We start from the raw sequence: 136,225 nt of genomic DNA on the forward strand, positions 1-136,225 counted from the left end.
GCTCTTCACGATGAGCTCTCTAATGTTCAGGCTTCTGTGGCCTCCATAGAGCATATGATGACCAATTTGATGATCAGCATGTTCTGTGATCTCTTTTGAGTGTTGGATAGTCGCATCCCACGTCGCCCCGATAAGCCTGGTGATACACCGATATGGATGCAGTCACCACTTAAGGATGCCTAGGTTCTTTTGATGTATATTTTTTTATACGATTTATATGTAGTCTTGATTGTGCTCATATCATTTTTTTTTTTTGGCATAACTTTCTCAAGATGATGTATAGTCTGCATATATTTTGCTCATCATGATAGTGGTACAAATACTCTTCTTTTAGGCATACTTTTCTAATGATACTATGCTCTCTCTATTTACCTATATTTTTTTTTATTCTGAAAAAAAAAGGGAGAAGGATCCACAGCTTAAACAATCTCTATAAGTTCTGCAAGTTAGAATTTTATGTTTTTTTTCTCTACTTGGTCCGCATCTATTAATCAAAATATTTTTATATATCAAGGCTTCCATGCTTCAAGTTGTTGAGTGTAGATTTTGATGATTGGCATGTGTAAATGTGAATGTACATTTATATTTTATGTACTAACTGTAAGTAAACAATGATCGCTACGGGGCAAACAACGTAGTTCAAAAATTTTGAACTTACCTCGATCCCGGCGATTGGATCAACGTTGAAATCAAATCATTCACATACAAATAAATAAATCTAACCTTTAGATTGTCGAGTCGTTCGCGGATTCGAGCCGTCCAAGCGTCCGGCCTCTAACTTGTGATACGCGGCACGCGTCCGTTGGCAAGGAGAGCGGAATAGGAGTGCTAGCTCCTTCTCCTTTGCGCGGCTTGTGTATGGACAGTAAAAGAACGCCCATGTTTCAAATCGATGCGAAAAGAAATGGGAAGAGTGAACGGCAATACGTTTTTCAACTCTTGAAAAACGACACCAAAAATCACTTAATTTGGGCAACCCATAAATAGGTATTTATAAGGAGCTCTAGGATTTCTTAAACCCTAATGGACATGGGCAGACTCATTTAATTTAGTCCAATTAGGAACTTAATTAAATGGGTTTATTCTAGTCCAACTAGGAATATAATTAAATGGCCCAATCCTTTTATAAGTTTAAATAAAATATTTTAGCCCAAATCTAATTTAAGCCCAAACATAATATTTAATATTTGGTCCAAATCTAATTTGGTCCAAATATAATATTTAATATTTAATATTTGGCCCAAATCTAATTTAGTCCAAATATAATATTTATTTTAATATTTAATATTTGGCCCAAATCTAATTTAGTCCAAATATAATATTTATTTTAATATTTGGCCCAAATCCAATTTAGTCCAAATATTAACTTAAGTCCAAATATATTTTATTTCCTATTTGTCACTCTAACAAATAGAAAATTATTAAATTAGAAACTCCTTCCTAATTTAATCAATTGCCATTTTAGGAAACTCTTTCCATTATGACGACTCCTCGTCATATCGACGTCATTACGTCTATTTGTTATTTTTTCATGAGAATCTACGACGGCACAACTTCTTGCCGAAGTGTCCCACTTAACCATACGTCCACTCTCTTGGTTTAAGCCAGAGACCGTGCCTATTGCGTATGACTCATTAGGTTTTCGAATATGTTGGCAATGTGTCGGTACAAACACATAAGACAAGATTGGCCTCTAGCAAGGCATCATGCCTACCCAATTATTCAGAAGAATTCATAATCCGCAAATAACCTTTCAAGAGCATGGTTACCGTGTAATTCGATCCTCTCATCAATGTATCTTATGTGATCTCAAGTATGGCGATGTGTTCCTTGATAACGATCACATGAGTTTTCTTCGGTCTTCCGGATATCTTCACTTAATTAGAAAGTAAAATCAATAACTCCTTATTGATCTCTTTCACCATGGTCATGGATTTAAAGTGAATATCCACCGAAGGCGCCTTAGATATATCATCCTCTATCAAGGGATAGACGAGTCCCATCTTGGCTATGCACCCATCTCCATAAGCCTCACGATATACCCAACGATTGCCCACGTGTAGCCTTTGTCTAGGCCCATTGAAACGATGTCAAAGCATGCCAGTCTTCTTATGAGATGACCATGACAACCTCAGGTCCAAGGATTAGTTACACCCATCTCGTATGAGAATACCATCAACATATAACCAAAATAGATTCTCATGGCGAGTCATGTCCAATGACAGGTTCTCCAACATTGGTCACCTATGTACTTGTTTAGGCATCCCCATGCCTATAGGTGTGAGACCTCCATTGCTATCACATAGCAAAAACATAGCACATACAAGTCTTACCGCAATTGTCAATGTCCATTCTTGACATTGCTACGACTTGGGACGTTTAATGATGTCTAGAAACTGTGATACATCATCTCACATCTTTATAGATTAATCACGGTATACATCATATGAACTTCTATCTAGTTTCATTCAGTTATTACAATAATAACAAGAAACTAATAGAATGACTTCTTGTGAATTTGAACAACTCCTTATTCAAATAATAACATGATTACAATTGTCAGTGTACAACATGCCCAATCTAATTGGGTCTAGAGCACCTACACTAACAATCTCCCACTTGCACTAGAGCCAATCATTCATGTATCTTATACCTGATGATCGAACATGACTTTCATGTTTCTCCTGGGACAGAGCTTTAGTCAAGGGATTTACGACGTTGTCATTCGTCGATACTTTCTCTACATATGTCACCTCGGCTAATAATCTCCATTATCATATGGTGATGCCGCAATACAAGTTTGGTCCATTGATGAGACCGTGGTTCCTTCGCTTACGCGATGGCTCCATTGTTGTCCCAATAACTGTTATTGGATCAACAATACTGGACACCACTTTAAGTTCATCAATGAACTTACGGATCCATACAACCTCCTTAGTTGTTTCGAAGGTTTTTATGTATTCCACTTCAGTTGTTGAATCTGTCATTATCTCTTGTTGGAACTCTTCCAACTCATGGCCCAGCCATATAGGCAGAATATGAATTTCGAATGTACATGATTTAAAATCATCATGGTCAAATTGGAAACTGGCATCCATGAACCCCTTCATGGTATGCTTTCATTCTCCATATGGCAAAAAAAGCATCTCTTTAGTGCTTCACAAGTACTTAAGAATGGTTTTCACAGCAATCCAGTGTTTCTAACCTGGATCAGCTTGATATCTACTACATATGCTCAAAGTATATGCGATATCAAGCCTCATACATAATATGGCATACATGATCGAGCCAATAGCCAAGGCATATGGTGTTCGACTCATCCTATCTCTCTCATCTTGTGTCTTCGAACACATAGCCTTGGAGAGATGCATTCTATGTGACATGGGAAGACTTCTCCTCCTAGAATCTTCCATGCTAAACCTCTTTAGCACCCTGTCAATGTATGCGCTATGGGAGAGTGCTAGCAACCTCATGGATCTATCTCTATAGATCCGTAATCCCAGAATATAGGCTGCTTCTCCCAAATTCTTTATGGAGAAAATATTTTGAAAGCCATCTTTTAACCGATTGCAACATAGGAACAACATTCCTAATGAGCAATATATTGTCCACATATAGGACTAAAAATGGTAACCGCACTCCCACTAACCTTCTTGTAAACACAAGGATCAATTTCCCTTTTGTGAAAAATCAAACCTTTTGATCTTTTCATCAAAACATTGATTCTAACTCCAGGATTCTTGCTTTAGTCCATAAATGGATCTTTGCAAGTTGCAAATCTTATTTGCATGTTTATGAGTAACAAAACCGTCAAGCTATGTCATATACACATCCTCGACCAAGTTTCCATTAAGGAAAGTTGTTTTGTCATTCATCTGCCATAACCCATAGTCAATGTCAAACACTTGCCTCATCATAGGTAGTAGGCTCATTGTTCTCAGCTAGAAGCACATCTCCATGTGCTAAGATGAGAAATCCATATCTCTCTTGCTCGCGACGAACCCTCATCGACCTACGAGGTTCTTGTGTAGAAGGTTGGGGAGTTGACACAACTTCTTGTGTCTAATCTTTCTCAGGTTCCTGGAGGGGAGTATTTGTTTGTGGTTTGCCTCGAATCTTATTCGAGCTTAACATTCCTCCCACTAGCCACAACATCTAAGAATTCCTTCTCAAGGAATACCACATGCTTGGCAACAAAACATCTTTTGTTCATATGGGTGGTAAAAGTAATATCCATTTGGATATCCCACAAACAGATATCTCGTCGATTTGGGTTGTAGCTTATTACTGTCAACACGTTTAACATAAATTTGACAACCCCAAATCTTAAGGAAAGACAAATTTGGCTTCTTTCCTTTCCATATCTTATATGGAGTTTGAGTAACTGATTTACTTGGAACCTTGTTCAAAACAAAGATCGCAGGTGAGGAGTGCGTATCCCCAAAATGAAATAGGGAATTCAGCATGACTCATCATGGACCAGACCATGTCCAACAATGTCCTATTCCTCCTTTCAGACACACCATTCATCTCTGATGTTTCAGGTGGAGTCCATTGTGAGAGAATCACATTCTGCTTCAGATGATCTAGAAACTCACTATTCAAGTATTCACCACCTCGATCTGATCAAAGTACTTTGATACTTTTCCCAGTTTGTTTCTCTACGTCAAATCTGAATTCAAAAGCCTCAGATTTGTGTCTCATAAGATACACATAACCAAAACATGATCTATCATCAGTAAAGGTTATGAAGTAGACATATCCACCTCTAGCTTGGGTGGACATGGTTCCACACACATCAATGTGCACAAACGCACTTATGTAGCCTCCATTTACTTTAAAAAGAGACTTAGTCATCTTGCCAAGTAAACAAGATTCGCAAGCACTATATGATTCATAATCAAATGTGTTAATTTATCCATCTTTATGGAAGTTGGATATGCAAGTCTCATTTATATGGCTAATACGACAATGCCATAAATAAGTGCTATTTAAATCACCTGATTTAAGTCGCTTAATATTTATGTTATTGATAGGAGTATCAACATCAAGGACATACAAACTGTTACGTACTGTTGTTTTACCATAAAACAACTCATTTTTATCAAACGAACAGCTATTGTCCTTAAATAAAAATGAATATCCATCCTTGTCAAACAAGAATTAGAAATTATATTCCTAGTCAAACTAGGATTATAGTAACAGTTATGTAATTCCAATACAAGCCCTGTGGGCAATGTCAATAAATAGGTCATTAGAATTAATGGAACAACTTTTGATCCATTTACCACGTGTAGGTACACTTCTCCTATTATTAATCTCCTCGTAGTCCTAAGCCCATACACGAAAGTGTAAATATGAGCACTAGATCTAGTATCTAATACCCATGTGTACTGATCAGAAGTAGATAGATTAATTCCAATAATATAAATACCTGAAATGTCATGAGTAGAACTCTTCTTACTCTAGACTTCTCAATTTATTACAGTGGATATAGATTGCATCCTCTTTGCCCTTTGGGTTTTACTCTTTTAGACACTTCCAGATTGCGCTATGGAAGAACTTTTCTTCCTTTTGGCTTTCTTACTCTTGGGCTTGCCCTTACGCGCGCCTGGGCAAGGCCTGGGGCGGCCTGGGCGCGTGCATGGCACGGCTAGGCACGGCCGCGCGCGCGTGGGGCGGCCGAGCGTAGGGGCACCCACCCGCCCGCAGACGACTCACGGGTGCGACCCGCGCGCAGCCCCAGTGGGCTGCGCTGGCCCCCCCAGCGGCCCTTGCTACGCAGCCAGGCGCGGCCAGGCGCGGCCCATGCGGCCCCAGCGGCACCCCTTAGCCTTTTGGGTTGCCCAGCCACCTCCCGGCCCCTCCCGCTCCCTCAAGCTTTGGTTTGACCTTTTCCCAGGGTTCACGTGAAGCACCCGGGCCGACCCTTTGGTGGCCCAGTGCATTTCGTTCCCTTACGTGGGGCCCGGCCAAATTGTTTGGCTATTTTTATTATTTTTATTCTATCCATGAGTGTATGACACCTATGGGCCGTGATTAAAAATAGCCGGGGTTGTTAATTAAATTATTTATTAATTATTGGGCTGCTAGTGTATGTTTGACATACATTGGTTGATCCAAGGCTTGTTGAGCCTTGTTAGTTAGACTAATGGATGGAGCCCAAACCCAACACAATTAAAACAATTTTGTCTTTCCAAAATTATACAAATTTTCAATTTATTGAAAGCGTTTCATTAAGATTGAAATAGATGCGACAATTAATTAACATAATCTAAATGAATCAATGTGATTGATTGCATGGGTGTATGGTATGGATCGAGTCGACCATTTATTTTATTGTTGGGAATGAATGCTTATAAATTTGGTTTTTGAAATAGAACCTACGTGTCCTGCCTCTCTTATACTCTGATGTACATTCTCTTCTCATCTCACTCCCCCCGAATGTAACTCGGGGTTTCTCATTCTATGTAATGTATATAGAATAAAGTAGTGATAGTTGTAGTTTGTATGAAGAGAAAGAGATGGAGCCAAATTGAAGACAAGATTCGAAGAGCAACGAAGGCTTGAAGAATGTGCTTGTGAAGCAAGATGTGATTCTTTATCTAGGTTTGACCCGTTAGCTTCCCTTTTATGGCTCGAGGGGACTAGCCGTAGTTATCCATACCATACACCGGTTTGAGTCGTTATTATGCATTATTATTTTGATTAATTGCATGTGATGAGACCTAAGTAAATAAATAATAAATCCCTCATTAATATTAAGCCAACTTGCCTTCCATCATTATGAAGCATTAGGTTTCTAGCTGGCACTTGATTTGTTGAGTCACTCAAGGTCATGTATCACTTATGATTCCTATGTTTCATGGGCCATGAGATATCCCTGAATGATGAGTCTGACTTAACTAGAAAGGTGGGGTTTGTTGAGTCACTTAAGGCCTTACTGAGTATAGAGGTAAAGATTGGGAGTCACATAAGATGTGTTTGACAAGGAGTTGTCAACCCAATGAATCTAGGAGTTGCATGGAGATGCAATTGGTAGCAAGTACCTACCTAATTGATCCTAGCACAATTTGTTGAGTCACTCAAGGTTGTGCGAGGGGAGATGGGATCCTAGCCTGCTAGGAAATCTTCTAACGGGATTTCCCGAGTTATGTCTTGAGGGTGGAAAACTCATAGAAAATAGTGGGAGCAATCATAAAATGTTACTTCTTGCAATTTATGATTTCGTAATTCAATATGATTATAATAATATCTCTATTCAGTTGTTGATCTAGAATGTCTGGAAACATATCGATAAGATCGATACTCGAGGGCAATAATACCTTCAACGAAACTAATTTCTATGATTGGGAGATCATCTTAAGGATAGTCCTCACACATGATAAAGATTCTCTATGCGATAGAGAGATCTCTTCTTATGAAGCATCCAATTGAGGAAATAGTAGCACATTAGGCCTGGGTGATGCACAAGGGTGATATGATCATCTCTTGGTATATCGTCTTGGCTGCCATGACCCCGAAACATAGGTCGAAACATAAGAGTTATGATGCCTATGAGATCATGGCTAGGCTTAAGGGTCATCTACTGAGAAGCATGTCATGGAGATGATATGTTTTATCAATAGGTTGCTAGAGCTGAACTTGGGTATGGATGCTGAAACTTACCCTAGATTTGGTGGCACAATCCCTCCCTAACGGCTATGGAAAAGACTCTTAGAGAGTGGTGATGCCTAGACAAGTACATAGGTGACCAATGTTGTAGAACGTGTCACTGGACATGACTCGCCATGAGAATCCATTTTGGTTATATGTTGATGGTATTCTCATACGAGATGGGTGTAACTAATCCTTGGACCTGAGGTTGTCACGGTCATCTCAGAAGAAGACCGATATGCTTTGACATCGTTTCGATGGACCTAGACAAAGGCTGCACATGGGCGATCGTTGGGTATATCGTGAGGCTTATGGAGATGGGTGCATAGCCAATATGGGACTCGTCTATTCCTTGATAGATGATGATGTATCTAAGGCGCATTCGGTGGATATTCACTTTAAATCCATGGCTATGGTGAAAGAGATCAATAAGAGTTATTGATTTACTTTCTAATTAAGTGGAGATATCGGAAGACCGAAGAAAACTCATGTGATCGTTATCAAGGAACACATCGCCATACTTGAGATCACATAAGATACATTGACGAGAGGATCGAATTACACGGTAACCATGCTCGTGAAAGGTTATTTGCGGATTATGAATCCTTCTAAATAATTGGGTAGACATGATGCGTTGCTAGAGGCCAATCTTGTCTTATGTGTTTGTACCGACACATTACCAACATATTCGGAAGTCTAATGAGTCATACGCAATAGGCACGGTCCTTGGCTTAAACCAAGAGAGTGGATGTATGGTTAAGTGGGACACTTCGGTAAAAAGTTTTGCCATCGTAGGTTCTCACGGAAAAAGAACAAATAGACGTAATGACGTCGATATGACGAGTAGTCGTCATAATGGAAAGAATTTCCTAAAATGGCAATTGATTAAATTAGGAAGGAGTTTCTAATTTAATAATTTTCTATTTGTTGGAGTGGCAAATAGGAAATAAAATATATTTGAGCTTAAATTAATATTTGGACTAAATTGGATTTGGGCCAAATATTAAAATAAATATTATATTTAGACTAAATTAGATTAGGGCCAAATATTAAATATTATATTTGGACCAAATTAGATTTGAACCAAATTAGATTTGAACCAAATATTAAATATTATGTTTGGGCTTAAATTAGATTTGGGCCAAAATATTTTATTTAAACTTATAAAAGGATTGGGCCATTTAATTATATTCCTAGTTGGACTAGAATAAACCCATTTAATTAAGCTCCTAATTGGATCAATGTTCTCCAACATTGGTCACCTATGTACTTGTTTAGGCATCCTCATGCCTATGGGTGTGAGACCTCCATTGCTATCACATAGCAAAAACATAGCATATACAAGTCTTACTGCAATTGTCAATGTCCATTCTTGACATTGCTACGACTTGGGACGTTTAATGATGTCTAGAAACTGTGATGCATCAACTCACATCTTTATAGATTAATCACGGTATACATCATATGGACTTCTATCTAGTTTCATTCAGTTATTACAATAATAACAAGAAACTAATAGAATGACTTCTTGTGAATTTGAACAACTCCTTATTCAAATAATAACATGATTACAATTGTCAGTGTACAACACTAACAAAGCATGAAACCTTCATAAGGCTTACAAAGCTATTCTCTAATGCTTTCATGACACAGGTTATATATGAAAACTTATTATATTTATATGGAGATTTCATTATATATGAAAACAAGCTTTTAGAGAACTTTCTAGAAATTTGAGTATTTGAGTTATATATGGAAAGTTCAGAAAGTGTTCTTGGAATGGAAAGTCTAGAAGATATATATATATATATATATGGAATTCTTGTTCATATATGGAAAATTCAAAAGAGATATGTGGAAGTTTTTGAGGAGATTGGAGTAGTTCACTATATAGAGTTGACATATATGTAAATTGGCAACATGGCATTGTTAACGTGGCATTTTGATGACATGGCAGCTACCTGGAGCACACTCACTAGTCCATATCAAGGCAACATCATCTCGTTGGTCTAAATATGGTAAGAGAAGCATGGAATCAATTTAAAGGTTCCTAAAAGCTCTTATTCTTAGCTAAATATGGAAGATTTTTTTTTTAACTGCATTCAAATTGAGAAGACAAAGATTCAGCCATATTGTACAATATTAATGGAGGGAATTAAGGTTTGAGAGTTAAACCTTGATAGATATTACTTTCTTTTATTGTTTATTCTCTCTCATTAAAAGGATATGGAGACTCAAATCATGGAATCAGGTATCTTACTCATTATGGCTGAATTTCTCATCATTATGGGAGAATATTCAAAAGATATCTTACATATATTCAGCTACACAAATTGATTCTCTACTTGTTAACATTTTTAGTATGGAAACTTAATCAAGCAAGAGCTTTTGAAGTCATAATTGATATCTTCATTGTTGGACAAATTTGCTTCATTATTTGAGAATATTTGGCTGTATTTTACGCCATTTGGAGGTTTAAATTCAAAATTTAAATTAGTTATGCTTATTATGGAAGCTAAGGGGCCAATTGCACAATCAAAGGTGTTTGAAGATCAACTAGAAGTCAGAATTGATCATTTCGGGTTTATGGACGATTTTAAAAGAATTATGAAGGATTTTGATGAAGTTTTAATCCTTAAAATCAGTCATGCATTATTGGAACTATTTGCTCATTCAAGGATGATTGGAGATCAACAAAAGTTAAAGGTCTTGAAGATTAATCAAGTTAGCTGATTAAGGAAGGTAAATCAAGAATTCAATATGAAGGGCTGAGATTAGGTTGAAGACTTGACACATGGAGGGTTGAGATTAAACAAGGAAAGCCTACTCTAACATTATATAAAATGGTCTCTTGAAGGCTTTGGAACAACTTTTGGAAGCCCTATTATTTCTACATTCTTGGCCGAGATTCTCATTCTCTCTAAAGTTTTTTTCTTCCTCTATCTTCTTGAGAGAAAACTAAGAGAGTTCTCTATAATTCATTATATTATTTTGAGAGAATCGTATTTCTCAATCACTACTATTCTTGTATCTTGTAAAGAGCATACAAAATCCAAACTAGTGAGTGTGAGACTTCAGAAGTAGTTTGGTGGTGGTGAAGCCAAGTGAAGGCTTTGGTGGTTGTAACAAAGGTTGCATATAGTGGATTTGGTTGAAAATCCTAAGGAAGGAAATCCTCAGGTAGTGAATGTAAGCCATAAGGGCCTAACCACTATACATCATTTTGTTCTTCTTCCCTTCACTCTTACTTATTCTTGCTTGATTATACTTGTTTGTTTTTGGTCTTGTGCTATTTGAAGTGGCCGAATCCTAAAGCTTACGTTATTAGTGGTTATTTCAATTATATTCTGATTTGCTTTAATTGATTATTCTTTGTACTCATTCAATATTCTACTTGGTTTATTTAAAGACATGTTATTGTGTGCATTAAAATCACTTGTTTTCACCAAGTTGTACTTTAAAGAGTATATTGGATCAAAGCACATACTAGCACAGTCGACAGATATCATATTATCCATCTAGTATTTAAGTGCTCCCATACTCTCAACTACAATTTTGGTTTGTATTAAATTTGTTTTCTCATATATATATATATATATGGGAGAGCATTCGGTTATAATCGACTGAACCGTCAACTTTTTTACCAACCAAACCAAACCGAGCATAGCCCACTAACTGAGCCAAACCGATCTGATAGGATACGCTAATCGAAAAACCAAAATCGAGATAACCGATATAACTGAACTTCACTGAAACTTACTGAATGGACGAACATGATCGGAGGGAGAGAGATGCAGCTGGGGCGGTGTCGGCCTCTGCATCGGAAGGAAACGAAACGCCAGAGACAAAGATGAATGGCCGACCCTTATTCAGTTTGGCCCTTCGACGGACCGACGGGCGCGTGCGCGCGGGAGAGAGAGAGAGAGGACATCCGATGTCGTGAGCCTAAGAGGTTTGGACTCTTTTTTGAAATTCCAGAATGATGGAAATGCTAAGCAGCCTCGCAATTCCATAATCATGGAATCAGGTATCTTACTCATTATGCCTCGCTTGCCTTCTCGCTAGAACACATCTGAAATCGCCATTAACTCCTCCTCACAACCATCACTACCACTGCCACAACTTCAAATCGCCGAAGACATCTCTACAGTCCCAAACACCCACAAAAAAACACAATCCTATCTAAGGGAGAGAGAAGTTTGGGGGGGTTGGGGGTGGGGGGAACCAGAATGTCAAGGTCATGTGGGTGGGCGGGGGGGGAGAGTAAACTATGCGCGGCGTGAGGGAGAGAGAGAAGAAGTTTGTGTGTGTGTGAAGGAGGGGAAATCGCCTGGATGGCAGTGAAATTAAAACCATGGGTAGTAAAGTAAAGGAAAACAGTGGGCAGATGAATTCGGTTATTTCGGTTAACTAAAATATCCAAAAAAAATTATAAATATAACCGAACCGATTTTTAGCTACTTAATTAACCGAATCACAACCAAAAAAATGCACCCCCCTGTATATATATACATGCATAAGTTTTGCATTAAAGTTTTAAAAATGTGTCAATTCACCCCCTTCTTGACTAGGTTAGAACGCAACACAAATGTTTTTAGTTAGGGGGAGTTTATTCTATACGATTAAGGGGGAGATCATAATATATTTTTTATCCCTCAAAATAAATCATATTTTTGTCATCATAAAAAATGGGGAGAATATTGAGCCAACTTAGTGTATCTAACTTTATTTTGGTGTTTTGATGAATTACAAAAACGCTCAATTGTTGAATATGCAAATTAAGGCCCCTAAATGTTTCTCAAAATATTTTGTATATATTTAGTATTATCAAAAATTAATGTCTTTATTAAGTTCATCTTGCAAGGAGTTTTTAAATAAGTTAAAAATTATTTTTTAAAAAATTGGACCAATAAGTCAACTTAATCGTAGATAAGTCGACTTGGTAGAGAACATGTTTTATGCAAGTTTTAGCTAAGTCGACTCGACAGAGAAGCATTTTTAGCTAAGTCAACTTAATTGAAAATAAGTTGACTTATTGTAGAATAAGTCGACTTAGACCCAAAAATAAATCAACTCGCCGTGGGGCTAAGTTGACTTAATTTGTTCTGCGGCCAAAATTTTTTTAAACGTTATGTAGGTCTCCCTAGCCCCAATAAATACATAATATGCACGTCAAGGAAAGCACTTATGCTGTTCTAAAATCTCAAAGCAACTAGAAGAACTCTCTCTCAAAGATCTATCGCTTCTCAAGGCTTACGCTTTTGATTCCGTATCAAACGAAGAGCCTACCACTGTTGGAGATTGAAGTGTTGAATATTCATCTCTTTGACTTCGTTTGATCTCAGGGTATATTTATCATATTTAATATTGTTCTATAACTACTAATATTCATTGATTGTTTAGAGTCCAAGTGTGGACAATCAATATAATGAAATAACACTTACGTGATCAACTGTCCACCAAAGGATATTATCGTTAATTTACCCGATGAAAAAACCTTCCCATTCTTCCAGGACAATCACCTTAGGAGGGTCGAAACTCCTCCCAGCTCTCTTGTATGTCTGACTCCAAAATTTTTGCATATAAGCTTGGAAGAAAAAATGTTTTATATTAATCACGGACGAAATAGAGATACAATAAAAAAGAAGTAATCTAAGATGTGTTCAACACTCACAAAAAGCGAAGTCAACATGACTGCGTAGTTTGTATCATATCGAGGATGAAACTGGGTATCCCTTTTCCATTTAAGGCGACACATATAACTATAAATGTTATGCCTCTCCAAGCATTTGGTCTCGTCCTCTATACATCGGAGGTCACTCGATAATATATGGACAATGTAACCAATGTCAAGCCTACAATAACAAAGACTTATTATAAGGGTGAGAATGTATTACAAGTGTAAATAGAATTATAAAAATGGTACTAGTTATTTATACTTATCCAAATTCTTCTTGGGAGCATATGTACTCAATGTAACCCTCAAGGGGGTTAGGATCATCGTCCCTCACTTGCTCCGGGTGATGCTCTGCTACTTCATCTACTATTCGCATCACCCCAACTTCTACATTGTCTGATCGAGGAACATCATCAAATGTCTCCTTAGCTCTTAACAACGACACTGTCTCCAAGTCTATTATTGGTGGCACCATCTCCACGTCTATCCCATCTGTCGTGACATCATTTTTTCTCTTTTTCTATCGAGAGTGTAAGGTGGCCGACGAAATTGTGATAATAATCGGTCTCACACAGCTCGTCAGCCAACCATAACCACTTCCTCCTGTAACTGTATAAAAACTAACCATTACAAAATGGTTGTATTTCATAATTATATTTAAAAGTATAAAAGTGAATTTGGAGCTTACTCTAGATAGAGATGTCTGGTCCTCCTCATTATGATAATCGGGATCTATCTAATCACCACCTCGGTGCTGATCATCACCATCTCACTACTAATCATCACCATCATTACCATGATTTGGGGAATCAGGAATAGCCAAGACGAGTAGATGAGTAAACAATACTTCTTGCCTCCTCTCTACTCGTCTCAACCGTGTGCTGATTTGATTAATTTCTCTATTCATCCTCTGCAACAACTCCAACGATAGAGTCAACATCTTAGTGATTTGCAAAAGGAAAAAAAATAAAAATAAAAAATAATTACAAACAAATGATTACTCTTCGTACAAATTATAATAATCATACCCCAGCCTCATTCTATCCACGGTGCGTACTTTGAGAGAGTCTTACCTCATGTCTAAACTTTAACCTCTTCTTTCTATGTATAAACTCCTACTCATCCTCATCCCACCCTTCTTGCCTGCATCCTCATCCTTTTCCATCCTACTTGCCTCCTCTTCATCCATACCATCCCTGCCTCCACCCTTATTCTCATCATCGTCACCCTCTTCACCTCCATGTCTATGGACGTCGACTCCAACCTAGTGCAAAGGGTTAAAGGACATCCAAAAATTTGTCCCGCTCTACACTGGTGGACTTGAGCATCGTACTCGATTCTCATGGCTATAAAATTGTATTATTTAGATAGATATTATATAAAAAAAATAAATGAAATTAGGTTAGGTAACACACTTACATTCATAAGGTATTCATCGCAATTTACTTTTTGTGGCCTTTTTTTAAACAACCAATTCCTACACCTGAGAATCGTGACTGGGTCAAATAATCTTATAACTCATTTATTCTCAACCCATGAGAAAATATCGATCAACCACCATTGTAGAGAGCAAAAAGTTTTATAATAAAAATAAAACAAACGTTTAGTTAGTACAAACAAATCATGTACAACAATATAATGTAATACAATACGGAGAGAATATATGTTATAGTATTGTACCTAAAACATCCAAACAAAATCATAAGGTTGACTTTCTTTCCAACCTCAATAGTCAGCTTCCCATCGCTAGTAGCTGGACGGAGGTAATGTAAACTTTGACTATAGGTGTACATACCCCAAGGGAATGCCTCAAATGCTTGTAAGTCCTCAATCATAGTCTACAAGAAATCCTCCACATTTGTGCACTCATCATGGCCCAGTAATATCATGTTGATGACAGTAATGTAACCCATCTTGAAGACCTCCTTTACGTTTAGATCATGTTTGCTACTGAGTAGTACTGCTATGTCTTCCCTAAACACCATCTGTTGCTATGGTGGGAATAGTCGCACCTATAAACTATTCGACCCAACGGGCCTTACTTCAAATCTTTCTTTATCAATCAGGCCAAATTGGAGTCTAGTTATTAGGATAAATTCTTGCTTCTCATACCTATATGGCATGCCACTAATCTCAAATCACATTTTATCGTGGTGAGCACCAGCAAATGTCACTTCCTTAACTAGAACTTGATAGATTAATTGGGAGTGCAGTCAAATGTAAGGACATATGGATATGCAAGAAATGTCTTAGTAGGCCTTGCATGAATATATTTAACATCTTATTATGGTGGAGAGTCTCATGAACCGAGGTGATTGATCCCATTATGAGTATTACCTTGCGTTCCAAGCAGGACTACCCGATGATCATGAACATAAGTAAATTACCTCTACTGATCATCCATCTGTAGAAAAAAGAAAAAATAATACAAAAACAACAACTGGATTAGGAATGAGAAGTATCGAATTTTCAATAGCCTAAAGACACATAAAACCCCAACAAAACCCGAATTTCGGACATTGATTCATAATAATTCAAATTTAAGATCTTTTTTGGACTTGTAAATTTTTATGTTACTTAAATTAATTAATGAAATTAATAATAATATTGTCACTAAACCTAATCTTATGAATATAATTTATTGTTATTTAAAAAAAATATTATGCGTATTTAATGAAGGATGAAATCGGGTTTCATAAACTCGAAACATTGTGAAACCCAAAATCATCTACAAATGCTCAAATTTTATCCTAAACTTAATTTTTAGCTCTAAATCACATCCCAAACTATATGTAAATGGAAAATCTAATCTTACCTCATTATCAGTGGTAATTGGTTAATGGTCATGACAGTCGTATAACGGTTGGTGGTGACACAATGGTCGGCAGCATTTGGGTTTTATTAGGGCAAACCCTAAAATTTTAGGGGCTCTAAGCGAAATTTTATATGAGATCCTCTACATTTAAAAATAAAATTACATGTAACGAATACGAATAAATTTTTTTATTATATAAAAATATTCAAAGTTATCACAATAATAGTTTAAAATTCATAATATTTCACTTTAAATTTACTCTTCTAGCATTTTTAGAATTGTTGTTTCCAAAATACAACAATTAGAATTTTTAGGAGTGGGATGTATGTGGATGTTGACAGTCTTGGGATACGATCAAAGCTCGGTCACAGAATTTGGGTAGGCTTTTAAAGAGATGCTTCTGAAGTGACACTTTCGTTGGGTTCCTTCTGAAATGGTTCTCCTGAAGGGTTTCTTCTGAAGGAAAGTTTCAGGCAGGTGAGATTCTTGTGATGGGGAATGCTTTCGAAGGGTCGCTTCCGTTGGATTCCTTCCAAAGGGTTCTTTCGGGTGGACGATGGTCTTTTCACACGAGTATGGCGATCTGGGGGCTTTCGAATGAGCTTTTCTTCTGAAAGGATAGGTGTGGCACTTCTCGAAGAGGCTGTGAACAATGAACAAGGGTTAGAAGGCTTCTGGGATTCTCCTCCCTCGAAGACCCTCCGATACTTAAATCAGTAACGGAAGGAAAAGAATCTTACGGAAAGGAAAATAGGCTAAATTTCATAAGGATAATGAAAGTGGTATACCGATCTCTGGATCCCCTTTCTGTGAACTATAACTGGGCTTTTATAGGGCTCGAGCTTTGAGGACACGTGCCATTTTTGAAGGCCCATTTCGAAGGATTCTTCCGAAGGACACTCCAGAGGGGGGCTTCTCCTTCCGAAGCATCCTTCCAAAAGATCCTTCCAAGCAGCTTCACACCTTCCCTGTAATGCTTGGTCATCTTCCTTCCGATTATTAGGGTACAACAATTGTCCCCTATTCTTTGTTTCGTTCTTTTTAGGTACAAAATGAAAAGTATTTTCTAAGGACATAAAACCAAGAATTGGAGATAGTTTTTTTCGAAAGGTCATTTCGAAGGAAATCCTCATTGTCTTCTGCCATTTCTTTCCGAAGGAACCCCTTCCAAAAGATTAATTGTAATCTAGGTAACTGCATTCTTCTCGAAGCGTCAGTAGTGTTAGAACCGTTTCTTCCTTCCAAAGTAAAATATTCTTTAGAGTTGTGTAATTTCCTTTCGAAGCTTTTGCACAGAATCGCGTAGTGTCCTTTCGAAGGAGAATCTTTACCAAAGATAATCCTTCCGAAGGGATTTCATTTCTTAAGCAAAAATTTCTTGACTCTTTCAGCATCTTTTTTCCTTTTTTTCCTTCCTTCCACTTACTACTATGGCTAGTGGAAAAATATATCATCATGAAGTCGATTCCCACAGGGTCGATCACTTCTTCCTGAAAGGTAAATGCTCTTGTATGACCGAGAACGACATGGACCTCATCTGCCAAAATTATAACATCCCTTAGGATTACCGTACTAGGCTACCTCGTCCTGAAGAAAATTATGCGGTTGATATAGAAGAAGGGTGGATGAGCATCCACGAGGCTATTTTTCACGTTGGTTTCCACCTTCCTCTCCATAACTTCGGTCTTAGGTTCCTTTGTCTTAATGGGTTAGCTCCGGGCCAATTACATCCCAACGATTGGGCCCAATTAGTTGGTTTTTTTTCATTTGTTGTGAGAATGATATTGACCACACCGTAGACTGTCTTTATTGTGTCTTCCATTTACGTCTGGTTAAGGAACGTTACCATATGTACACCTTACAACAGGCCTGAGAAGATCGTATCTTTTACGACTCCCCTCCCAGAGAGGCTTCATTCGACTTCCGGTGGTTTTTGGTCAAACCCTCAAACGGTGTGTGGAACGCTCCGCACGAGTGGCGCTCTGACCCTAAGAAAGTAGCGAAGCCGAGATTGAGTATGTCCATTTTCGAGCTTAGGGAACGATACGAGGATAGTCATCGTGTTATTACTCAAGGTGGTCCTAAACATCTCATGGAACTCTTGATCGTGGATAGATTAATAAGGGTGGGCTGGATCTTGGAGCGTGGTGAATCATCTCATCGTGGGGTGCCCAGGGCACTATGTCTAGATCCTCCAATTAACCCAACACCTGTTGTCATGGCGAGAGAAGGAGGCATCCCTCTTTAGGAGCATCCTTCTCCTAAGGGTGTGGACCCCCTAGCTACATGCAATCCTTCCTTCTTTGGCTAGCCTTACTTTGTTTGAATTTTTGGGTTCAAGTTATTTTCTAGTATCTAACCACATCGTGTCTTCTTCTTAATGTCATGCATCACTTAAGGAGGTCTGGTCATCGAAGGGTCACCCTCGAAGCTTCTCCAACTGAAGTGCCGCCCCCCTTGACCCCTAAGACGGGACCCCCTATCTTGATGCTCAGAATGCTGAACAAGGCTAGGGTGTCGGAGAGACCTCAGCTCCTCTGCGCCATGGCCACCGACAGAAGAAGAGGAGTCACCGCCAAGAGGTGGAGTGGACCATGCAACTTTTCAGCCTACCGATGATCTCCATCCTCATGACCTGCCAACAGAGCCTTTTCCCGACTTTCTTGTAGCTTCTGGAGTTGACCCAGTGCTCTCTTTTCCATTTGAGATGGACTTATCAGCAACTATGAGAAGCCCCTCACCCCGTACCTCATAATCCAGAAAGACACGAAGCGGGTTCAAGCTTTCGTGGTGGTGATGTTACCTTCTGTTTTGACCAAGCTGTCATTGATGCAATTCAGGCGGGTGGGTGGGAGGGGATTATATTGTCGTGCTATGATTAACCCTCAATGGGGGGGACTATCGAACTTTGCACATGGAGGAGGGGGTCGCTGTTAGAGGATTGGCCCCGATTTTGCCCCCATTACTGGCTCCGCATCAGGGGGCAATACAGTAAGACAACAACTATTGGGTCTGAAAGGAACGTTTTGACATGCAACCCAGGATCTTGGACGCAGACACAATTGACATGCCTAGGGTTGGTGCTCGCATCCTCTACTCCTCCATCCTCCTGCGCCACGAAGGTAGGTACTTCCGAAATTCTTCGAAAGATAAGGATGAGTTTGAGCGTTACCTTGCGATCGTAAGTCCCCTTTGTTTTCCTCTCTCTCTCTTTTTAACCTTTGCAATTTCTTTTCTCACAGGGTGCTCAAGGCGCAGTTGTGACCAACGCTATGAACTGCGTGCGCTTGGCTCATCAGGATGCACAAATTTATGATGTGACGCAAAAGTCCTTCAAGTGGAAAGTTGACGAGCAAGTCCTGAATATAGTGATTCTCCATTTGGAATCGAACAAAGCCAGCCTTGAATCTCAGCTTTAAAACCTCTCCATTAACCGCCAGGCAACAGAGGACGATGCTAGCAAATGGAAGGAGGATATGAAGGTTCGAAATCGGGCCTTCGAAGAAAATAAGTCTTCTCTGGCAAAGGCTTAAGGGGAGGTGTCACATGTAAAGAGTGACTTGGCTAGCGCTGAGGAGCGGGTGGCTTCGTCGCTTCAAACGGTTGCACGCACCAAGCTAGAGATGGAAGGGATGCGAGAGAGCTGGTGGCAAGAGATTGAGGAGGCAAGGAAAGATGCTGTGAAGCAGTATCGTCTTTCTAAGGATTGTTATTGCCGCAAGGACGACTATGCCAGCTACTTCTCAAAGTTCGTCTTTTACCTCGGCCGCAGCTTCTTGGAGTCTAGGCGTCCGAGGGATTCCTTCCCAAAGATGACTTTTGATAATGCTATGTCTGCTTGAACACCTCCTAACTGGCGAAAGTATGAGCCGAACGATCTTAGGCCTGATGAGCTATGTTGCACAGAAACACCTCATAAGTGACGTTTCCCCGTTTCTGAAACGTTTCGGAAACATTTCTTATTCCCGTTTCGAACTCTATTTATGCCTATTTTTTTAGAAAAATGTTCGTTTCCACGTTTCCGTTTCCTATCGGAAACGTTTCCCATTTCTGTTTCCGTTTCCGTGCAAGATAGCTGATGAGTGTATAAGACAAGCTCTAGAATATGACCTCAGGAACCTGCAAGGTCCCGGGAGTCCTTATGCCCTTGCGTTTGAGGAGGGTGAAGTTGGGGCTAGCATGACTAGCACTGCCTAGATGATCGAGAGAGGCCTGGAGATGGATCTTACCACTGATGCTTTATAGAGTCTGCCCTCTGGAGAGGGTTCGAGTTATGCAGATCGTCCTCCAGTCGAATATTAGTGTAGGCTTTATGACATTGTTTTTAGCTCGGTTGTAAGGAACGATCACTTTAATAGTTTCACCTCCAAGCATTTTATTTGGAATTCTCAACATATTTCTTTGGTTGTTGCATTTTATTTTTTCAATTTTAGTTCAGCGGTCGTTTCAACTTGCCTCATGTAATTGCCTCATTTATGTGGCCAAGCAGCTCTACTCTACTTTTATCATTTGCTCGTTAGTTATGCAATTTGCATTCATGCCCCTTCGAGCTTTTATTTATTAATCTCAACAGCTTAATTTTTTGTCTGTTTATGTATGGGTTTTTTGTTTGAGGCTCTTTAGCCATAGGAAACTCGGGATGGGCCTCATGTCGTTGACGTGATCACGAGACTCATGCAACATTCACCGAGCTCGCATCTTTGGTCAAAATTATGGATTGCCTCATCATTTCTGAGGTAGGCATGTATGGTTCTTTTTAAAATGAGGGGACACCTTTTAATGGTGCCTGCTATTGTTCCTTTAGGTTCGTTTTCCGCAGGAAGTCTAGATTAGGCCAAAGATCCAACACAGGATTTGCCTCGGGCATCCGAGTTTGTTGGGGGATGTAGGCACCAGATCAGCCAAGGAGTCAGGTCTAGTTCAGGGGCGTAACACCGGGCTGAATCGAGGGATCTAGGTGAGTTTGCGGGCATAGGTGTCAAAGCTTCCAATGATCCTGAGTTGGTCTGTGGTCATAGGTGCTAAATTACGGTGAGGTGATCAAACCCTCCAAGGTAGAACTCTGTCTTTCACTTTCTTACCCACCGTTTTAAGGTCCTATCTACCTCAGGAGATGTGGGTTTGGCTAGCGATCCGGTTATGGATTCCATCCAGGTGTCCGAGTTTACCAGGAGACCTAGGCACCAGATCAACCAAGGAGTCCGGTCTAACTTAGGGGCATAGCACCAGACTCAATCGAGGGATCTATGTGAGTCTGCAGGCATAGGCGTCAGAGCATCCGATGATCCCGACCCGATCTTAGGTCATAGGCGCCAGATCGCAACTGGGCAACTTAAGTCTCATGCGGTGAGGGCGACTTCCAACTCACCATATAGTAGCTTCTTCGTCTTTCGTCTCTTTTGAGGGTCAGTCTGCCTTTAGTGAATTTGGGTCCAACCAACGGTCAAGTTCGGGATTCCTTCCGGGTGTCCGAGTTTGTCGGGAGACCTAAGCACCAAATGAACCAAGGAGTCAGGTCTCGCCTAGGGGCATAGCTGTAATACCCCGAGAGCCCGGAGAAGTTAGAATATATCGAGGATAGTGTAAGAAAGGAAACAACACCAGCTGGATACCTTTTGGGCTGAATGTTGGCAAAGAACTCCCAAGTTAAGCGTGCTTAACCTGGGGTGATCCAGGGATGGGTGACCCCCTTGGGAAGTTCGTGTAGGCTCATCAGGGTAAGTTGTTCCGGTCCTTCCTATCGCTCGAACGGGATGTTACAAATGGTATCAGAGCCGACCCCCGAGCCTCTGAGTGCGGTGGTGGGGCAAACCTCAGTGAGGAGGCAGAGTCCCGAGGGGGGTGTGAGGCCCTTATGGGAGGTGCGTATAGGCACCTTAGGCGAATCCCACATCGGCCATGCACGGGGGGAGATCTGGGACCGGTTGTAAGGTCGCATGACGAGGACGTCATGTGCTTAAGGGGGGGAGAATGTAATACCCCGAGAGCCCGGAGAAGTTAGAATATATTGAGGATAGTGTAAGAAAGGAAACAACACCAGCTGGATACCTTTTGGGCTGAATGTTGGCAAAGAACTCCCAAGTTAAGCGTGCTTAACCTGGGGTAATCCAGGGATGGGTGACCCCCCTGGGAAGTTCGTGTAGGCCCATCAGGGTAAGTTGTTCCGGTCCTTCCTATCGCTCGAACGGGATGTTACAATAGCACTGAACTCAATCGAAGGATCTGGTTCGTAGTCATATGCACCTAATTACTGCCGGGCGTCCTTGACCTCTTCGGGTGTATTCTGTAATAGGTGGTGTATTCTTTTATTTATAGGGAATTATTACATGGAAAAATTAAAAGGAATTCCAGCTCCCAGGAGAGTCGGGTAGTGCCTCCTGTAATGAATGCATCTCTACATCTTGCGCTTCAGATCTTTCATGGCTAACCCTGATCGACAGAGCGGGGAAGTACCTTTTGAGGTGCATAGTATTCCAAGTCTTGCCCATCATTTCCCCTTGCAATGTTTGCAATGCGCAGGTGTTGGCCTCCAGCATTCTTTGTATTCTATAGGGCCCTTCCCAATTTGGCCTGAGCTTCTCTTTTTCCCTAAGGGCGTTCATAATTGTTGTCTTCCTGAGCACAGAATCCCCTTCCTAAAACATTTGAGGGCAGACATTCACATTGTAATAGCCGGTGATCCTTCTCTGATACACTACCAGTTATATAGCTGTTGTTATGGGTATTTCTCGCTCTACTCCTTATGAGCTAGGCTCAACCCAGTAGGCCGACCCAATCGCATGAAGCCCAGCAGACCCTGAACTGAGTTCATTAAAACAAGCTTGCACATTGTTAGAGCCCGAGCTCAGATCGCGGGACCAAATGGACTGCATACGAGTGAGCTCCCAACGACTCTTCCAGCTCACTAGCCTAACCGATCAGCTCGCATAATGAGATGGTTAAATGCCAGAGAATGCTAATGGGTTAGGAGCCATCCCAGCTGGGCCAACCTGGCCCCATCCTCTAGGCCCATTTGCTCGGTCCATGTCGGTCCCATCCTTGCCCCTGGCAGTAACATCATTATAGCCACTTCTGGATTTTTGCGCTTTCGCCTTAGATCCCATCCTCATTAATGACGGATCCTATCCACATTAATGAGGGTCTCGTCGGTACCTTGCCACTACATGGGCGCCTCCGCCGGTGCCGGATATTCTGTTCCATCACCTGCAGACAAACAACACATGCAAGAGGACATCTCATCCTCCTATATATCAGTCAACTCTCCTCAGAGCCATGGTATGCTTTCCCTGCCAACTTGCTGATATTCTGCATTCCCTTATTCGCTTACTTACTTGAGCATCAGAGTATTTTGCAGGGGCCGACCAGCTGGCAGATCAACAAATCGAACCAAATAACCCATTTTTTCTCCCTCTCGAATCCATAACACCAGTGTGGGCCGGCGAATCATGGTCAACCAATTTCGAATGTCGATAGCTGCTTTCTCTCTCAACTCATCCAACAGATCCAGGTTCTTTCACAAACAATCTGAATTTCCCTCTTCACTGATAGCCATGACCTAAGGCGAGGTGAGGTCTATTTCCACCAGAATAAGAGCATCTATCCCATACACCAAGCTGAAAGGCGTTTCCCCTGTAGATACACGATTGATCATTCGATAAGCCCATAAAATGCTCGGGAGCTCATTAGCTCATTTGCTTTTGGCTTTTTCTGATCGGGTCTTCAACCCATGTAGGTTGGTTTTATTGCTTGCTTCTACCTGCCCATTGGCTTGGGGGTATGCCACATATGCCATTCTCAAACTGATTTCCCATCTTTGACAAAAAAACTCTAAAAAGCTCCAAAGCGACAAATTATATCTTTCCACACCATTCCATCTACCTTCTTCTCGGTTATGGTTGCTAGAGGTTTGGCTTTAACCCACTTTGTAAAGTAATCGGTGGCCACCAACAAGAATTTTCTCTATGCTGACGCCATTGGAAATGGACCCAAAATGTCTAACCCCCACTATGCAAATGGTGATGGCTGGAATATCGGCCCAATTGACGAAGGGGGTCGTACTGTCAAAGGGGCGTGTTTTTGTCACCTGTCACATGTTCGCACTTTTCGGGCTACGTCTTGTCTCAAAGTAGGCCAAAAGAAATCGGCTCGTAGGATCTTCCCAACCAATGCTCTCCCATCGAGGTGTTCTTCGCAATCCCATTCATGCACTTCTTTCAAAGCCTGCTCTGTCTCTAGGGGTCCCAAACATTTAGCCGATAACTGTAAAGTGGGTTGTACTGGTCTTCAGCCTCTTGGCCTCCAAAGGTGCTATTGGAAGCTCTTCATTAAGTAGGTCCTTTAGCATTGGCATTCTCCAGTCATCAACCTTGGAAATACAGTGCACATCCCCTTCATTTTCATCTACACTTGGTCGTTGTAAGACCTCTATGTGAATCAACTGTCCCGGGGTGTCTCTCGTAGAGGCCAACTTGGACAGCGCATCAGCATGTTGGTTAAGGGACTTGTTGATTTGAATAAGTTCAAAGTGTTCAAACCTATGAGCGAGTTCTTTCACTGTTTGCAAATAGCGGGCCAAAACTAACTCTCTTACTTCAAAAGCTCTTTGGAATTGTTGCACTACCAACTGAGAATCGTTGTGGGCTATCAAGCTTTTCACCTTCAATTTCTCTGCCAACTTTATTCCAGCCAATAAAGCCCCATATTCTGTTGAGTTGTTTGAGTTAGGGAAGATGAAGCGTAGGAAGTATTCCAACACTTCCTTCTCCAGAGAGATTAATACCACTCATACTCCACTCCCTTTGGCATTGGACGCTCGATCCATAAATAACATCCATTCTTTCCAGCAAACTTTTTCTGTTGTTGGCGAGTGAGTGCATTCCACTATGAAGTCTGTCAATGCCTACCCCTTTATTACCTTTCTGGGCTCGAAGATGATATCGTACTCACTGAGTTCAATTACCCATTTGGTTAGCCTTCCTGAACATTCAGGTTTCTGTAAAATCTGTCTTAATGGTTGATCTGTTAACACTGCCACAGCGTGGGCTTGAAAGTAAGGTCTTAATTTCCTCGCTGCCGTCACTAGTGCCAAAGTTATATTTTCAATGTAGGGGTATTGCGACTCTGCTCCTCGCAATACCTTACTTACATAATAGACTAGGTTGTCAACCTGTCCAACTTGCCTGACGAGGATTGAACTTATAGCCGGATGGCTGACTCCTAAATATAGGCATAGTTTTTCTCCAGTTTTCGGTGTCAACAAAGTAATCTCCTTTAGGTACTCCTTCAACTCTTGAAAAGCTTTCTCACACTCAAGGGTCCATCGAAAACTTTTTAAGGGTTTAAAGAAGGGAAGGCCGCATTTAGCATACTTCGAGAGAAATCTGCCCAAAGCCGTCAAGCTTCTGGTCAGCCTCTGAACCTCCTATACTGAGGAAGGGGACTACACGTCGATTACTGCTTTCACCTTTTCTGGGTTAGCCTCTATCCCTCTATGGGTAATCACGTATCCTAGAAATTTTCCTGACTTCACCCCGAATGCGCACTTGTCTGGATTCAAACGTATATTATTCTTTCTAAACACAGCAAAAACTTTCTCAAGTTGTCTGGCTTGTGACTCGCCTTGTTTTCTTTTTACTATCATATCGTCCACATAAGCCTTCATTACCTCCCTAAGTAGGTCTTTAAATACCTTGTTAACCATCATCTAATATGTGGCCCCTGCATTCTTTAAGCCAAAGGGAATCACCTGGTAGAGTTACGTCCCATTTTATGTGATGAAGCTCGTTTTCTTAACATCGGGTGCATACATACTGATCTGGTGGTAACCTGAGAAGGCATCCAAGAAACTCAACACAGCATATTCGGAGGTATCATCAACTAGCATGTCTATTAGAGTGAGTGGGTAGGAGTCCTTTGGGTAAGCCTTGTTCAGGTTGGTAAAATTGATGCATACTCACCATTTCCCATTGGCCTTAGGTACCATCACGAAATTTGCTAGCCATTCGGGGTATTGAACCTCCTTAATGAACCCCACCTCAAGGAGCTTGTCTACTTCTTCTTCTAGGTACCTCAATCTCTCTAGGGTGATGTGTCTTTTCTTCTGTTTAATTGGCCGGGCTTCCGGACGAACATTCAATTGGTGGGATATGATCTCTGGACTAATACCAGGTATGTCGGTGGGCGTCTAAGAAAATACGTCCGCATAGGACCACAAACATCTGATGACTTCATCTTCTTTCGGTCCCTCTAATTGGCTCCCCAAGCGCATCTCCTGTTGCTATCATCAGGGTTTAGAGGGATTGCTTCAAGCGATTCTACTAGCTGAGTCTTGTTAGCTTCAAGAGTCTGCTCACTGATCATTAAAGTCTCTTCAGTCATTATTTTTTCCTTCCCCTTTGCACCTTTTGTAGAGCTCACATAGCACACCCTGACTTGTTTCTGATTACCCCTTACTTGGCCTACCCCCTGTGGCATGGGAAATTTCATCAGCATATACCCCGGGGAAATGGCGGCTCTCATAGCATTAATGAGGGAACATCCTAGGATCATGTTGTAGGTAAGGGAAAAAGTTTTGACTACCATGAATTTAACTTGTCGGGTGATCACTTGGGGATAATCCCTAAGCGTAATGGGCAGCTGGACCGATCTAACTACTGATACCACTTCTCTCATGAATATAAAAGGGGAAAGTGATTGTCCTTAGTCAGTCATGGGCAATATGCATATTCTCAAAGCAGTTCCATTATAACAGATTGACAAAGCTTCCGCTATCCACCAGTATTCTTTCAATGGGGTGCTTGGCAATAATGACAGAGATAACAAAAGGATCATCGTGAGGGAGCAACACATCTCCTTAGTCTTTAGGTGTGAAAATGATGGGATCTTCATTTTCTTGAACCTTTGCCTTCGAGCCTACGTGTAGCGCCTGATTAGTGATTAATTTTATAAAAATTTTATTATAATTATACCCTTCTTTTGATCTTAAAAATAGTTTAAATTAGATATTAATATATATTTTATGGTTATATGCAAGTTTAAATTGAAAAATGAATGAAATGAAATTTTAAAGTAAAATTTAATAATAATAATAATAATATATAAAATTATATATAATACATATACATCATTATATGCATGCATGTAATATATATATATATAATATAATAATATATATATATGTGCCATGTGTAATACATATATATAATATATAATTTATTAATAACATTAAATTATTTTTATTTTTTTAGGTATGAAGAATTCAAGTCCATGAAGAAATCAAACCCATGGAGAAATCAAACCCATGAAAAATTAAAGTCCATGAAGAATTCAAGCCCATGAAGAATTAAGGCCCAATTTGAGCAACCCATGAAAGATATTATTTGGAGAAGGCCCAAGGATTATTTTTAATCCTAATGAAGATTAAAAACCAATTTATAGAAATCTATTTTTATTTTTTATGTGAGAGCTTTATTAGGTGTGTTTTTTAGCTAAAATCCATTTAACTATTAGGTGGATATTATAGCTAAAATCCATTTAACTTTATGAATGCTTTATTAGGTATGTATTTTAGTTAAAATCCATTTAATATTAGGTGTGTATTATAGCTAAAATCCATTTAACTTTAAGTGTGTGAGTGCCCATTAGATATAATTATGTCTAGTTGAATAATTGAAATTGTGTGGTTTGTATTGCATCTTGTGGCCTATAAATAGATCACTTGATTGCATTTGTAAGTGTGATTATTATTCTTGAATCAAAGTTTAGTTGTTTCCTTATAATTCTCTCTTTGAGAATTGTTCTTGTTCTTTCCCCTTTTCTTTAGTATTCTCTCTTGTGATCTTACTTCCTTCCTTTCTTCTTTTAAATTCTTATGTCATTTATTATTACTTTATTATTCACCGCCTAAATGGCCGGTTAATTTGTGCCTTTAAATTTCTACAATTTTAATTCTTGTTATTTAATTATCCACCGCCTAAATGGCCGGTTAGTTTATACCTTTAAAATTTCTTGTCATTTAAATTCTGTTATTTAAATTACGTCGTTTAAATTCATGTCAATTAACTTTTAAATGGAAATGAGTAGCTAAATCTAATCTTGGGTTAAGGCAAGGACAGTGTCCAACGCCAATGATTCCCAAAGAAAGCCGCGCTTTAAATAAGTAACATTAATTTAAATTTCAGTATGAGTGTATCTTAATTATTGAGAAATCACTAGGTTTGGATTGGAGCGTAAGCCTAACTTAGAGCTTTCATGCCATGTATGAGAGTTACTAGAACTGGAAACGCTATCATACCCAAACCCGGATGATTAATTTAGTTGTTTTGTGTATTAATTGCAATTGAATTTATGGTAGTTGCTTAAATTAGAATCCCGCATATCATGTATGGGGATTGCTTAACCTAGAACTATCATCATCTCTAATTGCATTTAATAACAAACCCTCATATCTGAAATTAAATTAATGTTGCTAATCTTTTATGCTAAAATTTGGGAATCAACGGGTTGGCACTGAAATTGTCTTAACTCAAGTACTATCCAATTTTATATTTTCACTTAAAGTATTTATTTCAATTACTACCTTAATTTATTTCCTAGTATCTGTTGTTTAAAAAACCATAAAAAACCTTGTTGCCAATTTGTCCAAATGTGTGTGTGCTTGTGTGACATTCTTTTTATTTTGCCATAAATAAATCTCTCAGTGGACGACCTGAACTCATTCAGAAAATATAAATTTAAGTTTGAACTACAACTGCACTCGTACACTGACGAGTATAAACCTCTCACCTAAATAAAAAAATAATAATATAAAATTTTTATTGTGTTTTGTTTTGTGTTTTAATTGCAGGGTGGGAGTGCAGCCAGCGCCTGGCGCTCATATGCTTTTCTAGCACAAGAGGAGTCGCCGGCCAACTTTTCTCCTCCTAAGATTACGTGTATCCTTTCCATGATAGGCTCATTGCCATTTTCTCCAGTACTTGGCCCTACTTCTTCCCTCCTTTCATTGTTTCTCTCTCATTCTCTCTGCCGAGGCAGTTGGTTTTCCCTTCTGTTTTGGGCGTCATTCCATGGACGAGGGGGCCTCATCTGATTATCTTTCATGGATTCTTCTCCCTTGCCCTGTTGGCTTTTTGCCTTATCCAGTATGAATCGATCAAGCTTCCCATCTCAGATTAGCTGCTCGATCTGGTTTCGTAGCTCCCGACACTGTTCTGTAGTGTGCCCTGAGGACTCGTGAAATTTGTAGAAAGAGTCCATGTTCCTGCCCATCGGCTGGTTAGAGTATGGGAGAAAGTTAATGAGCCCTGTATGTGCAATGGAGGAAAGGATAGTGGCTCTTGGCTCGGTGAGGGGAGTGAAGCTCATGAATTGCATCTTTGGGGGTTCTTCTCTTCTTTGTATCTTTGTTGTTCTGTCCGATCCAACATCATTGAGCCTTCCTCTTCTTTTTCCTTCACATGCTTCTAGAATCTCCATTTGGACGATGAATTGTTCAGCTCTGGCAAACAATTCGTCCATTAAGTTTGGCTCGGAGAAGGCTAGGGATCTTCTGAGCGTAGCGTATGTGGTTCCATTAAGCAAGGCAGATGCCGCCAAACTGACCGGGAGGTCCTTTACCTCTTGCGTTGCGACCTTAAACCGCTCGATATATTGCTTTAGGGATTCACTCGGCCTTTGCTGTAAGCTCATCAAATACCTGGCACTCTTATTCTTCGGGACATAGGCAAAGAAAGCCTCCAAAAATTCTCTCTTCAATTGTTTGAATGATCGGATATGTCCGACTGGTAACTCAGTGAACCACTGTTGTGTCTGTCCTACTAAGGAGAGTGGGAAAGTGACCTCGTTCCACCCACGTAACATAGCCATTGCGATGAAGTGTTGTACGTGTCTCTCGAGGTCTTCCTTCCCTAAGTACACTAAGAGCTGTGGCAACTTGAACCCTGGTTGCACTGGTTGTCTTTGGAGCTCCCCGAATAATGGAAATCCCTTTGTGGGGGTTTCTCTTTGCGTCATCACAACTTGCTTCCACTCTCTAACACTTCCTCTATGAGGCGTCTGACGTCGAACACCTTGAGCATTTCTTTCTCTGCTTCATTCTTGCAGGGAGATGGGATGCAAAAAGCTCTTGAGTGGGTGCTCTCCGCCATCTTTTCATACATAGGGGCTTTCCCTGGTCTCCTGTCATAATCTCCCCTTAGGTTGGCTATTTTCAGGACTTGGTCATTAACCCTGGGAGTCCCAATCCTTATCCCTCGTCGTGGGGCCCTCGAAGGGTTATCTTAGGATCTCCAATGTTCTCCCCCCACATCTGTTTGTCTCATGTGGGGAATATGGATGTTTGGCATCTGTTCATGCAAAAGAGTAATAATCCCTTATAGTCTTCTCATGCTCTCTTCGTTGTTTGTCCTGAGCTCATCATTTTGGTGCTTTAGCTCTTAAAATTTCTTCTATAATTGTTCATAATCTAATAGTGGGATCGTAAGTGGAGTTACCCCGGAGGGCCTTGGAGGTACTATAGGGTTCCTCCTTGGAATTGAGGACTGTCTCAGGGAGTGTTGTTCTTGATTCGTTGGTATTGTGGGCGGGGCTTGCCTTCCTTGCCTTGCCACTTATCTCCCTAATCCGACGGCGTGTCCCTCCCTTTACTCCGAATGCTCCATACCTCCAATCCAGTAGTCTGATGGCCTTCAAGCATTGGAATGTTTCCCGAACGCACCTCATTGTCTAAGTGATCTTCCAAAAGTCCAGGTACCATATGATGCACCTAGTTAGGGTCTCCCGTCCTAGTACGAGTGCTCCTTCGGGTAGAGTTATGCGGGTTTGCCAAACCAATTGATCTTGTCCCTCTTGGCATCTTGTATTAAGATTGGTTTTTTGTTGCATTTCCCATAGACGATGCTAAATTGTTGTTGCCAAAATACAACAATTAGAATTTTTAAGAGTGGGATGCCTGTAGATGCCGACAATCTCGGGATACAATTGAAGCTCGGTCACAGAATTTGGGTAGGCTTCTAAAGAGGTGCTTCCGAAGTGATGCTTTCATTGGGTTCCTTCTGAAGGGGTTCTCTCGAAGGGTTCTTTCCGAAATGATGCTCCCGAAGGGTCTCTTCAGAAGGAAAGTTTCATGTAAGTGAGATTCTTATGATGTGGAATGCTTTTGAAGGGTCGCTTCCGTTGGATTCCTTCCGAAGGGTTCCTTCTGAAGGAATGTTTCAGGCAGTGAGATTCTTGTGATCTGGAATGCTTTCGAAGGGTCGCTTCTGTTGGATTCTTTATGAAGGGTTTTTTTGGGTGGATGATGGTCTTTTCACACGAGTATGGCGATCTAGGGGCGTCCGAATGAGCTTTTCTTCCGAATGGATAGGTGTGGCGCTTCCTAAAGAGGCTGTGAACAACGAACAAGGGTTAGAAAGCTCGCAGGATTCTCATCCTGGGAAGACCCTCCAATGCTTAAGTCAGTAACAAAAGGAAAAGAATCTTACGGAAAGGAAAATAGGCTAAATTTCGAAAGGAAAATGAAAGTGGTATACCGATCTCTGGATCCCCTTTCTGTGAACTATAGTGAGGCTTTTATTGAGCTCGAGCTTCGAGGACACATGTCATTTCTTAAGGCCTCTTCCGAAGGACTCTTCGGAGGGGGGGCTTCTCCTTCCAAAGGATCCTTCCCAAGCAGCTTCACACGTTCCCTATAATGCTTAGTCATCTTCCTTTCGATTATTGGGGTACAACAAGAAGAAAAATCAATAATTAAAATATTACAATCAATTTGTTCAAACATATATTTTTTAATAGACATCATCGCCAATCCATTCAACATTTCTTGTAATATTGTTTATTGAAGGTAAGATTTTATCAACTTTAACTTTGAGAAACTTTGTTCTGCAGAGGCAACTATAACTAGTATGGTCAGAAGTATTCTATATGCGATCCATATATTTGGAAAACAACAATCCATTATCTTCATGTAGTCTAACACTTCAATTGCCTTCTTGGTATCTTTTGGAAAACATCTCACAACTTTCAGCTCAGAGAATAACTCTTGTCCATCAATATTTGAATTCGTCTTGTACCTAAAAAATTCTTCTAACTTATCACACAATCTCTTCAAACAATCATCATCTCTAGAATATAATTTTTTCAAATCAAATAAAAATCCAATAATATTTTCATATTCTTGAAGTTGTTCAAACCTACACTTAAGCGAAGAAAGAGCTTGAACAACTACATATAAGAAATAATCAACCTTAAAAGATTCCTTAGCTGAATGTGTTATCTCATCACTGGCATTTTTATCAAATTGCTTCTTTTTACAAATAATACATTTTTCTTAAAAAGTAGGTTCAATTTCCATTTGAGCAACAATTTCTTTAGCAATAATCATGTCAGATTCAAATCTAGTTTCTTTATAGGTTTCAAAAAAAGAAATGAGTGCTTTCAAGTGACTTATAGCAACATCAATGACCATATTGTTACTTTGCAACATTTTGTTTACTCTATTAATAGCAGACAATATATTATACCAAATAACCATGCCAAACAAAAACTCAAAATCCATAATGTCATGTAATAGACTTTTAGCATCTCGAAATGCCTTAGGGTCATCACATGTTTCCATCAAGTGAGTTAAAAACAACTTTTATTTGGGGAGCTTAGAATCTTATTGCTTTAATACTTTCAACTTGACTTTCCTAATGAGTTTGTGATAGTGGCTTAAGTGTCAGGCCTTCCACATTATCTTGCAAAACTTTCCATCACTTTGTAGAAGATGAAAATAATAAATAGAAGCATTGCACAATTTCAAAAAAAGATTTAGCCTTTATGCAAGAATTTGTCATATCACATAGTGCAAGATTAAGACTATGACAATTAAACGGAGTGTAAAAAGCCCTTGGATTTACTTCTAATACTCTTTTCTGCACACTTTTATGCTTTCCTTTCATATTAGAACCATTATCATAACCTTGACCTCTTAAGTCACCAATATCAACTTCAAGTGTTTGTAGAAAATTTATCAATTCCTCAAATAGTCCTTGCATCAAAGTATTGTCTACCTTAAGAAATCCTAAAAAAACTCTTCTACCTTAACTAGACTTTTTGAGACATTTACACATCGTATGGTTAGAGACATCTATTCTTCATGACTTATATTAGGTGTACAGTCAAGTATCATTGAAAAATATTTTGCTTTTTTAACTATTTTAAACACTTTTGATCTCACTTGCCAACATGAGCATGAATTCATTTTGAATTTTGTGACTCAGACAATGATAGTGAATTTCTTTTTCTTGAATACGTCAAACGTGTTCTTTCATAATTAGATCAAATTCAAGGATCATTTCAATCAAATCTAGAAAATTTTCATTATCTTCTTCATATAATTTTTCACTATTTCCACAAAATGCCAAATTATTCTTATTGAGAAAGTTAACAATTGAAACTATTCTCGCCAAAAACATCTCTCTAGTGTTTTATATCTTTGTTGATTTGATCTTGCACATCTTTATCAATTGTTAAATTCTTTTGTAATCGCCTTTTCAATTCAATCCAATTTCTCATGTTATCCATATACCCTGTAACGCCTCGTTTTCCCAAAGCGAGCGTTAACTAAGAATTTTAAGGATATATATTTTTTTCAACAATCACACAACGTAAATTAAAACCTCCACAATCCTGAGCTACCATCTCAACATATTAACGTAAAGGAATAAGCTAAGACTAGTAATGTCATCACATTAGCGGAAGCAGAATCGAAACCTTGAAAATATATAACCAAATTCACTTTATTCATAATGTATAAATTGTTTAACAAGACATTTCAAAACAAAATACATTGAGACTCATCTCTCAACAACAACTACTAACACCTCGAGCATAGACAAAATATATGCTAATGATTACCAACAAAATCAACGGCTACATCTTGAGAACCCTCATTTCTTTAGCGTCGCTGCTTTCATCTGGAACGTTTGAATATTTCAGGAATAGTCAAAATTAGATGATAAATCATCTAAGCGAGAGTTCAAAAAACATTTTCATGAATATATGCAGACCATGAATAAAACCGATAATCTCGACACATCACAGCCCAAGAGAATCCCACACAGCACTTAATCCTAACCGGGGAAAATGTAATCTCTCTAAAGGCAACACAACCACATCGACACATTGGCATAACATAATACTTCTTAAGAGGGACAATCTCAAAGCACGAACCCAGGTATCACCCCTATATCATGTTAGGTATTACGCTCCCACTCAAAAGCTTTTCTATCTCAACACAACCCTAGCCACAAGATGATCAACACTATCCCCAAAGCCAATGTCCACCTAAGCAATAATGTTATTTCTCAAAGGCACTTGGGGTGGTGTCCACTTTTAGCCCTACCACTTGAGTACCGTAGGGTGAAGTCCGTCTTAGCCCCGTCCCAAGTGGGTCACATAGCATTAATTCTTGGTATGCATCCCAAGTGCTATTACTCAAGTGCCACACACAGGTTGACAACCCACATCCCACATGGACATCACACAAACATGCCAATGTCACTATAACCAACCATGCATCGTATAAAACTAACATTTGCGTGCATATAATTTAAAGTACAAAATTCAATGCACATGTAAATAACCACTTTGGATGAACCATCCATATGCAAATAACCTATCACAGGTCAAATCATTTGAATAAAACATATCAAGTATAGGGTCGAACCACCCAAAATAAACCAAGTTTGGGGCAAGAAGTCTTACAAATCAAACCATTTGTATAAACAAATCAAGTTTTGGTAGTAAACTACTCACCTCGAACTTATCTTAGACACCTCGATTCTCATGCAAATCTCGATTTTCATGTTAGTCCTGAAATAATCGTACTAATGCTCAACCTCGAGCTTCAATAATCCTTAGACATCATATTCATTCAAATAATATCAATATTATATTTTTCATAATTTTTTCCTTATTTTCTTCTTATTTTCTCCTAAAAAATTCTAAAATAAATGCATCCTCAAGTTTTTTTTTTCAAATTTTTCTCCACCATAAATCCTAAAATAATTTTATGAGAAAAATAAAAAAATTTCAAAAAATTCCAACCTGGCACGCGCCCTCACGCACCTACGCGTGGGCTGTGCATGTGAAACCGTGCATGTAGGCCGTGTGCTTCTTCTTCTTCGGCGAGTTGCTCACTAGTCGGCGACAAGAATCTTTCCTCGACCACACCACCTGGTAGCCCTCTTCAAGTCGATCACGAAGGCACCTTTCTTGGCCAGAAACAACCACCGGAAGCACCTCAATTTGGCTAAAAATAGGCTAGTTTCGGCACCGTTCGCGACTTTTCGGCGACCTTTAAACATCTTTCAAACACACTCTAAAATGCTTCAAAATCTCCAGAAATGATGCCCAAGACTCTTAAAACAAAAGCCTTTTATCTAATCTCTCTAAACATAGACCAATCGATGCCAAATTTCTTTGAAACCCTCGGTCAAATTTCTTAGCTATTTATAGCCAATTCTGGCTATTCTTCTAGTCAATCAGAGGCTTTGCTTACTCTTACACGTCTCCTAGATTATGTTTGGCCATGCCTTAACGGCATACGACCATCCCATCACCGGATTTGGCTCCCACGATTTGCGACAGACGGCGACCATGCTGTTGTGCAGAAGTTCAAAAAATTGCACATTTGCCCCCTTGAAACTTCCTATTACATTTTAGCCGTCATTCTCAAGCCCTTGAATTATCCAATAATTCCATCAAGTCCCTTAAGTTCCAAAATCTTCATTTGAGCCTTGAAAATCCAGAAAAACCATCGTTTTGACTCTCTAAGCCAAAATTAATAAATTACACTTAGGTCCGAATATACATAGGATCACATTTCAATCGTAATTACTTTTGTTTCTTTTCGAAACTACTTAAGTGTTGCTCCTCAGGCTAAATATGAGCTTACTCAATGTCCCATTGACTTCTCGAAAGTCCCTTACGATCATTCGGTTTCTTAGGGCAAATTATAGCTGTATCGAAAGCTGTCTCGATTTTGATTTATTTTATTACCATAAATCCTATCTCGGGATGCTCATCAGTACTTTTTCATTTTCCTTAGACATCAAGGTTCTAAGGCATTCCATGTGGCCGATTTGGCAATTTATTTTACTATCAGACAAACTTTTCAGTATTTTAAACTTATCCAAATTACGTGGCGACCTCACACAAATTGTTAGAACGGGAGATGCTATGGCACACACCAAGAGGGGGGGTGAATTGGTATAATTAAAAACTTGGTAGAAACTTGAAAACTTTTTGACACAGGTTGAAGTTTTAATGATTAAAAAAACGTGAAGCATATAAAATGACAAATGTGAATCAAGTGAGGAATTAAGGAATGCTTGGAAAGATAAAGATGATTTAAAGAACACAAGCACACAAGAACACCAAGATTTATAGTGGTTCGGCTTAACCCAAGCCTAATCCACTACCTTAGCTCCTCACTAAGGATTTTTCAAACCATCCACTAAAACCCCCTACTTAAACCAAGTAGGTCCTCTAGTCCGAGACTAGGAATTACAAAACCTCCCACTCAAATGGGCCATCTAGCTATACAAGCTAGGAAAACAAGAAATATATAGTTGGAGAGAATCTAAGAGATGAATCTCTTAGTTACAATGTCTCTCAAAAATGATACAAGGCTTAAATGAATGTAAACAAATTAAGATCACAGCCTTGAAGAGAGAAAATTGAAGCACAGTGAATGTAAATAGAAACGAGTGTAAAATGTAAGTTCAATTCAATTCATTCCCATCCATTAGCCTTCTCTTGATCATCTATGACATGTATATATAAGTGTCCCACGAAGTTGAAGAGAAATATAGCCGTTTGGAGCCGTTGGGATTTGAAAAAATAGCCGTTGGAACTTTCTGCAAAAAGAAATAGTCGACAGAAGAAATATATAGTTGACTATTTTTATAACTAAAGCAAGAAATAGTCGACAGACAAAACGAATAGTCGACTATTTTATAACACAAAATTTCAATAGTCGACAGACACATTCCAATAGTCGACAGATGCTGAGATATGAAGAAATTTTTGAAACTTATGAACAAAAATAGTCGACAGATCAAAAGGCATAGTCGACTATTTTTACTCGATAGTCGACAGATGCTAAAATAGTCGACAGATGCTTAAATAGTCGACAGAACATCAAAAATAGTCGACTATTTTGAAGCATAGTCAACAGAATGAACCTGATAGTCGACTATTCTTTAGAAAAACTTGAATTTTCAATACATCCTTATTCGATTCTTTTAAAACCTCATTTTGATTATCTTGAAAGCAAGTTGAGATTATCAAAAGTATATTTTGAAACAAATCACTCTCAACAAGCAAGTTTTTCAAATCACTCTCAACCATACTCGATATTTCTTCTATAAGTTTTCATATCTTGCTTCAAAGCTTATATACTAAAAATTCATTTTCTCATTCATATAATCCACATAGTAGAAATTGATTTTCATATAGACATTTATCAAAAACCATTCAAATAGACATTTATCAAAACCATTTCATTTTCAAGAGATATTAGATATCAAAATACCAAGAGATAGTTTTCTAAAATGAACACACTTTCAAAAACATGTTCTAGTTGGTCTTTTGCCTTAGAATAATTTTAGCTCTATGTTGACCAACGACTTCAAAGCTAATTTGAAAATCATTTTAGGAGATTCTTTTAAGACTAAAAACTTGACTTTGCAAATCTCTAACTAAAATAGAAAATCATAAATCTTGTTGGTTTTCATTTTAACAATGCACTTGAAATTGATTTTGTTGAAAACCACCACCTTGATTCATGACTTAGAGATTTAATAACATATGTTTTTCATCATCAAAACTAAGCACAAGGGTAGAACATCACAAATATGGGGTATTACATGGCAACTACTTGTTTCATGGCTATTTAGTTTAGAACTAAGATTTTTTCAATCACTTGTCCTTTTATTAGCTAATTGAATATTGTTTCGTCCTTGTTTAAATAATTTGCAACAAAATCAAAATACTTTATCCAATGAAACGAAATATATCAACAATTTTTTATCACTCTTCTCACTATTTGATAAATGACGAGTGTAATATGTAGAAGAGAAATGCATATTTTCTGAATCTTTTGGAAAATCAATGACATTACCTCTTATAAGACTTTTTTCTACCAATAAGTTTATAAAATTTTGATTAATATTTTTTCAATTTTTTGGATCAGTTACGTCCAAAGGGCAAGTTGAGCATTTTGTATCAAAATTTTTATATTCTTGCTCATTTTTATTTTTAGCATCTCCTAATTTATGTTGTTCCTGTCACTCACATTGCTTTTAAGAAAAGAGGATAAATCATGTGATTAAAATATTTTTAATTAAAATTAACAGGTGAATAATATAATATAAAATAAAATAAAATAAAATAAAAAAGTTACACTTGACAAAAACAAATAGCTCTTTTCTTTCCGATCCCTTTTTCTGGAGTTCCAAACATGCCCTAATGGCAAATTCGTCCATCCAGGCAAAGTAACGCTCGCGTGAAAGCGAAGTAAGAGCGAGAGAGGGCGGGGAAGTGTCTGTATTCGTCGTTTTTCATCGTTGGAAATTCTCGTCAATGGCTTCCTCTCGGCGCCTCCGTCGGTTTTGAACAGGTTTCCCCATTCATTCTCCGCAATTGAGAAATATACAGAGAGACAGAGAGCGTTGTGGCTTTGTTTCTGTGCAAGTGGTCTCCCGTTTGCTATGTTGGTTCAGAGGACAGTGATGAGCTGGAGACGAGTCGCTAAGGCTCTACAGGCTGTTGCCGCGCATGGGATTCTCTTCTCGTTCACCGTCCTTCTGGCACTCAAGCTCGATCGCGTCGTTTCCTACTCCTGGTGGTTCGTACCCATTTTTCTTTTGTCGGGAAAGTGAATTTCTATGCACGCCCTGCAATTTTCTCTCCAAACCTCTTCTTGGACTGGGAAAAAAATGCAAGAAAAAGGAAAGGGTTTTTGGGTTGACGCCCTTGCAATTTAATTCCTCCGGGCGTGTGCGAGCCAATTAAATGTTTGCCAATTTCTGAATTTTTTGGCAGTTGTAGTTCTCAGTTCTAAGTAAATGAATTATTAGTTCTGAAACACCTGGAATTGCATATTATTTATAGAAATTTATTATGATGGGTTCTTATTCATCTCGACCATTGCATTTCCCAAAATTGGTACATTTTCGATATTGTTTTGCTTGGCTCTGGTTTCCTTTCCACTTCTTTGGAAAATTTCATTGTTTATATAATTTTGTATACTATATTGATAAATTTGAATTTCCATTTCTTTTTGTTATGAATAGATTTAATTTAAGATTAGATGACTGGTTTTTATACCGTGATCACTGGATATTTGTGTGAATGTAGTTTTTAAATTGGGGTAATGTGGAATTAACTGTCATATTTGAAGAATTGATTTTGTGGAAGTATCCTCTTGCTTAAGTTGATTCAGTTGTCTATTGCTTTTCAATATAAGGCTCATAGTTGAATTAAGTATCACTAGCTTATATTATACAACTTACATGTGTTAAGTTTAGGAGCTCTTAGATAACTCAATCAATGATTCTTGTTACTCCTCACCCGAAATCAATCTCAAACAACAGAAAATATGCAACTGTAATGAAAGGCAGAATTAAAGGAATGAAAACAGAAATGAACAATCAAATGACAATCACAAGAGGCGTAAGAATTATCCTAGTTCAAGCCACAGAAATGGCCCTACATCCAGCCACCAAGAATGAGAGCAATTCCACTAGAAACCGAGTGTAGAACAGTTGCAAGAAGTCCCTCTCTTCTTCCGCTCTGACTCACGAATTCACTACACTCAAGAGATTACAAACACTATTCTTTACACAAAGTATTTCCTCTCTTCTTTACAACAGTCTCACTCGTATTTAGAGACTTTTGGAATGATCAATATCTCACTCTTCCATCTCTCTTCCACCCGAGTACAATCTTCTTGGAGATTACAAAGACTTTCTTGGACACAAACCTTTCTTCACACACACACTGCACTCGATCATAGAGAATGAATGATCATCTATGACTGCTTTGCCTTATGTCTCCTATTTATAAACATTATGGGCGGTAATTACAAGGTTTTTATTTAGCCTACACAAAGACCAAAATACCTAAGCTAGACTCTTCTAACTTAGAATAAAACCAGCCGCTTCAAACACTCGAGGCATCTCCTGTTCTTCTTAACCTTCTGGACTGTTTTCTCAATGCAAAACATCAACAACATGTTTCTTGGCTGTTTTGATCTAGTAAAATGGATGCTGTGATTGGGTGACGTAACATAGGAGATTAGTTAGTTTTTATAGTATAGTTTAGCATAGGGAGTTATGAAAACAAAAAAGATTTCTAACTTGTTAATTTAGTTGATTGGAGGTTCTATAAATATAGTAGAAGGTAGATCCATATAGGACTTAAATTGAGGTCAAGTATGCATAAATCAGGTCTTAAATTTATTTATGCAAAGGCAAGTATGGATTGAAATCTTTAGTCATCAGCCCAAAACCAAAGGCCCACTAATTAGAAAAAACCAACAAATGTGACAAAGATATAGCCACTTGTAGCATGCTATTGACACGTGGCATACATGCAAACCATCTACTAACAAGCAAATGAGAAAAAAAAAAAAAAAATCTACCCACAAGTGAGTAACTTAGGGGTGTCCATGGGTCTTGGTAGACTTGAGAACCAATCAGTTCGGTTTGGTTTGGTTTGGTTTTTTCAATAGATTGGTTTGGTCTTAGGTCCAAAAATGGACCTGATGGAAATTGGTTTGGTTCTGGGTCTAGGCCTTTGGAGCCGTGGACTCGACTCAAACCAATCAATGTATGAATAAATTAAAATAGGTTATATAAAATCATAATCATGTGGTAGAGTAAGATCACAGCGTTCCCTCTAGACTCCTCAACCCAATAATTCACAAAAATCACTCAAAACCTCCCAAAACACAAACGATAAAAGAGAATGAACAAGAATAAGAAAAACAATAAAGAACACATGTGATTTATCCTGGTTCAGTCCCAAATTATGGGACCTACGTCTAGATTGCTGCAGCCTCTCCCAATCCACTATCTTAAAAACAATCTTTAGGATGATTACAGAGATAATCCCGAATTCTCACTCAGCCCATATACTCTAAAAGCTAATTGGATTCCTTGAAATTACAAAAGCTTATCCCCAACCTTACTCTCAGTCACTCAATCAATCCCAACCCACATGATAGAAATAGAAAACTTCTAAGAATGAGGCTACATTCCTGCCCAACACCACAATCCCTATTTATAGACCATAGGGATGTGAGTTATAACTGCCTAACTGCATGACTGGAAATAACAAACAACTAACTTGGTCAGTCGCCCTTTTAGAAACATGCATTCTAGAAGAATACTCATTCTAACCTTAAAGAAGAAAAACATACAAATTTAGTAGTACAAAATAGCTGTCTACAAATAAAGTCCTAATCTAGTACAAATGTCATAACATCATTCAATGTTATTTGGCATATTTTGTGAATTTATTAGTTGTTTTCTATGAGTTACTTGTCACTATTTAAAGCAAAGTGCTAACTGTTCTGTAGTGTGCTTAGGTGCAAATTCTTTGTTGAGCATTGATATATTCATTTTCAAAGTTATATAAAACAAATTTGAGATTAGTTAGATTATTATAAATAGTTAGAACTGAGAACTAAACTGAACCAATCGAACTTTTATTGGGTCTGGTTGGTTAGGTTATGGTTTAGTGCCAAACCCAGACCAACTCTACCCATGGACACCTCTGGAATAGCTTGTGGTTTTACATGCAAATATCAATCAACTTTGTTAGAGTATCTCACAGCTTTCCACTCTATTCTCTCAACTCAACCAGCTCCCTATCTAACCCAAGAATACACTGATAACAGAGGACATAAAGAAATAACACAATCACACAACAAACAACAAGATTTATCCTGGTTCGGTCTTGAAATCCAAGACCTACATCCAGACTGCTTAGGCACCATTGAAATCCACTATCTTGAAACACCCAAGGGATGATTACAACAAGAACTTAATCCCTCCCGCCCATATACACTGAAAGCTATAGGGAAACTAGGGGAATACAAGCTAAAAATCAGCCACTCCCAACCGCTCGCACTCAATCCCAAATCAAGACAGTAAACCGGAAACAATCCTTCACGATTTCTGGCACACTAAGACTCTACCTAAGACTCCTCACCACGACCCCTATTTATAGGATATAGGGGAGTGGTTTACATGGACTTAAAGATAAAACTAACTAACAGTCGCCTAACAAATTAACAAACTTTAAAACCGGCTGCCACCTTTTAGAAACATACATTCTAGAAGAACAATTAAATCTAACACTAAATCAGGAAATAAAATATGCAGCAATACAAAGTACATGATTACATTTAATCTAATCTAATACAAATGTTACAACAAATTCTCCACCCATTTGCACTTCGATTAGACTTTATCTTCAACCTTGAAACGACCTTCACTTCTAGAATCAACATTGCCCTCTTGGATCTATCTGAAGGATCTTCATGTAGTGTTTAAGCTTTGCTGAAGGGACTGGTTTTGTAAACATATCTGCTGCATTGTCTTCTCCTGCAATCTTGGTTAGAAAAACAGTTTTATCTTCAACAATTTGTCTTATGAAATGATGTCTTACATCTATATGCTTAGTTCTTTCATGATGGGCTTGGTTTTTGGACAAATGTATGGCACTTTGACTATCACACATCAAAGTTGTTTTGACATCTACACCTAGGAGCTCACTAACTAGACCCTTAAGCCACATAGCTTCTTTTATAGCATTAGCTACAGCTATGTATTTAGCCTTTGTGGTGGATAGAGCTACCACATGCTGCAAGCCTGACTTCCAACTAATTGTTGAATTCCATAGCTGAAATACATAGCCTGTTATTGATCTCCTTTTGTCTAGGTCGACAGCATAGTCGGCATCTGAGAATCCTAAGATGCTTGCTTTATCTCCTAATTTAGCTCCACCATAGGTTAAAGCATTTCTTATAGACCCTTTAATATATCTAAACATCCATTTCACTGCCATCCAGTGAGATTTCCTTGGATTTGCCATAAATCTGCTAATGACACTCATTCCATGCGCTAAATCAGGGCGAGTGCATACCATGCTATACATGATGTTGCCTACAGCACTAGCATATGGAATATGATCAATTTCCCTTTTCTCTTCCTCAAGATTAGGAGACTGACCTGAGGATAATTTAAAATGGGCAGCAAAAGGCAGGCTGACTGCCTTGACTTTAGCCATACCAAATCTAACTAGAAGCTTTTCTAAGTAGGATTTCTGAGAAAAATATATCTTCCTATGGAGCTTATCTCTTAAAATTTCCATTCCTAGGATTTTCCTAGCTTCCCCTAGCTCTTTCATTTCAAATTCAGCCCTCAATTTACCCTTGAGAAGCTGGATTTCTTGAGAAGATTGACTTGCTATGAGCATGTCATCTACATAGAGCAATAAGTATATGGAAATACTAGAAGAGATATGTTTGAAATAGATGTAACAATCAAATGAACTCCTAAAATACCCTTGGCTTAACATAACCGAATCAAATTTTCGGTACCATTGCCTAGGGGACTGCTTAAGTCCATATAAGGACTTTTTAAGCAAGCATACTTTCTCCACCTCTCCCTTAGCTTCAAAACCTTTCGGTTGACTCATAAAGATCCTTTCTTCTAAATCCCCATGGAGAAAGGCTGTGGTGACATCCATTTGCTCAAGATATAAATTCATTTGAGCAGTGATGGCTAGGAGAATTCTTATAGAAGTGTGCCTCACAACCGGGGAGAACACTTCATTAAAATCAACTCCCTGAATTTGAGTGAATCCCCTTGCCACTAGTCTAGCCTTAAACCTAGGCTTGGATTTATCTCCTGCTCCCTCTTTAATTTTATATAGCCATTTGCAGCCTACCACACGTTGCCCTTTTGGTTTTTCAACCAATTCCCAGGTGTGGTTCTTATCTAGAGATGCAATTTCAGATCTCATGGCTTCCTGCATCTTTAGAGGCCATTGCCTCTTCATAGGTAAGAGGCTCTTCTCCTATGGATTCAGCTGCACTATTAAAGGCAGTGTTCTAAAAGGCGCTAGGCGCTAGTCGGGCGCCTAGGCGGGGCCTAGGCGGCGACTTGGAAAATAGTGTTTTTTTTTTAAATTTTTTGATGCAATTTGATATCAAGTAAACCAAAGTTGGAATAATAAGTGAAATAATGAATTTAAACATTAAAAAACTTTAAAAACAAACTGTTGTAGATTAGTACTGAGGTCAAGATGACAAAAACAACAATAATACAACATAAACATTAAATCATATATGAAGAATCTAAGTAATATCTAGTTATCTTAGTGGATTTCTTCTTCTTCCTCTCCATATTCTTCTAGCACACGATCTTCATTAGACTCAAAATCAAATTCATGATGCTCTTGTTTATCTTCTTCTTCTGATTGAAAATCATCTTCATGAAGTTCTCTCATCCTAGAACTTCTTCGAGGTTGAAGCATGTTGTCTGCTCCAGAAGCTTCACCAACCATTTCCCAAGTGAGCCCCATACCAGGCTCAATTTCTTCATCATCTTCTCCATTAACGATCCATCCTTGTGCATTACTAGCATCACTAGCAAGTAGCACATCAACATTCCTCTCCTTCTCCCTTTTTTGCTTGTTCATCAGTTTTGCATTAAATTGGACAAAGACTAGATTGTTCAATCGATTAACATCTAGTCTATTTCTTTTCTTCGTATGTATCTACATGAAGAAAATGAAAGCAATATCAATAATTCAATATAAATGATAGATAACTAATTGATTAAAATATTGAAAACACTTTAAAATATGCACTAACCCCTTCAAAAGTACTCCAATTTCTTTCACAACCGGATGAACTACTAGTTAACGAGAGGATCCTTCTCGCCATTCGTTGCAAGTTTGGTGTTTGATTTCCATAAGTCATCCACCATTTAACTACATAGGTTAAACAAATTTGAAATTTATACACTAAACTAATATACGATAGAAACTAAAAAAAAAAAAGTCCTAAGGATTAAAGGAAGGAATTTTATACCTGGGTTATAATTATCATCATTTGTTGCACACCCTTGAATTGCCCATGAATTTCCAAAAACTCCTTCTTTGCAAGTATATTTTGGCAACTCAACATTTAAAATATGCCCTTGCATGCGATCATCACCATAAAAAAACATCTCCACAGCATTAAAAAACCCATTCATCAGTTCATTATCAAATTGCATATCCATATCTTTGAACAAATAATATGGATTCAAAAGGTAAGCCGCAAAATGCAATGGACTATCTAGCCTATCTTTCACTCTTGCATCAATAATTTCCATAATAGGCAAATAGTTCTTTTTAAGATTGTTTAGGGCCTCCTTAATATCCTTTTTTGCCTGATTAATCTCTCCATATAAAAAGCCCATAGAAGGCTTCTTATCTGCATCAACAATTCGAAGCACCTTCACCAAAGGTGCAAAAACCTTAAGACATATAGTCACACCATTCCAGAAAGCAATGCTTAACACAGTTGCATAGGCTACTTTCCCTTTAACAGTCTTTGACCACTTGCACTCCTCCCACTCAGAGCTAGTAAACATTGCCCTCAATTGGCTCTTTTTCTCCATTAAACTTTGTAGAGTAAGGAAAGAAGAAGCAAATCTAGTGACACCGGGTCTCACTATATCCCTCTTCTTTGTAAATGACCTCATTAAGGATAAGGTCTTATGATGTGCATAAATAAAGATTGTCAAACTCTTGGCTTGATCAATGACTTTTTTGTACCTTGGCAGTTTTCCAATGCTTTCAAGCATTAAATTGATGGTGTGAGTAGCACATGATGTCCAAAAGATATTGGGTCTCTTCACCTTCAATAACTTTGCCGCTCCCATATTGTTGGCAGCATTGTCAGTTACCACTTGGACAATATTTTGTGGCCCAACTTGCTCAATGCATTTGTCCACATACTCAAAAATGAGTTCACTTGTATGTGCCTCCTCTGAAGATTCTTTAGAAGAAAGGAAAACAGTACCTGCATTAGAATTAACACATAAGTTCATGATGCTCCTTCTTTTTCTATCACTCCAAGCATCTGTCATAATGGAGCACCCATTTCTTGCCCACTCTTCTTCATGCTTCTTTAACAAACCTTTCATCCTGTCAACTTCCCCCTTTAGCAACGTTTCCCTCAACTGGTATTGACTAAGAGGATTGAAGCCTGGCCCAAATTGACCAACTGCCTCAACAAACAACTTGAAACTGTCATTATCAATGGCATTGAAAGGAATACCGTGCTTATAGACCCACCTAGCATAATATTCACGGACTGTCTGTGTCCTCTCTTTAAAGAGTGCTTCATTGATATTTTGTTGTCTTTGTGTCATTTTTACACTTGAACCAGCTTCAGGGCTGATGGAGCTTGCAAATTTATCCATAGGGCCAAGTGTGCGGGGTGGGTTATTACTCCCTAATTCTTGCAATTCATCATCGCCATTCCCTTCCCCCTTTTCAGAAATATTGACTGTTGATCTCATCAGATCTTCTTCCTTTTTCTTATTCTTCTTTTTATTCCTTGCCTCCTCAATTGCATTCTTGCATTTGGCTCTATCATCTGGAGAAGCTTTTGGACATGCAAACACATTTCCAGAAATGTGGCCAATGTGTTCTTTAACTCGGTAAACACCGCCAGACATCACCTTACTGCATAACTTGCATTTGACTTTGTCCATATTCTTGGGATCAATTAGCATCCCATACTCCCACCCCACATCATTTGACTTCCTTTTAAGAATTGAGACGGTAGCGGACGATGCTTCCGTACTCCCCGTTCCAGACATCACTTAAACTGAACAAAATCAAATCTGAAAATCATGTGGAAGTCAAAATCAAATGTGAAAATCATGTGGAAGACAAAATCTGAAAATCAAATCTGAAAATCATTGCTAACAGCCTAACACAAATCTGAAAATCAAAGCTAACAACCTAACATAGGAACTTAACATTGCTAATAGCCTAACACAAATCTAAAACTGAAAATCAAAATCATGTGGAAGATAAAATCTAAAAATCAAATCTGAAAATCGCTAACAGCCTAACACAAATTTGAAAATCAAAGCTAACAGCCTAACACATGAACTTAACATTGCTAATGCTAACAGCCTAACAGATTCCAAGTAGAATCATAATCAGGATGATCTTTCCAATGGATTAAGAACTTTCAAACCTCTCCATCCCTGGTAAAATAATTAGCAAATAGCATTAATTTTATCTTTGTGCACTGAATTTACTGGTAAAGGTAATGCAATGTAAGTTTGGGTAATGAAGTCTAGTTTGTGTTAAGGAGGTTCAATAAGAATCAATGAAAGGATCATCAGGTGACTTATCAAGGAAAAGAAAAAAAGAGAGAGAGGCTAACACAAATCTAAAAATCAAAATCATGTGGAAGACAAAATCTAAACATTGCTAGTGAAAGACATGGTTAATAAATCTGAAAATCATAGATGATGGTTAATAAATAGTTTTAAATACATAGTACATACTGTTAATGATGCTTGAAGGCGGCGGACTGAGAGAGAAAGGGGCTCGGCGGTGGCAGAACACAGAGGAGAGGCGGTCGGCGGTGAGGGACGCGGTCGGCGGCCGGTGAGAGAGGCGGTGCGGTGGTCGGTGAGAGAGGCGACCAGTAAGAGAGGCGACCAGAGAGGTTGCTCGGTGAGAGAGGCGGTGCGGTGAGAGAGGCGGCCAGACAGGTTGTCGTTCCAGCGAGCAGCGGCGGCGGGTCTGGCGACGGCGAGGAGGGGAGCAACCGGCGACTTACCAAGATGAGACAACGAGAGGCGAGAGAGAGAGGAGGGGGGGAAATCTGAAAACGAAATGAAATGCAAACCCTAAAAACGATCTACGCGCTTAGCTGAAGAAAAGTGTGGGGGGCGGAGGCCTAGGCGGTGGCCACCTAGGGCTGCGACTGGCGGCTAGGCGGCTGCCTCGGCCGCCTAGGCGCGACTGGAACCGCCTAGTCGGGGGGCCGCCTCCCCCAAAAGCGCCGTGGTTGGCGGCCGCCCAGCGCCTAGGCGGCCGCCCAGCTCGAGTTTTAGAATACTGATTAAAGGCATAAGCTACCAGGTCTGAGAAGCCATACCTTTGGGGAGGTCTAGGGATCTAGGCTGCCTATCTCGAGCCACATTGTATCTATCAGGATTTGTAGGTTCTCTAAGGCTTGAGTTTGCTTCACTGTCACCTTCTTCTTCTTCTACTTGAGAGGATCCTTGGTCTTGGTCTTGATTGTCTAAAGGTTCATGATCAAACTGCTCATAATCTATGGTTTCTTGGGACAGATTTGGGATTTCACTTGGGATCTCCACCTGAACAGATTTATCAGGTTCTTTCTGATTTTGTTGAGGCTCATTACTTCCTAATTTTATGGTAGAATCTTCATCAAAGATTACATCTCTTGTAACTATGGTTCTAGGTCCATCTAATTCTAAGGTCCATAGTTTGTAACCTTTAACGCCTGATGGGTAACCAATAAAGATGCATTTCTTAGTCTTAGGTTCTAGCTTACCTTGCTTTATATGAGTATATGCTAGACAACCGAATACTCTAAGATGGGCTAAGCTAGGTTTATGGCCGGTTCACTTTTCATAAGGAGTTTGAAGGCTGATAGCTTTTGAGGGTGTTCTATTAAGAATATGGGCAGCAGCAGCTATTGATTCCCCCCAAAAAGACTTGGGTAATTGGGCATGAAACAATATACACCTTACCCTTTCCAAAAGGGTCCTATTCATCCTCTCGGCAACCCCATTTTGCTTGGGATTTCCGGGAGCTATAAGATGCCTAATTATACCACCTTCTTTGCACATTTGATCAAACTCTTTATTACAAAATTCCAATCCATTATCGGTTCTAATTACCTTAACTGACCTGCCCTTTTGGTTTTCTACCATATTCTTCCATGATTTAAATGTATCAAAAGTGTTGTCTTTTGATTTTAGAACATATACCCACAACATTCTAGAAAAATCATCTATAATGGATAGGAAATATCTAGAACCTCCATGGGATTCTGTTTGGGCTGGACCCCATAAATCAGAATGTATGTAATCTAGGGGTGCTTTTGAAGAATGGATAGCAGTTTTGCTGAATTTCACTTTGGCTGACTTACCTAGAATGCAGGATTCACATTTAGATAATTCTAGAGACTGCCCAATATCTAAAATACCTTGGTTAGCAAGTTCCTTGAGCCCTTGCTCACTTATGTGTGACATTCTTAGATGCCACAAACTTGCTCTAGATCTAGAATTATTGTTGGCTGCTGAAATTTCACCACATAAAGTGGTGGCTTGCAATAGGTAAATTCCATTCTTTAAAACTGCCTTCATACAAATTAGAGATCCCTTTGAAATTTGAAAAGATCCACCATCACCTTTAAACTTATAGCCATTTCTATCTAGTTCTCCAAGGGAAACCAAGTTTCTCTTTAAATTAGGGACATACCTCACTGAAGTGAGGGTTTTTATGGAGCCATCATGAAGGTTTAATCTAATGTCTCCTAGCCCCGAACCTTACATTCATGGTCATTGCTGAGCAAGACCTTTCCACCATTAATTTCTCTGAAGTTTTGCAACCACAGCTTTCTAGGGGTCATGTGGAAAGAGCAGCCAGAGTCAAGAACCCATTCTAGGCTGTCTGAATGTTCACTAACTATTAGAGCTTCAGAATTGTCATAATCAGAGTCACAACAGTTGGCTCCACCATCTCCTGATTTTTCTTTATCTACTAAGTCTTTCTTTCTCTTTGGGCATAGCCGTTTTATATGTCTTTCTTGCTGGCAATAGTAACATTTTATCGGGCCTTTCCCATTTCTAGACTTAGACCTAGATTTTCCCCTCTTCTTATTTTCCTTTTTAGAGCTTCTGGACCTAACTGATAATGCATCCCCTGAAGAGGTTTTCTCATTCATTTTGAACCTAAGTTCTTTTGAATTTAAGGCACCTATGACATCTTCTAATGAGAGCTTATCTCTACCATGTTGAAGGATGTCTACAAAATTTTCGTAGGATTTAGGCAGAGAATATAGCAGAACTAGGGCCTTGTCTTCCTCTTCATACTTAACTCCTATATTTTCTAAATCTAGGCTTAGTTTATTAAAGTCATCTATATGGTCATGCAATTTCTGGGATTCTTGCATTTTGAAATTAAAAAACCTGGCCTTTAAGAAGAGGCGACTGGACAAGGATCTTTGGAGGTAGAGGTCTTCAAGCTTCTTCCAAATTTCAGCGACTGACTTCCACTTAGAGACTTCCCGAAGGACTTTATCGCCTAGGCTTAGGATCAGGATGCTGTAAGCCTTTTTATTGATCTCCTTCTTGGCCGTTTCTTGTTCCTCAGTCAGCACTGGTACTTCTTTCCCAGTGGCTGCGTCTATTGCTTTAGCTTCTTGCTCCAGCGCTCCTTCGAGTCCTTGACTGCAGAGAAGCGCCACCATCTTTATCCTCCATAAACTGAAATCATTTGATCCATCGAATTTTTCGATGTCAAATCTGGAGGTAGATGGCGCCATATTAGATTCTTGAAGGAAGTGAGATTCCTTGAGTTTCTTGAGAATCTTGATTGCCGAAGTACACTTCTTGGCTCTAATACGAAGTTGTTAGAGTATCTCACAGCTTTCCACTCTATTCTCTCAAGTCAACCAGCTCCCTATCTAACCCAAGAATACACTGATAATAGAGGACATAAAGAAATAACACAATCACACAACAAACAGCAAGATTTATCCTGGTTTGGTCTTGAAATCCAAGACCTACATCCAGACTGCTTAGGCACCATTGAAATCCACTATCTTGAAACACCCAAGGGATGATTACAACAAGAACTTAATCCCTCCCGCCCATATACACTGAAAGCTATAGGGAAACTAGGGGAATACAAGCTAAGAATCAGCCACTCCCAACCTCTCGCACTCAATCCCAAATCAAGACAGTAAACCGGAAACAATCCTTCATGATTTCTGGCACACTAAGACTCTCCTATTTATAGGATATAGGGGAGCGGTTTACATGGACTTAAAGATAAAACTAACTAATAGCCGCCTAACAAACTAACAAACTTTAAAACTGGCTGCCACCTTTTAGAAACATACATTCTAGAAGAACAATTAAATCTAACACTAAATCAGGAAATAAAATATGCAGCAATACAAAGTACATGATTACATTTAATCTAATCTAATACAAATGTTACAACAAACTTGTTTTTATATGGAGCCACCATATTGAGAAACAGAGAAAAATAGCTGACAATCTTATCAATTTATGACCACTTCCAAAACGAAATTAGAACTTCCAGATGTACTTGTAAAATACATCATAACGTAGAATTATTACTTAATTAGGTTACTTAAGAGGAAGTTTTATCTCCTTTTCTATTTTTGGAAAAAGCTAGAGTATTGCATTTCTCCCACTAAAAATATCCTTGAATTTTCGCAACACTAATTCTCCCAGTGTTGGAGAATACTTGATTGAATTGTAGTGAATAAGAACAATACTTCCCTTTCTTGAGACCAACTCCTCATTCATTATCCTCATCGTTTCCTCCATGTGATTTTTCTATCCTTGTTAAAACAACAATATTCAAGACTTCGTCCTCAGGGGGATGGGTAAATTCTTTTGAAATAATATTAATTGACTTGGGTGGTAGTAGAGATTAAGAATATATTTACTTTGAGCTAGGACAATAGAGCAAGTGTCCTCTGTGTCTATACTATTTTGATATGCAATATAATTACTACTGGCCGCACCTTGTGAGTTGAGTGCCTCTTCATTTGCCATTGCAATGGGTAAATTCTTTTGGTATGGTGGGTGGATTTCCTTCTGTAACGATGACCAGACTCACCTATGACTAGTCTCTTCCACAAACTCAACTTTGGTGTCCAAAATCTCTGTAACTGGTTGCCTAGAATGACTTTATCCCCCCTCCCACCCCCCAACACACACACACACAAACACACAAAAGCCCTGAAAACAGTAAAGAAAATACTATATTGTATTGAACTCATTCCCATTTCCTCCCCATTGAAAATTCCTCTAAAATTTCTCAGGTCCATTAGTCGCAGGACCAAACCAACACACTGTTATTGCATTGAAATTTTAACCTTAAGGGTGAAATCAAGAAATTTTAATATGTTTGCAGCTTCTCAAGACTGTCATATCATATATTAAGAATTATTGAATTGAACATATTTCCAATTCAGAAGCATGCTAATATGTACTTTGATTTTATTGAAATACCCAGCCTAAATGTTAAGTTGGTTCACATCTAATGCCAGATCATTCAAGGACACCTTAAGCTACAGTAATTATAAGGTGTTTCACATGCACTTAAAGAGAGATGTATAGTGTGTTTCTCATTATCTGTGTTGCATTCTTTATGATGCATTTTTAACATATCAGTTATATTGATTCTTTTACGGCATTTCACATTCACTCTTTTTGAAATATTAACTATTTTCTCTGTCTGCCATAAGAAAGAGAAACTTTCTTTCCTAATATTGAACATATTTTGCAGGATTATTTTTAGTCCTCTCTGGTTATTTCATGTGGTTGTATCACGAGGCAGATTTTCCTTACCTGCTCCATCAATGCCTCATGATCGGAGGGTATGTACCTGCCATATATCTAATTTCCCAAAGATACACTGGTTGCTTATTTGACTATTTTTTCTCATACTTTAATAAATCTGTTCCCTTAAACTACATACTCTTCCATCAACAGTGGGCACCATTTCATGCTCTCATGGCCACACCATTGCTTGTTGCTTTCGAACTACTCCTATGTATATATCTTGACAGCAGTTATGGTACAGAGGCAGCACCCTTGCTAGTATAATCTTTGGTAACATTTTTAAGCTGTCTATTTTCCAATTTTTGTGTAGGTATTTGCCATGCAGTTGGTAAGTTAAAACATCGCATAAAAACTTTTGATTTTTTCTTATAAAGGTCAATTGAACTTTCCATTATGTGAGATTTTGTTCTTCTCATTCTTCAGATGTTCAAGTCTTTTTGACTCGTTTCATATATGAACTGTAATTTATTGCAGCTTTGAACTTGAAGATTGTCTTTTTGCCCTTTCTGGCATTTGAAGTTGCAATTTTAGTTGATAACATTAGGTGAGTTATTTTCTCCCGTTAGTAGATCTGCATATTTACTCTTTGAGCTACCAAATCTGAAACAATCTTTATATACCAAATAACCTGCATAGTTTGATTTGGGTGCAAATTTTGGAAGATAAGCACCTTCATTTCATGACATGCATTTTGAATGATTTGCATTATTGACTTGCCTATTTCTGAGTGTGTGCTTTAGAATACTAATTGGTTGTTTCTTATTCAGGATGTGTAGAGCTCTAATGCCTGGAGATGAAGAAATCATGAGTGATGAAGCAATATGGGAGACCCTTCCTGTAAGTTAATATGTTTCTGCTCATTGTAGGAGTTTTTTAGAGATGTTACATCTAGGCTTAGTAAATGCATAAAGCGTTCAATTTACTACAGGGACTGTGACCATGTAGTACCAAGTGCCACCAATACTTAGGGACTTCATATCTTCTATTGTTCACCAACTGCGGCCATACTTTTATAATGTATTTGTCATGTAAACTTCTTGGTGAATAAACTGTAGCCACATGCCTGGAATGTCGTGTCTTGCTATTTTGTTTGTTACTATATTGGTACCTCAGTGTCATGACTCATCCAATCTATGGTTCATATACATGCGTTTTACATGACACTAAAAGATTGGAATCATGTATGGTATATGGTCTGAATATTATCTGATGTGGACTGATGAAAAGATCCAAAGAAGAAAGAGAAGAAAGTAGGGGAGGAAGAAGAGAAGAAGAAGCTTGAGAAAGAAGCTAAGAAGAAGCAAAGCAGAGGGAGGGAGATGCATTTTACATGACATTAAAAGATGGAATCATGTATAGTCTATGGTCTGAAGATTATCTGATTTGGGACGATCAAAAGAATCGAAGAAAAAAGAGAAGAAAGTAGGGGGAAGAAAAAGAGAAGAAGCTTGAGAAAGAAGCTAAGAAGAAGCAAAGCTGAGGGAGGGAGGTGTCATTTTCTTTATAGGCAAATTCTATAAAATAAAGTATAAAAGATAACAAGATAAAACCTAAACCAGTTATAAATCTAAAATCTAGTTAAACTAAAAAAATAAATAAATCATGTGATGTCTGTTTTCTAACCATGGTGGAAATTCATGGTCTGAAGGTTACTTTTCATTTTCTCAATGGTTTTTATTATATAAGTGATCGGAACATATTTACTTTAGAATATAACATCGTTCTTTGACAAGGAAACGAAATGCTTCAACCATTTGTTGGAAGTTAATGACGATAGTGCCTATTTAAATGCTTTTAATTTAGCAAGTTAGAGACAGAATGGGCTCATGATATGGGAACAAAGTTGAAGAAAGAAAGAATACATGCTAATTGGAAGAAGTTTAATAATTCATGCACCCAATCTTCATATATAGCCATCCTTTAACAACATTATTGTCAGATTTGTAGGATCTGGCAAGGTAATTTCAATGGTTCTTTAGGAAATTTGGAGGGAAGATTTGAATTAAGGGAGGAAAAGAATAGGAAAGAGGAAGAATGAGAGAGAGAGAGAGAGAGAGAGAGAGAGAGGGAAAAGATCAATCTCATTCACATGATGATCCCCATCCTCTGATATGGATTATTTATAGCCATCCATACATTGTTTTGAAATGTTCAACTTGAAATAACTTAACTTCCATAACTACTAAGTACAAGCAACAGTAGCTGAAAAAAAGACACAATTACAAGACTACCCTTGGGATTGTGACAATTACCCCCCACCCCCAAACCCCGGGAACAACATCTTGTCCCCAAGAAGTTACAAAAGTTGAGCAACCCATGGGAACTGCTTGAGAAGGTCTGGTAGGTACTCCCAAGACGTGTGGTTTGGGTGCAGGTGAGTCCATTGTACTGGCACTTGTATCAGGGGCATTGAATTTTGATAGGTTACCCTGTTCTCCAGTATTGCTAGGGGTTCCACTACAATCGTGAGTCTTCCACAGTAGGAGGAAGATCTTCACTGATGGAATCAGTAGGACCGATTTCTTTCTTTAGTAGTGAAACTAGGAGATGAGGTGTATTCCTACTCTTTCAGGTAATTGCAGTCTATATGCCACTTCCCCAACCTTGGTTGTTACTGAAAAGGCTTATAGTACTTAGGGCTAAGCTTAGTGGTAGGAGCTGTGTCATAGTCCTTGGGGCATGTGACGCAGGATGGAAGCGAAAACAAGGAAAAGAAAAGTCTTTTCGTAACGCATGAACGGGCGTTGCTTGATTATCATTCGAACAGACGAGAAAACCGCTTGGAATCCACCAAGGAAAGAAATCCACTTGGAATCCTCCAAGAAAAGAAATTTGGAATTTTATTGAATGGAAAAGTTGATTACAAACACTAGCTTCTAGGTATATTTATAGTAGGTATATTTATAGTGTTTGGCTTAATCCAAATCTAACTAGTACTTCTAAATAAAATCCAAATAGAATCCTAATTCCAAATCCAACTAGAATCCTAATTCCAATTAGAATCCTAATAGAAATAAGATCCTAATCAACCTAAAACAAGGAAACATACAGTAACAAATAATATTAAAATAAATAAACAGAATATAAATATTAAAACGGAACCCTTAAATGAAGTCTTCGATCTACTCCGCATCATTCCCTTCCACTTCAAAAAAACTCGACCTTGAGTTATAGTCTGGATAGAGTGGCTCGTCATCCTCACGGAACTCATACAAGTCTGCCACGTTGAAGGTACTGGAAATTCCCATGGAGGTTGGCAAATCGAGAATGTAGGCATTGTTGTTGAAAGGGCTGTATTTCTTGGGCTTCAACTTGTTGTAGGTACTGATGGGAAACCTCTCTTTCCTCAAAAACACCATTACTGAATCTCCTTCCTAAAATTGTTTATTTCGATGGTGAGCATCTGCCGCTACCTTATACTTTGCATTCGTTAAATTTTGGTTTCAGTCCGGAGAGAGCAATAATCATGAAAAACTTCTCTCTTTGGGAAATCTATTCGGTGCAGGTCGTAGTAAGAGAAAGAAGAGCATCAAATTCTTGCATGAGTGCATGAACTTTCCCTAGATAAGATTCCATTGATATCTCTTGCTTGAGATTCTTGATATTGGAGACCATAGTATACAAGCATTGGATATCATTTGTATAACACTCTTTGGCTTTCTTCCATACATCGACACAAGTTTCAAAGGGGCGGAGGAGTTGCAAGATTGATGGATCAATGGACTGCCATAGGATGCTGCATAACTGGACATCAACTTGTTCCCATCTAGCTCGATTGGCTGCCGGCACACTTTCAGCTTTTGTGGAAAGATGATCAGCTTGACCTTGTCCTTTGAACCATATTTTGATCGAGGTTGTCCATGAGAGATAGTTGGCAGACCTTATCAACTTGACGGTGGTAATGTTGGCTGTCTCGAGATTGGAGACAATAAAGGGTTGATAGGAAGCAAAGGCATTAGATGCTGAAGCAGACTCACCACAGGTAGGGGTGGTGTTACTGAGGTCAGACATGGCGAGGGTTGCAACTTAGATTTGAAATGGGATGGAAGGAGCAACGAGCAGTGAGTAGCGACAGAGGTTTGCTGAAGCGCCAACGAAGATAGACGACGGATGGGAGTGGATGGCCACGAAACCACTAGGATCGGAATGGACTAAGGGAGACGATTCCAACGGTGGTGATGATGTCGTGATCGGAGCACCAAAGAAGGAGATCAGAGTAAAAACATCTTGGCACACAGTTCTGATGGGTGGCGCGTGACGACGGTAAGGTGGTGGGGCTCTGGGGGTGGGCCAATCTGAGGCCGGCGGACACAACAATGGCGGTGGCGCGAGCAATTGGTGGTCGGAAAAGAGGCTGATGGTTCAGATCTGTGGGAGATTTGAGTGGTTGCAACCGGATTTAAGTGAGGCGCGACCGAATATGAGTGGTGGCGTCTGGATTTGAGTAAGGCGTGGTCGAATCTAAGCGGTGGTGACCGGGATCTGATTGGTGGTGGCATTAGCGGGTAATAGCAACGACGACATCAGTGGTTGGATTTGGGTGATGGCAGCTGGAGACAACATGGATTTGAGTGGATGCGGTCGGATCTGGGTGAACGAGATGGTGGCAGCACCGGCTGAATTTGGGTGCTACTGTGGCGTTGAAGTAGGAGATGGCGTGGCCAGTGGAATGGAAGATGCTTCGGGATATGTCGCTAGAGGTGGATAGATTTAGGATTTGGATACTGCTGGAGAAGGATACACAGCGACGACTTAGGGTTTTCTTACTAGTGGCTCTGATACCATGTGAAAATTTAGAGAGAGAGAGAGAGAGTTTTTAGGAATTTCTCTTCTAATCAACTAAAAGAGTGTACACCTATATATACACATACCATGGCATAATCATGACATAAGCCATGACATAATACTAACCTATGGCAAAAGCCATGACATAATAACAATTATCTTTATATACAACTCAACATATCTTGGATCTTTCTCTAAACTTACTGCACAGATTAGCCACAAACTCCATATTGTTCTACTCCTGCTCCATCCTTGAAACCACGCATCTCCTATATCATCTAAATATGCGGCCTCTATTTTCACCTTCCGTCCTTTTAAAACTCGATACTAGTAAAAAAATCTCCCACATCTTCAAATCCACCATCGGGGTTGAACGCTTTCAAATGTCGGTATCTCCATCCTGGGTATTGGGAGGTTTATAGGTCCTCCTCCAATTTCCCTTGCCGCCATCTCCCCTTCCGATTCTACTTCTTCCTCGGATTCTAGAGGATCAATAGCTCTCGGTCGATTCCTCAACGTTGATAGGATCGGAGCTGTGGTTGATCTTGGGGGAAAATCCAATGGCAGGGTCATGTTTTGCTGCGGGAGAACAGGCTTAGAGTGGCACTCAATTGCTGGCCAAGGCTAAGGCTTGAGAATTCCTTCCTCGGGCCGGTCATTGTTTGCTCTAATGTCATTAGTGCCTCTCAAGTTGCCGCATTTTTAGCTCGACTACAACTTACCTTTTCTTGAGTTTGTCTAATTTCGATCTCCATGGCCTCCAACTGATCTTCCACTTACTCTTGGTTTTGGTGGATCCCTACCTCCATTGCCTCCAACTTGGTCTCCCACTGCTTCGTCTGTGTTCCTTCCGCCATCCTTTACCTTCGGATTTGAAGGTGTCTTCGAGAATCGACTGGCAAGAACTAATCACGATTGGATCTCAATTTCCAGGCCTGGGATTGCCTCGTTTTGATACCAATTGTCAGATCTGAAGGATTTAGCAAGGTATTGGAATGGTATTTGAGTGTTTTTTTGGGGAAATATTTGAATTAGGGAGGGAAAAAAAGTGAGAGAGAGAGAGAGAGAGAGAGAGAGAGAGAGGGGGGGGGGGGGGGGGGGACATAAAATCTCATTCATGATGATCCCCATCCTCCAATATGGGTTATTTATAGCCATTCAGACACAGATCTGGAGTGTTCCTCCAAACGACCTAACTGCCATAACGGCTAGGCCCCACATCAATAACAATCAAAAGAAATGAAGAAAAGACTCAATTACAATAATGCCCCGAGGACAGTGACAACTTCCCCCCTCTTGAACCACTTCTTGTCCTCAAAAAGTTATATAAGTTGGGCTACCCGTGTGAATCGTTGTAGTAAGTCTGGTAGATACTCCTGCGACGTCTGGTTAGCGTGTAAGTGGGTCCATTAGACTAGGACTTGGATTAGGGGTGCTGAGTTATGATAAACCACACTTCTCTTCAGTATAGCTAGGGGCTCTTCTATGTTTAGCTAATTTGTTGAACTGGAGGGCAAGGTTGAGCTAGCTGAATTCATAGGACTGAGGCCTTCCAATACCTTGCTAGATCCTTCAGACCTGACACTTCGAAGAAAAATTGCTGTTGGAATCTCTTTACCTTTAGATAGACCTTGTCATCTACTTCAAAAGTTTGCTAACTTCTGTTTCATCTACCTGTTGTTTCATTCTTTGCTGTGCCAAGGTAAGTTCCCTCTTGATCACTTGTAGGGTTTCTACCTTTACCTTAGGTATTGATCCATCGAGGTCTTTGTTGTAGTATAGTGCATGATTGTAGGAACTAAGTGAGCTTGTATCCAAAAAGAGCTTCAAAAGGAGATCTTTTAAGGGAGGTGTGGAAGTTAGAATTGTACCACCACTGTGCCAGAAGCAACCACTTATTCCAACCTTTCAGCCTAGAGAAGCAAAGACATCTGAGATAGGGTTCTAGGCATTGGCTCACCCTTTTTGTTTGTCCATCGGTCTCTGGGTGATAGGCCGTTGATAAGTTTCCTTGAATAATTCTCTCCAAAATTGGCTAGTAAATATTTTGTCCCCATTAGAAATTATGGATTGGGGTAAGCCATGTACCTTAAACACCAAGTCTATTAGTTTCTGTGCCACTTCAGGGGCTGTGAACAGGTGTGCCAAGCTGATGAAGTAACTAAATCTGGTTAGCTTATCCACTACCACCAATATAGTGTCATGGCCCTCTAATTTCAGCAAACCTTCCATGAAATCCATTGAAATCTGCTCCCATGCTTGATCTGTTATGGCTAGGGGTTGGAGCAAGCTCAAGTAAGTTACCTGTTCATGTTTGCATCGTTGGCAGGTGGCACACTTCAATACATACTATGTCACATCTCTTTTAAGTTCGGGCTAATAGAACAACTGCCTCACTTGGTGATAGGTCACGTTCCAACTCGAATGTCCCCTTAATGGTGAGTCATGCAGTGAGTGTAGGATCCTTTCCTTAGGTTGGGCATCCTCCCTAATCACCAATCTCCTCGTATATTTGAGAAGCCCTGCTGTCAAGGTATAATTTCTATCACCTTGTGGCTGCACAACCAATTGAGCTAATATATCTTTGATCCATTACCCTCCTGGTAGTATCTCCATTTGTCAATAGCAAGTAGCACTGCAATTAGTTCTTTGTCATATTTGCTTAGTCCCGCAAGTGTTTTGGGGCTAAGGCTTGGCTGAGGAATGCCACTGGTTTGCCTTCTTGAACTAGTACATCTCCTACCCCTGGCTCACAAGCATCTATTTCTAAGGTAATGGGCTTTGAGAAATTGGGTATAGCTAGTATAGGGGCTTGTGTCACAGCTGTTTTCAGTGTCTGGAATGCTTCTTCTGCCTCAGTGTTCCAATCGAAATTATTTTTCTTAAGCAAATCAGTCAATGGCTTGTTTATAATCCCGTACCTTCTGATGAGCCTTCTATAATACCCGGTCAAGCCAAGGAAGCCCCTAAGCTCCTTGATTGATTGAGGTCTTGGCCAATCCAGCATTGCTGCAATCTTCTTAGGGTTTGTACTAACCCCTTTGTTAAAGCATTTGTTCTAGATTAGAGCTTGTAATATGAAGGGCATTTTATGTAATATGTTTGCTGTTATGTTTCTAGAAGGTTTTATTATTTTTCTTCTAGGGCTGACCGAGAGTTCTTGTAACTGTTTTTGGGCAGTCGGTCAGGCTAAAGTCTCCCGCCTTATATGCTTATAAATATAGGTCGTGGGGAAGACTTTAGGGTATGCTTTTCTTTCACGGGTTAGTGATCTGTCTTGGGATAAGATTAAAGCAAAGAGGAAGAGGGTATATCTTTCTTGTATCAACTCAATATAGCTTTCAGGTTTTTGGGCTAGGTGTGAGTTGAGTTTGAGTGCTTTGTAATCTGGTATTATCTTTCAAGATAGTGGAGATAGTGGAGGCGAAAGCCAAGCTGGATGTAGGTCTTTCTTAAGACCGAACCAGGGTAAATTCTTGTGTGTTTGTATGTTCTTGACTGATTCTTGATTTGGTTTCTGGTTGCTGGTCACTTGCGAATTAAGGAGTGATTTCGTTTGAGTGTTTTAAATGATCCTATAAGGGTGAGATCTCGGTTAACACCCTTCCCTGGTGATGATATGGCCTAAATACTCCACTTAGGTTTCAGCAAAGGTACACTTGGACCTCTTAAAAAATAATTGATTAGATTTGAGGATCTCAAATGTTATTCTAAGATGAGTTATATGTTGGTCCAGGTTTGGGCTATATATGGGGATGTCATAAAAAAATACAAGGATAAATTTCCTCAGGTAGGGTTCAAAAATGTGATTCATCAAGTCATGGAATGTGGCTGGGGCATTAGAGCATTAGTCAAGTCAAATGGCATAACTAGGAACTCATAATGCCCTTGATGGGTTTGAAAGGATGTCTTGGGACTGTTTGTGGGGTTCATCTAGATTTGATGGTATGTGGAGGTTAAGGTCCAATTTGGAAAAGATTGTGGCTTCGGTTAGTTCATCCAATAGGTCCTCAATGATAGGAATGGGGAATTTGTTTTTGACTTGTGGAAGCATGTAGCATTTGAGTAGCAGCCTTTTACTTATGCTTGATGATTGATAACTGTAATGTTTATTTGTGCTGCTGTGTTGTTATTATAAGTGGTTGTTTGTTAGTTAGGCTGTTAAGGCAGGTGAGTTGTGTATAAGTGCAGCTACGTGCTCTATCTCATGTATCTTTGATTACATTCTTATTTTCCAGAAAGTTGTGTGAGTTTCTTTCTCTTCATTTCTCTCCTGTGCTCTTCTTCTCTCGTGCCCTAGGGTTTCATTACATGGTATCAGAGCCATAGTTCTACCTTGATTGCCTCCAATCTAGCTCTCAGCTCTTCCTCTTCTCCACCACCTCATTCCTCTTCTTCCTTGTCATCCGCTTTGCAATCAGATTTTGTGACGGTGGCTAAGGCTTTTAGTTTCATTCCAATTAAGCTGGATTCCAGCAATTACATTTTTTGGAAGGCTCAGATTCTTGCAACAATTTGAGCGTTTGATTTGTTGCCATTCCTTAACAAATCACCACCTCCGGTGAAGTATTTGGCAGATCCAGAGGTAGGCGAGGCTGGATCTCCTTTGGTCAATCTTGATTTACTTGAATTGGATTAGATTTGACTAGTTGCTGCTTGGATGACTATTTTCTACCATTGATAAAGAGGTATTAGCATAGCTAATTCATTGTGAATCATTTGCAGAGGTATGGTCTTCTTTGGAAAACCTCTATTCTCGACAAACTATAGCTAACTCTTTTCAATTGAAGCAGCAATTGAGGTTTATTAAGAAAAATTCACTTTCTGTAATGATTACATCTTAAAAATCAAGATGATAGGGCATGCTTTTGCAGCCATTGGAGAACCTTTGAATGATAAGGATCTTTTGCTTGCTATTCTAAATGGTTTGGATCATGAGTATGAGAGTGTTGTTAGTCTCATAACCTATCAAATGGATGATATTGATTTAGAGAAGGTGCAATATCTGTTGTTGATGCATGAGTAGAGGTTAACAACAAAAAATTTGCCACAATCTTCTACTAATTTTGATTCTGTTATGTTTTCATCTATGAATGTTATGTGGCATCATATTTGTCGAGGAATGGTAGTGGATCTGTGAATAATGGAGGTGGTTATGCTCCAAGGCGTGGTGGTTATGTGAACAGAGGAGGCAAAGGTCGGGGTAGAACATTTGGTAGGAGAATTTATTGTCAGCTATGTGGGAAACCAGGGCACTTTGTAGATAAATGTTATCACAAGTTTGATATAAATTTCCAATGAACACCTAACCAAGGGTTTGGAAGATCTAATAATGTTGTTCAGTCAAATTTGAGAGTATATATGGCCTTCTTTAGTGATTCTAACGAAACCTACATGAGTGAAATAAGATTAGTACAAGGGGCTCACTACAGTAACCTTTCTTAGCCTTCAGAAAACTGTCTCAATCCTCTTTGCCAGACCCCTCATGGTTTGTTGATTCTGGAACAACAAATCACATCACTTCTAATCTCAACAACCTGTCCTTGCATGCTCTTTACAATGGTGTTGATAAAGTGGCCGTTGGGAATGGTAAGAAACTTCCTATCTCTAATATAGGTCTTGGTCAATTCTACGTACAAATCAAACCTACATCCATTATTTCACTGCCTAATGTTCTTCATGTTCCTATTATCATAGTTCTGAAAGGCGCGAGGCGCAGCGAGGCGCAAAGGGTCCTGGAGCCTGAGGCGCGAGGCGCGCCTTTGCGAAGCGAGGCGCACCTTTTAGAAAAAAAAACTAAAAATCTTGTAAAATCATAAAAAACTATCAAATTATCAATAATAACACATGCATATCATTAATGTTTCATTATCTTCAAATTCTAAACTAACAACATCAAAGTTAATTCATTCATCATACAATTTCTAAACTAGAAACATCATCAAAGTTCAAACTTAAAGTCTCAAACTCAAACAAGTACCAACCATCGTGCAAAGTTCTAAACAAACATATAAACACTACAAGTCCACAATCAATAAAGAAGTTTTAATCATCATCATCATCATACCCTTCACCAAATTGAAAATTATCATCTTACGGTGCCATATTTTGCTCATCCTTGATTCCTTGTTATTTTTCTTCTTTTGCATGTGCTCTCCAATCTCTTGTTTTATTGATGGAGGACATTTTGGAATAGCTTTAGTATTCTCCACAATCAATAAACACTACAAGTCCACAATCAAGAAAATGCTTTCATTTTGAAAAATGCTATTTTTCTAGGTTTGGAAGATTAGCGCATTTTTTTTAAGTCTGGAAGATTAGGGCATTATAAGGAGACATATAAGAAAATGTTTTCATTTTGAAAAACTAACTCTCGGTATTTTGATAGTTAATATTCATTGTTGTTAAAATGATTTTTAATGAATTTTTCAAGAAATAGTAGGTATGTATTTTGGGGGTGGTAAAATCGCTAAATCCTGAATTTGTACTAAAATCAAAATTCTATTTTCTTATTGTTATGGATTTTGATTTTTTAGATATTTTTATTGAATCCAAATGGGGGGTACTTTCTTATTTACATTTATGTATTAAAGTAAATGGAAGGTAAAATATAAATAAAAGAAAATGTGGACATTTACTTAAACTAAAGAAATGTAAATAAGTAGTGATGTATACATGCTGAAATTGAGAAGAGGGGATGCTGGAGAGGAGAGAAAGAAATGATGCAGGCAGGTTGCAGGCGCGGTTTTCATGAGGCGCGCCTCAGCGCCTCACCTTGCAAGGCGCGCGCCTTGCAGAAACCGCCTCGCCTCAGCCCAGGCGAGGCGCCAAACTGGCGCCTTAAGGCGCCTTGCGCCTAGGCGCGAATAACTATGCCTAGTATGAAGAAAAACCTAATTAGTGTTTCACAACTTACTCGTGATCATAATGTTGTGGCTGAATTTCACTCTAATTCTTGTTTGATCAAGGACAAGGGTTTTGGGTTGGTGTTACTTCAAGGACACCTTAAGGATGAGCTTTATTGGCTGGTTCCAACATTTGATCATGCTGCTCACAGCAGCTTGACCCAATCCATCAAGCCTGATTTGTTTGCTAATTGTGATTTTTCTTTGAATAAATGTAATAGACATGACTCATTTTGTCATGAGCTGTCGCATTGTGTCAATGTAGCCCAAAATGCTAGTGTGTGCCAGCAATGGTATGCAAGGTTAGGGCATCCATCTTTCAATGTATTACAATCTGTTTTGAATAAAATTCATGTTCCTTGTTCTTGTTCAACCCTTTCTTTTTGTGATTCATGTAAACTTGGAAAACTGCATTCGCTTCTATTTACTGATTGTGAAATCAAGTCAAATAAACCATTGGAATTGGTATATTCAGACCTTTGGGGTCCTTCTCCTGTCATGTTTACTGAAGGATATAGATATTATATTGTCTTTGTGAATGCATACACTTGTTAGTTTCAAATGATGGCAAATATATCCTAAGAGGGGGGGTGAATTGGGATTTGTATAAATTTTTCGATAATTTAAACACCGATTTATGGCAAAGAACTATGTTTCGAAATATAGGGGTGAATGTTTCGAAATAAACCTTTCTGTTAAGTAGGTTTCGAAACCTACTATATATGTTTCGAAATATACCTTTCTGTTTTGGGTTGATTCGAAACTTTTAGCTTAGAATTTCAAAGAAATGACTTTGGTTAAGATGCTTTCTTCAAAAAGGAGTTCGCCAAAGATGCTTGAGATTAAAGATAGGTTTACATATACTTATGCTTCAAAGAAAATCTATTTTAGCTTTTGAAAACGATCCTTTTGAAAGTTTGAGCAATAAGTTGTAAGCAAGCAAACCTATAAAATGAGTGCACACGAGATTTATAGTGGTTTGACACCTCACCTAGTCCACTACCTTCAAGTCTTCTCACTTGAAGGATTTTCAAACCTAATCACTTTCACTAGTGATCAACAACAAGGGTTTTAGCATGGTTCACCCTAAAACCCTTTACACAATGAGTTTAATGGCTTAACTCAAACCTTACAACAATCAACAAGATAAATAAAATTTATCTTTACAGCCCAATGAATTTACAGCAATGAAATGCCTTACAATGGTTATACAAACCTCTTAGCTTGAGGTGAGGAGAGTTGAACTATATGATACTTCTTGTTTTCGACTTGTCTCTCCTTTACACACCACGATGTATGTTGATCTTCTTTGAAAGTGATAGGATATTGATAATCGAAAGGAATTGCAAGACTGGAAATTAACAAAATGAAAAAAAAGTGGACATTCGAGAGGTCCACGCTCTCCCTCTATATTCACCAGAAAATTCCTCCCCTTCTACTCTATTTGCTTCTCTATTTATAGGAATCTATTGCTCACATGCCCCCCCCCCCCCTCCTTCTTTGCTCTTCCCATTCTACCCCTTAAATGAATTTGTTATCTGCACATGCACCAATTGGCATTCTCCCATTTCAATATCCCTATTCTGCCTTTAATGTTATGGGTTGCCTATCAATACTCCCCCCACGAAACTCACCTTGTCCTCAAGGTGAAAAACAGGGAAGTGTTGTAGGGTTCCCAGGTGGTCTAGGACCAACTTGGGCTTGGAGTATGTGAATCTTGTCTTCAATTTGCTGAGTTGTCTCCATGATTTGCGTTAGACCTGATGGCTATAACACCCTAACTTCTGCCTTGATTTCTGGCTTCAACCCGTTAACAAAGAGGCCTTCCAGTATGCCCTCTAAAACTTCGCCCACCGGGGCCGCCAAAGTCTCAAAGAGGAGGCGGTATTCCCGGACGGAGTCACCCTGCCTGAGGGCCAAAAGCCTCTCCTTCATTGATCCCTCCTGGGAAGACCGAAATTGTTTACGTAGGTGGATCTTCAACTACTCCCAACTTCTTACTCGTCGCCTCCTTTGCTCCCACTGGAACTGCGACAAAACTGCTCCTTCAAAGCATAAGGCCGTTGACTCCAACTTCTCTGCATCGGACAGCTGGTTCACAATGAAGTAGCGCTCAACCCGAAAGACCCAGCCATCTGGATCATTTCCCTTAAAGGTGGGTGTTTCTAGGCGTCTCCCACGGTACTCCTGCCTTCCGACACCATCGAGTTAGTTGCCCCCTTCGCCACTTCTCCCTCTAGCTACCGGCGTTCCCTCCATTGACAAGGGTGAACCTGCAAGTTGGTCTCCCTCATCTCGCTTCCCCTTCCTCTCTCTCTCTTGCTCATCCCATCGCGGCATTAATAGGTAGAATTGTTCCATCATCCCTGCCATGCTCTTTTTGATATTTTTCACCTTCTTAACTTCAGCCATCACCGATTCTAGACCCTTCTGTAAACCCGCCATACCTCCAGCTCGCCCATTCTTTCAGAAACAGTCCTCCCCATGGATCGATCACTCTGATACCAAATGATAGGATACTGATAATTGAAAGGAACTGCAAGACTGAAAATTAACAAAATGAAAAGAAAGTGGACATTCGAGAGGTCCACGCTCTCCCTCTATATTCACCAGAAAATTCCTCCCCTTCTACTCTATTTACTTCTCTATTTATAGGAATCTGTTGCTCACATGCCCCCCCCCCCCCCCCCCCCCCCCCTTTTGCTTTTCCCAATCTACCCCTTAACTGAATTTGTTATTTGCACATGCACCAATTGGTCTTCTCCTATTTCAATATCCCTATTCTACTCTTAATGTTATGGGCTGCCTATCAAAAAGCTTAATCAAAATCTTTTGTTCACCACTTGTGTATTGTCTCTTGTATCTTGTGTGTATGTATTCTGATATGTTGAAGTTTGTCTCGAGTTTTGTCCTAAAAGATAGCAGAACCGGAAGGAGTATAAAAGAGTAGTTTTGGCTGAAGAAATTAGGCAGCTTGGGGTTAAGTGTAATTAGTACATTTTGTTGGGGTTAATATGTAATTTCCCTAAGTTAGTTAGTTGCCTAAGTGTGTCTGCCTCCTCTATAAATAAGAGGGCAAGGCAGCAGTCTAATAACTCCTCTCTCTTGTTAAGTTCTCTATTTATATTGTGAGTATTCTTTGTTCTAGAGAAAGTGAGGCATGTGTATTGTGTTCTTGAACTTTCTTGGAGTGAACAAGGGTTGTACTTGAGCGATAGGATTGAGAGAGAGCTTGAGTTTTGTACTGATCTTCAGTCTAGAAATAAAGACTGCTTCAAGGGTGTTTGAAGGCTGGATGTAGGATTGCCAAAGGCATTCCGAACCAGGATAACTACTGTCTCCGTTTGGTTTGTTGTTTATCTTTCTGTATTTCTTGGTTATATTCTGATTTTGTCTGGTTTATATTCTGTTCTTTCATTTACACTACATCCGAGAGTGTTTGAGAGGGTTTATGAGAGGGTTTTCTCGCCTAAGGTTGTAATCTAAGAGTCCTAAGGTTAACATGATATATATATATTTCTTGTCTCCAAACACCTACTATTTATAGAAGTTTGACTATTTTATAGCCATTAGAGACAAGATTAAAAAGAAGGTTTTGAAACATAGCTTATTGGTTTCGAAACAACACAATTTTACACTATGGTTTCGAAACATACATCACATGTTTCGAAACATCCAACCTTTACAGCTGGACTTGCACTTAGAGATAGCATGGGTAGGGGACAAAGTCTTATGCCCACTATGATTTCGAATTGATCTCCACTTTCAAATTTGAATTTGAATTCTCAGAGCGTGTAGATTGAATTTAAAAAAAAAAAACTTTTGAGAAGCTTTTGGATGAAAATGAAAAATGTAAAACAAAAGCATCTCGGTTTTTAAGTGTTATGCTGACAGAAACAGAGGTTTCGAAACATACCATATAGGTTTCGAAACATATGCTTAAATCTCATAGATGTTTTGAAATACAACATTCATACTTAGAAAAACATTTAAAACCTATTCAAAGGAGTTTCGAAACACAAACAGAAACCTGGTTTAACAATGTTTCGAAACATGGAACATAGGTTTCGAAACATGATGTATGAACTAGAGATTTATCAAACATTTGAATATTCATGCCAAAACTTTTTATACATGTTTCGAAATATAAAATGCTTATTTCGAAATATGAGATTAACATAAAAGATTTTTCATTCTAATACATGGTTTTTCATCAAACATTTTTTCTCATATATCAAAAAATATGATACAACAATTCTCCCCCTATTTTTTGATAATGATAAAAACCTTTTGAAAAATCAATATTCACATTTTGAATATCCATCTAACTCCCTCTTAAACTTGTACAGGAGACAGAAAACGAACCTTAGGAGCGGCATATCCTTTTTTATCTTTGCTTGAGACAACACAATACAAAAGTTTTCTTGATACCAAGAGTTAGTACTTCAAGAAGTTGTTAGACTCACTAAACATATCAGCTGCTTTAGTAAACATATCAGCTGCATTTTCTTCACCTGCAACCTTAATAAGATCTATTTCCTTTCTTTCAAGTACTTCTCTGATAAAATGGTACCATACATCAATATGTTTTTTTCTCTCATGGTGGGCTTGATTTTTGGCCAAGTGTGTAGCACTTTGGCTATCACACTTTAGGACACATTTTCCCCTAGTAATTCACTTAATAATCCCTTCAACCATAGGGCCTCTTTTATAGATTCAGTGACAGTTATATACTCAACCTCAGTGGTTGAAAGATTCATCACAGATTGTAGGTTAGTTTTCCAGCTAATGGTTGAATTCCATAGCTTGAAAACATACCTTGTAGATAGCCTTCTTTTGTCCAAATCTGTTGCATGATCAGTATCAGTGAACTCTAGAATGTTAGGCTCTTCTTTTACACTCGCTCCACCATAGATTAAAGCCATGTTTATTGATCCTTTAAGATATCTAAAAATCCACTTAACAGTAGCCCAGTGATCCTTTCCCGGATTAGTCATGAACCTACTTGTAACACTCATGGCATGAGCTAAATCGGGTCTAGTACATACCATACAATACATAAGACTTCTTACAACACTAAAATAAGGAATCTTGCTCATTTCTTTAATGCTCTCTTCATCACTTGGGGAATGCATATGAGATAACTTGAAATGCTGAGCAAAAGGAACATTCACTTCATTTGAAATTTCCTAATTAGCTTCTCAAGATAGGACTTTTGAGATAGTTGGAGCAATCTTTGCTGTCTATTCCTTGATATTTCTATCCCTAAAATCTTTCTAGCCTCTCCTATCTCCTTCATTTCAAAGGCTAATTTCAACTTCAGCTTTAAATTTTGGATTTCCTCATCCAATTGACTTGCAATTAGCATGTCATCAACATAAAGGAGGAGATAAATTGAGATTTTAGCAGAAATATGTTTTATATAGACACAACAATCAAAATTACTTCTCTTGAAGCCAAGGTTGATCATGAATGTGTCAAATTTCCTATACCATTGTCTAGGGAACTGTTTTAAGTCCATATAAGGACTTTTTCAGCAAACACACTTAACTCTTTCTTACCCCTAATTTCAAATCCTTTTGGCTGCTCCATTAGAATATCCTCTTCTAATTCATCATGTAGGAATGCAGTGGTCACGTCCATCTGCTCGAGGCTTAAGTTTAAATGGGCAGTCATAACAAGCAAAACTCTAATAGAAGTGTGTCTCACAACTGATGAGAAAACTTCATTAAAATCTACTCTTGCTACTAACCTAGCTTTATACCTAGGTTTTTGATCAATTCTTGCCCCTTCTTTTATTTTAAACAACCACTTACAGCCTACCATCCTTTTTTCTAAGGGTTTGTCAACCAAGATCCAGGTATCATTCTTCCTCAATGACTCCATCTTTGACTCCATGGCAGCAAGCCATTTCTTGGAGTTTTTTGATCTAACAACCTCTTCATATGAGAGAGGCTCATCTCCAGCCATTTCCACTGCACTTGATAGTGCATAAGACACCAAATCTGAGACTCCGTATCTCACTGGTGGCCTACTTATTCTCCTTTGTCTATCTTGGGCTACATTGTATCTTCCTAGGTCTGGCTGACTATCTAAGCTAGAGGAACCAACACTTTCTTCTTGCTGGTCTGCTGCTTGATCAATGGGACTATCAAAGGCAGCATCATGTACTTCATCTTGCTGTTCTAATTCCACAGCCTTACATTTTCCTTTTATATCCTCTAACTTATCATCTTTCATGTAGGAATTCTCATCAAATGTTACATCCCTACTCACTATAGTTCTTGGCAATCCTTCTCCCAAATTCCATAATTTGTATCCCTTAACCCGTGCTGGATAACCAATAAATAGGCATCTCTTGGCTCTAGGCTCTAATTTGCCTTGCTTTACATGGGCATAAGCTATACACTCAAATACTCTTAGGTGATCTAGGCTTGGCTCATGGCCATTCCACATTTCATAGGGTGTTTTAAACCCTATAGCTGCCAGGAGACCTATTTATTACATATGCAGCTGTAGTTACAGTTTCACCCCCAAAAAACTTAGGCAACCTAGCATGAAACAACATGCCACCCTCTCAAGTAGGGTCCTATTCATTCTCTCGGTTAGGCCATTTTGTTTAGGGTTTCCAGGGGGGCTATAAGGTGCCTAAGGATGCCACCTTCACTACACATTTGAGTAAAATCTTTATCACAAAACTCTAGACCATTATCAGTTCTAATGATCTTGATTTTCGTACCTTTTTTATTCTCTATCATGATTTTCCAAGTTCTAAAAGCCTCAAAAGTGTTATCTTTTGATTTCAAAACATAGATCCTAGCCATCCTAGAGTAATCATCTTATGATTGATAGAAAATATCTTGCCCCTCCATGAGTTAAAGTTTGACTAGGGCCCCACAGATCTGAATGTATATATTCTAAGGGGGCTTTCAAGGCGTGGATTGCTTTCTTAGGGAATTTTACTTTTGTAGACTTACCAAAAATGCAAGATTCACATTTATCTAATTCTGTTAAATTTTCAGCACCTAGGATTCCTTGATTGGACAGTTCTCTAAGGCCTTGCTCACTTATATGGGCCATCCTACAATGCCACAATTTAGTGTGTTCATAGGTTCTGTTTTCACCTATAGTTGCATCATCATATAATGTGGTTGCCTGCAACACATATATTCCATTTTGCAGGATAGCTTTCATGCAAATAAGTGAGCCCCTAGCTACCTTTAGAACTCCACCATCCCCCTTATAGGAATAGCCACTTTTATCCAATTCACCTAGGGAAATTAGGTTCCTTTTTAATTCTAGAACATATCTCACAACAGTTAGTTTTAATTATTCCATCACGCATCTTAAGTTTTATGTCTCCAATTCCCTTAATGTTACACTCATGGTTGTTTCCTAAAATTACTTTACCACCACCAATATCTTTATAGTTTAAGAACCAATCTCTATGGGGTGTCATATGGAATGAGCAACCCGAGTCAAGCACCCAAACCTCCCTATCTTCCTTGCTAGATACAACCAATGCATCAGCACCATCATAGTCAAACTCACATATGGAGGATGAAATTTCAGGATTTAATTTTTCTTGGAATTCCTTCTTTCTTTTAGGGCAATGCTTCTTAATGTGCCCTTCTTCATGGTAGTGATAGCACTTAATTATTTTTTTGTCATTTCTAGATTTAGACCGAGATTTGCCCTTATTCCTAAAGTCTCTTCTTTCTGTCCTACTCCTAACTGCAATAGCATCTCATGTTGTGTTATTCCCCTCTACTTTTTGCTGCAATTCCTTGGAGTTTAATGCTCCAATTACATCCTCTAAGGTCAGTGTGTCTCTACCATGTTTTAGAATGTCCACAAAGGTTTCATAGGATTTAGGCAAAGAATGCAATAAAACTAGGGCTTTGTCTTCATCATCATATTTTACCTCTATGTTTTCTAAGTCAAGACATAGTTTATTAAAATCATCTATATGGTTTTGAAGTTTTTGCCCTTTTTGCATCTTAAAGGTAAAGAACTTGGCCTTCAAATACAGCCTACTAGAAAGGGACTTAGTCATGTATAGAGGCTTTCTAATTTCAACCAAAGTTCTGCAGCAGTTTCCATTTTTGAAACCTCTCTCAAAACTTTGTCTCTAAGACTCAAGATCAACATATTGAAGGCTTTCTTTCCTATCTCCTTCTTTTCTATAGAATAGGTTGCTGGCATTTTAGACTCCTTCGAGAGCTTCTTCTAGTCCTAAATTACCCAACAAGGCCCTCATCTTCATTCTCCAGAGGCCAAAATCATTCTTCCCATCGAACTTCTCAATATCGTATCGAGTGACAGAGGCCATAGAAGCCATTCTTACGACTATTCCTATCGATTTCTAATGGTTCTTGGCTTTCTTGATGAGTTAACCTTGCTGTAATATCAATTTGTTGAATTGGGAGCACTGAAAATACTCAATCTTGGCCAATTCACAACCGCACACACGGTTTGTTCTCCAGAATAACAAAAACAAAAATTACAAATTAAGAACAAAATGGAAATAGGGAAAAGATACGCAAACTAAACAAGAGACATGACAGATTTTTCTTGGTTCAGACCACAATAGCCATCCTACATCCAGCCTTAGTCTCGAGAGTAATTCACTATGAAATCTTGAAGAAAACAGTACAACAACGTTCTTCTTTCATGAGTACAATGCTCTATTAGATTACAAAGAACTCTCTCTACAAGCCTTTCCTCTCACTTTACAACAATTCACTCGTATAGAATTTACATGAATGATAAATCGTGACTGCCCACCAATGCCTCCTATTTATAGACAAATTAGGATGGTAATTACAAGGACTCATAACAGAGAACACAATCTCTAATATACCCCTTATAATACTACAAATTTAGACTCTTTTAGTTTTTTTCTAGCCACTTGATTCACACCAGAATTCTCTTGATTTCTTCTTAATCTTCTAGGCTATACTCGATGCAAAACACAACAAAACCCATGCATTGTCTATATCTTAGGCTGTTCAAATGGGTTCAAATGGATTGTATGCAGAAACATACAATTTTTGGGGGTAGTTAGTGAAACATAAATGTTTTTCTTCTTTTTTCTCGGTAACAACATTAAAGAATAAAAATTGATGGAGGTAATACATACTAAAAAACTTGGAGTCAAAAGTTATATTTTGATACTTTGGTGTAGAATTCACTGAAACCTAGATTGTAAATAGTAATAGGATGAAAAGAAGAAGAAAATTTGGTGACATCTGCATGGAAAAGGTATTTACTTGTACTAACAGAGGATGAGAATAATTATGCCCAATTTCTCTTCTGTATTATATCCCTCTTCTGCATTTTGCCAAACTCTTTGGTGTATATCTTAAGATTTTCTTTTTCTATTCTTAGATCCATTCTTATAATGAATTTTATCTCTCTCATGTATGTTTAGACAAGTTTCAGCTTTAACTATTTTCACATTAAATATTGCAGCTTGTTACTTTATTTTCTTATACTTTGATGGCAATTGTATGTTCTGGTAAATCCTATTGCTCATATATGTAAAGTTGGCGTACAGTAAATTAAATATGTTTACGAACTTCATATCCGTTGCCAGTTGACATGAACCTTTTAACTTTATTTTCAGCATTTTTGGGTTTCAATCTCAATGGTCTTCTTCATTGCTGCAACAATATTCACACTTCTAAAGCTATGTGGTAAGGTGTTTCCTGCAAAAATTCTTTGCCATCAAACTGGATATCATCTTCTTTGAATTTTCTGTACAATTTTTTATTATTTATTTCTATTTGCCATTCTGGTAGAAAATTTTATCTTTTGCAACTTATCTCTCTTTTTCTTTCAAATTGAAGAATATGCTTCATTTTAAATTGAAGAATGTAGCCTTTTATGGATTTTGATAGTGATGGATTCTTATTTGCATTTTCTTGGTTGTATGTGATTAAATTTGTAAATATGGAATTTCATAATTCGTTTACTTTCAACTTGATACCTAATTGTTGGCTATTCACATCTCATCTCATTTTAAAGGCCATTCAGTTAAATTTTGGGAAAAAACTTTTAATTATCATACTGAGTATGAACTTTGTAATGTCATTTGGTGGTACAGCGTCAAGCTATACTATGTTTAATTGGATAAGCATGTTGCAAAAGGATAAGCTATACTACGTCATTTGGTGGTATAGCATGTTGCAAAAGGATGAGCCTTGGTAGTAGTGATAAGGTTGTTCATTTGTGACTGGAAATAGCCTCTTTGCAAAACAAGGATAAGGTTGTGTACAAAGATGACCCTCTCTCAACCCTCGCAAAGATGGGAGCATCGTGCACTGGGGATGCCCATTAGTAATGCATGGTGCTGATTAGTTTGAAATTTAACTCACTTCATTTTTGTAGCATTTGATGAAGGACATTTAATTAGATTTTACTTGTGATGCTGCAGGTGATGTCACTGCTCTTGGTTGGTGGGACTTGTTTATAAATTTTGGGTAAAATGATTTTGGAATTCCATCTTATGATTTATTGGTTTCTCTTCTGCCTGTTATTGTCAAATAATGTTGCACTCCCTTTGGCAGTATCGCAGAGTGCTTTGCCTTTCTTATCTGCACAAAGTGGTATAATCCTGCCATTCATAGGCATTCTCTAGTGAGAGAAGTTGGTCCATCTTCAACAACAATCAGATATCTGGACTGGAATAGTGGTTTAGTAGTTTCTTCAGATGGAGATCAGCAGCAGAGTAGAATTTGCAGCTTGCAGGATATTGGTGGGCACATTATGAAAGTTCCTTTCATTGGTTTCCAGATATTGCTTTTCATGCGGCTAGAGGTATAGTAGGATTTGAATATACTTGAATGCTTGAATTCTGATGCCTTAACAGTTTGTATTGATCCTTCTGATTTCAGGGAACACCGCCTAAAGCTAGACTTGTCCCAATTTCTGTTATCTTTTCTCCTCTTTTCTTCCTTCAAGGAGCAGGGGTTCTATTTTCAGTTTATAGGTGTATTGAGAGAATTATTCTCTTACTACATGATGGAGCAACTACAGGAAGATATTCTTTGGTATCTTCTAGGGCTCGTGATTGTTTTGGGTTCATGCTTCAGGGGTCAAGGTACATTTCTGTAAACTCTAAACATTATACTGACACAGGTTGGCACTTTTCATCTGTAAATCAATTGCTTCAAATAACAGGTTGTTGGGTTGGTGGTCAATTGATGAAGTCAGTAGAAGGGAACAGGCTCAACTTTATTCTGCCGGGACATCTGGGTCAGTATAACTGTTTTAGCTTCTTCCTAAATAATTAATTGCCTTAATTTAGTGCTTCTCTGTTGGGGGTCAGCCTGGTAGCAACAGTAAGCTTGCTCCTTTGTGACTCAAGGCCACTGGTTCAAAGTTGCAGAAGCAGCCTCTTTATAAAGCAAGGTAAGGCTGCATAAAAAAATGACTCTCCTTGACATCCACAAAGTAGGGAGTCTCGTGCACTAGGGACCCCCTTTTTTCATGATCATCTGTTGAAGCAATCTTTTAGACAGTTAGACTTGCTTCATGATTTTGTCAAGACCTAGGTCTTGATTCTTGGTATTCGGAATTGCAGAAAGTCAGAATGAGTGAGAAGAATGTAGAAAGAGAGAAGCGGGGATAGAAACACAGAGAAAAATAGAGAAATGTGCTGAGATTGTTATTTCTGACATCCCCAATCCAATCTGGATTAGCTTTTTTTATACAGCTAATCAATCAGAATGTAACTGAATGTGCAAGTTGGCGCTCAAAAATACCAACTGAAATAGACTGCTAACCAACTCCTGGGAAAATGATCTGCTACAAAATTACATACACCCCACGAACTTGACAGATTTCTCTAAGAGGAGTCCATGAATGCTCAAATCAACTTGATTATTAACACTTCAACATCTTTGCAAGTTATTGATATTTATGTGTACACCACTAGTAGGAAAATATGTTTCCAACTACAGTAGTTTCACAAATTATATGTTTACACGCAAAGTTGAAGCAATTGGAACAATCTCAGAAGAAATTGATCCCGTGATTACTTCCCTGCAGTTAAAGACGTTGTAGTTCTGCCATCTTGAACTTGATGAGGGGATGCAATCATAATTTTGTGTATATGGGAACAACCACGGAACTCTTAATTTATGCATTCTATTGTAGCTAGCTGTTTAAATTTTAGGAAACACACAACAATATTTGATCCTTGGAGAACCTAAGTTTCCAACTTCATTTTTTCTTGAATATACTTCAGCCTAAGTTGATGAGAGTCTATATTTTAGGTTTAATCTTGGTGGAAGAAATTGGTTCTACTATTACTTCTTGCAGTTGAAGAAGTTGTAGTTCTGCTATCTTTAACCTGATAAAGGATTAAAAAGGGCATTTCTAGTGCACTAGGTTCCCCACTTGCAATCATAATTTTTTAACTGCAATACCAACTTAAAAATTTGTTGAAGTTATTTAATATTTTCTAACTAGCTGGTCAAATTTTAGGAAACAAATTCAATATTCTGCAACCACTCCCTAGGTGATACTCAGATCACATGGTCTTTTTCCCCGTGCATTCATAGTTTGTGCATTTTTCTTTATCACTTTGACCATATAATTCTTAAAGTTACCTGGCAGACAAAAGAGAGGTATATTCTTATGTTGTTTAGCATCTAGATGCTCAAATTTGGGAAACAATGACAATATGATCACTTTTACACAATAAAATGCGACTACCCCTAGTTTTTCTTCTTCATCACTCAACCCAGTAATGTTTTCCTAGCAAAATGAAGGGAGGCCATTCCAAACTTCATCATGGGGTTTTCAAATCCTTATGGAAATGCGATCATATGGTTCTAATAGGAGCAATAATTATCAGTATGACATGCTTATGTGATAATCATCATCATCCATGGGGAAATAGGTTGGGGCCACTTGTTGAGGTTTCGTAAGAGAAATAATTTGAGATTTTTCCACCATCTATGTGCTAGCTAAGAAGGTGAGCCTTGGCACAATGGCAAGATATGGTGACCTAGAGGTCACAAGTTCAAATAAAAAAACCACCTCTTTGCTAAGGGTAAGACCGCATGTCATTTGCCTTCCCCAAAGCATGCAATGCGAGTGCCTCATGCACCTTTTCTATAGGCCAGTTGAGCCGGATCATCTAAGGTCTAGACAACTCAAGTAGGGGTGTCAAATGTGCCGACCTGGCCTATTTCTTGCTAGGCCCAACACTTTGCATGCCGGGCTCAACGCGACCCTTATGTCTAGGTCTAGTATGTAATTTAAATTAAATGGAACTTAAAGGAAATGATGAGATTGTTGTCTCTTATTCTTCTTAGAGTTATGAGACTTTTCTTTAGTATCAAAGAAAAGCTTCTTTTTCTTTGAAACATGGTTAAGAATAGAGGATGTTGTCATGTACCAGGGGTCATACTGTAATAAATAAAAGAATAAGGGAAAGAAGATGCTATAAACCATTTTATAGGGCAATAGTGATTTGTGTTACTTAGGCGGTTATTTTGGGCGGGAGATGTATCATGTGAGGGGAGGCTATAAATTGTGGCCTACTTTACTTTTGGAGGTATCGAGAATTTGAATGAAATATGAATTTCCCTCTCCATTTCCTTCTCAATTTCTCTATCTCTCTCTCTCCATTCTTCTAATTCTCTTTCCCTCCCTTTCATGAGATCCTTCTCGTTCTTGCTGTGATCTCTACCATTCGGGAGAGATCAATTCTTCAAGCATCGCCAGATCTTTGCGGATCTAACAATTTGGTATTAGAGCAGAATTATGGGACTTGCGAGCGAAGAGACGTCAATGGATGAAGGCACACAGATGAAAGGATTGGAGGCTCAGGTGCAGCAAGGCGGATCCTCAATGGCAGACTTGCAGGCAAGGGTAGATCAATTGGAGTTGGGATTTGATAGAAACCATGAGGCAATCATCGCCATGGACAAGAAGTTGGATGTGGCGGTAACAGATTTGAGAGTCACAAGGATTTATGGTGATGTTTGCAAGGTAGCATCAGGTAAGCATTCCATCTGATTTTCCTCCTTGAGAGAGGATAGATCTGATTCAGCCCGGACAAGACCACTAAGACCTCAATTGGAGGAGAAGATCAGGGTGAGCCAAGGGAGGCTGGGTGGGAACGGCAACAGGAGGCACCGGTAAACCACAATCCACATGGTTTACCCATGCCGAGATTGGAAATTCCTTTGTTTGATGGGGCGAATCCCTGCTGGTGGGTTCGGAGATGTGACAGGGTGTTCGAGTGGTATGGAGTGGCAGAGAGGCAAAAGGTGGCAATAGCAGCAACATACCTTAACGATGCAGGGGACGCCTGGTACCAAGGGTGGTCCAAGGTCCATGAATTCTGTAGGTGGGAAGATTTCGTGGAAGAATTCTGCGAAAGGGTTGGAGATCGGGGGTTATCAGATGTGGTTGAAGAATTTAACAAAATCAAACAGGTTGGAACGAACGGTGATGGAGTACCAACTTAGGTTTGAGGAGTTGAAGGCCTTAATGCTCAATCGCAACCCATTCTTAATCGAGGCTTATTTCGTTTCAAGCTTTATAAGAGGCTTGAATGAGGAATTACGACCCTTGGTGAAGGTGCTAAGACCACGTACCCTCAAGCACGTTGCTGACAATGCTAGGCTACACGAGGTGGCGATAGAAGGACTGATGAAGAAGCAGAGGGCAGTGAATAGGAGTGTTGTTTCGGTGAATTCACTACCTGGAAGGAGTGTTACCAAGGAATGGGGACAGGGATCTCTAGGCCCAAAGAATCTGGCACTATCGGCCCCCAATTCCCAAGGAGGGATGACCATGGAACAGAGGAGATAGGCGGTCCTTTGTTTCAGATGCGGAGATAAGTATTACGTGGGCCATCAATGCAGGAGACAGCTCCTGTTATTAGAAGGGGAAGAAGGAGATACGGTGGAAGAGGAGGAATCATCACACGTAAGAAGAAGAAGAAGACAACGGTGAGATATCCCTACATGCCCTTAAGGGACTCACCAACAGCAAGATAATTAAGGTAGAAGGACAAGTGGAGGAGAGTAAGCTGATGATCTTAATCGATAGTGGGAATACCTATAGTTTCTTGGATGAGGGTACGGTTAGGAGGTTGAAATACCCCTTGATTCCGACTTAGCTATTGATAGTGACGGTGGCCAATGGGAATAAGGTGATGAGCAAGTCTGTATGTGCATGGATCTATTGGGATATGCAGGGAGAGGTATTCGAGGCTGATTTGAGATTATTGAAATTAGGGGGGTGATGTAGTATTGGGGGTCGATTGGATGAAAAATGTTAGCCCAATTTGCTTTGACTATAACAAAATGGAGGTGACATTCGAGAGGGAGGGAAGGAAGATGACACTAAGAGGTAGTAAGGAGGTGGGGGTATGCAAGATGATTACGAGGCAAAGGGTTACAGAGGCTATTCAAACACAAGATGAACTAGGTGGCTCAGTTGTTCTCTGTTCAAGCCACAGAGGAAGGAGAAGAGAAGATGAAAATAGAAGGAGAGTTCGTGTTAACCATCAGAAGCTCACCACAATCCAACACTAAGGTACACCACTCTGATCTACTTAATATATTCCTAGTTGAATTTGAGAATTTATTTGTAGAGCCTCAATCTCTACCCCCAACTAGAGCCATTGACCACACCATCAACCTTAAACCCCAAACAAAACTTGTTAACATTCGTGCCTACCATCATCCTCCTCACCAGAAGACAAAGATCGAAAAATTAGTTAAAGAGATGCTCCACAAGTCTCTCATAAGACCCAGTCACAGCCCTTTTACATCCCAGTGTTGCTGGTAAAAAAAAAAAAGATGGTTCCTGGCGATTTTGTATTGATAACTACCAGCTAAATGAAATAACCATCAAGAACAAATTTCCCATCCCACTCATTGACGACCTACTAAATGAACTTAAACATGCTATTGTTTTTTCGAAGTTGGACCTGAGATACGGATACCATCAAATCCAGATGAACCCTATGGACATTCCCAAAATTGCATTTAGAATGCACCAGGGCCACTATGAGTTCCTTATCATGCCCTTTGGTTTAACCAATGCCCCAACCACCTTTCTATCTCTAATGAACCAGATTTTTGAGCCATACCTCAGAGGTTTCATTCTTGTATTTTTTGATGATATTCTTATATACAACCCAACCTTTGAACTCCACCTAAAACATTTGAGGACTACATTTGAAATTCTTAAGATCAACAAGCTGTATATTAAGAGATCAAAGTGCGCCTTCGCATAAAGCCAAGTGGAGTACTTAGGATATATCATATCGGCCAAGGAGTAAGTACAGATCCAAAAAAAGTGGCTGCCATGACCAATTGGTCGAGACCGACGACTATTAAAGCCCTGAGGGGTTTTTTGGGATTGACCAGTTATTATAAAAGATTTGTAAAGGGGTATGGAGGTATAAGTAGGCCACTTACAGACTTATTGAAGAAAGATAGCTTCGAGTGGGATCAAAAGGCAGAGGTCGCCTTTGAGTCACTAAAGAGAGCTATGAGTGAGGCCCTAGTGCTTGGCCTACCTGATTTTATCAAGACATTTGTGGTAGAGACTGATGCTAGTGGAATAGGCATAGGGATAGTGTTAATGCATGAAGGCAAACCCTTAGCCTTTATAAGTTAGGCCTTAGCTCCAAAACATATGGGCCTCAGTGTGTATGAAATGGAGTTATTAGCCGTTATTTTTGCAGTTGAAAAATGGAGACATTATCTGGAGGGAAACAAGTTTATCATAAAATTGATCATGAGAGTTTGAAGTTTCTACTATAACAGAAACTTCACACCCACTTGCAAAGGAAAGGGATGACTAAGCTGATGGACTTAGACTACACAATACAATACAAGAAAGGGAATGAGAACATCGCGATAGATGCTTTGTCGAGGTGCCCTAAAGATGGAACAGTTGTTGCTATTTTAGCTTTAATTCCAGAGTGGTGTCAAGAGGTGGCTTAAGAATTATGAAGGGGACAGGCAGGCCCAGACTCTTTTGGAGCAACTGATAATTGCTCCTGCAAGTAAAGTGGGGTATACTCTGGCAAATGGGGTGATAAGATTCAAAGGTAGACTAGTGATAGGAAACAACATAGAACTAAAGAGGAGGATACTGCAGGCCTTACATGAATCTCCCTTCGGTGGCCATTCCGGAATCCAAAATACTTATCACAAGGTGAAGCAACTATTTAGCTAGCCTAAGTTGAAAGAGGAGGTGATGAAGTTTGTCCTTGCATGTGATGTGTCTAAGAGATGCAAACATGAGGCAATGGCCTATCCAGGGCTTTTGCAACCACTGAATATTTCGGGGCAGGCTTGGGAGAGTGTTTCCATGGACTTCATTGAAGGGCTTCCAAGATTGAAAGGAAATAACTGCATATTTGTGTTTGCTTATTTTATGGCCCTTACTCACTCTTGCCAGTGTTGTTAAAGACCCAAGGCGCAAAGGGTCTTGGAGCTTGAGGCGCAAGGCGAGGCGCGCGCCTAGCAGGTGCAAGGCGCATGCTAACTACGAAGAAAGAAAAATATACTTCTTAATAGAATAATAAGTCATAAAATAGATCCTAATCACATATCAACATTGATGTTATCAAAAAATTCAAGAATTCAACATATATTAAATAAATCACAACATAAACATACTTCATGACATACCTGTAAATTTCAGCAAATTAAATCTCACTATATTTCAACAAATTAGAAAAAGGAATTGACATTTAAACACCACAAATAAAAAACAAAATTAGTATTTGACATATATAATTAAAAGACAACAAAATAGTACTAAAAATGTCATTAAAGTTAAGCAAAACCTACCAAAAAATGTTAGTTTTAAGACTTTAAGTCAACAGTCAACTTAAAAGAAGCAGGCTAATAGCAGCAGCAGCGTAAGAAGGAGGATAGCATCAATGTAAGAATCAACGTAAGATTAAGAAGCAGCCATGTAATAATAATGATAAGAAGAAGAAGAAGAAGAGAAGAAGCAGGGACTTTCAATATGTTACCTTGGCCTGGAGAAGCAAAAGCACCTCAGTCAGAACTAGAGAACTGGAGAAGAACTTAAGGATAGCATCAACGTAAGATTAAGAAGCAGCCGTGTAATAAGAAGAAGAAGAAGAAGAAGAAGAAGAAGAAGAAGAAGAAGAAGAAGAAGAAGAAGAAGCGGGGATTTTTGATATGTTACCTTGGCCTGGAGAAGCAAAAGCACCTCAGTCAGAACTAGAGAACTGGAGAAGAACTTGAGGAGTTCTAGTTGCTGTGTTGCGTGAGAGAAAAGAGTGTTGTGTAAGAGAGTTTTGGAGTCTTGGAGGTGTAGTCTCTTGGCCTTCTAGAAATCAAATGAGCTGGAGAGTTTTGTTAACTTTTCAATATTGTATTTTATTATTTTCTTTCTTTTTAAGTTTTAACAAAAAAATGTTTAAAAAATAAAATATGCTGATTTTTCAGCTGCACCTGATGGATGTGCGCCTGAGGGAGGCGCGCTTGGCTGGATCTTGCCTTGCTTGGGCATGGCAAGGCGAGATGGTTGCACCTTGAGGGGCCTTGCGCCTAGACACGTGCCTAGGCGTGCCTTTAACAACATTGACCCTTACACAATACATGAAGTATCTTAGGTTTTCTTAGATCAAGTGGTAAAAGTGCATGGGATGCCAAAGACTATAATGTCAGACCGAGACAAGGTTTTCACTAGCCTCTTATGACAGTCACTAAGGAAATCATTGGGAGCTAAGCTAAACCTCTCCTCTGCCTATCATTCTCAAACTGATGGACAGATCGAGAGAGTCAATCAATGCCTCGAAACCTACCTTAGATGCCTGTGTTTCGCACACCCAAAAAGCTGGCACAAGTGGATTCTAGTAGCATAGTGGTGGTACAATTCCACCTACCATAGTGCCATTAAAATGTTTCGAGGCCTTATTTGGCTACCAACCCCCCTTATTGCCAGCCCTACCAGCGTGGCTACGGTGGATGAACATTTGTAGCAGAGGCAGCGGGTCCTTCAGCAACTGAGAAGGACTTAGCCATGACCCAGAATCGAATGAAACAAATGGCGGACAAAGGAAAGAGTGAGAGAACATTCAATGTGGGGGAGGCAGTCTACCTTAAGCTAAAGGGACCCCATTTCAAATCTTAGCTCCCGACCCTATCTCCAAGTTGAGTGCCAAATACTTTGGTCCTTTTTCCATTGTGGCCAAAATGGGAAATGTAGCCTACAAACTATAGCTATCGGAGGGAACTCAAATCCACCCAATGTTTCATATATCGCTACTAAAGAAGTTAGTAGGGAACCAATCGGTCAGTGCCCAGCTACCTTAGAGACTCATCGACTCTAAATTACCCCTAGAACTGGCTACCATTGTAGATCGCAGAGTCATCTATCAACATGGAGCCCCAATCATGCAAGTATTGGCGCCATTGTAGATCGCAGAGTCATCTATCAACATGGAGCCCCAATCATGCAAGTGTTGGTGCAATGGTCCAGCATGTCGTCCAATAGCAGCACGTGGGAGTACCTCCCAAACTTAAGCAGTTTCCAAGAGTTGCTAGTCTCCTAACCATTTCTTGAGGATAAGAAATGTCTCAAGGGGATGGTATTTGTCATGTATCGGAGTCATACTATAATAAATAAAAGAATAAAGGAAAGAAGATGCTATAAACCATCGTAAAGGGGCAATAGTGATTTGTGTTACTTAGGCAGTTATTTTGGGCGGGAGATGTATCATGTGAGGGGAGGCTATAAATTGTGGCCTACCTTACTTTTGGAGGTATCGAGAATTTGAATGAAATCTGAATTTCCCTCTTCATTTCCTTCTCAATTTCTCTCTCTCTCTATCTTCTAATTCTCTTTCCCTCCCTTTCACAAGATCCTTCTTGTTCTTGCTGTGATCTCTACCATTCGGGAGAGATTAGTTCTTCAAGCATCGCCAGATCCTTGCGGATCTGACAGATGCAAATGTCCAATCTGGACATTGGTGTTTGACCCATACCTCATATCCTTACCCTTGCCATATCCTATGGTCATGGGCACACAAAGAAAATCATAAGAGTCAATGTAACATTGGATATGATTGTTGAAAATTTTGTAGGCTCTTTGCTGATTTCTGTTTGATTCTTACTAATCAGGTACAACACTTTCTCACCTGATACTGTGAAGAAAATGCCCAAGTCAGATCTTGCTGAGGAGGTGAACAAGTTGTATGGGCATTCTGTCTATATTAGCTAGTTTTCTAGCTTTTCCTACATCTCCCGTAATCAATTTAATCAGAATGTGTTAACTTTAAACTATTTTTGTTCTATTTTACTGTCTTAGCATGTTTATGATGTCTTCTTAATCAGATTTGGAGGCTACAAGCAGCACTCAGTGAGCAAAGGGAGATCACAAAGTTCCGCCAGCAAGAATACGAAAGACTACAAAATGTATTATGTGCAGCTTTAATTGTCTTATATTCTGATTTATGTGGTTTCATTAATATTTAGGATATGCAAATATGGTGTCTGGTTTATTGCAAGAGGGTTTGGTTGATATATTTATTGTAGAACAAGTTTATAAACATTAGATATTTAAAGACATCTAGTCTTAATATGTTCCAATATACTACAATAATGACAAATTGAAAGGATTTTTCCTTGATGTTCAAATTAACTCATTGGTTTTATAAAGACCCATAATGTTGAATCAATTAACTAACTTTCATATATTTTTTTTGTATATGTATAAATTTATTCATAATCATATGTGGTATTTTGTGTTATAGAATTTTTGAAATTATGAAGTCTAAGGGAGAAGGGGCTTAGGAGTATACAATCATCATGTTTTTGTCTTATGTTTTACTCGATCTCAAGCTATTTCTTCCTTATTCCCCCCCCCTCTTTTCCCAAAGTTTTTACATGTTTTGTGTGGAGGATATTGATACATGTTCCACCCCAAGTGTTAAAAACTTAAAATATTTGGGGAAAATTGAGGGCATGCTAGCACATATGTTTCACTCTTGTTGAGAACTGTCCAACTAGTGCTTTGTCCATTTAGGTCTCTAATATGGGTGATTTACAAGAAGTTTCTATGTTTCTTAGTCTAAGAGTAATAGGAAGAAGCCCCAAGCCTGATTTCTAATTATCAAGATATATAATAGAAGAAGTTTAGAATAGTTGGACTTCGAAAACAGGACAGATGTAGAATTATATAACCACTATGACCCAGAAATTTCAGGCAATCATACAGGTGTCAGCATCTCCACAAAGCCACTCTAGATCTTAGTTTGTTTGAATAAACTCAAATTATATTGTTTGAATGGAATGCCTTCCATTTGAACAGTTAGCCTGCTTTTGTAAATGCCTACTTTTGTTCTTCCAACTTTTGGGTTCAACACACTTATACTTTTAACAATATTTCTTTGACTTCTAGAAAATTTATATACAGGGGGATTTGTTCACAAATTGGAAACAATTTGAAACATAATGTCACATTCCTAGGGTTACCTAGGGTTGAGATTGGAATTAGGGGGGGGGGGGGGGGAAATTAGAATGAGACAATTGGAGGAGGGAGAGATATTAGCAAAAATGGAGGGAGAAATTAAAGAGAACTGAGAGAGGGATATAGAGAATTATAAGGAAAGGATTTCAATCTCATTTCACATAACATCCCATCCTCTTATAGTAGCCCTTTTATAGGCATAGTTGGCTGCTAACTAAATTCATAATAGTACCCATGTGCTCCTAACAAATTGCAAAATATCTTCTAATAAAATATTATAAGCCTATTACAATATTGTCTCTCTATTGCTTTTAGGGTCATGACAATTCCCGTCTCCTTTAGAGGTTTCTTGTCCCTAAGAAACTTATTACTGCTGAGCTGCTGTTTCTTCATCCAATTTCCATTTTCACTGTCTATTTAATCCTTTTTCTCCTTTTCTCCTTCTAGGCTCATTCCTCTTTGCTTTTATGTTCCTTTGCTTTTGCTTTTCCTGCACTTGTAAATTTTTTTCCACAGATCTCCATGCAAAGGTTCTCTTTTCCCACTTATCTGTAAGTCCCAACAATGTCTTGGGTCTTCATACATGAACTATGCCAGTGCATGGTAGCAATTATTAGTCCGGCAGCAACCTTTTCTGTCAACATCTTCCCAATTGCATGGCAGTTCCTCTATTCAGCCTTAATGCTCTTCTCCCATAGCTCGATGACTAGTTCCATGCATTCTTCCAATAAGCCAGCTCCTCTTATTACAAACTAGTACACTAGTACTTCCATTATATCTAAATGGTCTAATATCCACAAGAGAATGTTAAATTATTATCTCCAGGGTAAGGTTGATCTCAATTGTACTTTTCCACACTCTTAAATAGTTGAAGAGCTTTGACCATTCATCAAGTGCCTTGCGTGTAAGCCTGTCAGTAAGAAGGGCATTTTGCAGCCTAGGAAGGTCTTTGTCTGCAACTGCACAAAACCTTAGTTTGTCTGCCTGTAACCTATTTATAGTTGCTTCTGTAAGATTGCGTTCCTGCCGAAGTTGTCATCTTATTACCACCCAACTTTCTTTTGGATGACGGAGGATGCAAAGGGCCCAGCCAAGACAAAAGCTCTGCACCCCTTCTGCCTATACTTTACCTTCATTCTTGCCCCATACCAAATTGCTCTCCAATAAACATATGTGTTATTCGAGTTTTGCATTTGAGTGGATGAATAATCTAGAAGATCTCGGTTGTGTTAGATTAATTTTCGATAGTGGCAAATTAGGAATAAAAGCCTAATTTGCATGTATTTAAGTGAGGGGTAGATAGGGTATTTTATTCCGAGTTCTCCTTTTCTTGTAACTAATGCCTCTTATGTTTATAAATAGGAGGCGATAGATAGTCTGTCGAATGACTGGAAATCTGATCATTCTCACTGAGTTGAGTGCTATACTGTTAGAGAAAAGTTCGAAAGAAAGCTTTGTAATCTGCAGTGAGGGCTCTCGGGTGTATCAGCAAGGGTTATGGGGATGTGCAAGTGATTGATTGTACTATTCTTCATCAAGATTATAGTGGATTGCTCTCTTTAAAGGCTAGATGTAGGACTGATGTAAATCAGTTCGAACTAGGATAATCCTCGGTGTTCTTGTTTGGTTTGATTGCTCTAACTTTGTCTTTTGTTAATTCCTTTAATTTTTTGTTTATCATTTCAGTTGAATTCATTAAATCTGTTCCTAAGATCAAGTCTGTGAGTGTGTGAGATTAAGTGTGGCAGAATTCATATCCAAGAAAACTGTTCCAGTGACCCTAGGTATAACACATTGGTATCAGAGCCTATTCTTAGTATCAAGATTCATCAAGATTTCTTTTATTTTGATTCTCTGTCATAGAATAGTGTCAAATAATGGGTGCAACTAGGTATGACATAGAGAAGTTTGATGGCTAGAATGATTTCAGCCTTTAGAAGATGAAGAGGAGGGCTTTGCTAGGAAATTTAGGACTGGAAAAGGTCTTAGGCAATGAGGAAAAACCACCAGAATCTCTTACGAATGAATAGAAAAAGGAAATTTGTGATAGGAGAAAAGAAATCAACAAGAAAGCATTTAATACCTTAATTCTAAGCCTAGGAGACAAAAGTATTGCGGGAGGTGTCAAAGATGACAACTGTGGAAGCTCTTTGGAATAGGCTAGAAACACTTTACATGACCAAGGACTCTTTCTACCGGGTTATACTTAAAGACTAAGTTCTTTTCTTTCAAGATGGTTGAAAATCAAAAGCTACAAGATCACATTGACAACTTTAATAAGCTGTGTTTAGATCTTGAGAACATTGACATTAAGTATGATGACAAGGATAAGGCATTGGTCTTGTTACACTCATTGCCAAAATCATATGAAACTTTTGTTGATATTTTGAAACATGGTAGGGATAAACTGTGTTTGGATGATGTAGTAGGGGCTTTAAATTCCAAGAAATTGCAGCTAAAGGTGGAAGATAAAAACTCAGTTAGTGATGCTCTCTCAGTTGGGTCTAGACTGGATAGGAATGATCATAGGCAAAGAGGAAAGTCTAGATCAAAATCTAGGAATGGCAGGAGAAAAATAAAATGTTTTCATTGTCATGAGGAGGGCCACATTAAGAGAAATTGCCCAAACAGAAATAAAGAATCTCAAGAAAAAACCAATCCGGAATGTTCTAGTACCATGAATGGATCTGGTTATGAGAGTGCGGATGCCCTATAATATTTCTAGAAATGCTGGAGTAGAAGCATAGGTTTTAGGTTTAGGGTGTACTCATAAGAAAATGGTATTACTAGGCAACTCTTAAGAGTTAAGGTCAAGGGAATTGGAAATGTAAGATTAGGATACATGGTGGAACTGTTCCAAATATTAGAAGCTGTAAAATGAAGCCTAATGTCCTTAGGAGAATTAGATAGAAAAGGTATTCTCCTATAGAGGAGAATTGGAGTCCTAAGAAGTTGCACAAGAATCTCTTAAAGAGATGGAAACAACCCTAAAAAATGGAGGTTATGTGGTGCATGCTTGCATTTATATGTGGATAAGCTGCAGCCACTAAAGGATAGCCTATGATAAGGTTAGGCTGTGTCATTTGTTGAGGATGGCTCATAATGGCGAGCAAGGACTAAGAAAGGTATCTAAGGCTAGGGATATTAGGGAGAGGAAAATTTTGCAGGTATAAGGGAATAGGAACCATGTAGTTTGGTAAGGTCACCAAATGTAGAAGTCTCCAAAACAGACCTTGTATATGTCAAAAGCCCATTAGAGATCAGTTTCTAGGATCTAAGGGGAACCTATCTAGGCCTTGTCTCATGGTGGAGCTAGGTGAAGTGAACCTAGTGGAGATGGTGTGTTCCTAAGAAATTCCCAAGCATATATGAGCTTGCTGGAATTTAGGAAGCTTGCTGGAAATTGCTTCTGGTATGAAAGGTTAGGTGGAGTAGAGTTGTGGAATAGGTATGCCTAGGTTTTCTAAAGCTAGGGTTCTTACCTATGTGGGAAAACTCTACCAATAGGACATAAAATTAGCTGATGCTAAGGGCAAGGGATGGAATCTGGGATGCTGGAAAATAAAACATGTATAATCCTTTGAAAATGTCCTAAACTAACCTATGAACCAGGGTATAGCAATAAGGAAATCTGGAAAATATTTTGGTCATATTCATTGTGTAAGCTTGGGCTGGATTGTGAGAGGGAGGAAGCTAGTGTTTAAGATAGCTTTGGCTCTTGCAGTGAGGGTCTTTGTGAACAGTGAAGGGAAATGGTGTGTGCAATTGTTATCTTGTATGGTATAGCCATTGTAGATCAAAGTCCAGACTAAGCAAGGAAAGGGAAATAGAATCATCAAGCTGATAATGAGCAAGGGAGTAGAAGGTTTAGAGTGATGCCTGGGATGAGGAATAGATAGAACCACAAGAAAGTACTGGTGAGATATATAAAGAGTTGGGTTTAGGATACTTATGCACTGGGTTTGAGTGCTAAGGAAAAGTCTGGAAAATAGAACCTCTTATATAATAAGAGGGGATGCACTCTTGTCCAAATGAATGGCATGGAGCCATGTAAATTTGGGGAGAATGTTAGACTTAGGTGGAAGATCCCTTAGGTTAAATGGGTGGAGTGCTGTGTGAGTGACTATTTGAGAATTAAGGTGTGTGCTGGAAATGGGGAAAAGTCTAGGAAAAAGGCTAGACAAAATGGTCATTGGTTAAAGCAGCACATGAAGGCTTAATTTGGATCAAATAGGTATCACGAACAACTAATTATTCATGTGAAAACTGAGGGAAAAGTGATCTTATAGTGCAGCCAAGGGATAAGAGGCTAGAGGGAAAGGTAAGCAAGGATTGGTTGCTTAGAAGGTCTCTCTAGGTATGATAGTAATTCCTTAGGTAAGATATAAGATTGGAAGAGTCCAAAAAAGGGTTAAAATTGAGTGCACGTGGAAGCTGTGAGTATTCCAGTGGTATGCCTAGTATATTTAGAGGCAGCTTCATTTTTATTTTCTCCAAATAGAACTCTCAAGGTGTAGTTGAGTGTTTATATTAGTGTTTGAGAGTGTGGGAGGAAGGATAAGCTGGGAAATATTAAGGCATAGAGGTTGGAATAGGAATTGGACAGCTTATGGCAGCCTAGGATTACCCAAACTCAAGCATATCTTGATAGGCTGGTAGATAGAAGAGGCACAAAAGAGATGAGCAGTCCCTTGAGTTTGAAGCAAACATTAGACGAAGAATAGTGGTAAAGCCTAAAAGGCCGGATTTGGAGAGCTAGAAATAAAATCTAGCAGTAGAAAGGCCAATCCAGGTGAGGTTTACTGTGTTGTGAAGCTGTGAAAAAAGGATGAAACCTTTGGGATGGAGAAATAACATTAAGTATGGGTTTGGTTTATGGTGGAGTGTACTTAGACACTATGGAGAGACCGATCATATTGATGTTAGGAATATATTCATTAGGAAAAACCACTTGAGGAGGTAGATAATTCTAATGGGAGTTGCAGATTTAGTTAAGTTCAACTAGAAATTATCCAAAGGTGTTTATCTATATCAGTTACAGCATTGATTTGATATCCTTAATATTTGTTGTTGTGTTTTGAGTGATCAGGTTGTAGCAGTCCAAATGATGAGTAGCTTGATGAAGGCAGGTTTTAGGCAGACATTCAAAGAAAAATGGTGGAGAATTGTTATTCGAGTTTTGCATTTGAGTGGCTGAATAATCTAGAAAATCTCGATCATGTTATATTAATTTTCGGTAGTGGCAAATTAGGAATAAAAGTCTAATTTGCATGTATTTAAGTGAGGGGTAGACAGGGTATTTTATTTCGAGTTCTCCCTCTCTTGTAACTAATGCCTCTTATGTCTATAAATAGGAGGCGATGGATAGTCTGTCGAATGACTGGAAATTTGATCATTCTCATTGAGTCGAGTGCTGTACTATTAGAGAAAAGTTTGAGAGAAAGCTTTGTAATCTGTAGTGAGGGCTCTCGGGTGTATCAGTGAGGGTTGTGGGGATGTGCAAGTGATTGATTGTACTATTCTTCATCAAGATTATAGTGGATTGCTCTCTTTAAAGGCTGGATGTAGAACTGATGTAAATCAGTTCGAACCAGGATAATCTTCGGTGTTCTTGTTTGGTTTGATTGCTCTAACTTTGTCTTTTGTCAATTCCTTTAATTTTGTGTTTATCATTTTTGTTGAATTTATTAAATCTGTTCCTAAGATCAAGTTGTTGAATTTATTAAATCTGTTCCTAAGATCAAGTCTGTGAGTGTGTGAGATTAAGTGTGGCAGAATTTATATCCAAGAAAACTGTTCCAGTGACCCTAGGTATAACAATATGATATTTCATAACATTTGGGAGATGATTTTTGGTTTGCAACAACCCAATTCACAAAGGGTAATTGTAGCTCATGGCCAAGCTCAATCTTGTCTCCCCCATGAATCAAAAGTTTGATAGCACTCCTATTTAGCTGTGGAAAGGAGACAACCCTTAAGCTGTACTTGTCAACCTTTTCATCAATCTTTGGCCACTCTTCATCAATTTCCAGTGCAGAGAAAAAGTAGGTACCACCTTGGCTTGTATGATCTAAAGAAACTCTAGCCCTTTTTGCAAGATCTGGATCCTGGTTCACCTCATCTTCGGTCGACTATTAGTCAGCATCGCCAATGAATCAATGTTTTGCTCCCATGATACTTCATCATGATTTATTGGTCGTTCTTCAAATTCCTTGACAATTGTAACAGGATTCATTTCAATGTCTTTCTCCTTCGTTGGAGCCTCAATAGTTCCTCTAGTAGTTGTCCTTCCTCCCTTGTCATCTTGAATACCCTGCTCGATTTCAGGTCTTTCCTCGCTTCTTGCAACAACCAGTCCAAATGTTAAGGCCTCAACATTCTTAGGAATACTTCCAATCTGTTGGCTACTCTTAGTATAACCATTAGGCTACTGCCTGTGCTTTCTAGAAATGGCACCCTCTCCGCCACTTGTTCTATCGTGGTAGGACACATTATTCTCACAATAGGTCTCAACGCATCTTTAAGACCAACAATGAATTTCAAGAACTCTGCTGATATTGCCTAGCTTGTTCATGGATCTTCTAGTGGATTCACCAATCACCGATCACCCACCGTCCAATAGTGATTGTGATGAATCGGATTGCTCAGAATTGCTTAACCCCAACGTCGTAACTTCTCGACACGCCTAGAATCACCTTGCTTCCAAAAAATCGCTTCCAATAATCGTTGGCTTGTTATAACTCTGAAAATCGCTAATCTACTATCAGCTTCCAGAAATCGGCAAGCAAAGAGCTTCAGAGAACTGGTGGCTTTGCTTCATTTCTCTGCTTTTGAGATCGACCATGATCATGGGTCCCGTGGGTTATGGGCCCACCATGCTTCCTTCGACAACCTGCTGATTGAATTTATCGAGAAACAACAATCACCGATGATCAACGATCACCAGAGTTCCACCTTCGAGTTCGCCTTCAAAATTCAAGCCAAGAACTGCTTTGATGTATCAGTGATACAAATTAACAGCCAAAAAATCAACTAGCTCAATTACAACTTACAGTGGGGGAACAATTGGCTCTAATTCCATTTGTCACATTCTAGGGTTGAGATTGGAATTAGGGGGAAAATCAAAATGAGAGAATTGGAGGAGGGAGAGAAATTAGCAGCAAGGGAGGGAGAAATTAGAGAGAACCGAAAGAGGGATAGAGGGAATTAGAAGGAAATGATTTTAATCTCATTTCACATATCCCATCCTCTTACAGTAGCCCTTTTATAGGCATAGTTATCTGCTAACTGAATTCATAATAGCACCCATATGCTCCTAACAAACTATTATAACCTTATTGCAATATTGCCCCTCTATTGCTCCTAGGGTCATGACACATAACAAAGCATTCTGTAAGAAAATCAATAGTGTCTCGAGATTTTGAAGTCGATAACATCATTATGATCTTTCTCTAAGAAACGAACAGATATCTAGATAGATGCATTGTGAAAAACGAAATGAGATGGTCAAAACCAAGTAGGGATATGCAACTAAGGGCGTAAGTGGACATTTTGTTCTACAATCTGCATCAGATTAAATTTATTCAGGTCTCATTGTTTGAATGGATGGCTGTAACAGTTTTACTTTTATGCTAAATTTACAGTCTACAACCAAAATTACCTGCCTTATGTTCTGTGTGGTTAGCATTAAAACCATCAAGGATTTGATTTTCTCATTTATATCTTATACCAGATTTGGTTCCTCCATTCTTATCATAAGGACGTATTTGGAATAACTACCATGAAAATGAACTGCCTCTCCTAACCTGACACAAAAACAAAATTCTAATTGTGACCTGTCAGTAATTACGGTTCGTTGAAATGATCTCATTGCTAATATTCAAGATGGATCCATCTTAGTACATGGAATAACTACTCTGGAAACAAACTGGTCTCCTAACCTGATGCATAAAACAAAGTCATGACATTGTCACCCTGAAACTCTTGCATGCATCTTCTATGCTGATACGTTTATTTTTGTTTTTATTTATTATTCTTTTTTCTTTCTGCACTGTATTTTGGTTTTTATACATTGCTTACCATCACATGGTTTTGTAATACGTGTAGAGCGACCTTCACAACTTCAGAACGTACCCAAGATCTTCTATGTTAATTATATGTTACCAGTCCAACATTAGAATGTTTTAGCACTCACAAAGTCGCTAAATTTATCAGGAAAAGATCCTATGTAGGGTTTGCTTTGAACAGCAGATAAATATTGTCCTGCTCCCTTGCAGACATCATGCCCTCTGCAGGTATTTCTCTTGATCCTTATCCAGCACACATCTTTCTTTCCATTGCAGAAATCTGGTAGTGTCAATTTTTATAAAGCAACATGACATACAGTTGTTTGCATTTAGAGCTTCTGGCTTGAACACACCCAGATTACCTTTGTTTTCGTCGATGCCATCTCATTTATAAGGTTTTGATTGTACCACCATATACCATTATAGTGTGTGGTTTCCAGATACTCGCACCGATGTCACTCTACTTCTAGCTTTGCACCCTGTATTTAGGACAAATCTGACTGATCATTTGTCATGCCTTCAGCACCTGCTGTGAGAAGTGTAAAAGGTGCCCCATCTGCCGGGTTGTTATTGAAGAGCGATTGGTTGTGTATGATGTGTAGTTAAAGCCACAATTTTCTGTCGCGGTTGGCTCCTAATTATCAACCAAGTACTGGAGAAAGGAGCTTCAAAATCCTGCTGTTCCTCTTCACTGCAAAGCCAAGCCAAGCGAGGATTGGTGAAAATCGGTTGATGCAGCTTGACAACTCGGCCATAGCATATTGTGTTGACAAGAACTGAACGTAGGCTATATAAAGGTAGATGATAGCTGGTTGGTAGCCTTGCTTTCAGGTTACATGTACATTTGGTAGCTAGCTAGTTTCTTTTAATTTGCCATATGAGAAGCTGGACTTGAACTATTGGAGCTTTTAAGCTCTTAAATAACTTAAAAATTAAGAGCTTATTTGTTAGGATAGTGTTTGTTAAAATGAGTACGATAAAGTTGTATTAAAATAAGGTTTGAATGTTTTTGGGACTAACATATAAAATGATTAATAGAAAACTAGAAAGTATTTTAAAGTTTTTATCAAATTATTTATTAAATTTTTTGAAATGCACTAGAAGATACATATTTTATTTATATTTTATTTTTTTTAAATTTATATCTTACTTAACAAATACTATTTAAAGATATTTTGATCTTTATTTATGTTTTTGCCAGGAGGGATATCTTAATCTTTTATTTGCTCAAATAGAGCTATTTTCTTTCCCTTCTCAACCACGTCTAAACTCTCTCTCAAAAAAGAGCTTATCTTTTTATAGAGAAAAGCAAACATCACAAACTAAATTATTTGCTCTTGGGGGAGCTAAAAGGTCCATTTGATCATTAAAAATGAGCCAAACAAAATTTTAGGGGTTATTTTTTTTCATGTTTTAGTTTTTAATTTTTAGTTTTGATTTCTGAATTAATTTTTTATTTTATATTTTGAATATTTGTTTTAAAATTATTAAAAATATTTTTTTTGTTTGTAGTGTTTTTCGCGTTTTGAAAATTTTAAACGTGTTTGTAATAAAAATAATAAAAATAATTTTTTATTATTCTGAATTTTTTTATATTTGAAAATACGTTCTAAAAATTATAGAATTCAACATATTTTTATTATTTTAAAAAATTAAAAACAGTAAAAAGAATAGGACTTTAGTATTTGTCCAAATCTACCTCGTGTAGTTGCACCCACCAAATTGAGATGCTACCTCATGATCTCAAGGTATAGATTCCTTGCATGGGCTCTTTTCATTTAGGTTGCACAAAAATTAAAAATCAATACAGTACGAAACACAAAAATTAAAAGCGAATATTGAAATAAAAATAGAGAAATAATGTTTTTTAAAAAATTAGAATATAAAAATGCGAGAAAAATGTATAAATAAAAAAATATAAGTGTTTTTTTAAATATAATTTTTAATATAAAAAATAATTATTCAATCAAACATAAAATAAATTTTATTATTTATTCAAATAAACATAAACAAACACAAAACATAAGTTTAATCTGTTATCAATGAGTCATGACTTAATGATTAAAAATAAATAATAAATTTAAGAAAAGAAAATGATCAAACAAACATAATTTATGAAATTTATCATCCTTTTTCTCTACATATTTCTATACATACATTTATAGAATCACAACCATATATGTATATACATTCATAGTCACAATTATATGCATACATTCACAGAATATATATATATACATAATACATTCACAATCTACTAAAAAAGAGTTAGGAACATGAATATATATACATATAGATAAGAAGATGGGCAATCTCGATCGTTAGTTGCTGGTTAAATATGGTAAAATTGAAATCTTATTCACACTCTTGCCATACATGATTGGTATATTTATATACACAAGGAAATCCTCAATCACATCTCTAACAGATTGTGATTATACTAAGAATTAACAATCAAATAAAAAAGGAAACAATTTTAAACAAAAAATCTCCTAGTCATAATTCCCTTAATTGAGTATCCTAATTACTTATAACCTAAAATAGATGAATTGAGATTTAGACATCTACACTCCCCCTCAAGTTAAGGTGAAAATATTAATCATCCCAAGTTTGGAACTTAGGTCTTCAAAGCATTTTTTAGGCAAAGATTTGGATAGGATATCACCAACTTGCAGTCTTGTTGGAGGATAGACTAGATTGATAGCATTCCCTTCAATTTTCTCTTGGATGAATGATGATCAATTTTCACATGCTTAGTCTTATCATGATGTACAGGGTTATTAGCAATGCTGATAACATATTAATTGTTACAAAAGAGTTTCATTGGTTCCTTGATCTTGACTCCAAGTTCATCGAGTAATCTCTTTATCCATAGGATTTCACAAATTACATGAGTCATGGCGCAGAATTCTACTTCTACATTGCTCTGGGAGACCATTGATTGTTTCTTACTTCTCCAAGTAACAAGGTTATCTCATACATAGGTGTAGTATCTAGAAATAGACCTTTGATCTTTGACTGAACCAACCCAATCTGCATAACTATAGATTTCCACCCCTTAAATTGAACCTTTCTTGAAAAAGAGACATTTCCCTACAATTAGTTTTGGAAATCTCAAGACTCTGTAGACTGTCTCCATATGTTCTTCCCTTGGATCATTCATGATTGGTTAACCACACTAATTACAAAACTAATATCTAGTTTGATGTGAGAAAGATATATGAGTTTTCCAACCAACTTTTGATATCGACCCTTATCAACTGGAGCATCATTCTCTCCCTTTCCAAGCTTGGTAGTGGCTTCCATTGGGGTATTAATAGTTTTACACTCAAGCATCCCACATTCCTTTAGCAAGCATAGAATGTATTTTCTTTGAGACACAGAGATTCCACTGCTAGATCTTGCCACTGAAGGAATTTATGGATCATAAGTATAGTGGGAAATAAAAAAATTTAACCATAAATTCCTTTAGGATCTCTCCAAAGGAATAGATTACGAAAGAATGGAAAAGGATTACCTTTTGACGTGTAGATGCAAACCCGAAAAGTAGTAATCACTAAGTCGTTCAAGTGCCCAGCCTATAATAGTATCCACACAAGCTTACAATCCAAGAACCTAGAAGGGGGAAACTTCCCTAAGGACGAGAGAGTGTTAGCTCAAGAGGGCGGCATGGGAGCTTTCTCACATGTACATCACACGGTATTAATGGCTAAGAGTCACACTAAAAATAATCACATATGGACTATTTATAACTCTTAAGCACAACACTTTAATTGAGGTTTGGTTCGCATGATATTTTAAACCCATGTTTTAAACACTTTAAAACATAGTATTAGGCCTTTCTCATTTTGGGTTTTATGTTTTAAACACTTTAAAACAATCCATTAAGCTCCTTAGCTCACTCAATATCCTTAGGTTAGTTTCATAAATAAGCCCATAGCTTAATTAAGTAACAATCCACCAAGACCCAAGCCCTTAAATTGTGTAGCCTAGTCCAACTAGGAGTTTAGGTGAATTATAACAAACTAAATTAAAAGACTAATTTAAGAACTCTACCTCCTAATTAGGATTCCCCAATTCTAATCTAGCTGCCATTACTTTGTGTTTGCAAACCTTTATGCGTGTGACCCATTTGGCTTCTATATATATATTGGCCATGACTTTATCAAATAAAGCCATAGATAATGAGTGGAGTCTGGGAACCCATCATGGTCATCAATTGGTAGAAGGATCAATTTATGATCACTGTATTTCAATAATGGTATTCTCATGCAATTTAATCCCTTCATTGGTTTAAAATGTCTCCATCAAGTAGGGACATGGATTGTGTGTTAATCCCTATTCAGTGCTTGATTATAATATTTCTTTGGTCTCTCGAAAGAACGACTTCCTTTGGATTAACATCTAGTTATGGCCATAGACTTTAAGTCATCTTTCACCAAAGGGCCCATGAGACATATATCTCCTTAACTAGGGTCAAAGAATTCTATCTTGACCACTCACAACCTTCGCATGTTTCATGGCATACTCAATCACTGCTACACTCACACCCCTTATTGAGATGCTTCCATAATAGTGTCAAAGTATACGAATCCACATGTAAGGCGTTATAGTGATATTGAGTTAAAGGATCACTTGCACAATCGCCACTAAAGGTTTTCTTATATAGTCTTGCAAGATCCATACGAATACTTTTGGTTGGGTCACAGTCCAGTGAACTTGTACTCACTAACAAGCACCCTTGTATTAGCTTAAGCATCCAATGCCCACAGTCTGTAAGATCAACTGCCACATTCCTAAGGTGACAGCATAGTACACATCGATCTCTTTGCGTCATTGATGTCCCATCTCAATGACATTTTTAATTAGGGAAATTTAAAGGTATACTCTTAGGTGTATCAAGGACTTTACAATTGAAGTCATATCTCAATTCCTTTTTACATAAAGTAAACCTAGGGTCTTTTTTTTTAAGCATGTTGTATTTAAGTAATTGCTGAATGAATAAATAAATACAAAAGACAAAGCTTTTCAATAGATAACATGAACCTGAAACAACTAGATATATTACTCAATAAATATATTGCATCTTAATGCATCAAGTACAACCTAACTCTTAATTTATAAGGCATAGACTAACAACCACTTCCATTCCTAGGAAATATCAAAGATTTCCTATATCTTTGATCTCAAACTCTTTTGGCAAGGACTTTCTTTAAACTATTCATTTTCTCTATGAAATCACCTTTGATAATGAAGTCATCAACATATACAATCAAGATGGATATTTTACCTTCCAACGACCTTTTCATGAATAGAGTATGATCAGCTTAACATTGAGAGTAACCATGAGATTTGACCACTCTTGTGAACCTATAGAACCATGCCCTTAGTGATTGCTTAAGACCATATAGAGATCTTTTCAACCTGCTTACTTGATTCTTTGTAGTTTGAGTCTTAAACCTTGGGGGAATCTTCATGTATACCTCTTCTTTTAAGTCACCATTTAGAAATGCATTATTCACATCAAGATTGAGTAAAAAAATTTGCAATGAGATAGGCTTTGTACCTGTCAATACTTCCATCTTCTTTATACTTCACAATGAAAATCCATTTACGTCCAATCGGATTTTTCCCTAAAGGAAAAATTAGTGGTCTCTTATGTATGGTTCTTCTTTAAGGCACGTATTTCATCTAAAATCGCTGCCTTCAATGAGGGATCTGATAGCGTCTCTTGCATGTTGGTGGGAATATGGATTGTATTCAAACTGGTAACAAATGTTCAAAATTTTGATAAGAGACCCTTATATGAAATGTAATTATGAAGAAGGTGTATTGTACATGATCTTACTTCTTTCCTGAGAGCAATAGGCCAATCCAAATCATTCTTAGGTGCCTCACTGATTGAATTGTTAGGAATGGTGCTACCTTCATTCATTGAATCTGGATTAGATAGTTGTTTAGGTTAAGTTAGTGATCGATATTCTTCCAGATCTTGAGCACTTCCTCTCTTAAAGTAGACATGAAGTTCTGTATTTGTTGGTAAGTAACCATCATTAGGATTAGATGAAGAGTGAGGTTCGAATTGAGGATAAGACCCAGATTGAGAAGTATCGATAGAGTTGAGAAACAGGAGCAAAAAAGTTCAAAGCATCCCAAGACTGACATTCCTTGGTAAAGTCACTCTCCCCCTGAATGGTAGGATTCAGATAAAAAGGTTGATGTTCAAAGAAAGTGACATCCATTGAGTGATAGTACTTGCTTGTGGATGGAGAAAAGCACTTATATCCTTTCTGGTTAGGAAAGTAGCCCAAGAAAATACATTTGAGGGCCTGGGGATCAAACTTTCCATGATTATGAGGATGAAGATGGAAAAATACTAAGCATCTAAACACTTTCAAAGGAATAGTGTGTTAGTGTTGTGTGCCTTGATGCTAGATTTGGATATCTAGCTTGCTCGTTTTAATGCATTAATTGTATTTTTGTATAAATTTATAAAAAATAAGGTTTTCTTCATTCATATTTTCTCCAATTAATTATATGAATGAGTCCCTAGATCTTTTGTGTGTGAATCTTATTCTCAAGGTGTTGAGATTGTGTGACAGTATTCTCTAGTAACAAAATATCTTAAATTATTCCTAGTCCTTAGATTCTTTGGATAGGGACTCCGATTAATCAAGTATATACTAGCACATGGATTACTATCTAGTTCATTATGAGGATACTGATGGGAGGATGGTGTGTCAAGTGCCATATGACATGATTTGTTGCTAGTAAACCTGTGGGTTGTCGTTGCGGAACAATCAGCTAAATGTGACGTCGATGGATGACCACATAGCCTGGTGGATAATGGTCGTGTCATCAGATTGCGATAGTGTGTTGATCCTTAGACTTGAACTAGCACGGTTGTTTTGTGTATTGGTGTGCGAAATTTGCTAACAAGTCGAACCATCCAATTGGGAGATGGGAATGTTCATCTATGTGGTTTCCTATTGCTAGTATATAGAGACAAGTGTTGGGAATAAGATCTGTCACCCTCATCGGTATTTGATGGGGTAAATGTCCTATGTGATCTACTGTTGATGTGACGAGATAGTTCTTGGTCAGAGCAGATTGAAAGTCAGAAAGGTGTTTCCTAAGGTGTCATTTAGTCACATCAATGAGATCTAACACATAGTTATTGAGTTTGTGAGTTTGTCACTCCATGATTCTCGCTCAGTCAAGACGTTAGGTGATGAAATGATTATAGCATACGATAATCATCAACTGTAATAGGTTCACTTAAAGTGGGACTTCATTGCCACATATATTGTTTTAAACCGTTGCTAGGTGCTTTTCAAGAACTCTCAAAATGTCGTTGGGATCTAGAAAAGTTCCGGTGATGGGTCAAAGGGTTGACCGATACCAAAAATGGTTTCGATGTTATTTGATTGCTAGCAGGTAGTGAACCTAGAAAGCCATACACCATATAGTGTTACATTTGGTATTGACATCGTGTGCCTGAAATGTCTCAGGAATTGATTGGTCAAATGTTGACCTGTAGCCCCTCTTGCCAATAATGCATAGTGCATGGCACATAGTGCATAGTGTATAATGTGAAATCAATTGTTGATAGCACAGTAAGAGGCGGCAGATTGTCGAATGTGAACAGTGCATAGTGCATAGTGAAATTGCATAGTAACATCTAAATTATTGTGAGAATAATTGAGGGGGGGCTACATGAATTTGAAAAGAAATTCAATTGAGGGAGGGAAAGAAGAAAAGGGGAGAGGGGAATTGAATTAAAAAAAGGCAGAGGCCTTCCTTTGCCTTCCTTCTTCCTTTCCCCTAACATGCTGTTTTTTGCTCTTTCTTTTTCTTCTTCCTCTGAAAAATCATAGAAATTATACGTGTATAATTTTGAGACATGGGCACCGGTGATACGCAGATTCTCTGTGTCTGGCACAAGAAAAGGTGACCAGAACGGTACCTTACTGCATACTAGGTCTGGATATACTAGGACCACTACATCGTGAGATGGACACGATCTCTGTACAAAAATAATTTCTGTACCCCAGCCTTACATCAAATAGCATGTATGAGATTTATTTATGTATTCAATTGCTAAATATGCGTGTTGCTTAAATACCCAAGCTATGTATGACGTGTATATTATATTCCACCGTATTAGTGATTCCCTTTAGTGGTATTAGAGCCTCGTTTAGTGTTTAATGCATATACACAGATGTATGTGTCAAATATTACATTTAATCGACGTGTCAGTTCTGATAGCCAAACAACATATTCTAATTGCTTCGTTTTTATGGTTGTGCGGTAATTCACATTAGACATTAATGCGGGCATTTAGATATGCTTGTTTAGATGTCAGATTGTATTATTTGATGTATATAGGATAAATGTTTTCAAAAATTATTTTAAAACAAAAGCGGATGTATGTACAGGATGAACATGGGGTTGGTATGTTTGAATGAATGAATGAATGTTACAGGGCTTTGTTTGATTTAATTCAAATATGTAATGATTAATTCATTCGAGTATGTACTGAGATATAAGCCTCTTGTAGTCTTTATTTTACAAAAGTTGTAAATTGAAGACGACGTCAAGGAGTTGATCGTAGCAGAAGTGGTGAAGCAACAATCCATCAAGGAGTTGATGTGAGGCATGGTTTAAACCTAAGAGGTTTAGGTTTATTCTATATGCAAGCCCATGGTCATCCTGGTTTAATTTATTATTTATTTTATTATGCAATGGTGTTGGGATGGAATGAATAATGGAATCTGATGAGACCTTAAAAAAGAAAGCTCAAAAATATTTTCATAAAATTAATATTAGATCTAAACGGTAAATCTCATTTATCATGGCTTTTCACTGTTGTAGGGGTTCAATAGTCTAATTGGGTGTATCCAAAAACTTGAAAATGTGAGGGTGCATTTAATGAAAGATTGTTTGATTTCTCCTATTAACCATGAGATGGGGCGGAATTCAATGGGTCTCACCTAACCAAGTAACTAAAATGTGAGGGAAGATGATGTTCAACTCATTGCACTTAGCAAGAGAGTGGGTGGGATCTAACTAGTTCATCAGGGCAAAAAACTGTAAATGTGAGGTTTATGATGGGTTAGAAGCCAAAGGTCAAGCCCCACATATGATGTGGTGGCAAGTGTTGCCTACTCAATTATGAAACTACTTAAAGTAACTAAAATGTGAGGGATATTCTTATGAAAGAGAATTCGACCACCCACTATTGGATTCTGTATAAGAATCATGTTTTCTACCTGGGAAGTGCAGGATTCGAAAAATTAGTGGGAGCACCTATTTAATAAAAAGTGCTTAATTAAATGGAGTTTTACAAAGATACACGTTAATATATCTATTTATTTTCTACAGATTAAAATGGCAGATTTAAATCCGTGAACTCATATTCTAGAATCCAATAGGCTCACTGGCCCTAATTTTTCTGATTGGTTTCGAAGTATAAAAATCATGCTCAATATGAAAAAGATACATGACACTTTGTCTTATATACCACCTACTGATATTCCTTTAACTGTGACCGAGGAAGAGATTATCACTTAGGAGATTTTGAAAGAACATAACATGAGAGCTCGTAACTATATTCTCGCATCGATGTTCAATGATTTGCAACGTTAGTTTAAGCATTTTATGAATGCTACAAGCATGATACAACATCTTAAGGACCTCTTTGGTGAGCATAGTCGGACAACTCGGTATGAGATATCGAAGAAGCTGTTTTGGGCCCGGATGTTTGAGGGTTCAAATGTCGGAGATTATGTCATCAGCATGATCAATATGATTGGTCAGCTGGATGCCTTGGAATTCCCAATGAACACTTATTTTTGGACTGATTTTGTCTTGCAATCGTTGTCAGATTCTTTCTCCTTCTTTGTTACTTATTTCTATATAAATAAGATTGAGTGTTCTCTCCCCGAGTTATTAAATATGTTAATAACCACCCAATCACAAATGAAAGGAAAAGGTAGAGAAGGAGTTCTCATTATTGCCTTGTCTTCTTCCCAAAAGAAACCTAAATCTAGGAAGAGGAAGAGGAAGAGAAATGTTCTTCGACCTAACATGGGTGGTGGTCAAATAGCGACAAAGGGTAAGGAGGTTTAAGGTAAGGGTAATTGTTATTTTTATAAGCAGAAGGGACACTGGAAGAGGAATTGCCTAGACTATCTGAGGAGATTTAAGGGAAAGTGCCTGAAGGGTCAAGGTATTTGTCCTTTTAGGTGTGTTATTGAGACTGATATTTCGATTGGTCGATTTCCTATTTATTGGATTGTGGATTCTAGTGCTATTTGTCATATTTGTTTATCTGCGCATAATCTCAATCAAGGTAGGGCGCTTGGTGGTTGTGCTTAACCTTGTGCATTTATTTCAAACAAACACATACAAAATAAACAAAGAAGAAACAAGCATGCAGGCACAAGGCGTTTATACTCGCCAGTGTATGAGTGTGCGCTGTAGCACAATATAATTTTCTGGGTAAGATCAGGTCGATTCATTGGGAGATCAAAATGGAAATGAAATGCAGCGAAAGATTTTTATGCGCTGAACGGGTTTGTCAGACCAGTCCAACTGAACGATTTGTTTTTTCAAGATTAAAAAGATGATGTTTGTGTATGGAAGGCAACTTTGGGACAAAGCAATTTATGTGCCAGCCCACTGATTTACCAAAGAGATATCAAAATACTTAACATTGACGGATTAAAATTGAGGCTATGCAGTTAACTATATTCTAAAATGATGATAGCTCTAAATTAAGCACTTTCCATACATGGCATGAGAAAGTCTGGATAAGCAACTATCATAAGTCAAAATACACTTAACATACCTTGAGATTCTGACAATAATCACAACTCAAGATAATGATAATTCTAAGTTAAGCACTCTCTATACATGGCATGAGAGAGTCTAGATTAAGTAATTACCATAAATTGGATTGCAATTAATGAACAGAGATCAATAATTCAGATTAATCAAATGAGTTTGGGTATGAAAACATTTCCAATTTAAGTAACCTCCATACATGGCATGGAGACTCTAATTTAGGATCATTCTTCAATCCAAACCCATAGATTCAATTTACACTCTGCTCAATTAAAATCAACCTATTGTTAATTCATTTGGAGTTCGGCTCTCTTGGGCAAGCAGTGGCACTGGATACAGTCCTTACCTTGGCCCAAGTTTAAGCTTAGCCACACATCTCCAACTAAAAATTAAAGAGACAGGAACTAAAATACTTGAATGTAAATACAAAAATTAAAATTACTGAAACGTAAATGAACAGTTAATGGAATTTGCAGAATGTAAACGCGCGTGAAAAGAAATTGAAAAATGTAGGTAATAGAAATAAAGAACACTATATTGATAGAACAAAATGAAGAACATAAAAATGCTAGAATTAAAGAACAAAACATAAAAGAAGCAAAACAGAAGAACAAGATGATGAACAGTGCTCTTTTCCCCTTATTCTGGTTAAATGGCAGATGGGGACTCTCTTTTTTATGAAGCCGGCGATATATATATATATATATATATTCATCTTCTGCAAATGGCCCTCGTCCAAGAAGAAATTACGCCGCATGCCACCACGTTCATTTGCGCGTGCTCTGACAATGTATCACGTGCTGAAGCTGTTGTGCGCCTGCTGATTCCCCAAGCTGGGCTTCCTTTTTAATTCCAATTTAATTTCATGGGCTACTTGGAGCTGGGCCTTCTTTAAATGGTGGAGCATGCGGCTTTAATTTAACACAGTAGGCCTCCAAAGATCAGTGGCTGGGTCCAATTTAATTGGCATTTGTGAGCCTTCCTTTGCTTTGGACTTTGATGAGCCTCCAAGTCCACGCATGCTACATCCAATTCAAGTGAACATATGTTATATATTATATATGCTTTTATGGTATATTATAAGGCATACACGCATGTATATGTATGGAATATATATATGTTTTATATTTTATATAGGTATTATATTTATATATATTATAATATATTATATTCATTTTATTATTACTATTTTTTTATATATTATATATTTTTATTTTAATTTTTTTAAACCTGCATATAACCACAAATTGCATATAAATATTCAATTAAAACTAATTTTAAGATTAAACTAGGGGTATAAATATAACAAAATTTTGACATTTTTGAGCATCAATCACTTGGGAAACGCAAAGTGGTTTTGCGGGTTGGTAATGGGGCAAGCGTTGTTACATTAGCCATAGGGACTACTTCTGTATCTTTACCTTCTAGGCATGTACTAGTTTTATATGATTGTTTACATATACTGAATGTGATTCGGAATGTTGTTTCAATTCTACAGCTTATAAGTCATGGTTATACATTTTCTTTTGCATGTAATAAATGTTTGATAACATGTGTGTGGGAAAAGCCGTGATGATAAGCAGTCTATATTTCCTGTAAGCACATACATGTGAATATAGTCAGCAAATAGTTTCTAGACATAACACCACATTAAAAGAGAAACATTCTCAAGATAATCAAATTAATTCTAAATAGTTGTGGCACCTTAGGCTGGATCATATTAGCGAGAGTAGGCTTATGAAGTTGGCTCATCAGGGTCTTATATTTGATTTGTGTGTTGAACCTGGGCTAACTTGTGAGTCATGTATTCTTGGAAAATGACTAAGTTTCCTTTTGTTGGACAAGGGGAAAGGGCTACTGAATTGTTAGGATTAACACATTCAAATGTATGTAGGCTCATAAATGTTATGGCCCAGGGTGGTTATATTTATTTTGTAACTTTTACTGATGATATTTCATGGTATAGTTATGTGTACTTAATGAAGTACAAGTTTGAAACATTTGAAAAGTTCAAATAATCTAAGGCTGAAGTAGAAAATCAAACATGAAAGAGTATCAAGATTCTTCGATCAGATCGATGAGGTGAATACTTGAGTACTGAGTTTATTGATTATCTTAAGGCTTGTGGTATAATTTCACAGTTGACTCCTCCTTATACACTACAGTTGAATGGTGTGGCTGAATGTAGGAATTGAACCCTGTTGGAGATGGTTCGTTTTATGCTAAGCTACACAGATTTTCCTATTTCACTATGGGGTTATGCTATTCCTACCGCAATTTATTTAATAGATCAAGTACCAACTAAATCTGTTTTAACCACACCATATGAGATATGGGTTTGGAAACCTCCGAGTCTTGAGCATGTTAAGATTTAGGGTTGTCCAGTTTTTGCGAAGAGGTTGAGAATAAAGAAGTTGAATCTGTGAAGGGTTATTTTGTGGGATATCCTAAAGATAGTTTAGGGTATTATATCTATTTTTTAGTTGACCCAAGAGTTGTGGTTGCCAGTCATGTTGTCTTCTTAGAAGAAGAGTTCATCTAGGAAGGTGGCATGAGGAAGAAAATAGATTTGACAGAAGAGGAGTCTTATGTTCCACAAATACCTTATTGGATTATTGAGCAAGGTGGATCAAGTCAGGGAGATCATCCACAAGTTCTTCATAGGTCTGGTAGAGTGCCCCATCCTCCGGATTGATGGTATGGTTTATCGGTAGAGGAGATACATGAATTGTTCTTGTATGGGGACGGTGACAAGTTAGTTAACCCTACCACCTATGAGGAGGCGATATCTGATATCGATGCCTCGAAGTGGCAGATAGCTATGGAATTTGAGATGGAGTCTATGTGCTCCAACCAGGTCTAGGTCTTAGTAAATCCACTTGAAGGAATTGTTCATGTCAGGTGTAAATGGATCTTCAAGAGAAAGATCAAATCAGATGGACATGTTTTGACCTATAAAGCTTGATTGGTGGCAAAGGGCTATCGTCAGTATCAAGGAATTGATTATGATGAGACTTTCTCATTTATTGCGATGCTGAAGTCCATCATAATAATGTTAGCTATCGATGCTTACTATGACTATAAGATCTAGCAGATGGACGTCAAGACGGCTTTTCTAAATGGATTTCTTAAAGAATAGATCTATATGGAACAATCAAGTGGATTTGAGTTCGTTAATCCACATTAGGTGTGTTTGCTGAAAAGATCAATATATAGTCTGAAGCAAGCATCGAGGAGTTGGAACATTCGTTTTGATTATGAGATCAAAGGGTTTGGTTTCTTGAGAAATCCAGATGAACCATGTGTATATAAGAAGATTAGTGGGAGCAACATTGCGTTCCTAGTCTTGTATGTGGATGATATTTTAATAATGGGTAACAGTGTAGACATGATGATGTCTGCGAAATCCTGGTTGTCTAGAGTATTCTCCATGAAAGATCTGAGAGATGTTACCTATATTTTAGGGATTAGACTTTATAGAGATAGAGTCAGGAAATTGATAGGTCTCTCCCAAAGCTTGTACATAGAAAAAATGCTAAAGAGGTTTAGCATGTTGAATTCCAAAAAAGGCAGTTACCTGTCCGAGTTGGAGTTCATCTCTCTAAGAAGATGTCCCTTAATACTCTTAAAGAGAGGGATTCTATGAGTAAGGTACCTTACGCTTCGACGGTTGGGAACCTTATGGATGCGATGATATGTAAAAGTTTGGATATTGCATACGCTGTGAGTGTTATAAGTCGATATCAGTCCAATCCCAGTGAGAGTCACTAGATCGTAGTGAAGCATATTCTAAAGTACTTGCGAATGACTAAAGATATGCTACTGATTTATGAAAGGGGTGATTTCCATGTGGATGGATTCACTGATTCGAATTTTTAATCTAATGTTGATGATCACAAATTGACATTTGGTTTTGTATATCTCTTGAATGGTGGTGCTATGAGTTGAAAAAGTTCCAAGCAGGAAATCACAACGGATTCAACCATTGAATTCGAGTATGTTGCAACATGTGATGTTGCTAAGGAAGCTATTTGGATCCAAAAGTTTCTTTCAGAGGTTGATGTGGTTCCGACCATTCTGTCACCAGTACATTTGTATTATAACAATAATGGAGATATCGCACAAACGAAGGAACCCAAGTCTCATCAGAAGTTCAAACACATTAAGCGTCAATTTCATTTGATTCGAGAGATTATAGCACGTGGGGACGTGCAGCTACAGAGAATAAATTTAGCGAATATTGTAGCTGACCCACTCATCAAAGCTATGACTTAGTCACGGGGGGATCAACATCTTGAGAAGATGAGTATCCAATTCTTGCTAATGGTGTAGCACTAGATGTACATGTGATGTAAATTAGCATTAGTGTAAGTTAGAGATTGTTACTGTTGGGTGCCCATATGCTAGATTTGGATGATATCTAGTGGGCTCGTTTTAATGCATTAATTGTATTTTTGTATAAATTTATAAAATGCAAGGTTTTCTTCATTTATATTTTCTCCAATCAATTATATGAATGAGTCCCTTGATCTTTTCTGTGAGAATCTTATTCTCAAGGTGTTAAGGCTGTGTGATAGGATTCTCTAATAATAGAATATCTTAAACTATTCCTAGTTCTTAGATTCTTTAAATAGGGACTCCAATTAATCGAGTATGGACTAGTACAAGGGTTACTATCTCGTTCATTATAAGATACTGATGAGAGGATGGTGTGTCACGTGCCATATGACATGAGATGCTGCTAGTAAACCTATGGGTGGTCGTTGGGGAACGATCAACTGAATGTGACGTTGATGACTAACCATATGGCCTGGTGGATAATGGTCATGTCATCAAGTTGCGATGGTGTGTTGATCCTTAGACTTGAACTGGCATGGTTGTTTTGCGTATTAGTATGCGGGATTTGCTAATAAGCCGAACCATCAAATCAGGAGATGGGAATGTTTGTCTATGTGGTTCCATATTGCTAGTATATGGAGACATGTGTTGGGAATATGATTTGTCGCCCTCGTTAGTATTTGATGGGGTACACGTCCTATGTGATCTACTATTGATATGATGGGATAGTCCCTAGCCAAGGCAGATTGGAAGTCAGAAAAGGTGTTTCCCGAGGTGTCATTTAGTCACATTAATGAAGTCTGACACATAGTTACTGAGTTTGTCACTCTATGACTCTCTCTCAGTCTGGACATTAGGTGTTGAAATAATTATAACAAACAATAATCGTCAACTGTAATAAGTTCACTTACAGTGAGACTTCATTACCACCTATATTGTTATGAACCACTGCTAGGTGCTTTTTAAGAACTCTCGGAACGTCGTCGGGATCTAAAAAAGTTTCGATGATGGGTCAAAGGGTTGACCGATACAAAAAAAGGTTTTGGTGTTATCTAATTGTTAGCGGATAGTGAACCTAGAAAGTCACACACCATATAGTGTTGTATTTGGTATCAACATCTTGTGCCCGAAATGTCTCAGGAATAGATTGGTCAAATGTTGACCCTTGGCCCATTTGGGCAGTAATGCATGGTGCAAAGTGTGAAATTAATTATTGATTGTACAATAAGAGACTGCGGATTTTGAAATATGCACAATGCATAGTGTATAGTGAAACTAAATAGTGAAATTGTATAGTAACCTCTGAATTATTGTGAGAATAATTGGGGGGGGGGGGGCTGTGCAGATTTGAAAAGAAATTTAATTAAGGAAGGGGAAGAAGAAAAGACGAGGGGGAATTAAATTAATAAAAGGCAGAGGCCCTACCTCTACCTTCCTTCTTCCTCTCCCCTGACACGCTACTTTTTGCTCTTTCTTTTTCCTCTGAAAAATCATAGAAATTATTCGTGTAATTGTTACACATATAATTTTGAGACATGGACACCAGTGATAGGTAGACCCTCTATGTCTAACACAGGAAGAGGTGATCGAAATGGTATCTTATTGCATACTAGGCATGGACAGATTAGGACCACCACATCTTGAGGTGAATACAATTTCAGTACAGAAATAGTTTTTGTACCCCAACCTTACATCGGATCGTAGGTATGAGATTTATTTGTGTATTTAATTATTGAATATACGTGTTGCTTAAATACCCAAGCTATGCATGGCGTGTATATTATATTCCACTGCGTGTATCTGATACACGGTAAAAAAAAATTATTTTTGCCTATACTACTATGCTAGTGATTCCCTTCATAGTGGACACAAATCAAGAATGGGGATAGGTCACAAGGAGGGCTTGGAGAGAAGTTTGGAACCGAAGAACTCGAGAAGGCATCTGCTTAATGAGGTAGATAGTTGTGAGAATGACATCTCCCCAAAAACATGCTAGAACATTAGTAGAAAACATGAGTGACCAGGCGACTTCAAGGAGGTGATGATTTTTCCATTCAACACAAAAGCTTTGATGAATAATCCCTTGTTGTAAAAGAGAATCCCCCAAGACAAAGCTAAAATATTCCTTGGCATTGTTGACTCTCAAAATTTGGATTTTGGTATGAAATTGATTTTGATTCATAGTGTTGAAATTTTTGAAAACTTGAGCAACCTCATATTTTTCTTTTAAAAGAAATACCCAAGTTAAGCGAGTGTGGTCATCAATTAAAGACACAAATCAACGATGTTCGGTTTTATGTTATGGACGTTTTGATGATGACTTTATTATTTTATTCTTATTTAGAATATTAGTTAAGGATATGGTAAGCCTATATTAGTAGTTAATATGTTGAGGTTGGCTTAAGAATATATAAGGTTAAGGAAGCTTGATAGGTTTATCTTTTAATATAATTAATCTATTAATGATCTCATATGTGTTAAACTTGTTTTAAACCATATGCTTTATTGTTATGCCTCTCTTTAGGGTTATCCTAAATATAATGCATAAGTATTTGAGGAAGCTTGTGATATGCTAAGTGATATGTATGGCAGCATTACTCAAAGTTTTAGAGTAATATGCTCTATATTTCATATTTGTTGTATAAGTGTTAAACATCAAGATTGTTAAGCATACGATCATATGCTCAAGTGATGGTACTTGAGTTTTGATTTGTAGTTTTTAAATTGTCTTGTCTTTCATGTTAAGGTTGTGTTAATTACCTTAATATATTTGTGTTTAATCTTACTTTTGCTTATATGCTTGATATCTTACAAATGATATCTTAAATATCCATATTGCATGAGTGTCATGTGGATCTCAAAATGCTTAGAGTAAGTTTAAGGTTGGGAAATATCTTAAACACTTAAAATATGTGAAAGTATTTCTCAAATCTAGGAGCAATGTGTTTTATTTGTTTTCAATCATCTATGCTCTTGAGTAAATGTATATATGCTTAGACAAGTGATCCTAAGTTCTAATTCATAGAGCCCATATTCTCAAATTTCTCAAGTCCTAAAATTTAATAAGGATCTCTTGAAAACTTATTAAGTTGAACGTGTGTTGCTTGATAAGAAAAATCATTCATGTTCTTGAGAGAATTTAAATGTTGTATGTTTTTCAAGCAATACTTCCTAGTGTTACTCATGTCTAGGTTCAATGCATTTGAGAAATAGAATTTTGATATGTCTATCTTTCAATAATTACTCAAAATAAGCATTAGTATGATTCTTTAGAGATTATAAAATGAATATCATAGATACGATGTGTTCATCCTATATATGTTCCCGTTTTGATAAAGAAGTCATTGTGATGCTCAAGTAAGAGTATCTTTGTGCTAAATGATGTGCCTTGTTGTCAAGTAACATATTTTTGTGCTCAACATATCTTGCTAGGTTTTTATTTGTTTTATTTCAATCAAGTAAAAGTAAGATACTTGACTTATGAATGCTTCATGTGAGTATGTTTCATAAAGTTATTTTGATGCATCTTTATGTTACATGCTGTGTATTGATGTATAAGCCTAGTAGAATGATTCTTATTTGAATATAGAAGAAAGAACCTTTTAGTTGAGTAACATATTTTGTTCTCAAGTTTAAGGAAGTTTATGGTTAAAGAAAATTAGAGAGAGTAATATCATTTGAGGTTTGAGAATATTTCAGGCTATTTGGATAATTCCTTCGACAATTTTCAATTATATTGCCTTATTAAGTTTAAGGAAGTTTATGGTTAAAGAAAATTATATATATCATGTTATTAGGCATGTGATTATAACTTTTAAAATACTTTCACAATAACATTTGATATATCATTTAGAAAATGGTTTATGTTATATTCATGAACTTGTGTTTAAAAATGATGTTTTGAACCAACAGATTAAATGTAAAGATAACATTGCATTTTTCAATATCATCTATGTAGCAATTCTGTGTCCTCTAACTACTCATCATCATACTCCTCTTCCTCTTTGTCCTCATCTTCGACTTCTTCATCGTTTATCTCCTCATCATCCGCAACAAGGTTATGATTGAAGGAGTACTCATGTAATAGCCCGCTTCCCAGAGCCCTTAATGCGGATAGAGGATCCGTGAAAGGGTCATTATTTAAATGATATCGAACAATAAAATAAACTAAAACTCTCACACAACTCTTTTAGAAACCATATTTTTTTTTTACATCACATAACATTGCATAATCGTCTTTACATAATCATTCACAACTTGGGCCCACCTGGGCTTACATAACATACCTCCATCTCACAAACACAAAACATTACTCTTAACACAAGCACCATGACACCTAGGATTTAGTTTCGGGAAAGCTCTGCACTTGCTACCATGACACGACGGCCTGGACCCAAACCCCGCTGAACGTACCTGCTATCACAGACATTTCTCTTACCTGGAATGATGGAAAGCAAACGTGAGTCGCGAGACTCAGCAAGCTCTAGAAAGAAACGCTGTAGGGTACAGACAAGACTCTTCCCATAACACCTCATGCAATTCGTGCTAATGTAACATTATGTCATGCCATGTCCAATACGTACCTTATTTCTAGATGCACAAACATATAATAAACTTCACATAGACGATCCTTGAGGCCCATATCAAACACACATTGGCACCCAAGTCCCACATACAAACCTGATATCAGCCTTTTATAGGCTACCATATCATTTCCCTTATACGTCTATTCCTGTCACTATCAACATAATCTGTTGTCGTGGGTCTCACCCCAGGGTCTTACTGCTGCCGTGGGTCTCACTTCCAAGGTCTTACCGTGGACCATGTCCACTATCCATACTAATCACTTAAAACCGCACATTCTCACCATGCAGTGCAACAAATAAGAAATGCAATGACTTTTGTAGCATAAACATGATGACAAGGCCCCCATAAACCAAGCATCAAGCCATGCTACGCCCACATAGGAATTCACACATGCGATATGCCCCTAAATGCACCGGCTCACCTAAAGATCCCAGGTTAGCTCTTAGACCAATTGAGTCATGTAAATGCTCACACATTCCATCACATACAAAGCATGTCCCTAAGTGAATGCAACCCAGTCCCTATGCAGTACACACATCATGATATGCACACAATCAATGTGGGAATCTAGTAGTACCAGCTCTTCTGGCCCGTCTAGCGCTTATCATAACAACCGATGATTGGCGCTCATACATCCAGCCATCAACTGCCACGACCTACGGTCGACAGTCAGTGGCTTTGTACCCTATACCCTTAAGACACAGATAGACAACATTAAACTTAGCCACTTAAGCTCATCAATTCGCACACTTCATCCATAACAACATAGACACCATTATGTCATTCACGTTCTCATCTCTTCTCATACACAGGGAACCATCTCCACATTCACTGATACTTGACTTTTCTACTCTCCCGATGCGAAGTAAAACGTTTTTCTGTGATTAAGAGAGTTATGACTTAAATTAATTAAATCTAACCGTGTAATCCACATAATTTAGCCGTGAAAAATCCATAATTTAAATATATAACACCTTTAGTAATTTAACCTACTTATCGGATATTTTAAACACCAAATAGCCTCGAAAACTCCTTAATTTCCTCACTTTTCTTCTCTTTTTCTCCCATTTCCCAGCTGCCGTGCGCCTCCCCAATTCTTCTCTCTTTCCTCTCCCTTTTTCCCTCTCTGATTTGGCAACAAAATGGCCAAAATTGGCCTTTTATATGCAGCAAAATGGCTGCCTGAAATGCAAGAAAAATGGGCAGCCCAGGGGCCGTCACATGGCGTGCCGGCAGCCGCACAAGGCTGCCGCCGCCCCAGCCCGAAACAACGTCGTTTGGGCTGGCTTTGCTGATAAAATCAGCAATTTCCCTCCAGCGCGCGCAAGCCTCCCCCACGAATCAAACCTGTGCTTGTTGCCTGGCCGTCCTCACGCATGATCGCTCGCTCCACACTCACCTTTAATTCATATACACCTCCCATTAAATTTAAAGTGACCCTAAGCCCATTTTCGAAATTCACACTAGTGCCCCCAAACTTCTAAAATTTATACACACACCCCTGAACCCCAATTTTCATTTATTTCACTTGCACCCTAAATCTCCAAAAATCCACTAAATTAATTTATTTTACTATTTCCATAAATACTCCCAAATAATTTAATTAATTACCTTAATTTCCCATTTCCTCAAAATATCATAATTAAATATTTTCTCCAAAATCTCCAAATATTCCAAAATATCATCAAATACTAAAATTAATAATTATTGCTTATCTCCAAATTTTTGGGATGTTACAACTCATCCACCAATTTGACTTCACCAACTTCATCTCTAAGGGTGTTGATTTGTTCATCTCCAACTACGATTAGCTGCACTAGCATGCCTTCATCTGCGTGATATGCATCCCTTACTCTCTCTATGGTTGAGAAGTCAACTATGCTCCTAGCTTAGCCCAAATGACCACCTACAAGTTTAACATATTTCGTTATTGGGATGGATTTGGAGCATAATAAACCTGGTGTGCTTGAGAGACAAGTATAAAAGGATTATACTGATTGTATCTCCTGTTAGATTGGACCTCAACTATTCCATATTGACAATGTATTAGAGTCCCACATCCTGGGGTCAGATTAAACCGTGTGCAATTAAACAACACCAATTGTTTCATTGGTAACCTTGGGTACTTCAATTGGATTACCTCTTGGAGTATACCATAATAGTCATCTTTTGGTTGCCCATATACTGTCCCCCTAGTTTAAACTCCATTGTTTCTTATGCACTGGCCTTGACTCCATGAATATGTGTGAAACTTGCAGCCATTAACAATGTAAATAGGCTATGTGTGCACCTTTCTCAAGGGCCCACATGATATTTCATGTATTTGTTGATCATGGATCTCATTAGTTGGATCATGCACCTATGCATATTTTAAGGTTAGCATAATTTATATATTTTTTATGACAACATTTTCAATAATTAAAGATAGACATAAGTATTCCTTGAACTATTTCGAGAATTCAACCGCAATCCTCTAACCTATTTGCGAGGATAAAAGACACCCTTTTTACTCAATATCAAGCTTAAAAATTGAAGTAAAAGAGGCCAATATTATGAACATAAAGAAATCAAAATCAGTACAAAAATCAATTGATCCAAGAAATAATGTCACATATATTATACACACACACACACACAGACAAACAGAGAAGCCAAACCTAGACAAGGTGGGAGATATATCAAACAAATCTTAAAAATCATGCAGAACAAATCTTAGAAGAACAAAAAAAGGTTTAAGAGTGTAGATATATCGAGCAAATGAGGGAGGGTTCAAATCCAAGGAGAATGGGGCAAAGCAGTGCAGTGGTTGGCGGAGGCTCGCAGTGCTATAAGTGGTGGTGTCGAGCTAGGTGACTAAAGGAGAAGAGAAAGATGGAGACGTCAAAAGATCATCAATGGTCTTGAATATGGAAGTGTTGGGTTGAGCAGAGAAAGGGAAAGGAGGAAGACCGTTGCCGGTCGCACAAATGGAGGCCTCAAGTTGATCAAAGAATGGTGACATGTCAGATGCAGTTGGTGGTGGCCCAAGTTGGTCAGCGATAACATTGTCTAGAAGCCCTAGTCCCTTACATTGCGATTTCAAAGAGAGAGAGTGTGTGTGTGTGGTGGTGAGTTGTATACACTTAATATTTGTAAGATAATTATATTTGATTTTGATTTAGGATTCATCACCCACATTGATTGTATTTTTAATTATATATTAATTTTTTTTTATTTTTAATATTAGATATAGATTTTTAATTTATATTTAAGATTGTTACAATTTTAATAAACTATTTTAGTGAAAGGCAACTAATAGTAAAAATTTGAAATAAAATTAAAATTTGATTTGTTATTAAAAAATTAAAATTTATATATAATTGAAATCATGTCAAAAGTTAGGTGTTATATTTTACAATTAGTTCATTGATTTCATTCAATTAAAACAAATATAACAGTTACTCAACAACCTCTAACTAGAGAAGTTCATTACTTAAGAGTCTTGAGTTCAAGGAGTAGATATTTGCATAAATGAGATTGATATCAAGCGTGCTTATGCCATTCCTCCTTCATTAATTTTGATTGAAATTAGACTACCTGAACACTTATCATGATCCAAAAAGATTCGAAACTTTAATCCCACACATGCCATTCATGGTCTCACCCATAACCGCCATCACTCCTCCAAACTCCCCAGAGCTAACAAATTTGATGTTCCTGCTTGGTTACTTCATAAAATAATTGCTAATTGCATAGTACTAAAAAGTGGATCCTTTGATCATGTGACATACCAAGATTTTGAAATTCTTTGGTATTTAGTAAATCACATTCCAATTGAGCTTACATATACCATCATCAATCATATTGCCTCACTTAATCCCAAATGTACCTCTCCCTTCCCTTCCCTTTTAGGATGTTCATTTCTTCTATTCTCCCTAACACCATTGAGCAATATCATTAGAGAATCGTTCGTTGTCTTATGCTCAAGTGACATAATTAACAAGGGCACATTGAAACGTATGGGATGTATCAAAGTTAATGGCTAGTAGAGAAGGTGCAAACATCATCAGCAAAGAGATGACCCCAGCATCGAGGGACGTTCCTCCAATTGAAGTTGCATTTGGCTTAGCTTCCTATCATGGTGAAGACTTCGCTGCTGATCTGGGTCCATTACGTCTACTCGCTCCATCAGTTTAGGGGGAGGCTTCCTTGTCAAACATCCTTTCTTCCATTCATTCCATATCTGCTAGGATGGATGGCCATTTTGTAGCTCAACAAACTCGTCTTGATGGGATTGAAACTAGACGTGAATTGAGAAGCTTCTTCATCTACCTCCCAACTAGTCATGTTCAGACTTTGTTTTTCCCCTTTTGGGTAGTTTTGGTCAACCACTTTTGTCTAGTGTTTCCACTCATTTTTTGAATTTTGGAATAGTCAACCACTTTTGTCCTTTTGGTCAACTACTCTTCCTCTGAATTATGCCCTTAGACTTAAGAGATTCAGTTTTAAGTTCCTAAGGTCATAAAAACTATTTCGATCAATGTGTTCTTCTTGGTTCTCTCTTCATTCTAAGAATAGTATTTATACCATTTCTAAATACTATTCAATTTAGTTTTAGTTTACTTTTTACATAAAAACATAATATAATTCATACTCCAATTTTTTTTTAAATGTGAAAATTCCCCCTTCACTCTCTCCTCTTTTTTTTTTTTTCATTTTGTATACATTTATATTCATTTAATAAATATTACCAGCAGTTAATTATTATACATTTAACATATATTCTAGTTTATACATTTTTATATATTTAGTTTACATTTATATATATTTAACTTTATATTTTATGTACAAGAAATATATTTCTTTATATATTTAAAATTTAAATAAATATATTTAGACTTTAAATTGAATAAATACATTCAATTTTAGTATATATTTAATTTCTATATTTATAAATAAAATATTAATTTTTATAAATTAATATTTTAAATTCGTCTCAAGTTTGAGACGAATATAATCTACCTAAAAATTTGTCTCAAATTTGATATGGATTTTGAGAGGTATAATTTTCTGTCTCAAAATCCGTCTATAATTGAGACGGCTAATTTTTCATAAAAAAATCCATTTCAAAATCTATCTCAAATTTGAAACAAAAATTTTTCTATCTCAAAATTCGTCTCAAATCTAAGATAGGTAATTTTTCGTCTCAAAGTCCATCTCAAATCTAAGGTGAATATTATCTGTCTCAAAATTCATTTCAAATTTGAAACAAAATTTTTTTTGTCTCAAAATTCGTTAGGATTATGAGATGGGTAATTTATGTTTCAAAATCCATCTCAAATTTGAGATGAAAAATTTTTATCTCAAATTTGATAGATAGTTTTTTGGTTGAAAATCTGTCTCAAAATTTGACTAAAATTTTAGATGACAAATTTTTAATCTCAAAATTTGTCTCAAATTTTAGACGGATACGTTTCCATCTCAAAATCCCTCTTAAATTTGAGATGGATATGTTTTCCATCTCAAAATTTGTATCAAAGTTGAAACAAATATTTTTCTGTCTCAAAATTCATCTCAAATCTCCCAAACAAAAATATGCCAAATCCATCTCAAATTTGAGACAAAAAAAAATCCGTCTTTAATTCGTTGTTTTCTTGTATATGTTTTGATAATTGACATACTTAACATTGGAGTAAATTGAAATTTTTATTCTTGAATAACAATGGGAACAATTTCTCAAGATATATAAAATTCAGATGGCCTAATTGAAAATGCCAAAGCATAGCCTGATTATTAGTGTTGGGAATACAAACATTAAAAGAGGTACAGTTATAACTTAAATTACCAACGTGCAGATTTCGGCCATGTAGGGAGTAAGTGCTTGAGAGAAAGTATAACCTCGAGTACTGCCTAACACTGGCAATCATCCTCCTTGTATCCAAATCCTAAAATCTACACACATTTTTGGAAAACTTAGTGATGCAGTTATAGTCTTGACAGATTTTGCTTATAGATAATAAGTTACAGTCCAAATCGGGAACAAATAAAACAAATAATAGATGAAAAGTTTCGATTAACTTCATTGTTCCCACACCAGCTACTTGGGATAGAGTGCCATCAATAATCTGAACAATCCATCTTTCATTACAAGGGCAGATCTGAAAGAATAGCCGTGAATTTTTGGTCATATGATTAAGGTCTTTGAGTCTACAATCCATGTAAGGCTTGCTTTCGAATACTCGAAATAAGGTAAAAATTGTAAGGCCCACTTCCAAATACTCAAAAGAAGGTCATTACAGAGATGATATAGAACAAAACTGAACTCAACTCATTTCATTTCTAGCAGAGGAAATTTAAATAAGATTTAATTACATTCCCAATATCTCATAACTCTAGGCTCGATGGCCATACAAAATAATAAGAGGCTCAAATGCCCATAACCTAATAAATTCTCATTATTACAAATCTTACCAAATCACTAACTAGGATCTTTAAAGCTATGAAACATCTCCATACACCACTATCCCTAGGCTGCAGTCCTACTGGACTCGCCCCCAATAACCGTTTTTCCTTTACTTGGAATGGCAAAGAAGATCAAGTGAGTCACAAGACTCAGCAAGTTCGAGAAACAAGGAACAATTTATAGGATCCAAGAACACGATGACACCAATAAGAGTAATCAAGGACTCCACAATTATATAGAAGATTCATAATTCATGAATTTATCAATTCAACTTAATATATCATGTCACCATGTATCACTATGAAAATGTGCATAAAATTTCAATATCATTATCAAGTCTCACGGGCTCGTAAGCCATCATTCAATACATGCAAGAGTGCATCATTTCATTATCAATATCAATTTCCCCGACTCACAAGCCATAAATCGATTTATGCTAAAGTGCATAAGTTCCATAAAACCTCACAATAAATATGGAGCCAATCTGTCAAGCTATGGCCACCTCGTCCCACGCCAGGTACTATAGGGTACCCTTTCTCCCTCCGCGCAAAATAATAGATGCGCAAAACATATATATGTAACATGTACATGTATGCATTTTCCAACCACATGTATTTAAATTCTTATTTCCACGGTATTCATACTTTCAATATCACTTACCCATACTAGGTATTTTTCCATCATCAGATAAATTCAACATATCTTACTTCATAACATTTACCACATTCAAGATGTAATTTATAACATAGGAATAATTTTTTAGAGATGTTATTTAATATTAAATCTCGATTCACCAGCTGAGGGGTATTATAAATTTATTAACTATTTTTCCCATCATATGATTGTTGTGATTTCATTTAACCAGTGATAGTATGCATTTACTTGCATTCGTTCTCATAGCTCAAATTCATGATTAGTCCCCATGCAATCATAATGACCACACCACGCAAAATTGCTGGTCAAACATAAACCTGAAATTTTTCTAAGGCGAAGGACCAATTAGAACATATTCTTGAAAATGTCTTCATTTTGAAAAACTAACTCTCAGTATTTTGATAACATTCATTGTTGTAAGAATGATTTTTAATGAATTTTTCAAGAAACAAAAGCTATGTATTTCGAGGGTGCTAAAATCGTAATTTCTTGAGTTTGTACTAAAACCAAAATTCTATTTTTTTATTGTTATGGATTTTGATTTTTTTGATATTTTTATTGAATCCAAATAGGGGGTACTTTCTTATTTACATTTATGTATTAAAGTAAATGTTTGCATTTTCCTTAAGGAAAATGCAAACATTTACTTAAGTTAAAGGAATGTAAATGAATGGGGTGTGAGCAGAGAGTTCGCAATCAAAGGCTTATGGGAAGAGCTCAGGATGAGCTCGCTGGTAAAGGCTTACAAAAAGACCTCGGTATGAGCTTGTGGTCAAGGCTTATGGGACGAGCTCGGGACTAGCTCGAGGTCATGAGGTGAACAAGAGTTCGTTGAACGAGCTCGCGCCAAGAGCTTGAGGTTGGGCGCGAGACAAGAGCTCGCGGACAAGAGCTTGAGAAATGAACTCACGGGAAGAGCTCGTGATTCAGCTTATGGTTAGAGAGCATATAGGTATGAGCTCACGGCAAAGAGCTCGCTGGAACATCAATGAAGTTGAACGTGTATATATATATAACTGGGTTTGCCAAACAGAACAGGGGCATTCGAACGACTGTTTAAGCATGAGCATATGGTGGATTGGCTAGGCAGGGCATGGCTCAAATAAGCTTTACAAATCAGTGAGGGGTAACAGCTTGTTACGCATGTATGTATATGTGTATTTATAAGTGAGTCTCATATATGGGTGAACAGTATATATTCTCAATTGAGCTTTTGTTATTGATGCGAGACCTCTGAATACCTCAATGAAATCATTCGAATGAGTGGCAGATGACTTAGCATTTTATATTCTGACATAGCACATACAACTATAAGAGGTATTTGGAACAGTTAGCTCATTCAGATGTGATATACACACAAATATATATATATATAGTTAACACTGCTTCTTTGGATAGAGAACAAGCAGAGGTTCTCATCCTCACCTAGCTATATAAAATGTCATTCATGGAGAAAGCTTGGAGTGAAACAAACCCCATTTCGAGACCGTAAGAAGACCCACAAAGAGATACAGAAACATAGGTTGAACACAGTGAGCTATAATGAACACAACAATCATAATAGAAGCAAGAAGATATAGGCTAGCTCACACAAGGATATAAAAGGATGTATAAGAGAACTTTCACTGAAAATAAAAGGGGAGTCCAAGAAGAACTTGCCTGATGACTTCGCTATGCAGAAGAATCTTCCCTCCCTGAAGCTGCTATCGGTCTAGACAAATGAGACGAGAAGGCAGGAGGGAAAGAAGAAGAAATAGAAAGAAAGAGCCATAGATAGGAAATATGGGTATGCTCAGGAGAAAGGTTGCCAGTGCAGGTACAACACGAAGAAGGAAAATGCACAGTCTGCACCTGCCACTTGGTTGGAATGACCTGATTGCCCTTCACCTTTACAATGGTCAAATGGAAGGCAAAGGGCACTATTGACATTTGATGGCCAATTTATTTTATTATGATTTTCCTTCAAGAATTTCAAATCTCATTTCTCAATTGGGCTCAGCCTATGCCGTGGGCCACTCCATGGCCCAACTCACTAACCTAAATAAATTATCATCATCCAAGCCCATTCATAATATAATTAAAATTCTAAAAACATCTCAATGCCCTAATTTATTTGGACTTTTCCCACATTTTTGGATTCCATTTGAATAGGCTACAAAATTCTTATTTCCACTTACTCTTTATTCCAATAAGCAAAGAAGAATATTTTCAACCCTCAATTAATTGAAGCAAAAAAAAAAATTTTGAACCCAAAATAAAATACTTGAAAATGTCTAGACCCCCTAACGGGTCATTACAATCCATACATTTGAAAGATTTCTTTTAACACTGAAAGCATGAAGCATATTACCTTTGTGAGCTATTATGCCACTGCAATGATGAAGGAGGACGTACTGCTTTGGGACTACCCAACAATCTATGACAGGAACTCTAATTGTTCTTTGCTAAAAAGTACTGGTTCAAGGGAGGTATTCTGTTCCTCCAAATTGGCCACGTTCTCTCTACTTTCCCTTGGTTTGAAGGTTTCATGTCTGTTGGTTTCCTATGTAAATCCCAACATTTATCCTTGGTATGGACAAGTTTGTGACAAAACTCACATTTTGGCCACTCCTGCTTCTATTTGTTGTGATTTGATGATAGGTGGTTACCATGGGAAACAAGTGCAACAGCTTCGAGAGAAGGATTCTAAGTTCCTAACATAACTTTCTTTCGACTTTCTTCACGTTTGACTCTGGCAAAGGCTTCTCGGAGACTTGGAGTAGGTCTTACAGATTAGATTCTACCTTGAACATCATCCAAGTTCTTGTTTAAATCGATCAATAATTTGTACAACCACTACTGTTCAATAAGATCTCATAGTACTAATCATCTTCCGAGCACTTCCACCGGTGTATAGTGAACATATCAAACTGCTGCCAGTGACGATTCAAAATGTTAAAATATTGAGTGGCAGTTAGATCTCCTCATCGCCGTTCATGGAAGATGCATTATATCTTGAACAATTCTGATGTATTTCCCATGTGAGAATAGACCTTTTTATAACAGTCCAAATTTTTGCAATTGTATCATATAAGAGGAAGTTCTCACCAAGTTCGTTTGTCATGGAGTTAAGAAGACACGACATAATGGGATTGTTTTCCATCTTCCATGATCGATATTTTGGATCCTTCTTCTTGGGTTACACAGCTTCACTGGTGAGGTATTCATCTCGCCCTTTCCTTGAGATAAAGATCTGAATTGACAACGACCACTGGAGGTAATTTTGACCATTCAATTTATAGCCAGTAATGGTGAATGAGGAGTTGTCGGTGGCTCCTATATGACTTAGGATGACATTCGTCGATGAGGAACCCTTCTCAATAGCCATAGCTATCCTAGACGAAGGCTAGGTTAAATGATACTCGGGTTCGAAATGATGGTCAATGGATGATAGATACAGTGACAAGGAATGAGATCGAAGACGTTGCAATTGGTTTTACAACGAAGTAGAGGAAACCTCATGATTAAACAAGTGCACAATCTTGTATGAGTCACCGATGATTATGGTCAAAGACAACAAAGGCGTGAAAAACCAATGATTATGGCTCTGTTATTCACACTCTCATTATACATGATTGGGATATTTATGTACACAAGGGAATTCTCAATCACATCTTTAATAGATTGTGATTATCCTAAGAATCATCAATCAAATAACTCTTGTGATTATCCTAAGAATCAACAATTATATAACTCTAACAGATTGTGATTATCCTAAAAATCAACAATCAAATAAAAAAGGAAACAATTTAAAACAGGGAATCTCCTCCTAACTGTGATTCCCTTAATTGAGTATCCTAATTACTTATAACCTAAAATAGATGATTTGGGATCTGGACATCTACATTAAAGATGGATAAAATGACAGAACAATAAACCACGACAAGATTGAGAAGACAAAAGGATGATGGGGAAGGACGAAACAACAAAATGGTGGAACTATGACGAGATCGAGAAAACAAAACGACAAAGGTGGCAGATGGAACAACGAAACTGTGACAAGATCGAGAAGACATAAGGATGACAACGGCATATGGAATGATCAAACGACATATGAGATTAAGAAGACGAAAGGACAATAGTGGAGAGACAAAGGGAACTCGACAACTTTTTGCAAAATGAGGAAGGAATAATAGAGTAGGGTTAAAAGTTTTCAGTTAGAGATCAAATTGATTTTGTCTCTAATGTGGTCACCGGCTAGGTAGCACGGAAATGCGTTCAGGACGTCGTTTCGGTGTTTCTAAAATGTTTCCTATTTAGGAGATGGCAAGAACGACCAGAAATAAATTTTAGGGCATTTCTGTAAATTGAAAAATGTATGGGGGCTATTTCGCAATTTACTTTAACTTGTTGGAAACGCATTTCAACCAGAAACTCACTTCTGGCGACTAGCAACCTTGCAATCTGGAGGCGAAAAGCCAGCTACCTAGCATCCGCCCACGTCGCACACATCCTGAAATGACCTTTACCCAATGCTCATTTTTCTTCTATTCTTCTTCTTCTTCTTCATTTTTTTTTTCTCCTCTGCTGACACTGGTTAAGTTGCTGCTCCTGGTGGAAGCCTCGCTGCTTTCCGTCGTTCCTTTAGTCGATTATCGCCATCGCTTCTTCTTTCGGTGTCGAACCCAAAGTCTCGTCATCGTCTGCCATAGCTCACTCCTTTTTAGGTCGCTGCCAATCTATCTATCTCTTTCTCTCTCTATATATAAATATATATATATTCATTACTGTTTATGTTTGTATTTGGTTTGTACGTGTTCTGTGTGTGTGTGTGTTTTCATTACTGTTCTATGTGTTATGTGTGTTCTATTTTGATTTGTATCGTATTTATGTTTCTCTTTGTTTGGTTTAAGGATTTGTATGTGTTTGTATATGAATTTGTATCTATGTTGTTCTTTGTTTGGTTTCTGTTTAGTATTTTAATTTTAATCTATTTAATCCATTATTGCCATTTATGACTTCAATCATCTTTTAAGTGCTATTAACCTCAAGCATATAAGGAAATTGTCAGTTGAATATAAGAAAACCATATCAATGTCTAATATTAGAAATAACTTTTTCAACAAAATAAGATGTTCTATCCAAATCATAAAATTACTTCTTCATGATCAACCCAATCCTTCTCTTAGTCAACTGCTTTCAAAATTTTTAAGTAGTCTTTAAAATTTTCTTTTATTTAGTCTACCAATATCAAAACTGGTGCTTGCAAAATTATACATATCAATAATATTGCATATTGCATATTGCATATTGCATTAAGGCCATGAATATCTTAAAGTTAATGGCTAAATTGGAATTTTGGCTTTGACTTGAAAATTATAAATTATGAACACTAGTTATTGACAATTCACAATTCTTTCATTTACTTACAAATTTATTAATTTAATTCATAGGTTTGTTCTTTCATTTACTTACAAATTTATTAATTTAATTCATAGGTTTGTTCTTTCATTTACTTATTGATTTATTAATTTAATTTATAGGTCATATGGCTCAGGCTCATTCAACTTCAAGTTTAGGATCTAACAGTTGTGTTCCATAAAAAAATAAGGATGAGGAAAATAATCCGTTATGGAAATATGTGACTAGAATTGAGAAAATGGGAGAAGGAGGGGGTAGTTGGAAATGGACTTGTAACTTTTGCGATTTGCAAAAATTTGGGACATACACAAGAGTTAGTGCTCATCTATTAAATATCAGTGGGAAAGGGATTGCTTGTTGTAAAAAGGTAGGTCTTGAAATTATAGTTGAGATGAAACAAATTGAAGGAGAAAGTGAAGAAAGATTGTCAAATTTACAACCTAAGCAAGTGTTATTACCAACAAGTAGTGTTTCTTTAGTATTTTCTTTGTCTTTACATGAACCAACAGATTCAGAACTGTTAAAGAAGAGAAAAACTATTAATTCACCTATTGCTAGAGCTTTTAACATGCAAATTAAAGCACAATTAGATGCTAAAATTGCTAGAATGTTCTATACTGGGGGTTTTCCTTTTAATCTTGCTAGAAACCTATATTATTTGAATTCTTATTCATTTGATACTAATCATCAATTGGTTAGTTATGTGCCTCCTAATTATAATAAGTTGAGGACCACATTACTTCAGCAAGAAAAGGAAAAAGTTGAAACCTAATAAAAGCAATTGGTTGGGAAAATGTGTTAGCATTGTTATTCATGGTTGGAGTGACCCACAAAGAAGGCCCTTCATTAATTTTATGGTTGTTTCTGAAAATGGTCTAGTGTTTATCAAATCTATGAATTGTTCAAGTGAAGTAAAAGATAAACAATTCATTGCTAATTTGCAGGGGCGGATCCAGGAATTTAGGTTAGGGGGGGTGAAATTTAAAAAATTAATGAAATAAAATTTTTATGTAATCAAAAAGTCAGTACAACATTAAACTTGTGCTCGACGAGGTTTTAAAACAAAAAATTCATTAAACTTATGTTAAATTGATTTTGCTCACTATGAATTGAAATATTTTTACTAATGTGATCATCTCTATTTCTGAAAAAAGATAATAATATTTTTCCTTTCTTATTGTTTCATTATAAATTCTAAGGATACACAAACAAAAAATAACACAATTTAATAATCTAACAATTAAAATATTTAATTCAAAATTTGAGGCAAATGAAAGTCTAATACAACAACTGTATTTCTAGAGTTTAAACAAGAGAAGGCAAAAGTATGGTCGATTCAAATATTCAATAACAGATTCACAATAACAAATTTTAGGCTTCCAATAACAAATTTCAGATTTCCAGCCAAGCCAATTTCTAAGATCCTAACTAAATGTAGTAGTCAAATAGGTAAGCAGACACAAAATTAGCAGAAAATTACTTACTTAAAACTTGAAAAAAGGCAGTGATTTCAACAACAAATCAAGCATAAACAAGAAAAAAAAAATGGGTGAAAAATAAAAAAAAATATCTACATTTAGCTATCAATCGAGAGAATCAAACAACTGAAAGAATAGAAAACATACCTGGGCAGCTAGGCTCAATTGAAGCAAATCTGGAAGCTTGGGGGGTAAAATGAAGACCTGAATCAGAGGCAGGGCAGCGAGCAAAAGGGCGAAGCCGATTGGCCGAGCGAGCGTGGGGGCGAGGGCGAGGGCGAGGGCGAGCGAAAGTAAGAGAGAGGCAATCAGGCAGAGAGCGAGGGCGAGAGGCAGTGAGGGCGAGCGAGAGCGAGCGCGAGAGAAAGGTAGCGAGAGCCAGAGGGCGAGCGAGAGAAAAAGAGGCAGAGAGCGAGGGCGAGAGGCAGAAAAGGCGAGTGAGAGCAAGAGAGGCGGAGAGCGAGGGCAAGCGAGAGCAAGAGAAAGGCAGCGAGAGCAAAAGAGGCAAAGAGCGAGGGCAAGCGACAACAAGAGAGGCGGAGAGCGAGGGCGAGCGAGAGCAAGAGAGAGGCAGAGAGCGAGGGTAAGCACGAGCGAACGAACAAGAGAAGAGGAGGCAGAGAGCGAGAGGCAGCGAGGGTGAGCCGTGAGTGAGAGCGAGGTCGAGCGAGGAATGGCTTGCAGGCAAGTAGGTGGGCTGGAAAAAATTAGGGTGGGCTGGGCTGATTTTGGGCTGGGCTAATACTAAATAATTAAAAAATTTACTCTACAATTTTTATTTTGGTTGTGGGCTGCCCTGGGCTTCAGCCCAAGGCAACTCACACATAGATCCGCCCCTGCTAATTTGATGAAAGAGGTAATAGATGAAGCTGGTGATCGAAAATTTGTACAAATCATTACTGATAATGCTACTAATTGTAAGGGAGCTGGAGAAAACATTGAAGGTATGTTTTCACATATTTATTGGACTCTTTGTGTTGTCCATACACTCAATCTTACTTTGAAGAATATATGTGCATCTAGGAATTTACAAAGTAATCAAGAGACATATGATGAGTGTCATTGGATCACTGAAGTTCATGGAGATGTTTTGGTCATAATTTTTTTTATAATGAATCACTCAATGAGATTGGCCATATTCAATTGATTTAGTTCTTTGAAGTTACTTACAGTTGTTGACACTTGATTTGCTTCTATTGTTATTATGCTTAAAAGATTTAAACTACTTAGACGTGCACTTGAAGCAATGGTTATGAGTGATGAATGAGCACATTATCGGGATGATGACCAAGGAAAAACTCGATTTGTTCGTAAATTGGTTGTGAATGAAAATTGCTGGGAAAAAATTAATTACATTCTCGCTTTCACAACACCTATTTATGACATGATTAGAGTTTGTGATACAAACTAACCATGTCTTCATTTGGTTTATGAGATATGGGATTCTATGATTTTCAATATAAAGAAGGTTATTTATGATCATGAAGGAAAGCTACTAAGTGAATTTTCATCATTTTATCATGTCATTCATTGTATTCTTCTTGCTCGTTGGACAAAACATAACACTCCATTACATTGCCTGGCTCATTCATTGAACTCGAGGTAATTTTCAAATATAATCTCCATTTCTTACTAATTCAATACTTTATGTATTACTTATTTTTTAATTTATTTTTGTTCATTCTGCCTTCTGTAGGTATTATAGTTATAAATGGTTTGAAGAAAAAGAAGGTAGAATGGCTCCACATATGAATGCAGAAGTCTCCACACAAAGAATAAAGTGTTTTAGGAGACTTTTTCCTAATCCAGATGAGCGTACTATTATTGATGATGAGTTTGCTAATTTTTCTCTTGAAAGTGGGCCATTTGGAGATCTAGATTCTATCCAAAACAAGTATGATAGGGAACCTAGAAAGTGGTGGGCATGCTATGGTTCACATGCTCATTTGCTTCAAAAGTTAGCTTTTAAAGTGCTTGGCCAACCTACTTCTTCCTTTTGTTGTGAAATGAATTGGAGTACTTATTCCTTCATTAATTCATTTAGAAGGAATAAACTATCTCCAAAACATACAGAGGATTTAGTCTTTATTCATAACAATCTTCGTCTTTTATCAAAGAACACTTCCCAATATTTAGTCTTTATTCATAATTTGGGATCATGGAAGATATGGGTGTTCTCGAGTTTGCTAATCTCTCATTAGATGAATCAGAGTTGGATTCTGCATTCTTTGATGAAAATGTTAATAGAGACAATAAATGATGAACTTAATGAACTTTTATAAATTGTATTATGTTTGATTTTGTTATTTAAATTTACTATTTGTTTTTAATTACTAAGTTGTGCAAGGATAATAGAACTTTAAAAATATTGTTGATCATCATTTGAATGTATTGTGGAATTTATGTTTATATTTGTTTGAATGCATTATTGAACTTATGTTTATTTGTATTATATTTGAATTATTTTGTATAATTTTTTATATTAAAAATTACATTTACAAAAAATCTCTTATATTTTTTAAATTTATAGTTTATCCCACGTTTCCATTTCTCACATTTTTAAAAAAATGTCGTTTCAGCATTTCCATTTCGTTTCAAAAATGTATCGTTTTCCGTTTCCGTGCTACTTAGGTCACCGGAATAGGAGAGACAAAATTGTTTCGATCTCTAACATGGTTGTTGAGATAAGAAATGCATTTCCAAAATTACAAAAACAATTCAAAAATATTTTTTTGATATTTCTTGGTATTTCAAAGTAGGAAACGTTTCGAAAACATTGAAATGGTATCATTTTCGATATTTCCATGCATTAGAGCCTTCCATTATATATGTTGATTGGGAAGATCATTAAAAAAAAAAAAAGAAAAATCAAATTTAAAGACAAAAAGTTTTTATCTCATAATGACTTAAATTTGTTCTCTAAATGATCCAAGATAGAATTAGCACCAGAAAGTCAATCACATCATAAGGTGGTGTCATTGATTGATCAAGGATAGATTTTGATTTTTGTCTCTATATAGAGAAGGATATATTCCCTCTTTGACCAAGATATATTACATCTTTAATTTTATTTAGAATTGGTTTTCAATTTTTTTATAAAAATAATAAAATATTAATAAAATATTTAGATATATAATATTTTCTCTAAAAAATTAATTTTTTTTTATTTAGAGATAAAAAAAAAAATCATCTTTTAAGGTTGAGTTTTTAAGATTTATGACAAAAAAAAAAAAATTCGTCTCTAACGTAAAAAAAAAAAAAAAAAAAAAAAAAAATGGTTTTTACTTTTAGGATTGGAGCAAATCTTCCCTATCCTTTTTTGTTTCTTTTGAATCCTAAACTTTACAAATCTAAAACTTGCTTTCAAATGAGAAAATTAATACCAATTACCTGCAATATCTCTATTCTAACAAAAACTTAAAGGAAACTCTTCGGTAAGGTGTGAATTATATTAATCTTACAAAAATATATGATCATACATACAGATAACTACGAATTTAGAACTTTTACAGTTGACCTCACGTACAAAAATTAAAGCTTAATGTTTTGTAGTAGCAGTAGTAGTACTAGTTTGAAAACTTTGCTAATACCAATGTATATATGTAAGTAATATAATTAAGATATTTGGCTAGCAAGTGTGAAACATTTCACTAGCCATTTCCATAAGATTGACCACCATCATTCATCATTCTTTCACAAAACATACAAAGACTCAATCTCGTTTCACAAAACATCATAACTCAAAACTCTACCAAGATGTTGCTAAGGACTTCTACTTATTTTTCCCTCTAGATAGATATTTATTAAGGAATAACGAGATCTTGAATTGTTGTTATAATGACCCGTTAATGGATCTAGGAGTTTATTAATATTTTATTTATGAGAATTGAAAATTTTTCCCTATTAAAGTAAATGGGGGAAATATTTTTATGTGGCAAAATATATGTAAATGAATTATGTGTTTAATTTAATGGATTGGGCTTGAATCCAATTGCAAAATTGTGTTTTAAATTAAATGAAAGTGATGGATTTAGAGAAATCCCATGGGCCTAAAATGAATTGGGCTTTTAAAAATTAGGATGAGGCCAAGTGTAACCTTCTTATGATCTATGTGAAGTGAAGTTCTATAGCCCATTGGGGCCTATGATGAAAATGGGCCATTCTTTTTAATAGGGCCATTCAAATGGGCTTTGGGCCCATGTGTATGAAATGGTATGTATTAATGAGTAATGAAATAAATGGGAAAAGAAAGAAAAATGGTAAAAGTCAAAAATGGGCATGCTTTATGAAAAAGGTGAGGGCAAAAAGGGGATTTGCATAATGGGTTGAATAAAGAAAAGAGAAAGAAAATGGAAATGAAGCAAAATGGAAAACTTGGGCTTGAGATATGTGTGTGTGTGTGTTGTGGAGGGCAAGATGGTAATTTCCTAAGGGGAAAGTGGTTGGCAGACCACTCCCTTCCCTTCATCTCCCCATGCCCTTATGTTCCTCCCAATCTCTCTCTCTCTCTCTCTCATGGGTCTCCCTCTTCTCCTCCTCCTTCTTCATTTTCTTCTTCTTCTTCAATTTTCTTTTTCTTGTTGATGGGGGCTTTAAGGATAAAGTGGGAGAAGGCTTTTTCTTCTTCATCTCTTCGGTTTAAACATCATCAAGGCAAGTTCTACTTGCACTTAAATTTTATTTTGTGCAAGTTTATTTTTCTCTCCTTTCTTCATTTGATGCAAAAATGTTGTCTTCCCCATGGAGTTGGAATCATATTCGGTAAAATGGCTTCTCACCTTTAGTGGTAAATGTTGTATTAATTTCTTAACTTGTGGGTTTTCCATTTGAGATGATTTTGGTTCTCTTTGAAAGTCTCCATGGGGTATATTTCATCCCATATTTCATTCATGGAATGGAAATTGTGGGTTAGGAAGCTAGAATGAGAGTTTTTGGGTGACTTGTGTTCATTTCACGCATTTTGGGTTGCGTCGAGTCGACTTGTTTGTGGGTTAAGTCGACTTGGCCGAAGCCGATTTCTTTTGGTCATTTTCTCCCATTTTTCACCAAGTCGACTCATCTAGGACGTCAAGTCGACTCGGCCCAAGTCGACTCTTTTGATGTAGAAGTCAGAATTGCGATCCGTTTGAAGCGTCATAAACTAGACTTTAAGGGATTTGATTTGATATATGATATCATATATTTTGGTTATGATTTGAGTTGGTTAAGGCTTTTCTTATTCCAAATTAAGTAAAATTGTAAAGTAAATTGTTTTTAAATGCTTCCTTTGATATCCCTAAATCCTCTAAAATGATAGGATGTGGTTGCAGACACCTATACATATATACACGGGATTCATGAGATAAAAATATAATTTACTTGCATGAGGAAGTATAATAATAATCAATTAGGAGATTGTTAAGAAATATCCTTGGTTAATATGTCCATGGAGTCTCATCGGTGATGCATTGATAACACTATATGAATAATTGCCTTTAAATAATGGAGTTGCCATAAATGGATGTGAATGAAGTCATATGCATGATCATGATGTGATGTGGCCTAGATTCATAGTGGGTGATTTTAGGCATGTTGTTGTGAAGTTGCGAAGATGTTGGAATGTGTAAGCATATGTATGTATGTATATATTGCCTTTGCACACCTATTATTTTGCGTGGAAGAAAGTAAGTGGATATCCCCAAGGCATGCCATGGAAAGAAAGGCGGTTCATCCTCAAGGAAAGAAATGTGAAAAAAGGTGGCTCATCCCCAAGGAAGAAAGAAAGGGGGATATCCTACCAAGGCGGCTCGTTCGCATTTATTTTTGCACGTGCATTATGTATTTTCTTATACTATATGTTATGTTAATAAAGTGTGTTGCACCATGGCATCAAGTGTGTGAATGTTAATCGTTGTAATTATGCTTACAGTTGTGTTGCATTGCATTGTGTTCTATATACTACAAGGCAGTGGGTCCGCAAAAAGGCGGTGTGTCCACATTATTTTTGCATGTGCATTATATATATTTTTGCACTATAAGTTATGTGATAAAAGGTCATTATGCCATGGTCTAAGTCGGTGATATCTTACTCTTGTGATCAAATGGTTTTGATAATGACAAATAATATAAGTTTCATAAGTTTGGAATTAATGTATTCAATGTACTCTATGTGTTTTAAAAATCAATTTCATGAAGTCTCACAAAGAGAAATGAATTTGGGCTATGCTATTTTGAGTCAAAGGGTTTATTTGAGTCAAAAACTCAAATTAAATTTGTTCAGTTTTTTTCCTCAAATTGTTTCCATCCTAAAGCAAATCAAGTCGACAAGATTTCAAGATTGGTCGACTAACATAATGCTTATTTTTTCTTTCAAAGCTTGGCTTGGTCGACTAATTATAAGCATTGGTCGACTAACAATGTGCTTGTTTTAGTCTTGGTCAACAAACTTTTAGCATTCATCGATTAACAATGTATATGTTATGACTTAGTCAACTAACTCTTTAAGTCTATCGATAGAGTGTTAGCCTTGGTCGACTAAGTGTTATGCTTGTTTTTGTCTTGGTTGACTAAGTGCCCTATGTTTTTATGACTTGGTCGACCAACCTATTTTGTCTGTCGACCAAGCTTATCATTTTATCTAATTGTAAGGCCCCCACCAAGGTCCCCAAAGAACCAGAGTGAGTGCCCTACTAAAATAAAGACAACTTGATATGGAAGAACCTGTCATGCATGCTACTGAGAAATGCCAAGAGAAAACTGGTAAAGGAAATTTGTTATCCTGACATGTATATCAAAACCTCAACCTAACATACAACAACTGATCTCTAGGCTTACGTAGTCCAGGCACACATAACATACAACAATAGCACACCGGCCATAAAATAAAGTATAATCCATACAGACCCAATAGACTGAATCAAAATGCAATCTGGAAGCGACAAAATGCATAAAAAGAAACCTCTAGGCTAACAACTGCTAGGTCTGCATGGCCCTGTACACTATTGAACTCAAAATTCGAGACCCACTAGACTCACTCTTGGGTCCTTACCTTTACCTGGAATGAAGAGAAAACAAGGTGAGTCCAAATGACTTAGTAAACTCATAAAGAAAGGAATGATGGATAGAGTAGGTGCTAAGAGTAACCCTGTTAGATATAAGCCCTTAAGACTAGTTTTAGTGATACAATAGGGCTTGATCTTGTAATTCTTTAAACTCTATTTAATGGAAATTTTTATGTTTAATTTAAATTGCAATATGGTTTAAATTGAACATACACAAATATCCTTTAGTATGATAAGGAGTGGATATCATTCTTGATTGTTAATAATAATCGAGACGGATAATCCACAATATGTTATACTACAAATATGTTCCTAGACATAGAGTTCCTAACCTGGATAATTAGTAACTCGCAAAGGCCGACACATCGTCTTCCTCCTTGTTCGGTATAAGATACCGAAAGATAAAATTAGTGGGTTTCATACCACTCTATATGAGATACAGAAGGAAGACGAGTGGGTGCTCATTATAGGAACGAATTCACTGAATGGGACTGTTAATATTGAATCACATGGGTTTTATCTCACAAGTCAATGATTTAATATTAACTACGGATTTGTATTAGTCCTTAGACCTGAGATGACATGGATATCTGTGTGTTAGTGGATTATGATATCAGTGATATTATATGATTGTCCTAATCAGGGATAGCCGTACATATCTATGTGCCTAGTTCAGTGACACACGAGGTGTGCATCAGACATGGAATCTATCACCTCAAGATATACGAGAAGGATATTCTATGCGATCCAGTGGTCACTTGACGATAAACCCTTGGGCGACATAATATGATGATGGAATTTGGATTCCGTAGAGGTTGTGTCATATCAGTCAAGTGTGATTGTTGGATTTGGTCATATGACGAGATCAAGAGATTTGACCTGCTGACCGTGATCTCATATCTCATCGGGATATAGGATGATATAAGGACTATATTACAGGGCACCGCAGTGTAAGGTTCACATTCCTGTTTCACATTAAATTGGGTAATCATAATATATTGCTAGATGTCACTCATGATTTACGAGAATTAATAATTAATTAATTCTCGTTGCCAATTTAATTGTGAACCCCAGAAAGTCCCACCCAATAGAAATCATTTTAGAAGAAAAAAATAGGCAAATTTAGTAATTATGGAATTACTAAATTATAAGTGTAATTATTTATTAAAGAAATAAGAATAATTAAATAAGTAATATGATTATTTATTTAATTATTAAGTTGGATTGGGTTTTTTGCTAGCACCTAAAGCCCGGTCCAATAGCACTTAGGGTTTTGTCTATAAATATGACATTAAACCCAAAATCTAAAAAATAGATCAATCA

The 136,225-nt window shown here is 37.6% G+C and overlaps 3 protein-coding genes across 6 annotated transcripts; 1 reads left to right on the top strand and 2 right to left on the bottom strand.

Annotated features, from left to right (window-relative positions):
• Positions 1-29,312: 29,312 nt before the first annotated feature.
• Positions 29,313-30,011, bottom strand: LOC127796885 (uncharacterized). Its single transcript, XM_052329288.1, has one exon. It carries the CDS (start codon positions 30,009-30,011, stop codon positions 29,313-29,315), a length of 699 nt encoding a protein of 232 aa, XP_052185248.1.
• Positions 30,012-38,660: 8,649 nt separating this feature from the next.
• LOC127797103 (uncharacterized) lies at positions 38,661-95,111 on the top strand. Of its 4 annotated transcripts, none has more exons than XM_052329639.1 (14): positions 38,661-39,039; positions 52,809-52,899; positions 53,015-53,099; positions 53,339-53,408; positions 53,632-53,701; positions 74,183-74,252; positions 74,993-75,038; positions 75,126-75,375; positions 75,453-75,658; positions 75,739-75,813; positions 84,702-84,773; positions 84,915-84,995; positions 94,264-94,343; positions 94,639-95,111. In XM_052329639.1, exons 1-13 carry the CDS (start codon positions 38,903-38,905, stop codon positions 94,301-94,303), a joined length of 1,293 nt encoding a protein of 430 aa, XP_052185599.1. In that variant the 5' UTR covers positions 38,661-38,902; the 3' UTR covers positions 94,304-94,343; positions 94,639-95,111. The 4 variants fall into 4 exon arrangements, with proteins under 4 accessions (XP_052185599.1, XP_052185596.1, XP_052185598.1 ...); XM_052329636.1 differs by having other exon boundaries at positions 84,702-84,762; XM_052329638.1 differs by lacking the exon at positions 94,639-95,111 and having other exon boundaries at positions 94,156-94,299.
• On the bottom strand, positions 44,533-45,378 carry LOC127797104 (uncharacterized). Its single transcript, XM_052329641.1, has 2 exons — positions 45,082-45,378; positions 44,533-44,984 (listed from the first exon to the last, which is right to left on the bottom strand). The coding sequence occupies exons 1-2, from the start codon at positions 45,187-45,189 to the stop codon at positions 44,583-44,585; spliced, it is 510 nt and encodes a 169-aa protein (XP_052185601.1). The 5' UTR covers positions 45,190-45,378; the 3' UTR covers positions 44,533-44,582.
• Positions 95,112-136,225: the final 41,114 nt, after the last annotated feature.

This window comes from Diospyros lotus, chromosome 3, assembly GCF_014633365.1.
Source record: "Diospyros lotus cultivar Yz01 chromosome 3, ASM1463336v1, whole genome shotgun sequence".
NCBI classification, from domain to species: domain Eukaryota; kingdom Viridiplantae; phylum Streptophyta; class Magnoliopsida; order Ericales; family Ebenaceae; genus Diospyros; species Diospyros lotus.

What these genes read in the sequence shown, in the direction of transcription:
- LOC127796885 (XM_052329288.1), bottom strand. Translation starts at nt 30,011, where the DNA reads ATGGCTATGTTACGTGGGTGGAACGAGGTCACTTTCCCACTCTCCTTA.
- LOC127797104 (XM_052329641.1), bottom strand. Translation starts at nt 45,189, where the DNA reads ATGACTTATGGAAATCAAACACCAAACTTGCAACGAATGGCGAGAAGG. An exon ending in ATTGGAGTACTTTTGAAGGG is followed by an intron (nt 44,985 to 45,081) that starts GTTAGTGCATAT and finishes TTCTTCATGTAG; the next exon opens with ATACATACGAAGAAAAGAAA.
- LOC127797103 (XM_052329636.1), top strand. Translation starts at nt 38,903, where the DNA reads ATGTTGGTTCAGAGGACAGTGATGAGCTGGAGACGAGTCGCTAAGGCT. An exon ending in CAATGCCTCATGATCGGAGG is followed by an intron (nt 52,900 to 53,014) that starts GTATGTACCTGC and finishes TTCCATCAACAG; the next exon opens with TGGGCACCATTTCATGCTCT. An exon ending in ATATCTTGACAGCAGTTATG is followed by an intron (nt 53,100 to 53,338) that starts GTACAGAGGCAG and finishes AATTTATTGCAG; the next exon opens with CTTTGAACTTGAAGATTGTC.